This window comes from Salmo trutta, chromosome 31 (genome assembly GCF_901001165.1).
Source record: "Salmo trutta chromosome 31, fSalTru1.1, whole genome shotgun sequence".
NCBI classification, from domain to species: Eukaryota; Metazoa; Chordata; class Actinopteri; order Salmoniformes; family Salmonidae; genus Salmo; species Salmo trutta.
The window spans coordinates 33641578-33769501 of record NC_042987.1 but is presented as its reverse complement, the minus strand read 5'-3'; the positions used below and the strand labels follow the sequence as shown (position 1 = coordinate 33769501).

Sequence of the window (127924 nt, the reverse complement as noted above, 5' to 3'; positions counted from 1 at the left end):
GGGCACAATAAAAGGCCACTCTAAAATGTGCAGTTTTGTCACACAAGACAATGTCACAGATTACTCAGGTTTTGAGGGCGCGTGCAATTAGCATGCTGACTGCAGCAATGTCCACTAGAGCTGTTGCCAGATAATTGTATGTTATGTTGGAAGTACGTCCAACCGGCCTCACATCCCAGACCATGTGGAACTATGCCAGCCCCGGACCTCCAAATCCGGCTTCTTCACCTACGGGATCATCTGAGACCAGCCACCCGGACAGCTGATGAAACTGAGTAGTATTTCTGTCTGTAATAAAGCCCTTTCATGGGGAAAAACACATGCTGATTGGCTGGCCCTGGCTCCCCAGGGCCCAGTCATGTGAAATCCATAGATTAGGGCCTAATTTATTAATTTCAATTGACTGATTTCCTTATATGAACTGTAACTCAGTAAAATGTTGCGTTTATATTTCACCAACTACTGGTTCATGAACTACTTCTCAGACAGAGTTCAGTGTTGATGAAGGCCCTCCGATTTGACACACTGAACTCTATTGGAGAAGTAAATGGTGAACCAAGCGAGGCAATCATTTGCGAAACCAAGGCTGTTGAGTCAATAAGAATGTTGTGATTGACAGAGTTGAAAGCCTTAGCCAGGTCGATGAATACGGCTGCACAGTAATGTCTCTTATCGATGGCGGTTATGATATCGTTTAGGACCTTGAGCGTGGCTGAGGTGCACTCATGACCAGCTCTGAAACCAGATTGCATAGCCGAGAAGGTACGGTGAGATTCGAAATGGTCGGTAATCTGTTTGTTAACTTGGCTTTCAAAGACCTTAACCTCAGACCTTTCGGTGTTTTTCCCAAAACTCTATTCTTTCCCTATTCATTTTCCCCATAGGAATGGCTGAATGAACCAGAGGTAACTCATTTCCGGTGTTTAGGACTACAAGCTGGCATCTATTATCATTCACGATTGACAGCGATGATGTTTAGGACTACAAGCTGGCATCTATTATCATTCACGATTGACAGCGATGATGTTTACGACTACAAGCTGGCATCTATTATCATTCACGATTGACAGCGATGATGTTTAGGACTACAAGCTGGCATCTATTATCATTCACGATTGACAGCGATGATGGCCTATTTTGATTATGGTATGCCTAAGTTCGTGTTTTTAAGGTATTACAATGACAAAGTATTCTTGAGATATGTGTGCATAGGCAAACATTGCATTTGGAAGGTGCATTTTATGCATATTCTATAAAGATTCCCTGTTCAAAACAACTGGGAGGAACTCTGAAAAATATGAGGGCAAATCATGGCGTCTGTAATCTTCAGGTCGTAAAGTCAGAGCTCCAGAACCCTAAGAAGTCCTGTTGTGTTGATGGTTGTCCTAAATGAAATGATAAAATATACAGACCACAAATTCCCATTGGCTATACTTAAAACTCTTTAACATCATCCTCAGTTCTGGCATCTTCTCCAATATTTGGAACCAAGGACTGATCACCCCAATCCACAAAAGTGGAGACAAATTTGACCCCAATAGCTGCTGTGTGATATGTGTCAACAGCAACCATGGGAAAATCCTCTGCATTAACAGCAGACTTGTACATTTCCTCAGTGAAAACAATGTACTGAGCAAATGTCAAATTGGCTTTTACCAAATGACTGTACGACAGACCACGTATTCACCCTGCACACCCTAATTGACAAACCAATTAACCAAAGGAAAGGGAAAGTCTTCTCATGCTTTGTTGATTTCAAAAAAGCTGTTGACTCAATTTGACATGAGGGGCTGCTATACAAATTGATGGAAAGCGGTGTTTAGGGGAAAAACATAGGACATTATAAAATCCATGTACACAAACAACAAGTGTGCAGTGCCGTGGGTGAGACAGGGATGCAGCTTGAGCCCCACCCTCTTCAACATATATCTCAACGAATTGGCGAGGGCACTAGAACAGTCTGCAGCACCCGGCCTCACCCTACTAGAATCTAAAGTCAAACGTATATTGTTTGCAAATAATCTGGTGCTTCTGTCCCCAAACAACGAGGGCCTACAGCAGCACCTAGATAGTCTGCACAGATTCTGTCAGACCTGGGCCCTGACAGTTAATCTCAGTAAGACAAAAAATATTGGTGTTCCAAAAAAGGTCCAGTTGCCAGGACCACAAATACAACCCCTGCATAGCCTTGCTATTGAGAGATGCTGCCGTAGGCAGACCTGGCTCTCAAGAGAAGACAGGCTTTGTGTACGCTGCCCACAAAATGAGGTGGAAACTGAGCTGCACTTCCTAACCTCCTGCCAAATGTATGACCATATTAGAGACACATATTTCCCTCAGATTACACAGACCCACAAAGAATTCGAAAACAAATCCAAATTTGATAAACTCCCATATATATTGGGTGAAATATCACAGTGTGCCATCACAGCAGCAATATTTGTGACATGTTGCCACAAGAAAAGGGCAACCAGTGAAGAACAAACACCATTGTAAATACAACCCAAATGTATGTTTATTTATTTTCCCTATTCCTTTGGAACTTTTGTGAACGTAATGTTTACTGTTTATTTTTGATTGTTTATTTCACTTTTGTTTATTATCTATTTCACTTGCTTTGGCAATGTAAATATATGTTTCCCATGTCAATAAACCCTTTGAATTGAAATGGAATTGATCGTAATAAAAGAAATACCGCTCCTGGGCCTAAGAAAATAGCACTACACCACTGGTTGAACAGTAGGAAACACGTTTCCTGTAAACTCTGATAACTATGCTTTGTGTACTCCGCTACAATGAGTGACGTTTGGAGATACTGTAGCAGGCTGCCAGGACTGCCCATTTTTGTAGGGAAAGTCACGTTACTGTGTCTGAAGCCGTTGGTTTCGAACCGCCTGGCTCTGTATCTCTAGCTATTTCCTTGAGATATCAATTTTGCAATATTTGTAAATGGATAACATGGTTTAGCTTGAACACGAGGATTACAGCGGAAACCATCTATCAAAAGATTTCAGACAAAGTAGGTACTGGATTATGGGGACATTTTGAAAGAGCAGCTAGCTAACTAGCCTAGCTTACTTGCTAGCCAGCTAGTGTTTAGCAGAACATTTCATATAAGACCGAATCGTATGTTTTGTATTTGTTGTTGAACATAGGATTGAATGCAAAATATTGCCACCCCTTTCAAAAGGATTGCCTTTGGTTTTTGTACGTTAGTGTAGCTAGCTAGCTAACGCTAAGTCGTTTAGCAATGCCTCATGGGCACGGGAGTGTGGCGAGCGAAAAAACCACGTCGCGGTACTCAGGCTAGCTAGCTAACTTACATTAGCTTAGCCTCATTTGCTAACAACCGTGTGGGGGATGGTATTTGTGCTCTCCCCGTTAGCTAGCCAGTTAGCTATGTAAGCTAAGATAGCTAGCTAGCGTTATGTCACCAGGCTAAGCTAACGTTAGGTGACAGACCGTAATAGTTTGGCTAGATGAATGAGTTTCTGTTATAATAGCTGAGGTTATACGTTAGATGAAATTTAAATGACGCAGTTAACTGTTATTTAACTTACCGATAGTAAATTGTGCAAAATAATTAACTAGTAATTGACCTCCAATTAGTTAGCTACCAGTTTGCTAATGTTAGCAGTCTTCTGCCACTACTAGTAGGTCCTCATGCTTCGGCAGTGGGGGACTTTTGTTAACTGGGTGTTAAAGAAATAGAAATTGCCAGGGCCCAACCTCCCATTTTAAGACCATGATAATAATGAGTAGGGATTAGTCCAATCTTTGATATCAAGTAGAAGTGTTCTACTAGGCTACCACGGGAAATAACGTTAGCTAGGTATCCACTGTTTAAACTCACTCCCAACTCATTAGTGACTTGTGTAGTTAAAGGGAAGAGTTCATTAACTACTGTAGTAGGGAACGGCTCAGTCAGCTAGACTAGCTATCTCATTCAAGCGTTGTATTTTCAAATAGATAAGAGCTAGAAAAATGGCGGTATTAATGATTTGTAGCACCAGAGGAAAAGTCCATCAAATACACAACCAAGTGTTTTTGGTGAGTGTGTGTTGTAGTGGGATGGAGAGTGTGGAACCAACCTCCCACTATAGTCTACACAAAAACACTAACATATGATTTCTTACACTTGCTATCAATTTCTTCAACCTTCTAGCTAGGTGTCAAGAAAACAAAGCCTAAGTTATAGAAACAAAATCATAGCCCTTCCAATAATTGAACTACCATGTTGTAGGCTACATGTTGAAAATTCAACACATATTTTCAAGGTACACTACTATAACACAGTCCTTGTGTACTGTAGTAATAATTTTCCCCAGTCTGCTTCTTGCATTCTCCCAACAGGGCACTGGTAGCACAACGGTCCATTGGCTGTTTTTGGCTTCAACACTGCTGACCCTGACCTGTCTTGGTTCCTAGATTGCGGAGTTCCTCCTATGGATGGTGGAGCAATGAGCTTCTGAAAGACACTTGATCACATGGTGAGTAGTCTGGAGCTGACATCATCGTATGTAATCGCCTACATGGGTCCCTTAGATACAACACACAAGTTGTGCTTTTGTCCAATATAGTATATTAGAAAGCACAGTGGTTATCGCAGGTTCACACTTTGATTTGAGTGCAAAGTGCATTGCAGGATGACTTTCTCTATACGTTGGCTCAGACCTGGACTACCAGGATGCAGAGTTAATTTTGGATACCCCATAGGATAAGCGTGTCATTTTACATCAACATAGTCTTTTCTCATCCGCTCTGTGAACTGTAGTGAAGGAGCACGAGAGGAGTCTGCAGGCACAGTCATGCCCCCGACAACATGTCAGGACTCTGGGGGTTGAGGCCTGTACTTTAGTGTACGTCAAACAGAGAGACAAAGACCTCACACCAGTGAGTCATATTCACCCTCCATGACCCGACTGACTTGTGGCACGACCTCGAAGCGACACGGACTGGAAAAAGAAACACCTTCCGTCCCTTGAACGCTGTAAATATTTACGTGGGGGAATAGGAATACATATCAACCAGTTGTAATCTGTCTGGTCGAGCTGTAGCTGACATGATTTCCCACACATTCACTCTCCAGGCCCCGGCTGTGATTTATGGATGGAATGTGCAGTACAAACTGTGCTGTGCTGGGTTAATGCATTCACAGCCTTGGGCCTCGTGCTCAGGGAGAGAGTGCTGTCCTTGGGGCTCGTATTCATAGAACATAGGTTTGTCACAAAACCAGGTACTACAATACATGATTTTCCATGTCAGGAAAACACAAATCAGACAACTCTTTGGTCCTACTGTATGTAAAATATTGTGCTATAGCTTGGAAAATAAACATGTGATTCTGGGTGACAACATAAGGCTGTTTGTTTCCAATAATATTAGGACTGCTTTCCTCAGCAAATTTTGTCCGCTTCATGTTTTGTTTACTTGCCACGATACTTCTGAGTTTTGTGATACTGGTATCGTGACATCCCTAGAGAGAGTGCTGTCCTTGGGCCTTGCGTTCAGAGTGCTGTCCTTGGGCCTCGCGTTCAGAGAGGGAGTGCAATACAGTTGAAGCTACGGTATACTATAGCCTACCGAGAGGCTTGTATACAATCTAGGGATGTTAACCGGTTAGCCATCAAAAATACGTGATTGGTTATGCTTATTGGTCTATAGGTTAATTTGCATTATTTAGTATAATTAAACTGTTGGTTGTGTATTTTCATTAGTCATCATGTATCTTATCACACGCACAGCGTACAGAGCCTAGTTTGAGGAGAGGAATATCCTGTCACCTGTCAGACAGAATGAGAGCAGCTCCTCAGAAAGCTGCTACTGGAGTGAAACAGGCTTTTAGAAGCCCTGTCATTGCATAACAAATAACCATTGTAAATGCAATCATGTGCTAACTGTTTTGATGGCCACGATTAAAAAGCTACTCTTATTTTTTTATTATAATTAAAGTGTGCCTCCGATTCACCATTTGAGTGCGGTAGGCTATAGTCAACGGTAAGCAGGCTAGGCTATCAGCAGGTCACCCACCACTTTGCAATGTGAGCTATTAACATCACTAATCCTGGCCAGTGGGAGGGTGTTTTTAAGCAGCTACAAGTTAGAATGAAAACCTGACACTTTCTCATTCTTCTCCTCCAACGCCTTTATTGAAGGTCTGTAATTGGTATGGGACAAGAGAAAAGCAGTGTACTCAGCAAATAACATACAAACCTGTTGTCAGTGTATTGTGTGTTTAAAAAATAAATGTAGACACCACATTAGCAAGCTGACCCCTCATACTCAATGTGAACACCTATGGGTGTATGTAGACACCACATCAGCAAGCTGACCCCTCAATGTGAACACCTATGGGTGTCTCCTGCAGCGCGGTTCCTCACGCGGTTCCTCACCCAACATTGTCATGATTCTGTCTGCACCATGAAGTGCATCGTCATTTGCCAGAGTCGAAGGCGCTCTTGATTTGATTAGCATTGGATCTAATTTCTGGTCTGAGTGTTGACTTTAGTGTGCTGGCATGACAGAGAGCTGGAAGTTTCAATCCAGCCACTCTCCACGTCCCTGTTTATTTCCACAGTCCTGTTTAAACAGTGTGTGGCTTTGCTTGAATAAATACGCGGCAGGGATACAAACTCTGCTGGCTGTTATTCCTGAACCCCCCCCCCCCCCCCCATTTCCTTTCCCCCAGTGGTTTTGTCCACAAGAATTAGCCTGCCCTCTTTAAGGAGGGCTCGGTAATGATTTCCAGTTGTGGGGATTAATGAATGGAAACTGTTGCCTTGCCTAAGGGCCAGGATGGGGACACTACACAACCCACCAAAGAAGAATTAAACTCCATGATTGTACTGCCAAATGATGATCGCTGTAGCCACAGTGTTAAGAAGTTTTCCCAAAGTAGGTCGGGCAAGGTGAGGGATCATAAGTAGGTCGGGCAAGGTGAGGGATCATAAGTAGGTCGGGCAAGGTGAGGGATCATAAGTAGGTCGGGCAAGGTGAGGGATCATAAGTAGGTCGGGCAAGGTGAGGGATCATAAGTAGGTCGGGCAAGGTGAGGGATCATAAGTAGTTCGGGCAAGGTGAGGGATCATAAGTAGGTCGGGCAAGGTGAGGGATCATAAGTAGGTCGGGCAAGGTGAGGGATCATAAGTAGGTCGGGCAAGGTGAGGGATCATAAGTAGGTCGGGCAAGGTGAGGGATCATAAGGCCTTAGGTCATCATCCGTTGGGGAGTTAGTCTTTTTTATTTTTTTTGACTTGGGAATTACACTCTGTTTGCAAGGATCTACTATGCATTTACAATCTACACTACGTGTTGAAAGTCAATGTTGCCACTTGCCAAGACTACCAAGTTCAAAAGCATGCCCAGTTCCAACTAAATACTTAGTTACTAATCAGTGTATTGGTAATCCATGGGCAAGCGTTGAAATGTTCAACCCCGACGAAGGCACTGGGTTCATTGACATGTCAGTTCACTGGGTTAATAAGTGTCTGAGTATAATAGGACTATACAGCATTCATATTTCGTCAGGCTAGGTGTTGTAACTGTGTCTGTCTTTTGTTGTTGCTAGGCTCCTATCCTGCGCTGACCCCATGGTTTAACCACCAGGATTAAAAATGAGCATTAGCAGTGATGAGGTCAACTTCCTGGTGTACAGATACCTGCAAGAGTCGGGTAAGACAGACCTACATCTTCTCATATACTTTGTGCAGTAGACCGCTCCGGAAATGTAGTGTCTCGTCCTTTTGAACATTTCTATTTGAACTAATTGGGACCATTATCCATTGTCAGATCTGCAATTTATCTAGCTGAAATGCAGGAAAAATGCTTAATATATCTACCACCATAATCCTCAAATGGAATCTTAACTGAGTGCTACACAGCTGGTGAAGCTGGTTGAAATATCATTGTGACCAGACACTGGTTGAAATGACGTCACTGTGACCAGACGCTGGTTGAAATGACGTCACTGTGACCAGACGCTGGTTGAAATGACGTCACTGTGACCAGACGCTGGTTGAAATGACGTCACTGTGACATCATTTCAACAAGTTTCGCCCACTGGGTATAAACTCTTCAAGGTGAATATAACCATAACAACCTAATGACGCAGTGGTGTGGCGATTTGAAGGACAGGGGTGTAACAACACTAATTTCCCTCTCTCGCTCTCCATCCCTCCCTGTCTGCCAGGCTTCTCCCACTCGGCATTCACCTTTGGCATAGAGAGCCACATTAGCCAGTCCAATATCAACGGAGCCCTGGTGCCCCCTGCTGCCCTCATCTCCATCATCCAGAAGGGCCTGCAGTACGTGGAGGCAGAGGTCAGCATCAACGAGGTCAGTACCCTCAATGCTAACTTGCTTATTTACTGACTGTGCACACCACATTAACCGCTAACTTTCCTATATATTGACTATTTTATTTAACCTTTATTTAACTAGGCAAGTCAGTTAAGAACAAATTCTTATGTACAATGACGGCCTAGGAACAGTGGCTTAACTGCCTTGTTCAGGGGCAGAATGACAGATTTTTACCTTGTCAGCTCAGGGATTCGATCTAGCAACCTTTCGGTTACTGGCCTAACGCTCTAACCACTAGGCTACCTGCTGCCGTGTTCAATACCTTCTCTATGTAGCCTTTAATTTCCTAAATGTAAGATGGTTGAAGTTGCCCCAACCATGAATCTAGGATTACATTAGATCTAATCCTAGGGAAGAGCAATCCTATGACATCATCCGCTCTATTGCTCTGCTATAGCTGATGTCATTGGATTGTAATTTTCTAGTGCTCTACTACAGATTTTGACTAAAGTTTCTGGGTAAAGACGCATATCAATTGAAACATTCAAAGGTAAAGAATGAAATGTAAACTTTTGAGTGGAATTCCCCTTTAGCCAGTAGGGGATTATAAAACCAACTGGCCCTGAATCACCTGTAGTGATGGGGTGGGAATTAATGAAGTTACAAATTGCAATATTATTTTTGGACTATCTTATCTATAGTTGACTCCAAGTATCGATTTGTAAATGTATTTATTGCTATTATTTTTGCTACTGTAGGTAGTTAGCTAGTGCTAGTCATCTGTGCCTGCGCCAAAACTGCTGTTTTTCTCCGTTTTGTTTTTAAATAGTGAGCCAATATGCTTTCAGCACTTTCTTTGTTTCCCTGACTGATCAAAACTCGTTTTCTACTGCTCTCTCTTGTCCCTCAGCAGCAGACATAGTGAGCAATATGTTTGGAACATCGAATCACAGTGAAAGCGCGCTGGCGAATCAATACATATAGAATCATGAGAATCACAATACATATAGAATCACAATGCATATAGAGTTGTGAGAATCACAATACATATAGAATCATGAGAATCACAATACATATAGAATCACAATGCATATAGAATCGTGAGAATCACAATACATATAGAATCATGAGAATCACAATACATATAGAATCACAATGCATATAGAATCGTGAGAATCACAATGCATATCGAATCATGAGAATCACAATACATATAGAATCATGAGAATCACAATACATATAGAATCACAATGCATATAGAGTTGTGAGAATCACAATACATATAGAATCATGAGAATCACAATACATATAGAATCACAATGCATATAGAGTCGTGAGAATCACAATACATATAGAATCATGAGAATCACAATACATATAGAATCACAATGCATATAGAATCGTGAGAATCACAATGCATATCGAATCATGAGAATCACAATACATATAGAATCACAATTAGAGGTCGACCGATTATGATTTTTCAACGCCGATACCGATTATTGGAGGACCCCCCCCCAAAAAAAGCCGATACCGATTAACCGGCCGATGTATTATTATTTTTTTTAAAAAATTGTATTATTATTAGATTTTTTTTTATTTATTATTATTATAATTTTTTTCTATTTTTATTTGTAATAATGACAATTACAACAATACTGAATGAACACTTATTTTAACTTAATATAATACATCAATAAAATCAATTTAGCCTCAAATAAATAATGAAACATGTTCAATTTGGTTTAAATAATGCAAAAACAAAGTGTTGGAGAAGAAAGTAAAAGTGCAATATGTGCCATGTAAAAAAGCTAACGTTTAAGTTCCTTGCTAAGAACATGAGAACATGTGAAAGCTGGTGGTTCCTTTTAAAATGAGTCTTCAATATTCCCAGGTAAGAAGTTTTAGGTTGTAGTTATTATAGGAATTATAGGACTATTTCCTTCTATACGATTTGTATTACATATACCTTTGACTATTGGATGTTCTTATAGGCACTTTAGTATTGCCAGTGTAACAGTATAGCTTCCGTCCCTCTCCTCGCTCCTACCTGGGCTCGAACCAGGAACACATCGACAACAGCCACCCTCGAAGCAGCGTTACCCATGTAGAGCAAGGGGAAAAACTACTCCCAAGTCTCAGAGCGAGTGATGTTTGAAACGCTATTAGCGCCCACCTGGCTAACTAGCTAGCCATTTCACATCGGTTACACCAGCCTAATCTTGGGAGTTGACAGGCTTGAAGTCATAAACAGCGCAATGCATTGCGAAGGGCTGCTGGCAAACGCACGAAAGTGCTGTTTGAATGAACGCTTACGAGCCTGCTGCTGCCTACCACCACTCAGTCAGACTGCTCTATCAAATCATAGACTTAATTATAACATAATAACACACAGAAATACGAGCCTTAGGTCATTAATATGGTCGAATCCGGAAACTATCATCTCGAAAACAAAACGTTTTTCCTGTCAGTGAAATACGGAACCGTTCTGTATTTTATCAAACGGGTGGCATCCCTAAGTCTAAATATTCCCGTTACATTGCACAACCTTCAATGTTATGTCATAATTACGTAAAATTCTGGCAATCCAGGAAGCCCAAACTGTTTGATATACCCTGACTCTGCGTGCAATGAACGCAAAATGACAATTTCACCTGGTTAATATTGCCTGCTAACCTGGATTTCTTTTAGCTAAATATGCAGGTTTAAAAAATATATAATTCTGTGTATTGATTTTAAGAAAGGCATTGATGTTTATGGTTAGGTACAGTCGTGCAACGATTGTTTTTTTTTCACAAATGCGCTTTTGTTAAATCATCCCCCGTTTGGCGAAGTCGGCTGTCTTTGTTAGGAAGAAATAGTCTTCACAGTTCGCAACGAGCCAGGCGGCCCAAACTGCTGCATATACCCTGACTCTGTTTGCAAGAGAAGTGACACATTTTCCCTAGTTAAAAGAAATTCATGTTAGCAGGCAATATTAACTAAATATGCAGGTTTAAAAATATATACTTGTGTATTGATTTTAAGAAAGGCATTCATGTTTATGGTTGGAGCAACGTGTACCTAAGCGATTATATGCAACGCAGGACATGCTAGATAAACTAGTAATATCATCAACCATATGTAGTTAACTAGTGATTATGATTGATTGATTGTTTTTTTATGAGATAAGTTTAATGCTAGCTAGCAACTTACCTTCTTACTGCATTCGTGTAACAGGCAGGCTCCTCGTGGAGTGCAATGTAAAGCAGGTGGTTAGAGCGTTGGACTAGTTAACCGTAAGGTTGCAAGATTGAATCCCCGAGCTGACAAGGTAAAGATCTGTCGTTCTGCCCCTGAACAAGGCAGTTAACCCACCGTTCCTAGGCCGTCGTTGAAAATAAGAATGTGTTCTTAACTTCTATGGGCTAGCGTCCCACCCGCGGTACACACAGCCAGTGAAATAGCATGGCGCGAAATACAGCAAAAATCTCAATTTAATTTTCTCAAACAATCAACTATTTTACACCATTTTAAAGATAAACTTCTTGTTAATCTAACCACATTGTCCGATTTCAAAAAGGCTTTACGGCGAAAGCATAAAGTTAGATTATGTTTGGACATAAACTTCACAAGAAAAATCACACAGCCATTTTCCAAGCAAGGACTTGCATCACAAAAATACAGCTAAAATATTCACTAACCTTTGATGATCTTCATCAGATGGCACTCATAGGACTTCATGTTACACAATACATGTATGTTTTGCTCGATAAAGTTCATATTTATATCCAAAAACTCAATTTTACATTGGCGTGTGCTGTTCAGAAAATGTATTCCCACCAAAACTTCCGGTGAGTGAGCACATCAATTTACAAAAATGCTCATCATAAACGTTGCAAAAATTTACAACAGTTATTGAAAGAATTATAGATATACTTCTCCTTACTCACAGGCACCATTCAAACAGTTTTAGAAACTTTAGAGTGTTTTCTACCCAAATCTACTAATTATATGCATATTCTTGTTTCTGGGCAAGAGTAGTAACCAGTTTAAATCGGGTACGTTTTTTATCCGGCCGTGAAAATACTGCCCCCTAGCCCCAACAAGTTAACAAACTATAGTTTTGGCAAGTCGGTTAGGACATCTACTTTGTGCATGACACAAGTAATTTTTCCAACAATTGTTTACAGAGAGATTATTTCACTTATAATTCACTGAATCGCAATTCCAGTGGGTTGACTGCCTTTGAACAGCTTGGAAAATTCCAGTACTGATGTCATGGCTTTAGAAGCTTCTGATAGGCTAATTGACATCATTTGAGTCAATTGGAGGTGTACCTGTGGATGTATTTCAAGGCCTACCTTCAAACTCAGTGCCTCTTTCCTTAACATGGGAAAATCAAAAGAAATCAGCCAAGACCTCAGGGAAAAGAATTGTAGACCTCAAGTCTGGTTCATCCTTGGGAGCAATTTCCAAACGCCTGAAGGTACCACGTTCATCTGTACAAACAATAGTACGCAAGTATAAACACCATGGGACCACTCAGCCGTCATACCGCTCAGGAAGGAGACGCGTTCTGTCTCCTAGAGATTAATGTACTTTGGTGCGAAAAGTGCAAATCAATCCCAGAACAACAGCAAAGGACCTTTTGAAGATGCTGGAGGAAATAGGTACAAAAGTATCAATATCCACAGTAAAACAAGTCCTATATCGACATAACCTGAAAGGCCGCTAAGCAAGGAAGAAGCCACTGCTCCAAAACCGCCATAAAAAAGCCAGACTACGGTTTGCAACTGCACATGGGGACAAAGATCGTACTTTTTGGAGAAATGTTCTCTGGTCTGATGAAACAAAAATAGAATTGTTTGGCCGTAATGACCATCGTTATGTTTGTGGGGGTGCTTTGCTGCAGGAGGGACTGGTGCACTTAACAAAATAGATGGCATCATGAGGCAGGAAAATGATGTGGATATATTGAAGCAACATCTGAAGACATCAATCAGGAAGTTACTTGGTCGCAAATGCGTCTTCCAAATGGACAATGACCCCAAGCATACTTACAAAGTTTTGGCAAAATGGCTTAAGGACAACAAAGTCAAGGAATGGGCCAAAATTCACCCAACTTGTTGTGGGAAGCTTGTGGAAGGCTACCTGAAATGTTTGACCCAAGTTAAACAATTTTAAAGGCAATGCTACCAAATACTAATTGAGTTTATGTAAACTTCTGACCCACTGGGAATGAGATGAAAGAAATAAAAGCTGAAATAAATCATTCTCTGTACTATTATTCTGACATTTCACATTCTTAAAATAAAGTGGTGATCCTAACCGACCTAAGACAGGGAATTTTTACTAGGATTAAATGTCAGGAATTGTGAAAAACTGAATTTTATTGCATTTGGCTAAGGTGTATGTAAACTTCCGACTTCAACTGTATAGAATCGCAATACATATAGAAACGTAAGAATCACAATACTTATAGAATCAGCAGCTAAGTATGGTGATGATATCGTGAGGTCCCTGGCAGTTCCCAGCCCCACCCATCAGTAGTAGTACCTGAAACTGTGTAAGAACCCAAACTTCTGTCTTGTTGCCACCCAGGATGGCACTCTTTTTGACGGGCGGCCCATCGAGTCGCTGTCCCTGATCGACGCGGTTATGCCCGACGTGGTGCAGACGCGGCAGCAGGCCTACAGGGAAAAGCTGGCCCAGCAGCAGCAGGTGGGCAGCACCAGCGGCACCCAGGGCCTCCAGCCTGGCGGTGCCAAGAACGGAGAGGGAGGCACCGCTGCCAACGGCGAGGAGAACGGCGCCCATGGCTTAGCCAGTGAGCATAACCTTTTATCGCACATCTTTTATTATTTTTGTTACATTTTACATGTTTCCTTTCATGATCATGATGCCATAACAGTACAACTGATTTACAATACATAGGCCTCACACCTCTTGAGTTTAAAGCACAATGTACGGTGGAGACTGTCATCCATACTAACACTAGCGTAGGTTTAGCTGCTATTCGACAAGCTAGCAATATCTCCCTCTGGTCATGGATTTAACAGGGGTGGAAACTCCATCAGCCAATGCTTACATTAATTCTATGCATTTTAAATGATGGAGGAATGTGCAAGTGCAGAATTGGCTCAGGACTCAGCCCAAGACCTCTGATCTGTGTGTCTCGCATAGAGATAGAGGACATAAGACGTTTGATACAAGTTGAGTCTTCTATCTAACTTTATGGTGTGTGTGTGTCCAGACCACCATGCAGAGATGATGGAGGTGGACCGGGATGTGGAGATCCCCCAAAACAAGGCCATGGTGCTGAGGGGCCACGAGTCAGAGGTGTTCATCTGTGCCTGGAACCCCGTCAACGACCTGCTTGCCTCTGGGTACAGAACAAACTCCTATATCCTTCTCTTTCACTGTCTGTCCTACTTCTCTTTCACTGTCTGTCCTACTTCTCTTTCACTGTCTGCCCTACTTCTCTTTCACTGTCTGCCCTACTTCTCTTTCACTGTCTGCCCTACTTCTCTTTCACTGTCTGCCCTACTTCTGTCTCTTTACAGAGAAGGGACATAGCCTAAAGATAAATGATTTCTGTTCATAAAGTAAAATCCACCTTCATACAGCATTGGTAGTCTGGAGAAGTATGCATTGACCTACATTTTGATGTGGCAGAACTTAGTCAAGGACGTTTCCAACAGGTTGCTGGTGGTAACCTTCAGTGAAATAATGTTTATTTGTGTGTTTTGTACTTGCACATCTAATTGAGTCCTACGCACCATATAATACAATCTACGTAGTCAGATATTACTGTGGTTTTAGGCTAGCCAAAGAAGTTATGTTAGATGACAGTGTATGTGTGCGTGTGCGTGCAGGTCTGGGGACTCGACGGCGCGGATCTGGAACCTGAGTGAGAACGGCACGGGCAGCTCCACGCAGCTGGTGCTGAGACACTGTATACGGGAGGGAGGCCAGGACGTACCCAGCAACAAAGACGTCACCTCACTGGACTGGAATGTGAGTTAGAGAGAGACCCCGATTAGTTTGTCTTCCCAGCTGGAAATATGGGACGTGCTTCTCTCTCCCATGGAAAATCCAGGGCTGCGTAACAGTAGGTCAGGCTGTCATTTCCCTGCTCCGTGAAGGATACTCAACCTGCATTTAACTACTTTGGGCCTAATCGCAACTCAGGACAAGCAGGCGAAACTGACTTTCTGGTAAATGTTTGATGTCATCGGGAGATTATTTTTAGTAATGCACATAAATCTCAAATTAGGATCGGTCCCGTGTTTGGTTCCAATCTGGTGTGCAACAGAAACCAACAAAAATATCGCAACCCAGAATTCCAGGTTATTTAAAGGGTTTAGTTTTGGTAAAAAAAAAAAGATAAATAACTGCTGAATTTGTATTTTTCAGAGTGAGGGTACGCTGCTAGCCACAGGCTCATACGACGGCTTTGCCAGAATATGGACTAAAGACGGTAAGCCATTTAAAGATGCACTACGGCCGTTGTTAATTGTTTACATAACGTTTTTGCTTTAATAGTTTTAGGCAAATAATATAAGCTTTTGTCCAATGAGGGGATTTCTGGACAACACGTCTGTCCATTTAGGGGATCCCTTTTGGCTAGAGCAGCATCTCAACATTTCTAAACACCAAATCATAGATGGCCCATCGTCCTGTTCTCTTGCTGAACAAGCACTGTGACATGTGTTTTTCAGGTAACCTCGCCAGTACCTTGGGCCAGCATAAAGGTCCTATATTTGCCCTTAAATGGAATAAGAAAGGAAACTTCATCCTCAGTGCAGGAGTAGATAAGGTAAGATAACGTAGGTAAGATAACGTAGGTAAGGTAAGATAAGGTAAGATTATGGGTTTTGTGATAGACAGTTGGGTTTAAAATCCCTTTAAATGAATTAGATTCATGATGGTGTGCTGTCATTGGTCAGTCATGATGAAAGGACTGACAGTGTATCCATCTCCCGTTCAGACCACCATCATTTGGGACGCTCACACAGGCGAGGCGAAGCAGCAGTTTCCCTTCCACTCAGCGCCGGCCCTGGACGTGGACTGGCAGAGCAACAACACGTTTGCCTCCTGCAGCACGGACATGTGCATACACGTGTGTAAGCTGGGCCAGGACCGGCCTGTCAAGACTTTCCAGGGACACACGGTAAGACCAGGGACTGGCTGTCTCCTCTCAGTCACGTTGACATTGTGACTGACATTGATTCATCTCTATAGTCTAAAGGCCTCGTCTTCAAATGCACTGACCTGAATATAAAGGTGAAGGCTTTTGCCCGTCCTGTTCCTGTTCTGTCACGTCACTACAGGAAGTGCCTTGAGACAGTTAATGCATTCTTTGTGCGCTGCTATATTCTAAAGTTCACAGCGTGTTTCCTTGTATTCCCTCCTATAGAATGAAGTGAACGCAATCAAGTGGGATCCCACGGGGAGTCTGCTGGCCTCCTGCTCTGACGACATGACACTCAAGGTCATTACACACACAGCTCTCTCTCACACACACACACACACAGCTCTCTCTCACACACACAGCTCTCTCTCTCACACACACACACACACAGCTCTCTCTCTCACACACACACACACACACACAGCTCTCTCTCTCACACACACACACAGCTCTCTCTCACACACACAGCTCTCTCTCACACACACACACACAGCTCTCTCTCTCTCACACACACACACAGCTCTCTCTCTCTCACACACACACAGCTCTCTCTCACACACACACACACACAGCTCTCTCTCACACACACACACACACAGCTCTCTCACACACACACACACACAGCTCTCTCACACACACACACACACAGCTCTCTCACACACACACACACACAGCTCTCTCACACACACACACACACAGCTCTCTCACACACACACACACACAGCTCTCTCTCACACACACACACAGCTCTCTCTCTCACACACACAGCTCTCTCTCTCACACACACAGCTCTCACACACACACACACAGCTCTCACACACACACACACACACAGCTCTCACACACACACACACACACAGCTCTCACACACACACACACACACAGCTCTCTCACACACACACACACACAGCTCTCTCACACACACACACACACAGCTCTCTCACACACACACACACACAGCTCTCTCACACACACACACACAGCTCTCTCTCACACACACACACACATAGCTCTCTCACACACACACACACACACAGCTCTCTCACACACACACACACACACAGCTCTCTCACACACACACACACACACACAGCTCTCTCACACACACACACACACACACAGCTCTCTCACACACACACACACACACGGCTCTCTCTCACACACACACACACACACACAGCTCTCTCTCACACACACACACACACACAGCTCTCTCACACACACACACACACACAGCTCTCTCACACACACACACAGCTCTCTCACACACACACACACACACACACACAGCTCTCACACACACACACACACACACACACACAGCTCTCACACACACACACACAGCTCTCTCACACACACACACACACAGCTCTCTCTCACACACACACACACACACACACACACACACAGCTCTCACACACACACACACACACAGCTCTCTCACACACACACACACACAGCTCTCTCACACACACACACACACACAGCTCTCTCACACACACACACACAGCTCTCTCACACACACACACACACACACACACAGCTCTCTCACACACACACACACACACACACACAGCTCTCTCACACACACACACACACAGCTCTCTCACACACACACACACACACAGCTCTCTCACACACACACACACAGCTCTCTCACACACACACACACAGCTCTCACACACACACACACACACACAGCTCTCTCACACACACACACACACACACACACAGCTCTCTCACACACACACACACACAGCTCTCTCACACACACACACACACACAGCTCTCTCACACACACACACACACACACAGCTCTCTCACACACACACACACACACAGCTCTCTCACACACACACACACACACAGCTCTCTCACACACACACACACACACAGCTCTCTCTCTCTCACTCACACACACACACACAGCTCTCTCACACACACACACACACACACAGCTCTCTCACACACACACACAGCTCTCTCACACACACCTCTCTCTCCTTCCTGAGTCGGTCCCATGGTGCTACATAATGTCTCTGTCTCTCTCTCCTGTCTGTCTCTCAGATCTGGAGTATGAAACAGGACTCGTGTGTCCACGACCTGCAGGCCCACAGTAAGGAGATCTACACCATCAAGTGGAGCCCCACGGGGCCCGGGACCAACAACCCTAATGCCAACCTGATGCTGGCCAGGTAATAGAAGACGGTGAAACACTCCCAGCATTCCTCTGGGGTTTTTATCATAAAAAGCATTTAGGATCTGTATGTGACGTAGTATGGAGTGATGTGTTCATCTCTGTCTGTGACATTCTGTTTCCCACAGCTGAAGGAAAAAAATAAAGAGCCCAGAATAGTCACTGTAATCAAATATAAGTGAATAGATCTTCTGTCCTTCCTCTGCCTTTTACCCTCCTAAACAGCTCCAGGGGCGCTGCAGCATGCTCCCTCCCAAATGGGTGGCGTCTGGGACGTTAGGGGCAGAAGATGAATTTCCAAGATGGATACTAAAGTACTGTTCTTCTTCTCCCCAGCGCGTCGTTTGACTCGACGGTGCGTCTGTGGGACGTGGAGCGAGGCGTGTGCATCCACACGCTCACCCGCCACCAGGAGCCTGTCTACAGTGTGGCCTTCAGCCCCGACGGGCGCCACCTGGCCAGCGGCTCCTTCGACAAGTGTGTCCACATCTGGAACACACAGGTACGGGACGGACTGACACACACAGTCGCTGATGTCACTCGTACTTCATTCACATCTCAAGCCCGACTGTTTGTTGTAGGGCTTGTCTGGTGGTGGATGAATGGGTTTGAGTATTTAGCTCTGGCTCTGACGTATATGATGCATTGATTTCTGTAAATCTGGAGCTCAGCCCTTAGTGAGATACGTGTAATAATGAACATGATTGAAATTGAGTTGCCCCAAATCCATTTTTCCTGGTCATTGTTTGGCTGATTATACCCCTGTCCCTCTGTCTGTCTGTCCCTCTGTCTGTCTGTCCCTCTGTCCAGACGGGTGCTTTAGTCCACAGCTATAGGGGAACGGGGGGCATCTTCGAGGTGTGCTGGAACGCCACGGGCGACAAGGTGGGAGCCAGTGCGTCAGACGGATCGGTAAGTCTCACCAGCTGCCTCTTAATGGACACAGCCAGGAATGATTTCCCTGGTGTCAGGAGGAGCTGAGATAGAATAACGTCAGACCCCAGTCAAAAGCTTTATCTAGGGCCCAAGGTGTTTCCTGCTCACGTCACATGGTCCAGGTAAACGCCTGGCTTCATTTACACCCACTTCACGAGCACCAAGTAGTGACACTATATATAGATTTTAGCACTGTGCTAATGATCTGTTAGCTACCTGTCCAGTATCCAGCGTCTGTTATATTCATCTGGGGTCAAATGTCTACAGCTAGAGCAATAAACAGAATTGTTTACTTGTCAACAGTTGCAGCTGAGGCGTAATGAATCAAATGGCTAGTTTATCGATGGTCTTGAGCATCTACAGGTCATCTGTAAAGGATTGTCCTAGTAGTTCCACACCATAGTCCCCTCCAAGCTCATCACTAAGCTCAGGAACCTGGGACTGAACACATCCCTCTGCAACTGGATCCTGGACTTCCTAAGGGACCACAGTGGGGGTAGGCAATAACGCGTCCGCCATGCAGACCCTGAACACGGGGGCTCCTTAGGGGTGCGTGCTTAGTCCCTTCCTGTACTCCCTGTTCACCCACGACCGCGTGGCCGTGCGCGACTCCAACACCATTAAGTTTGCTGACGACACATCAACGGAGCTGTAGTGAAACGGGCCGAGAGCTTCAAGTTCCTTGGTGTCCACATCACTAAGGAATTAGGGTCCACACACACCAACAGTTGTGAAGAAGGTACAACAATGCCTCTTCCCCCCTCAGGAGGCGGAAAAGATTTAGGATGGGCCCCTCAGATCCTCAAAGTTATACGGCTGCACTATTGAAAGCATCTTGACTGGCTGCATCACCGCTTGGTATGGAAACGGCTTGGCATCCGAACGCGAGGTGCTACAGAGGGTAGTGCGTATGGCCTAGGTACATCGCTGGAGCCGAGCTCCCTGCCATCTATGACCTCTATGCCAGGTGGTGTCAGAGCAAGGCTTAAAATGGACTGTTCTTTCTGCTACCGATACCAGGCGGTGTCAGAACCTTAGAGGTTCCGCAGAATGATGAATGACAATGAAGTGACTTTCTGCAGTGTAGAAACAGGGTTGAACTGGACCACTTAGACTAGTAATGGATGTGTGTTTGTCTCATTGGTTTCTATGTTAAAGGGATACTTCAGGATTTTGGTTATGGGGCCATTTATCTACTTCCCCAGAGTCAGATGAACTTGTGGATCCCATTTTTATGTCTCTGTGTCAAGTATGAAGGGAGTTAAGAGGTAGATTCGTGAGCCATTGCCAACTAGCATTAGCGCAATGACTGAAAGTCTATGGGTATCTGCTAGCAGGTACCATAGACTTCCAGTCATTATGCTAATGCTAGTTAGCAATGGCTCACGAATCTACCTCTTAACTTCAAACTGCACGCAGAGACATAAAAATGTTTATCTGACTATGGGAAAGTAGATAAAGGCCCTTTTAAGGCCAGGGGTTTTCCAGGTCTGGTCACATAACCCAGCTCATTACATATGACCTTTAACGTCTATCTTTCTCGCTCTCTCTCTCTCTCTCTCTCTCTCTCTCTCTGTTCCAGGTTTGTGTATTAGACCTGAGGAAATGACGCTCGTTTGGGGAGCCATGGACCGACTACGAATGTGTACATAGCCAAAATGACTGTCCCTGCCTGTCGTCTACACTGCTGTAGTCCCATCAGAAGCCATGGCCTGCCATCACAACCACAGACGGAGCGCCCAACACCCACATAAACACTTAAACTACACCTCCAGAGAAGGGGTCAAACTAACCTCCCGTGAAGGGGGTCTGCCCCCCCCCTCAAGTCAGACTCAGACCCACAGGAGAGAGAAATTACTTTTATGTTCAGAGAATTAAAAAAAATCCCAAAGGGGACCCATTGCATACATACCAAAATATCTGCTATTTTGTTTACTTGTTTCTTTTTATCCTTTATACCAGAAATTAGAAATGGCTTTTTTTCCTCACGTCGTTGGTGTGTGCATATTGTACATGTCAGCATGTTTTGTTGTCTTTTTGCTGTAGGTTTGTGTTACATGTCGGGGAAAGAGTGGAGAGGTCAGTAGGATTTTTGTTTCTTTTACAATTTGGGTTTGAAACTGTTTATTGGGAGAAATCCATTCACTTTGGCATTGTACTTTTTTTTCATGGCTCAAGAAAACATTGAACAAATCTATATTTCATAAGTTGAAATGGGTTAATTTGTTTTCAATTGAAATTTTGATGCTTGTTTTTCAGTTTGCCCCCCAAAACTTTTTTTATATATATTTGTCAGAGAGCAGTTAGGGCTTTCCTCCCCACTATGTCTCATTTTGCTTGTCTACCTTGGGAAATGGTTTCAGGTGTGTAAAACTGTTAGATCTCTGGACTAAAGATCATCACCGTTAGCTACTACATAACCCCATCCTTTCATATTCTAAGGACATGTTACTTTAGGTTTCAGTGTTATGTAGAAGGAAAGGCTGATCGTCCATCTGTGCCTCCGTGGCTCTTTTAGCCAGAACATAGGAATGGCAGTGCTTTGGGTAGCTCATGAATGAATAGGACACAGGACGAGCCACATACAAACGCCGATGTCAAAGTTAGCCGGGAGTCTTCATACCCGAAATTGGTGAAACATGAGATTTTGTCAACGTTCCAAGACTACTTTTGAGTTGTAACTTCTGACCAACTTTGATTTTGGAGTGAACCATTGTTTCAAGTGTTCTGTTTGAGGATGCACTGCTGTGTCTGCTCTTAGGTCATTGTTGATGATTGATTTTCTTCCCAGCACCAACACTTGGAGACAGGCTGTGTCCAGGCCTATGCATGGATAGATGGTGCTTATTTTTTTTGTGGTGTTCAGAAGTTGATGTTTTCTAGGCAGGGAGATGAGAAGCGGACTTTGGAACATATGACTTGACGTAACATTCTAACTGCATATATATATATATATATATATATATGTATGTATGTATGTATGTATGTATGTATGTATGTATGTATGTATGTATGTATGTATGTATGTATGTATGTATGTATGTATGTATGTATGTATGTATGTATGTATGTATGTATGTATGTATGTATGTATGTGTGTATATATATATATATATATATATATGTATGTATGTATGTGACATCACAGGGGATTCTTTTTGTATGCAAGGTTGGTTTTGTAAAATTCTCCGTAACTCTCGAAGACACGCTTGGAAATATGTTATTCTTATGCATCATGTGGGTCTTTCACCATGACAAATGGTTCTTTATAAAATACCATTAAACGGTCATAGCTATAAAAGAGCAGCCCTGAGAATGGCTTTGTTGAAGTTATTTTCTGCACTTAAGAATAATGCAAAACAGGGAGATGTGTTCAAGCAAGAATTGGGGTCAATTCCATTTTGATTCATTCTGGAAGTGAACTTCCAATTCAAGAATTTGAATAAAATCTTTATTGAAAATAAATGTCAATTTTTTTTCCATTATTGAATTGGAATTTGAGCACTTTAAATGGCATTGACCACCAACCCTGGTTGGTACATCCAGACGCAGGATAATGCTGCTAGTTTAATTTCTCTCCCGTAGCTGAATGCGTGCAGAAGTTCTGTGAAAAAGCGAGAGACAATAGTAGTTTCTAAACTGTTCACTTGTTGGGTACACATTGGATCCAAGCCAACTTCATGGCATTCCAACATACCATCTCTTAGCCCTAGCTAACATCCAGTGGCTTTAAAACACCAATGTTTTATTTTCATTATTTTTTTTTCTTCTCCAAAAGCCTCCTTTGCTCAAAGAATGTCACTTGTTTTACAAACGCATTTTGTACAGAAGCTAGCTAAGAGTATTTTGAAGTTCGCTTTAATATAACCAACAGTGAGTGGATCGTACCATGAAGACTATTAGGAAGTCTGACAGTGGAATGGTATTTTATAATGTTTGTTTTAAAAAAAAAAAAAAACTTTTTACAATGCATTCAAGTGTTTGCTATTTCTTGTTCCTACCTAAAGTACTAATTCTCTTTGCTATGCCTAAAAAACCCTTGAAGGTTTTGTACTCTTTGAAAAACTTTTATAATTCTGATTTATTTCTATGTACGCAAAAATGAACAAGAACAATAAATCTAAACTTTAATGTGGATGTATCCATAACACCCTGGACCATGTAGGTAAATACCAGTGCAGATTTCTTTTGTTTGTTTCATTTTGTCTTCGCCCTCACCCATGTTATCTTCTCTCACTCACACAGATGCTGAGACTCTGCAACCTACGCATCTGACTGTTGTAATATCAATCAGATCTTTGAAACGTCTAGAATAAAAAATCTATTTTGATAATAGCGTGTGGTTTTTCTGTTGACTTGGTTTGTTTCTCACCTAGAGTCCTTTTTGGTGTATTGCATGTAGGTTTTATTGTATTTAATATTTTTAGTTAATGAAATACATATCCTCTTCAGCCATAGGTTGTGTAGTAGTCTATCCTTGGTCATGGTACATTTGGAAATATTCAGACCCCTTGACTTAACATTTTGTTATGTTACAGCCTTTAAAATTAATACAAAAATAAAAATCTACACCCAATACCCCATCATTTTTGCACTAATATATATATTTTTTTTTTATGAAATATTACTTTTACATAAGTATTCAGACCCTTTACTCAGTGCTTTGTTGAAGCACCTTTGGCAGAGATTACAACCTTGAGTCTTCCTGGGTATGATGCTACAAGCTTTCCACACCTGTATTTGGGGGAGTTTCTCCCATTCTTCTCTGCAGATCCTCTCAAGCTCTTGTCAGGTTGGATAGGGAGCGTCACTGGACAGCTGTTTTCAGGTCTCTCCATAAATGTTCGATTGGGTTCAAGTCCAGGCTCTGGCTGGGCCACAAGGACATTGAGACTTGTCCCGAAGCCACTTCTGCGTTGTCTTAGATGTGTGCTTAGGGTCATTGTTCTGCTGAATGGTGAACCTTCGCCCCAGTCTTGAGGTCCTGAGCGCTCTGGAGCAGGTTTTCATCGAGGATCTCTCTGTACTTTGCTCCGATCCTGACTAGTCTTCCAGTCCCTGCCATTGAAAAACATCCCCACAGCATGATGCTTCACTGTAGGGATGGTGCCAGGTTTCTTCCAGACGTGACACCTGGCATTTAGGCCAAAGAGTTCAATCTTGGTTTTATCAGACCAAAGAATCTTGTTTCTCATGGTCCAAGTCCTTTATGTGACTTTTGGCAAACTCCAAGTGGTCTGTTATGTGCCTTTTACTGAGATGTGGCTTCCATCTGGCCACTCTACCAGAAAGGCCTGATTAGTGGAGTGCTGCAGAGATGGGAGAATCTTCCAGAAGGACAACCATCTCCACAGAGGAACTCTGGAGCTCTGTCAGAGTGACCATCGCGTTCTTGGTCATCTCCTTGACCTAGGCCCTTCTCCCCCGATTGCTCAGTTTGGCCGGGCGGCCAGCTCTAGGAAGAGACTTGGTGGTTGCGAACGTCTTCCATTGAAGTATGATGGAGGCCACAGTGTTCTTGGGGACCTTCAATGCTATAGACATGTTTTGGTACCCTTTCCCAGATCTGTGCCTCGAAGCAATCCTGTCTCAGAGTTCTACGGACAATTCCTTCGACCTCATGGCTTGGGTTTTGCTCTGACATGCACTGTCATCTGTGGGACCTTATATAGACAGGTGTGTGCCTTTCCAAATCATGTCTGATGAATTTCATTTACCACAGGTGGACTCCAAGTTGTAGAAACATCTCAAGGATTATCAATGGAAACAGGATGCACCTGAGCTCAATTTCGAGTCTCATAGCAAAGGGTCTGAATACTTATGTAAATAAGGTTCTTTTATTTATTTTTTCTTTGCTTTGACATTATGGGGTATTGTGTGTAGATTGATAAGAATGCTTTTTAAATGTAATTCATTTTAAAATAAGGCTGTACCGTAACAAAATGTGAAAAAAGTCAAGGGGTCTGAATACTTTCTGAATGCACTGTAGCATCGTCCCTTGAGCACTTTCGGCACAGACAGAAGGAGCCAGATGTCTCACAGGATGTATAAATCTGAAGCATCCGTTTAGAACTTCCACTCACCACCAAATATGGTAATAAGAGGAAGTCCAGTGATGGGAAGTGGGAGAAGATGGAGCCAGATGAAACTTGGATGCCGTTCTGCTAACTTCAGCTCTTAGTACATTGTAGTTTTGGGAACAGAACATCTATTAAGAGCAGAGTGCTCAAAGTTTTGTAGACTTGACCCTTTGCCAAGGTTTCGAAAAATTGCGTTGTTTAGAAGGCATGGAAGGGTGAATTGAGTTATTGTGCACACACACACTTCAGTTATTCCCTAACGGAAATAAGCAAATATACTGAACAAAAATATAAACGCAACCATTTCAAAGATTTTACTGAGTTACAGTTACTATAAGGAAATCAGTCAATTGAAATAAATTAGGCCCTAATCTATGGATTTCACATGACTAGGAATTCAGATAACTTTAAAAAAAGATAGGAGCGTGGATCAGAAAACCAGTCAGTATCTGGTGTGACCACCATGTAATTGCCTCATGCAGCACGGCCGATTTCCTTCGCATTGAGTTGATCGGATTGTTGATTGTGGCCTGTGGAATGTCTCACTCTTGGTCAATAGCTGCGCGAAGTTGCTGGATATTGGTGGGAACTGGAACACGCTGTCATACACGTCGATCCAGAGCATCCCAAACATGCTCAATGGGTGATATGTCTGAGTATGCAGACCATGGAAGAACTGGGACATTTTTAGGTTCCAGGAATTGTGTACAGATCCTTGCGACATGGGGCCTTGCATAATCATGCTGAAACATGAGGTGATGGTTGCAGATGAATGGCAAGACAATGGGCCTCAGAATCTCATCAAGGTATCTCTGTGCATTCAAATTGCCATCGATAAAATGCAATTGTCTTCGTTGTCTGTAGCTTATGCCTGCCCATACCATAACCCCACCGCCACCATGGGGCACGCTGTTCACAACATTGACAGCAAACCGCTCGTCCACACGAAGCCATACATGTGGTCTGCACTTGTGAGACCGGTTGGACGTACTGCCAAATTCTCTAAAATGGCTTATGATTAGAGAAATGAACGTTCAATTCTCTGTCAACAGCTCTGGTGGACAATCCTGCAGTCAGCATGCCATTTGCATGCTCTCTCAAAACTTTGGCATTGTGTTGTGTGACAAAACTGAACATTTTAGAGTGGCCTTTTATTGTCCCCAGCACAAGGTGCACCTGTGTAATGATCGTGCTGTTTAATAAGCTTCTTGATATGTCGGGTGGATGGATGAACTGAACATTAATAGGGATGTAAACAAAAGCTTACTGTGCCTAAGGAACATTTCTGGGATCTTTTATTTCAGCTCATGAAACATGGGACCAACACTTTACATGTTGCATTTTATATTTTTGTTCAGTGTACATGTTAAAACATGTCAATAGGATCTTGCTAGCTCTGCTTGGCTCTGCCCACCTTGCTTGTTCTGCCTACTATACTTAATTTGCTCCAATTGGAAACGACGCCATTTAGATATCTGAGTTAGTATTTGCTTTCGGTCTTGTGATGTTTGCATGCTCTGTGTCTACTAGTCCAAACCTAGGCTACAAATTAGGGAAAGCATGTAGTCCAGTGAGAAGCAGATGCTTTTTTTCAATGACCAGTGACTGCCATCTAGTGGTCAAATGTACGTTGTGAAATATGGATATTAAAAGGAATTGCTATTGAGACTACTTTAAAACCCTTCATTGCAAAACTGTGTTTTATGCAGATATGTTTTATATGAAGTTTTATTTACAATTATGATTTTTATATGTTTTATTTTAAAAAATGGTCTTGTTTCAGATTTACAGGGGAGGTCCATTGTCCATTTCCTCCCTGCATTGGCCTTCCTTGCCATTATCACAGGATGTCACTAAATTATACATGCAGATTGCTCATCCTTCTGGTTTGGAAATTACACAGCCTAATACAGACATAAGCATGTTCTAGTCAATATATTCCCAAATACATGTATTCTTAAATGTTTTATTTTTGTTTTTTAAACTGTGTGAGACATGCATGAATGTTGACGAAACCTCCGATGTTCAGATGAAGGGAATGAATAGTATATAACGCGCACCACAGCAGCGCTCGATTCTGACAGCGGTGTGTGGCCTGCTGTAACTGCTGGCAAAGTCATTCAGAGCCTATACTTTTAACTCTGTAACTTTCCAGAGGTACTATTTTTGACATGTAATGTTTTATTACAACAAAATCAGACAACCCGACAGAACAGTTGACCTATTTACCTAGTCGGTTGTTGCGTTTTCTATGCGAGATAAATATTCCTCTCGAGGCGTGTTCGAGAGCCATAGGAGGGAAACTTATTCAGACAATTAGCCAATGCACAACAATTCTTAATGCGATAGCAGGTAAACACGTTTGAAAGCAGTTTTGGCCTTTGTTTAAAAATTAAATTGCGCATGGCATCATTTTACAAATGCAGTGTTTCCATCCAGAGTTTTAAGGATGATTTAGGCACAGCTGCGCAACAGAGCCCTTAAAGAGGTACTGTCACCTTAAAAAGGTCATCACATACCTGGTAATAGAAACCAAAAAATATGACAAGTAGCAACAGAAACATTTTTATTTCATTTCCAATATCTAATTGATCATGATAACATTCAACACTCAAAATTATTTCAATTTACATGATCTACTTTTTCTACTGTTAAATGTTATGATATTCTTGCACCCCAAAAGTACTGGGTCCAGGATAGTTATACTACTCCTAGATGGTTGTTCCCTACTGGGTCCAGGATGGTTATACTACTCCTAGATGGTTGTTCCCTACTGGGTCCAGGATGGTTATACTACTCCTAGATGGTTGTTCCCTACTGGGTCCAGGATAGTTATACTACTCCTAGATGGTTGTTCCCTACTGGGTCCAGGATAGTTATACTACTCCTAGATGGTTGTTCCCTACTGGGTCCAGGATGGTTATACTACTCCTAGATGGTTGTTCCCTACTGGGTCCAGGATAGTTATACTACTCCTAGATGGTTGTTCCCTACTGGGTCCAGGATGGTTACACTACTCCTAGATGGTTGTTCCCTACTGGGTCCAGGATAGTTATACTACTCCTAGATGGTTGTTCCCTACTGGATCCAGGATAGTTATACTACTCCTAGATGGTTGTTCCCTACTGGGTCCAGGATAGTTATACTACTCCTAGATGGTTGTTCCCTACTGGGTCCAGGATAGTTATACTACTCCTAGATGGTTGTTCCCTACTGGGTCCAGGATGGTTATACTACTCCTAGATGGTTGTTCCCTACTGGGTCCAGGATGGTTATACTACTCCTAGATGGTTGTTCCCTACTGGGTCCAGGATGGTTATACTACTCCTAGATGGTTGTTCCCTACTGGGTCCAGGATAGTTATACTACTCCTAGATGGTTGTTCCCTTCCAATACTGGGTAAAGGATAGTAACACTAATGCTAGATCGTTGTCTGAGATCAGTGATGGGCAACTGGCGGCCAGCTGTTTTTCTCTTGTTATGTCAGTCACTGATAGTCAGTTAGCCCATGTTAGCTTACATTTTTTAGATTGCTAAGTTAGTTTAGCGGCCAGCTATCTAAACTTGTTATCATGGTCGAATTACCGGCCAGGGAGGCCCCATACATTTTTTTGTCAGTCTCACTCAGATATCATATTACAGACTGCAAATATTTCTCTCCAACATATGGCAAAATGTGTAGATTTGAGGGAAATTAGCTGTAAAATCTTCTCGCCGTCCCATGGCAAAATGTGTAGAATAATAATGTTGTGTCCAATGGGGTGAATGCAGATTTTATAGCCACTATTCTTCCTCACTTGGGCTACAGGTGACAATGCTTATTGCTAATAGCACATCTGATAATATAGACCATGCATAGGCTATATCCAATATGTTCAAATAATTTTAGCATAATTTTTATCAGTATGTTATTAGGCCCATTTTTGGAAGTGGTAATTATATCTTAGATGGTGTCAGCATGATCTTATTTTAATTAATTTTGGAGTAGAATGTCCTTTTAACAAGTCACCAGAACTGAGCTTCTCAGTCTTTCTGCTTAAGCATTCTCCCGGGGGAGGACCCTGGACCCCCTAATCAAGAGGACTGGAATCAGTCACACTCGCAGTTTAAAACATGTACAAAATTATCCTCTTTCCCTAAAAGCATAATGGTCATGACTTTCTTACAGTACCGGTCAAAAGTTTGGACGCACCTACTCATTCAAGGGTTTTTCTTGATTTTTACTATTTTCTACATTGTAGAATAATAGTTAAGACATCAAAACTATGAAATAACACATGGAATCATGTAGTAACCAAAAAAGTATTAATCAATTCAAAATATATTTTATATTTGAGATTCTTGAAAGTAGCCACCCTATGCCTTGATGACAGCTTTGCACCCTCTTGGCATTCTCTCAACCAGCTTCATGAGGTTGTCACTCAGAATGCATTTCAATTATCAGGAGTGCCTTGTTAATAGTTAATTTGTGGAATTTCTTTCCTTCTTAATGCGTTTGAGCCAATCAATTGTGCTGTGACAAGGTAGGGGTGGTATACAGAAGATAGCCCTATTTGGTAAAAGACCAAGTCCTGAAGGCACTGTAATCACTATTGGTAAGGTATTGATAAAATAATTGATAATATAAACATTAGAATAACACAATCATAATCAGTTGACTGTTCCTTCGTTGAGTGTTCGTTAATCTAGCCTACACAGTTGTAAATCCAGCTCATATTTCTAAAACACCCCTTTTATCTATGATGGTTGTTGGAACTTTGTTCTTTTAAAACATTGGATCTAATCTTTAACCGAGGTTATAGAACGAAAATCCTTGATGGTGGGTTCAAGCTATTAATAAAGGTGTTGGCACGGAAAAACGCTGTAAACATTTTACTTTTGATGGGACACACACACACACACGTGGTGTAAAGTACTTAAGTAGTACTTTAAAGTATTTTTACTTAAGTACTTTTTGGGGGTATCTGTACTTCACTATTTATATTTTTTCCTACTTTTACTTCACTACATTCCTTAAGAAAATATTGTACTTTATACTCCATTAATTTTCCTTGACACCCAAAAGTACTCATTACATTTTGAGTGCTTAGCAGGACAGGAAAATAGTCAAATTCACTCACTTATCAACCAAACATCCCTGGTCATTCCTACTGCCTCTGATCTCGCGGACTCACTAAACACACATGCTTAGTTTGTAAATGATGTCTGAGTGTTGGCGTGTGCCCCTGGCTTTCCGTTTTTTTAAAAACGAGAAAATGGTGCCAACTGGTTTGCTTAAAGGATCGTACCCTTTTTTTCCAATATTCGCATAAAATGACATACCCAAATCTAACTGCCTGTAGCTCAGGACCTGAAGCAAGGATATGCATATTCTTGATACCATTTGAAAGGAAACACTTTGAAGTTTGTGGAGATTTTAAATTAATGTTGAAGAATATAACACATTAGATTGGGTAAAAGACAATACAAACAAAAAAATGCATATTTAAAAATAAATTAATCTTTGAAATGCAGGAGAAAGGCCATACTTTCAGATAGGAGTCTAGGTGCAATTTAGAGTTTGGCCAGCAGACGGCAGCAGTGTGTGTGCGAAGTTTCAGACTGATCCAATGAAGAATTACATTACTGCACAAAATGTTGTATCAAGTCTGCCAGGAGTTTACCCAAATGTGTGGAATTGACCACAACACTTTCACCAGTTGTCCTCTGAGTCATTCAGATGTTCATTGGCAAACTTCAGATGGGCCTGTATATGTATTCTTGAGCAGGGGGACCTTGCGGGCGCTGCAGGATTTCAGTCCTTCACGGCGTAGTGTGTTACCAATTGTTTTCTTGGTGACTATGGTCCCAGCTGCCTTGAGATCATTGACAAGATCCTCCCGTGTAGTTCTGGGCTGATTCCTCACCGTTCTCATGATCATTGCAACTCCACAAGGTGAGATCTTGCATGGAGCCCCAGGCCGAGGGATATTGACAGTTCTTTTGTGTTTCTTCCATTTGCGAATAATAGCACCAAATGTTGTCACCTTCTCACCAAGCTGCTTGGCGATGGTCTTGTAGCCCATTCCAGCCTTGTGTAGGTCTACAATCTTGTCCCTGACATCCTTGGAGAGCTCTTTGGTCTTGGCCATGATGGAGAGTTTGGAATCTGATTGATTGCTTCTGTGGACAGGTGTCTTTTATACAGGTAACAAACTGAGATTAGGAGCACTCCCTTTAAGAGTGTGCTCCTAATCTCAGCTCGTTACCTGTATAAAAGACACCTGGGAGCCAGAAATCTTTCTGATTGAGAGGGGGTCAAATACTTATTTCCCTCATTCAAATACTTATTTCCCTCATTAAAATGCAAATCAATTCATACAATTTTTGACATGCGTTTTTCTGGATTTTTTTGTTGTTATTCTGTCTCTCACTGTTCAAATAAACCTACCATTAAAATTATAGACTGACCCTTTCTTTGTCAGTGGGCAAATGTACAAAATCAGCAGGGGATCAAATACTCCCCCCCCCCCCCACTGTACATATTACCTCAACTAACCGGTGCCCCCACACAATGACTCTGAACAGGTATATATAGGTATATAGTCTCGCTATTGTTATTTTACTGCTGCTCTTTAATTACTTGTTACTTTTATTTCTTATTCTTCTCTGTATTTTTTTAAACTGCATTGTTGGTTAGGGGCTCATAAGTAAGCATTTCACTGTAAGGTCTACACCTGTTATATTCAGCGCATGTGTCTAATACAATTTGATTTGATGTTCAGATTTGCCAAAAGGAGGGAGAGCTTTGTGTGGAGTAAAGGTGGTCTAGAGTTTTTTTCCCCCTCTGGTTGCACATTTTAACATGCTGGTAGAAATTAGGTAAAACGGATTTGAGTTTCCCTGCATTAATGTCCCCGGCCACTAAGAGCGCTGCCCATGGATGAGCGTTTTCCTGTTTGCTTATGGACGTAAACAGCTCATTGAGGTGCATTTTTTTTCTTTCATCATCTTCGAAATGCAAGAGAAAGGCCATACTTTCAGATAGGTGTCTAGGTGTAATTTAGATTTTGGCCAGCAGACGGCAGCAGTGTGTGTGCAAAGTTTCCAACTGATCCAGTGAAGAATTAAATAACTGCACAATATTTTGTATCAAGTCTGCCAGGAGTTTGCCCAAATGTGCCTAATTGGTCAATTGATACATTTTGAAGTACATAACTATAGAGAACATACACAAATGCTATGATCGTTAGCTTATACACTAACTTTCACACATCTAGACGGCCGGTCGGGGTGGGTGTGCAGCCAGAGACAGCAGTGGGGTCAAACTGTAGACCCCATTTCCTACATTTGAACGTAAAAATTGATTTTATCAAACAAAACTAAGCTACATTTTATCTCTGGGACCCTCAGCGGTGAATGTATCAAACCAGTTGCCGTGATAAAAGTTTTTTGTTGTTGTGCACTCTCCTCAAACAATAGCAAGGTATTTGTTCACTGTAATAGCTACTGTTAATTGGACACTGCAGTTAGATTAACACGAATTTAAGCTTTCTGCCCATATAAGACATGTCTATGTCCCGGAAAGTTGGCTGTTGTATACAACAACATTCTAGTCACATTAGCGCACATTAACAACAACCATCTCGGTTTAGGGACACCCATCCCGTACGTAGAGGTTATAGAAGGAATTTCAAATGATTTATACTTTTACTTTTGATACATCCCTCACGACGCCAGGACAGCGGAGTCAATCACCACCTTCCGGAGACACCTGAAACCCCACCTCTTTAAGGAATACCTGGGATAGGATAAAGTAATCCTTCTAACCCCCCCCCCCCCCCCCGAAAGATTTAGATGCACTATTGTAAACTGGTTGTTCCACTGGATATCATAAGGTGAATGCACCAATTTGTAAGTCGCTCTGGATAAGAGCGTCTGCTAAATGACTTAAATGTAAATGTAATACATAAGTATATTTTAAACCAAATACTTTTACTCAAGTAGAATTTTACTGTGTGACTTTTACTTTTACTTTTTCTATTAAGGTATTTTTACTTTTACTCAAGTATGACAATTGGGTACTTTTTCCACCTGGGTTGTCATACTAGCGATTAACAAAGGTGTGGGCATGGAAACACACACACACAAGCACACGCACGGACACACACACAGGCACATGTTTCGCAGTTATCACTCTCACCTTAAGCGTTCTCCAGTATGCCGTGTGTTGTGTGTTCAGCTGCACGTCACACAAACTTCCATCTGCTGTTTACTTAAGTGATAATGCCAGAGAAGCCGGTGTTTGGAGAATATATTGACATGGGTGTTGTTTCGTCTCGGGCTGGCAAACTGTGTCAATGTATCCTCCAAACACCGGCTTCGAGGGCATTATGAATTTACGTCACGCAGACTTCCATGTACTATATACCCTAGAACCAGGCACTAGCATCACCCCTTCATCTCTGTGGCTTGTGAGACCATCAATCTGAGATCGACTTAAGTTTCCATCACAGGATTTTTTGTTGTTGCTGTATTAATCCCTGACTATAGACCATGATTTGTCATTGAATTGAAGTCATATGGTATATCTAGAACCATTGTATCAAAAGTTAATTGAATTTATGTCTGTTAAATTCGTTGACTGCATGTGTTGAATGACTAAATCAACAGTAAATGTAAAATATTTACAAAAGCTTTTTTGTCACCTAGTGAACCACTGAAGCCTGTGTAAATACAGCTCTGCGGTAAAGCACCCAGTAACTGTTGGAAAACCCCGATTTTTAGGATATATATTTTTATACACAATTTCTTACTGGAAATAAATGATAGCAAAGTGCAGATTAAAATGGAAATATTAAAGTGTAAAACTGTTTTGTTGTGTGAGAAAGTGTGTGTGTGTATTTCTTGGCTTTCAGTCTTAGTACCTACCATGACCAATTTTTTAAAGATTCATAGTACATGACAACCAGACATTGAGTACTCAAAAACATTTACATTTACATTTTACTTGCTAATTACATACCCATTCTCAATGTCGATCCAGTGAAATCTGTTAAGGTGGTTGGAAGTAGGGCGTCAATTGAACACATTCATTGCAAAGTAAATACCTCAAGCTGGCTAAGGAGGCACATGCACATTCTCAATGCCCAATTGCCCAATAAGACTAGTTGAGGAGCAATGCAGTAGCCTCGTGTATCAATGAGCAGAACATTGTAATGTCAATGTTGGCAATAGCTCCAACTTAATTATGATAAACACACCCGTTTTCCAAACTGTCCGTCCAATGACACCAGTTGATGGGTGCAACAGCATTGAATCAATGGAAGGTATAGACACCATGATGATGCCAATGTGGACGGAATCTCAAGTCGGGTGTGAAGCAGACGATCCCTGAGAGAAATCCATTGCTGCGTGGTCACTTCCATGATGTCATATCTACTGCATCACTAGGCACTAGTCCCAAATGAAACCCTACATGGGACCTGGTCAAAAAGAGGTGCACGACATAAGGAATAGGGATGCTGACACAGTCTCTGATCTGATCTCAGATTGAATGGATTCTTAGCAGCTCCCGTGGGAAAGCAATGTGTCTGTTCCTCTCTCTAACTCCATCTAACTATATCGGCAGAATGACTTATCCTATCAAATCTAATTTAAATTCTGGCAGCATGCATGGTGACCTACAGTGCATTCAGAAAGGATTCAGACCCTTATTCTAAAATTGATTAAATTGTTTTTTCCCCCCCTTATCAATCTACACACAATAGCCCATAATGACTAAACAAAAACAGGTTTGTATTTTTGTTTTGCAAATGTATTAAAAATACAAGACTAAAATATCACATTTATTCAGAGCCTTTACTCAGTACTTTGTTGAAGCACTGTTGGCAGCGATTACAGCCTCGAGTCCTCTTGGGTATGATGCTACAAGCTTGGCAACCCTGTATTTGGAGAGTTCCTCCCATTCTACTCTGCAGATCCTCTCAAGCTCTGTCAGGTTGGATGGGGAGCGTCGCTGCACAGCTATTTTCAGGTCTCTCCAGAGATGTTCAATCGGGTTCAAGTCCGGGCTCTGGCTGGGCCACTCAAGGACATTCAGAGACTTGTCCCGGAGGCACTCCTGCGTTGTCTTGGCTGTGTGCTTAGGGTCGTTGTCCTGTTGGAAGGTGAACCTTTGCCCCAGTCTGAGGTCCTGAGCGCTCTGGAGCAGGTTTTCATCAAGGATCCCCTGTGGCTCAGTTGGTAGAGCATGGTATTTGCAACGCCAAGGTTGTGGGTTCGATTCCCACGGGGGACCAGTACAAAAAAATGCGTACATTTTTTATTTTTTTTTAAATGTATGAAATGTATGCATTCACTACTGTAAGTCGCTCTGGATAAGAGCGTCTGCTAAATGACTAAAAATGTAAAAAATGTAAATCTCTCTGTACTTTGCTCCATTCATCTTTTCCTCAATCCTGACTAGTCTCCCAGTCCCTGTCGCTGAAAAACATCCCCACAGCATGATGCTAACACCACCATACTTCAACGTAGGGATGGTTCTCATGGTCTGAGCGTTCTTTAGCTGCCTTTTGGTAAACTCCAAGCGGGCCGTCAAGTGCCTTTTACTGAGGAGTGGTTTCCAATTGGCCAGTTTACCATAAAGGCCTGATTGGTGGAGTGCTGCAGAGATCTGGAAGGTTCTCCCATCTCCACAGAGGAACTCTAGAGCTCTGGCAGAGTGACCATCGGGTTCTTGGTCACCTCCCTGACCAAGGCCCTTCTCCCACGATTGCTCAGTTTGGCCAGGCGGCCAGCTCTAGGAAGAATCTCGGTGGTTACAAACATCTTCCATATAAGAATGATGGAGGCCACTGTGTTCTTGGGGACCTTCAATCCTGCAGAAATGTTTTGGTATCCTTCCCCAGATCTTGTGTTATTGACTGTACGTTTGTTTATCCCATGTGTAACTCTGTGTTGTTGTTTTTGTCGCACTGCTTTGCTTTATCTTGGCCAGGTCGCAGTTGTAAATGAGAACATGTTCTCAACTGGCTTACCTGGTTATGTAAAGATGAAATAAAAATAAATGTAAAGAAATATGTGCCTCGACACAATCCCATCTCGGAACTCTATGGACAATTCCTTTGACCTCATGACTGCCTCGCCTGGTTCCACCAACTACTTCTCAGTTAGAGTTCATTGTGTCAAATCGGAGGGCCTGCTGTCCAGACCTCTGGCAGTCTCTATGGGGGTACCACAGGGTTCAATTCTCGGGATATATATATATCTCAATGATGTCGCTCTTGCTGCTGGTGATTCCTTGATCCACCTCTACGCAGACGACACCATTCTGTATACATCTGACTCTTCTTTGGACACTGTGTTAACAAACCTCCAAACGAGCTTCAATGCCATACAACACTCATTCCGTGGCCTCTAACTGCTCTTAAACGCTAGTAAAACTAAATGCATGCTCTTCAACCGATCGCTGCCCGCACCCGCCCGCCCGACTAGCATCACTACTTTGGACGGTTCTGACTTTGGACGGTTCTCTCCTTCCAGCCTCACATTAAGCATCTCCAATCCAAAATGAAATCTAGTCGGCTTCCTATTTCGCAACAAAGCCTCCTTCACTCAGGCTGCCAAACCTACCCTCGTAAAACTGACCATCCTACCGATCCTCGACTTCGGCCATGTCATTTACAAAATAGCCTCCAACACTCTACTCAGCAAACTGGATGCAGTCTATCACAGTGCCATCCGTTTTGTCACCAAAGCCCCATATACCACCCACCACTGCGACCTGTATGCTCTCGTCGGCTGGCCCTCGCTTCATATTCGTTGCCAGACCCACTGGCTCCAGGTCATCTATAGGTCTTTGCTCGGTAAATCTCTGCCTTATATCAGCTCACTGGTCACCATAACAACACCCAACCGTAGCACGCGCTCCAGCAGGTATATCTCACTGGTCACCCCCAAAGCCAACACCTCTTTTGGCCGCCTTTCCTTCCAGTTCTCTGCTGCCAATGACTGGAACGAACTGCAAAAATCGCTGAAGTTGGAGACTTATTTCTCTCTCACTTACTTTAAACATCAGCTATCTGAGCAGCTTACTGATCGCAGCAGCTGTACATAGCCCATCTGTAAATAGCCCATCCAACTACCTACCTCATCCCCATATTGTTTTTATTTACTTTTTTGCTCTTTTGCACACCAGTATTTCTACTTGCACATCATCATCTGCACATCTATCACTCCAGTGTTCATTTGCTATATTGTAATTATTTCGCTACTATGGCCTATTTATTGCCTTACCTCCTTACTCCATTTGCACACACTGTATATAGATTTTTCTATAGTGTTATTGACTGTACGCTTGTTTACTCCATGTGTAACTCTGTGTTGTTGTTTGTGTCGCACTGCTTTGCTTTATCTTGGCCAGGTCGCAGTTGTAAATGAGAACTTGTTCTCAACTGGCCTACCTGGTTAAATAAAGGTGAAAAAAAATAAAATTAAGAAAAAATGGCTTGGTTTTTGCTCAGACATGCACTGTCAACTGTGGGATAATATATGGACAGGTGTGTGCCTTTCCAAATCATGTCCAATCAATTGAATTTACCACAGGTGTACTCCAATCAAGTTGTAGAAACATCTCAAGGATGATCAATGGAAACAGGATGCACCTGAGCTCAATTTTGAGTCTCTTAGCAAAGGGTCTGAATACTTATGTAAATATGAAATATATTTTTTGATACATTTGCAAATATTAAAAAAAATCTGTGTTTGCTTTGTCATTATGGGGTATTGTGTGTAAATTGCTGAGATTTTTTTTATTTAATCAATTTTAGAATAAGGCTGTAATGTAATAAAATGTGGAAAAAGTCAAGGGGTCTGAATACTTTCCGAATGCACTGTTGGTACATACCATTGTTTCATTATCCTTAATGAGTTGTTGCTACCTCAATTCATGTGATTTTTTTACATTCTGATTGTTTGTTTTTAATTGTTTTTGTATTTTATTTTTACTTTAACCCCCTTCCCCAATGTGTGAGCCTAAATCATTTTTTTTATTTATATGTAGAACATTTCCTTTATATTTTAAAATGATTGTTTACATAAGTGGCGATGTACACATGCACGCACACACATACTGTAAGGGTCCTGTGTGTAGCTGGTATAGAGAGTCAGGCGCAGGACAGCAGATATGAGTAATCAGCGTTCTTTTACTCAAAAAGACAAATATACAAAGTAACATACCGAGCCCACAAAGACAGACCGAATTACAACAAACAATCACTCACAAACACAACATGGGGAACAGAGGGTTAAATAATAAACAAGTAATTGGTTGAGTGAAGCCAGGTGTGTAAGACAAAGACAGAACAAATGGAAAATTAAAAGTGGATCGGCGGTGGCTAGAAAGCCGGTGACGTCGACCGCCGAACGTCCCCCGAACAAGGAGAGGGACCGACTTCGGCGGAAGTCGTGACACACACTAACACAGAGCTGTAGGGGTGATGCTAGTGCCTGGCTCTGGGGGGAAGAACAGGTACAATACATGCCTGTATTCTGATTGTTTACAGTAGTGGTGATGGACACACACACACCAGCCACAGAGATGTAGGGGTGATGCCAATGCTTGATCTACAGGATATTGTACATTTATACAAAAGGTGTGTCTAATCCTGAAGGCTGATTGTTTAAAACCGCATTCCAGACGGGAGTCTATTCCACAAATACCACTGGCTAAATCTATGACATTAAAATGCCTATTTACTCTGTTCCGTCTGACTGCACAATCCACTGTCTCATCAGCCCAGCCAGGCAAATCTATAAACTTGATCTCTACTATAAAAAGCATCAAGACATTATCTCACATTTCTTTTAGACTAACATTTAGTTTTCAACAGAGGAGATTTGTATAAAGCTTGCTGTCTGTCTCTCCGACATTTGCAACATTGTTTCAATATACAAATTGGATCTCCAGCTGTCCCATAGTGATGAACATGTCGGGAGTCGGGATGAGACAGACGGGCAGGCAGCTTTTCTCAGCGGGTCGAAATCATGAATCAGCATCATTTTTAAGGATATATACAAAGAACTATCAATAGAAAACAGGTAAATGAAATGAAAGTTCAGCTGGTTTACTATCTTTCCAGCCTCAGTTTGAAGTGATTGTGTTAACTGTGTTGGCTCCTCTGAACAAGTGTCCTGACGAGAGAGCTCATTTTCTACACCAGGCGAAATCGTGCATCGTTAGCTCATTGTTATGGATATGTCCAAATAAATGCCACTAAGAAACAGCTTAATCGCAAATGCAACTACTGTACTTTGTTGTTATTTTGGCTTCACTGTTTGACGTGACTGTAAGTTAGCTGTAGTTGGCTAGCTAGCAAGCAAGGGATAAGAACGTTGTCAGCCAGTATGGAAATGGAACATTTAGAATAAACGACTGGGTCGCGTCCATAGATACAAAACTAAAAGACTGAACGACTGGGTCGCGTCTCTGGCAAATAAACCAATAGAACGAATGACCAGCCAGCTCGGGTAGCAACCCTAGATTTGTGTCGGGACTATATTTTGTGGAAGGTTGAATAGTATGAATAAATTAATTAAAATAAAAATGTTAATTAAAATATGTATATCAATTATATTATGAATTCTATTATCAATACCATAGCAATAGTGATTACAGTGCCTTCAGAACGTATTCATACCGTTGTTGTTACGCTCGTTGTTGGAATGAGACCAAGGTGCAACGTGGTAGGCGTACATTTTACTTTTATTAAAAATGACACCGGAAAAAAACAACAAAATACCAAAAAAAACAAACATAAAGCTACATGCAGTGCAGAAAGCAACTACACACAAACAAGATCCCACAATCTAAGGTGGGAAAAAGGGCTGCCTAAGTATGATCCCCAATCCGAGACACCGACAAACAGCTATCTCTGATTGGGAACCATACTAGGCCAACAAAGAAATAGAAACATAGATTTCCCACCCGTGTCACACCCTGACCTAACCAAATAGAGAATAAAAGGGATCTCTAAGGTCAGGGCATGACAGTTGTCTTATTCCACATTTTGTTGTGTTAGGCTACAACATGAATTCAAAATGGATGACATTTGTTTTCTCACACCCATCTACGCACAATACCCCATGATGACAAAGTGAAAACATGTTCATAGAAATGTTTACGCATTTATTGAAAATGAAATACAGAAATATCTCATTTACATAGGTATTCACACCCGAGTCAATACATGTTAGAATGATCTTTGACAGCGAATACAGCTGTGAGCCTTTCTGGGTAAATCTCTAAGAGATTTGCATACCGGGTTTATTATTTTTTTAATTCTTCCAAGCTCTATCAAATTAGTTGTTGATCATTGCTAGACAGCCATTTTCAAATCTTGCCATAGATTTTCAAGCCGATATAAGTCAAAGCTGTAATTAGGCCACTCAGGAACATTCAATGTTGTCTTGGTAAGTAACTTTAGTGTATATTTGGCCTGGTGTTTTAGTTTATTGTCCTGCGGAAAGGTGAATTTGTCTCCCAGTGTCTGTTGGACAGCACACTGAACCAGTTTTTTCTGTGCTTGGCTTTTTATCCCCCCAAAAACTTCCTAGTCCTTCCCAATCTTTATATCACTAGGCAAGTCAGTTAAGAACAAATTCTTACCCCAGCCGACACTGGGCCAATGGTGCACCGTCCTATAGGACTCCCAATCACTGCCGGATATGATTCAGCCCGGATTCAAACCAGGAACTGTGGTGACACCTCTTGCACGGAGATGCAGTGCCTTAGACCACTGCGCCCTTGGGCGCGGTTTATAACTACGCCATGCTCGAAGGGATATTCAATGTCTGCTTGTTTACATTTTGATCTTTGTGGTTTAATCTGTGTTTGCAATTCACTGCTCGATTGAAAGACCTTGCAAATGATTGTATGTGTGGGGTACAGAGATGAGGTAGTCATTCAAAAATCAGGTTAAACACTAATATTTCGCACAGAGTGAGTCCATGCAACTTATTATGTGACTTGTTAATCACATTTTTACTCCTGAACTTTTAGGCTTGCCATATCAAAGGGGTTGAATATTTATTGACTTGAGACATGTTTTTTTTATACATTTGTAAAAATGTATGTGTAGGCCAGTGACACAAAATCTCAATTCAATCCAAATTCAGGCTGTAACACAACAAAATTTGGAAAAAGTCAAGGGATGTGAATTCTTTCTGAAGTTACTGTAAGGGTGATTCTGTACAACACTTCTTACTGACACTCCAGGAGGAAGTGAATGCAAGGCACACAATGTACGGAATCCTGTAGCACAGTCAAACATATGCTGTCATGTGAGCACACGCAGGTGCCGAACAGATTTGGTCAGATCTACAGTACAGTAAAAAGAGAAGATTGTACCATAAAGTCACTCCTAGACAGCCTATAATATTTTACATTTACCGGCACTGAGTGTGGACAGAAGGGAAGACCTCTGTTGAAAAACTGAACTTTAAAGATAAAACCAACATTCACTTAATTCCAGGCAGCACTTTTACTCCAGTGTAATTTATATGCCAGGAGTCAGGAGGTGCAGAAGGTGAGTTTAATAAAGAAATGATACAGAACGTGAGAGAAAACAATATTACATAATGACTGATGTCAACTCAGGGCTAAATAAAGAGGGGGTAATCACAGAGTAAATGATGACCAGGTGTGCGTAATGATGGACATCGAGCGCCTGAGGAAGGGAGGCAGCAGGAGTAGGCGAGACGGTACCCCCCCGACACGCGGCTCCAGCCGCAGTACAACGCTGGCCAGGAGGACGGCCCAGAGGGACGGGGGAGATGGAAATCCCGGATGATTTTGGGGTCCAAGATGTCCGCCACCGGGACCCAAGAGCGCTTTTCGAGACCGTACCCTCTCAGTCCACCAGGTACTGTTGTCGACCCCCACGACATCGGGAGTCCAGGCGGGCCCTAACAGCATAGGTTGGGGTCCCCTCGATGTCCAGGGGAGGCGGAGGGGTGTCGTGGGTGACGGCTTAAGCCAGGGGACCAGATACCACCGGCCTGAGGAAGGAAACATGAAAAGAAGGTGAGATCCGGTAGTTGGTAGGGAGTTTTAGATGATAGGTTATGCTTTTGACCCTCCGGAGGACATTGAAGGGCCCCACAAACTGGGGGCTCTGATCCACACCTCCTCTGCACGCCGGAACCACTCATCCACTGCAGGGGCCTCGGTCTGGTTCGGAGTCCATGGAGCCAGGGCCGGCTGATATCACAGGACACATTGAAAGGGAGTCAGCCCGGTGGAGGAGTGACAAAGCGAGTTCTGGGCATATTCCCCCTACCTGTACAAATTGTTTGTTCAGGCCAATGAGGATGGAGCTCTCCCACCTACCTTGTATAAGGTGGTTATTAGAGTTATACATAAAAAGGGTAAAGATACGGAAGAAGTAGGGTCATACAGACCAATATCTCTCCTCAATACAGACCAGAAGATCTCAGCAAAAACTCTGGCTAACAGGCTTAGCACTTTAATGGGCAAATGGATCCATTCAGTCCAGACCGGCTTTACCCCCAACAGAAACTCATTCTTCAATCTCAGGCACCTCTTCAACATTATGTATTCTCAGAGATTACCCAACGTGGACCTTGCCGTTATATCTCTTGACGTTGAAAAGGCCTTTGACCAAGTTGAGTGGTCCTATCGGGTTCATAAAATGGATCCAGCTTCTATATAGGAACCCCTCTGCGAGAATACTCAATAAACAATCATTAATCATTGTCGAACCGATTTAACCATCATGGAGGGACAAGGCAGGGTTGTGTGTTGTCGCCTCTGCTTTTTGCTCTAGCCGTTGAACCTCTCACTCAAGCGATCAGATCTCACGCAACAATACACGGCTATAATACTAAAGATACTCTAAATAAGGTCTCTGTATGCAGATGACTTTCTCCTCTATGTAACGGAAACCCAATCTAGTATTCCAGACGGAAGCCACTCCTCAGTAAAAGGCACATGACAGCTCGCTTGGAGTTTGCCAAAAGGCACCTAAAGGACTCTGACTATGAGAAATAAGATTCTTTGGTCTGATGAAACCAAGATTGAACTCTCTGGCCTGAATGCCAAGCGTCATGTCTGGAGGATACCTGGCACCATACCTAAAGCTTGATGGTGGTAGCATCATGCTTTGGGGATGTTTTTCAGCGGCAGGGACTGGGAGACTAGTCAGGATCGAGGGAAAGATGAACTGAGCAAAGTACAGAGAGATTCTTAATGAAAACCTTCTCCAGAGCGCTGAGGACCTCAGACTGGGGGTGACAGTTCACCTTCCAACAGGACAATGACCCTAAGCACACAGCCAAGACAACGCAGGAGTGACTTCGGGACAAGTCTCTGAATGCCCTTGAGTGGCCCAGCCAGAGCCCGGACTTGAACCTGATCGAACTTCTCTGGAGAGATCTGAAAATAGCTGTGCAGCGACGCTCCCCGTCCAACCTGACAGAGCTTGAGAAGATCTGCAGAGAAGAATGGGAGGAACTCCCCAAATACATGTGTGCCAAGCTTGTAGTGTCATACCCAAGAAGACTCGAGGCTGTAATCGCTGCCAAAGGTGCTTCAACAAAGTACTGAGTAAAGGGTCTGAATACTTATGTAAATGTGATATTTCGGATTTGTATTTGTTATAAATTTGCTAAAAATTCCAAAAACCTGTTTTTGCTTTTTCATTAAGAGGTATTGTGTGTAGATTTAGGGGATTTAAAAAATATATATATATTTTTACTAATTATTCTGCTGTCTCCAAATACAATCACACACTGGTTTTATATATATATATATATATATATATATATTTTTTTATTTAAAAAAAGTATTAGTCAGGGCTAATTATGTTTTTGAACAGTTTCTTTTAAATATTTTTGAACAGGTTTAAAAATCCTCTGTGAGTTGAATTCAGGGTGAATCGTTTTGTTGTTGTCTTGTCTGCTATTGCCTAGGAGCCCTTTAGTTAAAACCTCTTAGGTGTAAGGTCCCCTATTTAGGTGGTTCTGGTAACGGTTCCGTTTTGTCACTTATAAATCGATCTGTGGATTCCATAGATCGAAATGGCTTGCGTTGAGTCCCGGGTTCCCACGGACACAGAATAATTTTTCCTGAGCCTGAGTGACTTAGGATGTGAAATCTGAAAGCACTTAAAGCTAGGATGTCCCTCCTACAATTGAATTTTTTCTTCTGACTGTCCATCAACTACTGGCTGAAACGTAAACATCACAGCCACTGACAAAGCACATGCTTGCAATCGTTACTTTGCTTTGCTTTATATTGGCCAGGTCGCAGTTGCAAATGAGAACTTGATCTCAACTAGCCTACCTGGTTATATAAAGGTGAAATATTCGGTATTATTATTTTTTTACAAATTAACAAAAGACCCAGCCGCCCAGAACACGACACTAGCCCAGGACAGGACTAAACTAGTAGAACACTGAACATTCATTGTGGTGAGAGAGAGAACAGGAAGAATACTAGATGCATGACAGATAGATACTTGAGCATGTGTCATCAAAAGTGACTACACCTAAGCAATTTATAACTATGTTTACCAGAAAGCTGAGATTTGAACCTTTCTTTGTGTATGCATCATTACTAGTTATTGTTTATGGCCCTCCCCTGATGAAGAATTACTTTTGGGGATTACATGTAGTTACATTTAGCTGGTTAATAACAAAAGACCCAGCAGCCCAGAACATGACACTCGCCCAGAACAGCACTAGAGAAGTACATCAGGAAAACACGTAATTGTGGTGAGAGAGAGAACAGGAAGAGGCCTTGACAGTGTGTCTCCTACCTCTGTTAATAGCTAGCTAATACTAGATGCATGATACATCATTTCCTTTGTCTCTACTCTCTTTGTACTAGATGAGTATAATGGTTTCAGATTAAAAAACAGGATCCATCCTTACATAATAATAGATGCATGATAGATAATTTCCTTTGTCTCTACTCTCTTTGTACTAGATGAGTATGATGGTTTCAGATTAAAAAACAGGACCCATCCTTACATAATAATAGATGCATGACAGATCATTTCCTTTGTCTAAAAAAAATATATATTAGATCAGTATTATTTGTTGGGAAACTCAGATAATTTCCTTTGTCTTTACTTTCTCTATATGATAAAAAAAGATGTCGTTCTGCCACTGAACAAAGCAGTTAACCCACTTTTCTCCGGTAGGCTGTCATTATAAATAAGAATTTGTTGTTACCTGACTTGCCTAGTTAATAAAAAGATATAAGTACTATAGATGATCTGGGGACATGTTTATGGATTTGATATCGTCAGGGGAAAACCTCTGGTTGAAAATGTTGAGGTGGAAGCAAGCACTTTAAGTCTTTCTCTCCCTCATATGGCTTCCTACCTCCCTCTCTACACACTCCCACAGTGTTTGAGGGCGTGGAGTGAGCAGAGGAAGTGGCAACACGCTCTGGAAAGAGTGATGCTGACACACTCAGTTTAACTGCGCTGCTTCTAGAAAGAGGAGTGTGTGTGTGTGACTCCACTCCAATCACTCCAGGGAGAGGTAGACAGAAATACCCCCAGAGCTATATCAGGAGGGTAAAGAGAGAACTCAACAGGAGTCGGTTGACATTGGGACTACTTCTTACAACTGGTAATTTGGATATTATATATAACAGCGGTAAGTGCCGTGTTGTGGCGCGTGCTTGGCAGTGATTCTTTCCAGATTGAGATCTATTTATACGACCTGTGACCATAGCGGCGGGAAGATGTTTTGTTATTTTATGTAGAATACTAATTATTTATTATGTGATCTTCCAAGACATTGATTCAGCTTTGATCTAACTACTAAATGGGCACCATTGTGAGAAGTGGCAGAGCGAAACTCCATGCTCTCCGGACCGCTGCAACTACCCAAGTCTTTTTGCCTCCACATATGTGGCATTTTTATGAAAATCTTATAATATTTGGCCAAGGAAACGTTTTTGGTTGATCTAAAACAGTAAAACAGTTAGGAAGGGAAACGGTTCAAACGGGATTGCGTGAAGTAGCAGCAAATATGTTGAATGAGCAGCTAATAAGCATGGAGAGCCTCACAAGTTTGACCAAATTACCTTATATCTTTCAGTCTAATACCGCCATTTGCTTACTTTTCATCAGAACAACACATTACACTGCACCGATCTGGTGACAATAAAATATTTATATTTTTTTAAACATGCTTTTTGAAAGTAGTTAAGCCTACTGTCCTCTTTAAGTTTAGCTGGAGCAAATATGGATATACTGACAAGATACATGTCTCTCCGCCCTACAGAGGGCTATATCGGTCTGCTAATACAGGACAAGTAAAGGCCCAGTGCACTATATTTGTGAAGACAATTTTTTTTTTTAAATATACAGTACCAGTCAAAAGTTGACACACCTACTCATTCCAGGTATTCTTTATTTGTACTATTTTCTACATTGAAGAAGAATAGTGAAGACATCAAAACTATGAAATAACATATGGAATCATGTAGTAACTAAAAAAAGTGTGAAACACATCAAAATATATTTTATATTTGACATTTTCCAAAGTAGCCACCCTTTGCCTTGATGACAGGCTCTTGGCATTCTCTCAACCAGCTTCATGAGGTAGTCACCTGGAATGCATTTAAATTAACAGCTGTGTCTTGTTAAAAGTTAATTTGGGGAATTTCTTTCCTTTTTAATGCGTTTGAGCCAATCAGTTGTGTTGTGACAAGGTAGGGGTGGTATACAGAAGATAGCCCTATTTGGTAAAAGACCAAGTCCATATTATGGCAAGAATAACTCAAATAAGCAAAGAGAAACGACAGTCCATCATTACTTTAAGACATGAAGGTCAGTCAATCCGGAAAATTTCAATAACTTCGAAAGTTTCTTCAAGTGCAGTCGCAAAAACCATCAAGCGCCATGATGAAACTGGCTCTTATGGAGGACAGCCACAGAAAAGGAAGACCTAGAGTTACCTATACTGCAGAGGATAAGTTCATTTGAGGTACCAGCCTCAGAAATTGCAGCCCAAATAAAAGAAACAGAGACATCTAAACATCAACTGTTCAGAGGAGACTCCGTGAATCAGGCCTTCATGGTCAAATTGCTGCAAAAAAAACCACTACTAAAGGACGCCAATAAGAAGAAAAGACTTGCTTGCGCCAAGAAACACAAGCAATGGACATTAGACCGGTGGAAATCTGTCCTTTGGTCTGATGAGTCCAAATTTGAGATTTTTGGTTCCAACCGCTGTGTCTTTGTGAGACGCAGAGTAGGTGAACATATGATCTCCGCATGTGTGGTTTCCACCGTGAAGAATGGAGGAGGTGTGACGGTGTGGGGGTGTTTTGCTGGTAACAATGTCAGTGATTTATTTAGAATTCAAGGCAGACTTATCCAGCATGGCTAACACAGAATTCTGCAGCTATACGCCATCGCATCTGGTTTGTGCTTAGTGGGACTATCATTTGTTTTTCAATCGGACAATGACCCATCACAACTTCAGGCTGTATAAGGGCTATTTGACCAACAAGGAGAGTGATGGAGTGCTGCATCACATGACCTGGCTTCTACAATCACCCGACCTCAACCCAATTGAGATGGTTTGGGATGAGTTGGACCGCAGAGTGAAGGAAAAGCAGCCAACATGTGCTCAGAATTCCAGGTGAAGCTTGTTGAGAGAATGCCAAGAGTGTGCAAAGCTGTCATCAAGGCAAAGGGTGGGTACTGTGAAGGATCTAAAATATATTTTGATTTGTATAGCCTCTTTTATTACGGCAACTGGTTTGATACATTCACCCTTGAAGGTAAATAATGTACTTACATTCAGTAATCTTGCTCTGATTTGTCATCCTTAAGGTCTCAGAGATAAAATGTAGCATGGTTTTGTTTTATAAATCAATTTTTAATGTCCAAATGTAGGCACTGGGGTCTACAGTTTGACCCATCCCCACTGCTGTCTCTAGCTCCACACCCACCACGCCCGGTCATCTAGATGTGTGAAAGTTAGTGTATAAGCTAATGATCTATAATTTATGACATTCCTGGTGGTGTGTAATCTTAAATGTTTTATTACCATAGCATTTTTGTATGTTCTCTATAGTTATGTACTTGCAAATGTATCAATTGACCAATTAGGCACATTTGGGCAAACTCCTGGCAGACTTGATACAAAATATTGTGCAGTAATTTAATTCTTCACTGGATCAGTTGGAAACTTTGCACACACACTGCTGCCGTCTGCTGGCCAAAATCTAAATTACACCTAGACTCCTATCTGAAAGTATGGCCTTTCTCTTGCATTTCGAAGATGATGAAAAAAAAAAAATGCACCTCAATGAGCTGTTTACGTCCATAAGCAAACAGGAAAACGCTCATCCATGGGCAGCGCTCTTAGTGGCCGGGGACATTAATGCAGGGAAACTCAAATCCGTTTTACCTAATTTCTACCAGCATGTTAAAATGTGCAACCAGAGGGGGAAAAAAAACTCTAGACCACCTTTACTCCACACAAAGCTCTCCCTCCTTTTGGCAAATCTGAACATCAAATCAAATTGTATTAGACACATGCGCTGAATATAACAGGTGTAGACCTTACAGTGAAATGCTTACTTATGAGCCCCTAACCAACAATGCAGTTAAAAAAAATACAGAGAAGAATAAGAAATAAAAGTAACAAGTAATTAAAGAGCAGCAGTAAAATAACAATAGCGAGACTATATACCTATATATACCTGTACAGAGTCAATGTGTGGGGGCACCGGTTAGTTGAGGTAATATGTACAGTGGGGGGGGGGAGTATTTGATCCCCTGCTGATTTTGTACATTTGCCCACTGACAAAGAAAGGATCAGTCTATAATTTTAATGGTAGGTTTATTTGAACAGTGAGAGACAGAATAACAACAAAAAAATCCAGAAAAACGCATGTCAAAAATTGTATGAATTGATTTGCATTTTAATGAGGGAAATAAGTATTTGAATGAGGGAAATAAGTATTTGACCCCCTCTCAATCAGAAAGATTTCTGGCTCCCAGGTGTCTTTTATACAGGTAACGAGCTGAGATTAGGAGCACACTCTTAAAGGGAGTGCTCCTAATCTCAGTTTGTTACCTGTATAAAAGACACCTGTCCACAGAAGCAATCAATCAGATTCCAAACTCTCCATCATGGCCAAGACCAAAGAGCTCTCCAAGGATGTCAGGGACAAGATTGTAGACCTACACAAGGCTGGAATGGGCTACAAGACCATCGCCAAGCAGCTTGGTGAGAAGGTGACAACATTTGGTGCTATTATTCGCAAATGGAAGAAACACAAAAGAACTGTCAATATCCCTCGGCCTGGGGCTCCATGCAAGATCTCACCTTGTGGAGTTGCAATGATCATGAGAACGGTGAGGAATCAGCCCAGAACTACACGGGAGGATCTTGTCAATGATCTCAAGGCAGCTGGGACCATAGTCACCACGAAAACAATTGGTAACACACTACGCCGTGAAGGACTGAAATCCTGCAGCGCCCGCAAGGTCCCCCTGCTCAAGAATACATATACAGGTCCATCTGAAGTTTGCCAATGAACATCTGAATGACTCAGAGGACAACTGGTGAAAGTGTTGTGGTCAGATGAGACAAAAATGGAGCTCTTTGACATCAACTCAACTCGCTGTGTTTGGAGGAGGAGGAATGCTGCCTATGACCCCAAGAACACCATCTCCACCGTCAAACATGGAGGTGGAAACATTATGCTTTGGGGGTGTTTTTCTGCTAAGGGGACAGGACATCTTCACGGCATCATTTGACAGGGCCATGTACTGTCAAATCTTGGGTGAGAACCTCCTTCCCTCAGCCAGGGCATTGAAAATGGGTCGTGGATGGGTATTCCAGTATGACAATGACCCAAAACACACGGCCAAGGCAACAAAGGAGTGGCTCAAGAAGAAGCACATTAAGGTCCTGGAGTGGCCTAGCCAGTCTCCAGACCTTAATCACATAGACAATCTGTGGAGGGAGCTGAAGGTTCGAGTTGCCAAACATCAGCCTCGAAACCTTAATGACTTGGAGAAGATCTGCAAAGAGGAGTGGGACAAAATCCCTCCTGAAATGTGTGCAAACCTGGTGGCCAACTACAAGAAACATCTGACCTCTGTGATTGCCAACAAGGGTTTTGCCACCAAGTACTAAGTCATGTTTTGCAGAGGGGTCAAATACTTATTTCCCTCATTAAAATGCAAATCATTTTATAACATTTTGACATGCGTTTTTCTGGATTTTTTTGTTGTTATTCTGTCTCTCACTGTTCAAATGAACCTACTATTAAAATTATAGACTGATCATTTCTTTGTAAGTGGGCAAACGTACAAAATCATCAGGGGATCAAATACTTTTTTCCCCCACTGTACATGTAGGTAGAGTTATTAAAGTGACTATGCATAGAATATAACAACAGAGAGTAGCAGCAGTGTAAGCGGGGGGGGGGCAATGCAAAAAGTTTGGTTAGCCATTTGATTAGATGTTCAGGCGTCTTATGGCTTGGGGGTAGAAGCTGTTTAGAAGCCTCTTGGACCTAGACTTGGCGCTCCGGTACCGCTTGCCATGAGTTAGCAGAGAGAACAGTCTATGTCTAGGGTGGCTGTAGTCTTTGACAATTTTTATGGGCTTCCTCTGACACCACCTGGTATAGAGGTCCTGGATGGCAGGAACCTTGGCCCCAGTGACGTACTGGGCCGTTCGCACTACCCTCTGTAGTGACTTGCGGTCGGAGGCCTAGCAGTTGCCATACCAGGCAGTGATGCAACCAGTCAGGATGCTGTCGATGGTGCAGCTGAGCCTTTTGAGGATCTGAGGACCCATGCCAAATCTTTTCAGTCTCCCGAGGGGGAATAGGTTTTGTTGTGCACTCTTCACGACTGTCTTGGTGTGCTTTGACCATGTTAGTTTGTTGGTGATGTGGACACCAAGGAACTTGAAGCTCTCAACCTGCAGCCCCGTTGATGAGAATGGGGGCGTGCTCGGTCGTCTTTTTCCTGTAGTCCACAATCATCTCCTTTGTCTTGATCACGTTGAGGGAGAGGTTGTTGTCCTGGCACCACACGACCAGGTCTCTGACCTCCTCCCTATAGGCTGTCTCATCGTTGTCGGTGATCAAGCCTACCACTGTTGTGTCATCGGCAAACTTAATGATGGTGTTGGAGTCGTGCCTGGCCATGCAGTCATGAGTGAACAGGGAGTACAAGAGGGGACTGAGCACGCACCCCTGAGGGGCCCCTGTGTTGAGGATCAGCATGGCATATGTGTTGTTTCTACCCTTACCACCTGGGGGCGGCCCGTTAGGCAGTCCAGGATCCAGTTGCAGAGGGAGGTGTTTAGTCCCAGGGTACTTAGCTTATTGATGAGCTTTGAGGGCACTATGGTGTTGAACGCTGAGCTGTAGTCAATGAATAGCATTCTCACATAGGTGTTCCTTTTGTCCAAGTGGGAAAGGGCAGTGTGGAGTGCAATAGAGATTGCATCATCTGTGGATCTGTTGGGGCAGTATGCAAATTAGAGTGGGTCTAGGGTTTCTGGGATAATGGTGTTGATGTGAGCCATGACCAGCCTTTCAAAGCACTTCATGGCTACATGGTCAGTTGTCATTTAGGCAGGTTACCTTAGGCACAGGCACTATGGTGGTCTGCTTAAAACATGTTGGTATTACCGACTCGGACAGGGAGAGGTTGAAAATGTCAGTGAAAAGACACTTGCCAGTTGGTCAGCGCATGCTTGCAGTACACGTCCTGGTAATCCGTCTGGCCCTGCGTCCTTGTGAATGTTGACCTGTTTAAAGGTCTTACTCACATCGGCTGAGGAGAGCGTGATCACACAATCTTCCGGAACAGCTGGTGCTCTCATGCATGTTTCAGTGTTATCTTCCTCAAAGCGAGCATAGAAGTAGTTTAGCTCGTCTGGCAGGCTCGTGTCACTGGGCAGCTCTCGGCTGTGCTTCCCTTTGTAGTCTGTAATGGTTTGCAAGCGCTGCCACATCCGACGTGCATCGGAGCCGGTGTAGTACGATTCCATCTTCGTCCTGTATTGAAGCTTTGCCTGTTTGATGGTTCATCAAAGGGCATAGCAGGATTTCTTATAAGCTTCCGGGTTAGTCCCGCTCCTTGAACATGGCAGCTCTAGCCTTTAGCTCAGTGTGGATGTTGCCTGTAATCCATGGCTTCTGTTTGGGGTATGTACGTACGGTCACTGTGGGGACGACGTCATCAATGCACTTATTGATGAAGCCAGTGACTGATGTGGTGTACTCCTCAATGCCATCGGAGGGATCCCGGAACATATTCCAGTCTGTGCTACCAAAACAGTCCTGTAGCTTAGCTTCTGCTCCGTTTGCCCACGTTTTTATTGATCTAGTCACTGGTGCTTCCTGCTTTCATTTGTGCTTGTACTTTGAAACTATGCAGACATAGAAGGCTCACTTTCACACAAACTGTATTTAGACAGAGTTGGGAACCCATGAGGCTTTTTCAATTTGCACTCCCGGTTAGAGTTTCAAGTACAGATTTGTGACTGTGTGTGAGTGTACAGTCGTGGCCAAAAGTTTTGAGAATGACACAAATATTAATTTCCACAATGTTTGCTGCTTCAGTGTCTTTAGATATTTTTGTCAGATGTTACTATGGAATACTGAAGTATAATTATAAGCATTTCATAAGTGTCAAAGGCTTTTATTGACAATTACATGAAGTTGATGCAAAGAGTCAAAATTTGCAGTGTTGACCCTTCTTTTTCAAGACCTCTGCAATTCACACTGGCATGCTGTCAATTAACTTCTGGGCCACATCCTGAGTGATGGCAGCCCATTCTTGCATAATCAATGCTTGGAGTTTGTCAGAATTTGTGGGTTTTTGTTTGTCCACCCGCCTCTTGAGGATTGACCACAAGTTCTCAATAGGATTAAGGTCTGGGGAGCTTCCTGGCCATGGACCCAAAATATCGATGTTTTGTTCCCCGAGCCACTTAGTTATCACTTTTGCCTTATGGCAAGGTGCTCCATCATGCTGGAAAAGGCATTGCTCGTCAACTGTTCCTGGATGGTTGGGAGAAGTTGCTCTCTGAGGATGTGTTGGTACCATTCTTTATTCATGGCTGTGTTCTTAGGCAAAATTGTGACTGAGCCCACTCACTTGGCTGAGAAGCAACCCCACACATGAATGATCTCAGGATGCTTTACTGTTGGCATGACACAGGACTGATGGTAGCGCTCACATTGTCTTCTCCAGACAAGCTTTTTTCATCAGAGAAAATGACTTTGCCCCAGTCCTCAGCAGTCCAATCCCTGTATCTTTTGCAGAATATCAGTCTGTCCCTGATGTTTTTCCTGGAGAGAAGTGGCTTCTTTGCTGCCCTTCTTAACACCAGGCCCTCCTCCAAAAGTATTCGCCTCACTGTGCGTGCAGATGCACTCACACCTGCCTGCTGCCATTCCTGAGCAAGCTCTGTACTGGTGGTGCCCCGATCTCGCAGCTGAATCAACTTTAGGAGACGGTCCTGGCGCTTGCTGGACTTTCTTGGGCGCCCTGAAGCCTTCTTCACAACAATTGAACCGCTCTCCTTGAAGTTCTTGATGATCCGATAAATGGTTGATTTAGGTGCAATCTTATTGGCAGCAATATCCTTGCCTGTGAAGCCCTTTTTGTGCAAAGCAATGATGACGGCACGTGTTTCCTTGCAGGTAACCATGATTGACAGAGGAAGAACAATGATTCCAAGCACCACCGTCCTTTTGAAGCTTCCAGTCTGTTATTCGAACTCAATCAGCATGACAGAGTGATCTCCAGCCTTGTCCTTGTCAACACTCACACCTGTGTTAACGAGAGAATCACTGACATGATGTCAGCTGGTCCTTTTGTGGTGGGGCCAAAAATGCAGTGGAAATGTTTTTGGGGGACTCAGTTAATTTGCATGGCAAAGAGGGACTTTGCAATTAATTGCAATTCATCTGATCACTCTTCATAATATTCTGGAGTATATGCAAATTGCCATCATACAAACTGAGGCAGCAGACTGAAAATTAATGTGTCATTCTCAAAACTTTTGGCCACGACTGTATGTGTTGAAGGGACAGACACTTTTCACAGCATTTCGATACAAAGTGATTTATGTAGCAGGTTAGGAGAGCATTTCCTGCTAACCCTATCCCCATTCCTAACCTTAACCTCAGTCTCCTAACCTGCTGCATAAGTATTCCTAACCTTCTACGAAAAAGTCATTACCGTAGTGTCGTGAAAAGAGGGTTTCCCGTGTGTTAAAGGTATGCTAATATTCGCAACATTTTGACAAACCTGTATCAACGGTTTCAGAGTGTTTGCTGAGGATGGTGACACCCTTGAAAAGATGCCAAACAAACTACAGTTGAAGTTGGAAGTTTACATACACCTTAACCTGAGTTTAAATGTATTTGGCTTTCACAATACCTGACATTTAATCCTAGTACAAATTCCCTGTCCAAGGTCAGTTAGGATCACCACTTTATTTTAAGAAAGTGAAATGTCAGAATAATAGTAGAGAGAATGATTTTTTTCAGCTTTTATTTCTTTCATCACATTCCCAGTGGGTCAGAAGTTTACATACACTCAATTAGTATTTGGTAGCATTGCCTTTGAATTGTTTAACTTGGGTCAAACATTTCAGGTAGCCTTCCACAAGCTTCCCACAATAAGTTTGGCCCATTCCTCCGGACAGAGCTGGTGTAACTGAGTCGGGTTTGTAACCCTCCTTGCTCGCACACGCTTTTTCAGTTCTGCCCACATATTTTCTATGGGATTGGGGTCAGGACTTTGTGAGGGCCACTCCAATACCTTGACTTTGTTGTCCTTAAGCCATTTTGCCACAACTTTGGAAGTATGCTTGGGGTCATTGTCCATTTGGAAGACCCATTTGCGACCAAGCTTTAACTTCCTGACTGAAGTCTTGAGATGTTGCTTCAATATATCCACATAAGTTCTTTCCTCATGATGCCATTTATTTTGTGAAGTGCACCTTCCCCTCCTGCAGCAATGCACCCCCACAACATGATGCTGCCACCCCCGTGCTTCACGGTTGGGATGGTGTTCTTCGGCTTGCAAGCCTCCCCCTTTTTCCTCCAAACATAACGATGGTCATTATGGCCAAACAGTTCTATTTTTGTTTCATCAGACCAGAGGACATTTCTCCAAAAAGTACGATATTTGTCCCCATGTGCAGTTGCAAACCGTAGTCTGGCTTTTTTATGGTGGTTTTGGAGCAGTGGCTTCTTCCTTGCTGTGCGGCCTTTCAGGTTGTGTCAATATAGGACTCGTTTTTACTGTGGATATAGATAGTTTTGTACCTGTTTCCTCCAGCATCTTCACAAGCTCCTTTGCTGTTGTTCTGGGATTGATTTGCACTTTTCACAACAAAGTACGTTCATCTCTAGGAGACAGAACACATCTCCTTCCTGAGCGGTATGACGGCTGCTTGGCCCATGGAGTTTATACTTGCGTACTATTGTTCATACAGATGAACGTGGTACTTTCATATATATATTTGGCCATAATGACCAAATATATATATTTATTTAGTGACGTACTTAGCTTTACATTTACCAGTACCTTATAGAGTATAACATGACTTTAAACCCATGGCAATCCTGACATTTCCTGAGTAATGTGTTTGTATTTGTATTTATTATGGATTCCCATTAGCTGCTGCAGCTACTCTTCCTGGGGTCCTGCAGAATTAAGGCAGTTATTACATTTTAAAAACATTACAATACATTCATTACAGAATTCACAACACACTAAGTGTGTGCCCTCAGGCCCATACTCCACTACCAGATATCTACAAATGTTATCATATGTATGTTATCATATGTGTGTATGCATGTGTCTGTGCCTTTGTTTGTGTCTCTTCACAGACCCCTCTGTTCCATAAAGTGTATTTTTATCAGTTTTTTAAATCTGATTTTACTACTTGCATCAGTTACTTGATGTGGAATACAGTTCCATGTAGTCATGGCTCTATGTAGTACTGTGTGCCTCCCATAGTCTGTTCTGGACTTGGGGACTGTGAAGAGACCTTTAGTGGCATGTCTTGTGGGGTATGCATGGGTGTCCGAGCTGTGTGCTACTATTTTAAACACTTTGAGCCATGAGAGATTGACATGAATGTCATTGTTAGCTCTCCGTGTACTTTTAAGGGCCAGCAGTGCTGCCCTGTTCTGAGCCAACTGCAATTTTCTCAAGTCCCTCTTTGTGGCACCTGACCACACGACTGAACAGTAGTCCAGGTGTGACAAAACCAGGGCCTGTAGGACCTGCCTTGTTGATAGTGTTAAGAATGCAGAGCAGGGCTTTATTATGGAAAGACTTCTCCCAATCTTAGCTACTGTTGTATCAATATGTTTTTACCATGAAAGTTTACAATCCAGGATAACGCCAAGCAGTTTAGTCACCTCAACTTGCTCAATTTCGACATTATTCTTTACGAGATGTGGTTGAGGTTTAGGGTTTAGTGAATGGTTTGTCCCAAATACAATGATTTTAGTTTTGGAAATATTTAGGACTGCAGCTCTTTGTTAAGTGTTGCAGTCATTTCAGTCGCTGTAGTAGCTGACGTGTATAGTGTTGAGTCATCCGCATACATAGACACTCTGGCCTTACTCAAAGCCAGTGGCATGTCGTTAGTAAAGGTTGAAAAAAGCAAGGGGCCTTAACAGCTAACCTGGGGAATTCCTGCTTCTACCTGGATTATGTTTGAGAGGCTTCCATTAAAGAACACCCTCTGTGTTTTGTTAGACAAGTAACTCTTTATCCACATGATAGCAGGAAGTGTAAAGCCATAACACATCCGTTTTTCCAGCAGCAGACTATGATCGATAATGTCAAAAGCTGCACTGAAGTCTAACAAGAACAGGATCCATTTGCCCAACATTTTGTCTCCCCTTACTAGCTCTGACCTTGTTGATAGCTACTTTCTTGAGGAAAAATTGACTTACTTTGACTGTGATACGTGGTTTTCCTACCTAGTTACTGTACCTTAAGATGAATGCACTAACTAAGACTAAATGACTAAAATGTAAAAAAAATGTATACAAATAATTAGTTGAATGGTTAAACATTAGTAGAAAGTAGCCTAAGTAAAGGTATGTCACAACACATATTACAAACCAAACACACCTGTGAGGTAAAGCATATTTGACTTTCAACAGTCAACAAGAAAACTTGCAGAACAAACAGGCAGTTTTATTGGCAGATGTCAATGAGACTTGAGAGGCGAGACACACCTTTGTCTTTGTTAGATGGATATGGCCACAAGACCATCAGCAGGAAAGCCAAGTATTTACAATGGAGTACCTAAGTGCCTGGGAAGTATACTTAAGCAATAATGCTCGAGGAGGTGTGGTATTTGTCCAACATACCACGGCTGTTGCATCGTGCCTAAGAACAGCCATTAGCCGTGGTATACTGGCCATAAACTATAAACCCTGAGGTGCCTTATTGCTATTCTAAACTGGTTACCAACGTAATTAGAGCAGCGAAAATAAATGTTTTGTCATACCCGTGGTATACGGTCTGATATAACACGGTTGTCAGCCAATTAGCATTCAGGGCTCAAACCACCCAGTTTATAATCAGTGTCTTATGTCAGACACCGGTACACACACAAGTACATGAAGCACAAATGAATACATCATAGTAAGACAGAGGCATTTATTTTAGCATGTCTCTACTTCTATCTAACTGTTCTTTCATTTACCAATGCAAAATTACCCCGGTTACATATACGGTAAGCGGTGGGGAGTGGAGTGATGTAACTGAACGTCCCTTTCCAGTTAATTCCAGATTTACTTGAATCATACAATTTGCTAACGATTGTTTCTTGAACCATTGTCCTTTATGAGATAATGACAGTTAATTAGTAAACACAGATTCATGCAGGCGTGGACTTTACTGTAACACAGACAGTGGGAGGAGGGGCTTCTGAAAGCTTTTTCGGGTTGAAATGGGGAAGCTGAGGTTAGACAAAACAGCAATACCTCCTCATCTTACTCAGGCAAAGAGGGAGTCACAGGAAGAGATAAGGATAGAGAGATAGGGAGAGATAGAGAGGGGTGAGAGGAGACAGAGAAAGATACGAGATTCTGAGCGTGACCCTATTAGGCAGTGGGTAGCTAATGATAAAAGCTCTCGGGGGAGGGGGGGAGTTTACCAAGGCCAAATGGGCGGAAGCAGCCTATTCTCATCTCCGCTCTCACTGTCATTGTGCTCCCAGAGCTACCCTGATGCCCTCCATTGTGTGCCGAACGCTTTCCGCAGCTCTCAGGCGTTTCGATGGGTCGTCGTCATAAACCCCTCTATTATGGGACAACATTTGCTGCGCTGGCTTTTACCATTCACTGGCCACACTTTGGACTTCTCAGCTAATGTCACACAAAGCCACACTGGGAAATCAGAGGAGAAGCACACAACAGAAGTACTTGTTTTTATGATATGAAACTGATTTAGTTGAAATGATAAGCCTATAGATTTAAAACAGGTATAGAGGGATTGGGTGACTGGGAGGGCAGCTTCTCTGAGGTGTGTGGGGGGCCTCAACTAATCTCACTTCAGTCTCTTGGTGGACCCACTCTCCAAGTAGAACCCCACCAGCCACTATATTTTAATTAACATTTTAGTAATTTAGCTGACGCTCTTATCCAGAGCGACTTACAGGAGAAATTAGGATGTCTTGCTCAAGGGCACATTGACAGATTTTTCACCTAGTCATGTCAGGGATTCGAACCAGCAACCTTTTAGTTTCTGCTCCAACACTCTCAACCGCTAGGCTACCTGACCACAATACTCAGGGTGTGTCAGTAATTTCAATCTGGAGGGCCAGAGTGCGCTCTGGGCGTTCATAAATTCCCGAGCATTGTCAGATTGTCCAGAGCGTTTCGCTCTCCGAGCGTTCAGAGCGCACACTAGACACTCTGGCCGAGGACTAGGGTTGATCCGAGCGGTCTGACCTCACAACGGCAGTCAAGCACCCAAGCTAACTGGCTAACGTTGGCTCGCTTGCTAGCTACTTCCAGACACAAATGAGAGAACACCTCACTCTGACCATTTTCCTCACCCTAGCACAACTGGTTAGGCTACTTTCATGTTATCCAGAGCATTGGTGACTGTAACTGTGCTGCTGGCAACAATTTAAGTATGCTTTGTTTTGCTGATGTTTACCGGCACCGGCCATATTCAGCGGGTGTTGAGCATTCGTAAATTCATCAGTTATTCTGCGTTCTGGCACAGTCAGACGAGAGTTCTCTGAAATCAGAGTAGATAGCCAGAGTGAATTTACGAACGCACCCTTAACTGACAGTCTTCCTCCAATGTATGTACAATGACATAAATCAACAGATTTTCAGTACATTAGGAGAGGAGTTGGAGTTTAAAAGTGCCTCAAAGTACAAATAATTGCTTGATTTTTGTTGTGTGTTCTCTGTTAAATGTTTGCTCAGCCCACATGCTCTATATGGCCAGGTCGCAATTGTAAATGAGAACTTGTTCTCAACTTGCCTACCTGGTTAAATAAAGGTTAAATAAATAAATAAATATATGTAATGTATACAATAACTATGTATTCATACTATGACTCTCTAAACGTATTTGCAGGCGATATCCTGATATACCTGACCAATATTGAAAACTCAATGCCACTCTTGCTAAATATAGTTTCAGAATACTCAAAAATCTCAGGATATAAAATTAACTTGGAAAACCCTAAAATAATGGCAATAGGAAAAACAATTCATGATCTACAGCAATCCTTTAGTGGACCACAAAAATAATATAAAATACTTAGGATGCTAAATACGTGACAAACAAATATAAAAAAATGTGTCTCATTACTCAACAATATGAAAGCAGGTCTAATTAAATGGAAAAATCTTCCCATAAATCTTACAAGTAGAATATTTCCTCATCAGAATGGCATGGCTCACAAAGCTGTATATTTAATTCTCGGTTACCACACCAAAGACATTCTTAAAAAAAAATGTATACTTGGTCATAACAGACTTTATATGGGCAAATAAAGATAATAAAATAAAAAGGAAAGTTCTACACCTTAAGTCTGAGGGTGGTGTTACATTCCCCCAGCAAGAAAACCAAAAACGTCACTCAAACAGTAAGGGGAACTAACAGAGTCACTGACAACAACCAAAACGAAACAGGTGGGGTTATAAAAGACTCTCATAGAGGTGTTCATTGAAAATTGCATAGCAAGAACAACTGGGACCTAAAAGACACCCACCGTGAGCACCCACTAAGAGGAAAACAAAAGAAAAACACAAACTCACAGACAGGAAGCAAACCAAAAAGTTTAGCAAAAAGAAAACAGGGAAGATCAGACAAAGGAATATTTTTTCTAGAAATCAAATAGGGAGCGCCAACTAAAGGTGTTCACCCCAACCCCACCCCACCCCACCCCACCCAACCCCACACCCAACCCAACCCAACCCCACACCCAACCCAACCCCACACCCAACCCCACCCCACACCACACCCAACCCCACACCCAACCCAACCCAACCCCACCCCACACCACACCCAACCCAACCCCACACCCAACCCAACCCCACCCAACCCCACCCCACCCCACACCCCACCCAACCCAACCCAACCCCACCCCACCCCACACCACACCCAACCCAACCCCACACCCAACCCAACCCAACCCCACACCCAACCCAACCCCACACCCAACCCAACCCAACCCAACCCCACCACACCCAACCCAACCCCACACCCAACCCAACCCCACACCCAACCCAACCCCACACCCAACCCAACCCCACCCCACCCAACCCCACCCCACACCCCACCCAACCCAACCCCACCCCACCCCACACCACACCCAACCCAACCCCAACCCCACACCCAACCCAACCCAACCCCACACCCAACCCAACCCAACCCCACACCCAACCCAACCCAACCCCACCACACCCAACCCAACCCCACACCCAACCCAACCCCACACCCAACCCAACCCAACCCCACACCCAACCCAACCCAACCCAACCCAACCCACATCTTTCAAGACAACTGAAGCACTGGGCCAGCCACTCTTAAATATCATGTCAGCACAGGTGAAACACCTTTCGACTAACGAGATGGACAGGCCAGCACAGGTGTAATACATACTGACTAACGAGGTGACACCAATCGGCACGCCTTACGTGCTAACCGGCAGCCTCGAAATATAATTGGAAAAACCAATACTTGTAACATTGGTTTTAACCTTCCAGACATGGAATTGAATCAACACGCCGCCACCCAGGGCTTTTACTTGCAATACATAGGCTAGTTAAATGCACGAAAGAGGAACAAAGTGTACATATTGAAGATGCGCACGCTCATCCCCAGAAACTTTTCACATGTGAAATTTCAAAGGAAAAAGCTAAGAACATGAACAACTTCATAGTTAAGAACACTTTAACAACATGGAAGTAAATGAAACGTATTCTACAAGAACCAATATCACTCCCTAAAAACACAACCCTATGGAACAATCATTGGATCATAGTGTTTAAGAATCTACTGATAAATTGGTCCACATTGAAAAGTAAAGGCATATAAACCCGTAAATGACTTGGTAATAGGAAATACATGTACTTCCATTACAGAATGAAAAATACATTTTGGACTGACCAATGTAGATATTTTTCAGATACATGCAACTTAAACGTTTTATATCAAGACATTCATATTTGAAATATTTTGGACATCAGAGCAATCTTGAGGGAATCCTATTTCAGTCAGAATAGACTGTTCATATGATAGGTAAGATATACAAAACCTTAATGAGAGCATATCCAACTGACAATCGCTAAGAAAAAATATATAAACTATTGGAACCAAGACTTAGAAAGAACTGATATTGCCACAAGATGGAGGGAATGTTGGAACAAAATTACAGTTTAAACATTTACACTTAATCCAGTATAAACTAATGTATATAATTTATTACACAAGAGACAAAATTCACAGCAGAGTCATGTCTTAAGTGTAAAACTAACAATGACTTAATAATCCATCACTTCTGGGAATGCTATAAAAGTCCAAAAGTTATGTGCAGAGGTAGAAAGTTGGCTGTCAGAAAAATTACAATGTAAATCTACTTTTAATCCGTCTATTTGTGTCACGTCCTGACCAGTATAAGGGGTTATTTGTTATTGTAGTTTGGTCAGGACGTGGCAGGGGTGTGTTTGTTTATAGTGTTTCGGGGTTTGTTGGGCTATGTTTATATTTAAGAGGGGTGTTTGTTTAGAGTGTTTCAGGGTTTGTTGGGCTCTGTTCTTTGTGAGTCTATTTCTATGTTAGTTCTAGATTGTCTATTTCTATGTGGTGTTTGTTGGGTTGACCTTCAATTGGAAGCAGCTGCTCCTAATTGCTTCTAATTGAAGGTCCTATTTAAGAGGGGTGTTTTTCTATGGGATTTTGTGGGTAGTTGTTCCTTGTTTAGTGGTTGTTGCACCTGACAGGACTGTTTTGTTCTTTTTTGGTATACTTATTTAGTTGTTTCTCCTTCTTCAAAATAAAAAGAAGATGAGTATACATATTCCCGCTGCGTTTTAGTCCAATCCTTACGACAACCGTGACAGTTTTCATATTTCAAGACATGGCATATGAGTGTGCCGTGAGATACCTGATGGGATGGACGATACTTTTCTCGTCAATCATCTTGAAAAAAAAAATGATACTTAACTGGAAATCAACTAATCCTCCATCGTTAACACAATGGAAAGGACACATTCTTTATCTAAATGTTGAAAGTGCGAGGAAGACTGAGAGAAACAAAATGGTGCACTTTGAGCCCAATGTGGTGGAGAGTGATGCGGGCACTGGAGATGGGGGTGTGAGCAGGTGGATCTGGGTAGGGGTGATGTAGAAGTTTGTGTGCGTTGGTATGTTGTCGTTTGTATGTGGATGTTTTATATTGTAATAAAAAAAATATATATAAAAACTTTGAAACGGGTACAAATATAGTATAGTGTATATACAGTACCAGTCAAGTTTGGACAAACCTACTCATTCAAGGGTTTATTTTTTTTATTTTTTTACTATTTTCTACATTGTAGAATAAAAGTGAAGACATCAAAACTATGAAATAACACATATGTAATCATGTAGTACCCAAAAGAGTGTTAAATAAATCTAAATATATTTGAGATTCTTCAAAGTAACCACCTTTTGCCTTGAGGACAGCTTTGCACGCTGTTAGCATTCTCTCATCCAGATTCACCAGGAATACTGTTCCAACAGTCTTGAAGGAGTTCCCACATATGCTGAGCACTTGTTGGCTGCTTGTCCTTCACTCTGCGGTCCAACTCATCTCAATTGGGTTGAGGTGGTTGATTGTCTACCTGGTTAAATAAAGGTGAAATAAATTGTGGATGCCAGGTCATCTGATGCAGCCATCCATCACGCTCCTTGGTCAAATAGCCCTTACACAACCTGGAGGTGTGTACTTTTCTTCAGGAGTCAGTGAACCTGGAGTCCAATCAATGAGACGATATAGGAGATGTTGGTTAGAGCTGCCCTGCACCATAAAAAACACAAAATTTGAGTTTGCTATTAACAAGAAGCATTGCCTGATGTGAACCATGACTCGAACAAAAGAGATTTCAAAAGACCCAAGTTTAAGAATTGTTGCCTTGCATAAAGCTGGAAAGAGTTACAAAAGTATCTCTAAAAGTCAGTCCACGGTAAGACAAACTGGAGAAATTTCAGCACTGTTGGTACTCTCCCTAGGAGTGGCCGTCCTGCAAAGATGACTGCAAGAGCACAGCGCAGAATGCTCAATGAGGTTAAGAAGAATCCTAGAGTGTCAGCTAAAAACTTACAGAAATCTCTGGAAGATGCTAACTTCTCTGTTGACGAGTCTACAACACGTAAAACACTAAACAAGAATGGTGTTCATGGGAAGACACCATGGAAGGAGCCACTGCTGTCAAAAAAAAAACATTGCTGCACGTCTGAAGTTCGCAAAAGAGCACCTGGATGTTCTACAACACTACTGGTAAAATATTCTGTGGACAGATGAAACAACAGTTGAGTTGTTTGGAAGGAACACATAACACTATGTGTGGAGAAAAAAAGGCACAGCACACCAACATCAACCTCATCCCAACTGTAAACTATGGTGGAGGGAGCATCATGGTTTGGGGCTGCTTTGCTGCCTCAGGGCCTGGACAGCTTGCTATCATCAACGGAAATATGAATTCCCAAGTTTATTAAGACATTTTGCAGGAGAATGTAAGGCTATCTGTCCGCCAATTGAAGCTTAACAGAAGTTAGGTGATGCAACAGGACAACGACCCAAAAGACAGAAGTAAATCAACAACAGAATGGCTTCAACAGAAGAAAATGTGCCTTCTGGAGTGGCCCAGTCAGTCCTGATCTCAATCTGATGGAGATGCTGTGGCATGACCTCAAGAGAGCGGTTCACACCAGACATCCCACGAATATTGTGGAACTAAAAGTTTTGTAGAGGTATGGTCCAAAATTCCTCCTGACCGTTGTGCAGGTCTGATCCGCAACTACATAAAACGTTTGGTTGAGGTTATTGCTGCCAAAGGATGGTCAACCAGTTATTAAATCCAAGGGTTCACATACTTTTTCCCAACCTGCACTGTGAATGTTTACACTGTGTGTTCAATAAAGACATGAACAATGAATTGTTTGTGTGTTATTAGTTTAAGCAGACTGTGTTTGTCTATTGTTTTGACTTAGATGAAGATCAGATACAATTGTACGACCAATTTATGCAGAAATCCAGGTAATTTTAAAGGGTTCACATACTTTTTCTTCCCACAGTATATATATTTCATCATACTATTTTGTTGAAGTACTATTTCATTCTTGGTTTTGTTAATGACATCACTACTGCATGTTAACCTCCCCAGTAATGAATCATCCTTGAAAGCCCTGGCAGGCAATCTATTTATGACCATTACACTATTAGACACAGTCAGAATAGACACAGCTCAATATATATTACCTTAACATACATAGTGTGGCTTGGACAATGAAACATGTATCTGTGTGCCTGCATGACTAAATGGCCCCACAATTCATCATTATGACACTTAATTAGCCTGACTAGCTTAAAAAAGCATGGAGATTATAGAAGCAAAAGCTATGCTAAATAAGAGTAAATACTACAACTTTACATTAAAAAACTAATTGGTAAGTCTTTACATTAAGTTGCCTTTGTACCTGTGTTGTAATGATGCTGTATTAAAGCTGCGATATGTAACTTTTTTAGGGAGACCGAACAAATGCATATAGAAATATGAGCTATGGAGCTTTCATTCGCATCATTCGCTATTTCTATGCATCCTGTTCTTTAGTTTCGTTTTTGCATCTTTTACTTTGGGTTTTGTACACCAGCTTCAAACAGCTGAAAATACAATATTTTTGGTTATGGAAAAGATATTTCAGTGGTTTAGATGGTACAATGATTCTCTTCACAATGACTGCTTGTTTTGTCACATCAACTGAAATTAGGCAAACTATTAGAATTTTATCAACCAGGAAATGGCAGAGCGATTTCTGCATATTGCATCTTTAAATAACAACATTGTATTCAGAAGTTAATACATTATAGTTAGAGTAATTACAGAGTAACTACACAGGTAGAAGAGCAGCATAACGTAAACAGTTACCAAATGTTTAAGAACTCTATCACACCCAAAGGCAAAATTGTAAAATTCAATTTCAGACTAGTTGATTGATCTGTTTGTCTGCTTTTCTCTAACGAGGATTTTATTACACTTAACTCTCACCACATTGGGCCATTAGAGTAAAACGTGTACTCTCTGTTCCATTTCAGAGCAATGCTCGGCACCCTGGGAACGCTGGATGAGTCTGAGCAACTATGAGGACGGCTGTGTTTGAGTCAGTAACAACAGGAGTGTGAGGGACTTTCCGGACGGAGGCGATGGATTCTGGGAGGCTCCTTATGTGATTCACCCTGACACACCCATGCCTCCTGCTCCATGTGGGAAACCTAGGATGGAACACACACACTGCTATGCACAGTCACTGGGACAACTGCCTCTGCAGCCGCTCTTTCACACACTCTGACACACACCACCGCCGCCAACACCGAACAGACTTGACAGAGGAAGAACCCCAGAATTTTCCAGAACCAATTTTCCGGTATGTTTGTGAATTTTCGGCGGATCCGCAAGTGCCAGTTCTTGCAGCTAATGACCACGTGCCTGGTGCTGTCGGTGGTGATGGTGTGCTGGGATGGCAGCGTGGTGAGCCACGTCAAGTCCTACTCCTACCGCTACCTGGTCAACCGCTACACCTTCATCAACAAGAGCTTCACCATCTCGCGCCAGGAGGCCCAGATGTTCAGCAACCACCGCTACCTGCTCAACCACCCGGATAAGTGCTCAGGAGAGAAGAACGTTTTACTGCTGCTGCTAGTCAAGTCCTCCCCAGAGAACATCGAGAGACGGCGAGCCATACGGTCGACGTGGGGCAACGAGACCTACATCCGCCAGACCTTGGGTGTGACTGTGAAGGTGGTTTTTGTGCTGGGCCTCCCCAAGCAGCAGGAAGCTGCCCAGACTCGGAGGAGCCGAGGGGGCACCCAGGACAACCTTGTCCGTGAAGACCTCTTGAATGGCGACTTGGTCCAGCAGGACTTTGTGGACTCGTTCCACAACCTAACCCTCAAGCTTCTGCTACAGTTCCGGTGGGCGCACGCCTACTGCCCGCACGCCCGCTTCCTCATGACGTCTGACGACGACATATTCGTGCACATGCCCAACCTGGTGTGCTACCTTCAGGACATAGACAGGAAGGGCGTGACAGACTTCTGGATTGGTCGTGTGCACAGAGGCGCGCCACCCATCCGCCGGAAGGAAAGCAAGTACTATGTCCCATATGAGATGTACCCATGGTTGGCATACCCGGACTACACGGCAGGGGCGGGTTACGTTGTCTCTAGAGACGTGGCGAACAAAATCTACCAGGCTTCGTTGACCCTCAACGCCTCGCTGTACATCGACGATGTCTTCATGGGCATCTGCGCCAACACCATGGGCGTGTTGCCGCAGGAGCATGTGTACTTCTCAGGTGAGGGCAAGGCGCCCTACCACCTGTGCATCTACGACAAGATGATGACGTCGCACGGCCACGTGGTCGACATATACGAACTCTGGAAAGCCGCCACGAATCCGGAGGTCAAACGGGTCACGTCAGGACTCTTTGGGAGGTTGTACTGCACGGCGGTGAAACTCACCCTTCTCTGTAGACCTTATTTCTTCAACAGCTACCCCTGCAAGGCAGCCTTGTTGTAGTACAGTAAACCTATGTACTGTGTTTGTTCCAAAATAGAGCGAGGGATCATTTTGTACCAAATTTCTCTTTCATCGGTCTCCCGTCATTTGAAAAGGCGGGAAGGCCTGTGTTTTGTGTTGATGGAGGAAGATACGCATGAGTCATATCTATTGATGTAAATTTGGGTTTATAGTAACCGTCTATCTATATGGCTTTATAGTGACCGTCTATCTATATGGCTTTATAGTGACCGTCTATCTATATGGCTTTATAGTGACCATCTATCTACATTTTACATTTACATTTTAGTCATTTAGCAGACGCTCTTATCCAGAGCGACTTACAGTAGTGAATGCATACATTTCATTTCATGCATTTTTTTTTTTTTTTGTACTGGCCCCCCGTGGGAATCGAACCCACAACCCTGGCGTTGCACACACCATGCTGGCGTTGCAAACACCATGCTCTACCAACTGAGCCACTATATATGGCTTTATAGTGACCGTCTATCTATATGGCTTTACAGTGACCGTCTATCGATGTGGCCAGCAGTGGTCCAGTTCTTGATATCTTTACGATGTATTGAAGAGCAGAGACTGAATGTGATGAATAAGGAGATGGTATCCAGAGAGAAGGATGACAAATAGGATTCTAAGTGAATTTCCGCTTCCACATCTCCTTCCATTAAACTAATTGAGAGATTGATTCTCTGGCCTAAAATTCTGTTATTCTGTTGGTTATGCTACTGTGGTTTTAAAAATAACAGTGGATGGACACGATTGGCTCATTCTCTATCGTTTCACAGTAAGGTTTGCTAAAGTTAAAAGAAAGATAAAAAATGTTTTGTTTTACTTTCAAACATACCTAATGTCAAGGATGCATTTGAAACTGACAGCAAGCATTTCAAATGGGTGTTGGGGGACAAAGAAGTCTTCAAAACTCTGCAGCCATAAGGTGGCAACTGTCTCAGGTGAAGCAGTACATTAATGTGTAGCCTATGTTTGAGTTATAGTGAGGGGAAAAAGTATTTGATCCCTGCTGATTTTGTACATCTGCCCACTGACAAAGAAATTATCAGTCTATAATTTTAATGGTAGGTTTATTTGAACAGTGAGAGACAGAATAACAACAAAAAAATCCAGAAAAACGCATGTAAAAAAAAATATTAAATGATTTGCATTTTAATGAGGGAAATAAGTATTTGACCCCTCTGCAAAACATGACTTAGTACTTGGTGGCAAAACCCTTGTTGGCAATCACAGAGGTCAGACGTTTCTTGTAGTTGGCCACCAGGTTTGCACACATCTCAGGAGGGATTTTGTCCCACTCCTCTTTGCAGATCTTCTCCAAGTCATTAAGGTTTTGAGGCTGATGTTTGGCAACTCGAACCTTCAGCTCCCTCCACAGATTGTCTATGTGATTAAGGTCTGGAGACTGGCTAGGCCACTCCAGGACCTTAATGTGCTTCTTCTTGAGCCACTCCTTTGTTGCCTTGGCCGTGTGTTTTGCGTCATTGTCATGCTGGAATACCCATCCACAACCCATTTTCAATGCCCTGGCTGAGGGAAGGAGGTTCTCACCCAAGATGTGACGGTACATGGCCCGTCCATCGTCCCCTTGATGCGGTGAAGTTGTCCTGTCCCCTTAGCAGAAAAACACCCCCAAAGCATAATGTTTCCACCTACATGTTTGATAGTGGGGATGGTGCTCTTGGGGTCATAGGCAGCATTCCTCCTCCTCCAAACACGGCGAGTTGAGTTGATGCCAAAGAGCTCCATTTTGGTCTCATCTGACCACAACACTTTCACCCAGTTATCCTCTGAATCATTCCGATGTTCATTGGCAAACTTCAGACGGGCATGTATATGTGCTTTCTTGAGCAGGGGGACCTTGCGGGCGCTGCAGGATTTCAGTCCTTCACGGCGTAGTGTGTTACCAATTGTTTTCTTGGTGACTATGGTCCCAGCTGCCTTGAGATCATTGACAAGATCCTCCCGTGTAGTTCTGGGCTGATTCCTCACCGTTCTCATGATCATTGCAACTCCACGAGGTGAGATCTTGCATGGAGCCCCAGGCCGAGGGAGATTGACAGTTCTTTTGTGTTTCTTCCATTTGCGAATAATCGCACCAACTGTTGCCACCTTCTCACCAAGCTGCTTGGCGATGGTCTTGTAGCCCATTCCAGCCTTGTGTAGGTCTACAATCTTGTCCCTGACATCCTTGGAGAGCTCTTTGGTCTTGGCCATGATGGAGAGTTTGGAATCTGATTGATGGATTGCTTCTGTGGACAGGTGTCTTTTATACAGGTAAAAAACTGAGATTAGGAGCACTCCCTTTAAGAGTGTGCTCCTAATCTCAGCTCGTTACCTGTATAAAACACACCTGGGAGCCAGAAATCTTTCTGATTGAGAGGGGGTCAAATACTTATTTCCCTCATTAAAATGCAAATCAATTTATAACATTTTTGACATGCGTTTTTCTGGATTGTTTTGTTGTTATCCTGTCTCTCACTGTTCAAATAAACCTAACATTAAAATTATAGACTGATCATTTCTTTGTCAGTTGGCAAACGTACAAAATCAGCAGGGGATCAAATACTTTTTTCCCTCACTGTATTAGTGGTGACTAGTGACATACTGTACCCATGGTTGGCATACCCAGACTACATGACAGGGATGGGTTATCATGTGTGAGTGCCAAAAGGGTCTGTTACGAGGTGGAAAATTCCACAGAGATTTGAAGTATAATGCATATCAGCTGATCTCTTATCATTAATGAACATTAATGAATTGTTCTGTAAATTAAAGGAGGATGCAGGTGGGAAATATACAGCTTGTTTCAAGCAATTTCTTTGTATTACATTTGGAAACCCTAACCAAAGCATATAGGAAGCCTTTTCAACCTGTCGCAAAGCAAATAAGAAACAAACAATGAGGTGATATAGACTAACTGTGAAACAAATTCATCTCAGAGAAAGGTTGTTGTACCACAGAACATATCCAAGCCCTTTCATGGGTTCTCTCTCTTCACCATAGCAACTGTATGTTGAGCAGCGGGTGGGGGAGTGGGTTAGATGAGAGTGACACACAAGCCTCACCACAAAGCTCTGGGTTGTGTTCCTGTGGACATTCTGCATGATGGCTATACAAGCCGGTGGAGGTTCTTCCAGGATGTACGTCTGTAGAAATATTTAATACAATGAAACATAAGCCTGTAAATTAAATAATTGTAATCATTATAACTATGAACTATTGAGGGCAAGATGAGAATATTAAGCAAATAAATGCCTCCTTGCCAGTGTCTATATACACTATATATACAAAATGGTAAGCCATACAAGCTCCCAGAACGGGACCGCAGAGTGCTGAAACACGTAAAAATCATCTGTCCTCGGTTGCAACACTCACTACCGAGTTCTAAATGACCTCTAGAAGCAACATGAACAGAAGAACAGAGCTTCATGAAATGGGTTTCCGTGGCTGAGCAGCACACAAGCCTAAGATCACCATGAACAATGCCAAGCATCGGTTGGAATGGTGTAAAGCTCACCGCCATTGGACTCTGGGCAGAGAACGCTACCTGCCCCAATGCATAGTGCCAACTGTAACGTTTGGTGGAGCAGGAATAATGGTCTGGGGCTGTTTTTCATGGTTTGGGCTCTAGGCCCCTTTGTTTCAGTGAAGGGAAATCTTAAAGCTACAGCATACAATGACATTCTAGATCAGTGGTCACCAACCTTTTCTGAGTCAAGATCACTTTCGCAGTCAAAAAGCAAGCTGAGATCTACTGCTCTGATTCTCATTCCTACAAACAGTTTTGTAGGAATGAGGTTTGGGCAGTAGGCCTAATACATTATCACAGCATATTGGCTATATGATTGGCCTGCCAATATTGTTAATCAGACCATATTATATATTATAACGCAGGGCTATCGATACTTGGCTACTCATTCATTGCAGCTGCAGCCCGAGCGGAAGTATGGAGAAGCGAGTTTTGTAATAGTGTTGAATAAAAACAGTGACAGTGCTGAATATAAACTTAACCATGAAGTCACTCAGAAAAACAGCAGCTCTTTGCTGTATTCATTGACAGTCTCTCCGTGGTCATTGTTTTAAAAGTTATTCAATCTTACGTAACCTATTAAACTTGGCTGTGGCCAGGGTCATGGAAGCTCTGGAGCCACGGTGATTTGAGCTATCTGATTGGGCAGCGCAGTAGGTGTACTCGATTTAGTCACAGATTTGCCGGTCCGCCGGGTAGGCGGAGTTTGTCTCATGGGAACACTTTGCTTACCCTGTGCGCAGGACTTTTGAATCTAGTGCACCTACCGGCAACAGCTCAACGAGATTTTAAAAAAGGAATGCAAGCCTTTATCGTTTTTTTTTTTTTTTACAGAAATATTTGGTGATCGACTAGGAATGCCTTGAAGATCGACCAGTCTCGATCGACCGGCTGGAAATTATGTGCTTCCAACTTTTTGGCAACAGTTTGGGGGAAGGCCTTTTCCTGTTTTAGCATGACAATGCCCCGTGCACAAAGCAAGTCCATACATAAATGGTTTGTTGAGATCGGTGTGGAAAAACCTGCACAGAGCCCTGACCTCAACCCCATCGAACACCTTTGGGATGAATTGGAATGCCGACTGCGAGCGAGCCAGGCCTAATTGCCCACATCAGTGCCTAACCTGACTAATACTCTTATGGCTGAATTGAAGCAAGTCCCAGCAGAAATGTTCCAACATCTAGTGGAAAGCCTTCCCAGAAGAGTGGAGGCTGTTATAGCAGCAAAGGGGGGGGACCAACTCCATATTAATGGCCATGATTTTGGAATTAGATGTTCGATGAGCAGGTGTCCACATACTTTTGGTCATGTAGTGTATCAACTTCAAATGTTTTTGTCTTTCTAGATCAGGCTGACTCAAAGACTTGTGGGGGAGAGTAATCTAGCCCATTGCTACAGCATGTTGTCATGCATGCCTCAGAGACAGTAGCCTCAAAACTATAGCTCTATTGTTGTTGATGTAAAACTTTAAAACTTGGGACTTTTCTGTCTCCATAATGACCGTCAAAACTAGTTTTGAGGAAGTACATTTCTGATCTGTTGCATAAAGTAAGATAAGAATTGGTAGAATCGTTCAAAACCAAATAAATTGGTCGGTGCTATGAAGGATACTTGGGACGTCCCTATCCTAAACACTAACCTTAACTTTAAAATGTCAAGTTCAATAGGGGAAAGATATCCCAAAATCACAGACCCCAAAAAATCCCCCTTTCTTTCTGTTTTGGGCATATTTTCTCGTGGGCCTTTCTCCTATTTCTGCGTTTTCTTAGTATAATGGCCCACGACTTGTTCTGAAAGAGGTGCGTAGGAATATCTTTGGGATTAGCCGTTCTCCAAACATCTGGCCTGTTTCCAAGGCAACTGCACAACGAGAATTCACACAAATGATTAAGAGGGGCCCAAAACATGGTTCAACAACCTACCTCCCACAATTCATAGCTACTACTGCAGTGCACCTGTAACTTTCATTTTGCCATTGAAAGGTCCTGTTCAGTGACACAACTACCCAAATATATTCCATTTTCTTGTTTGCATCACTTATTATTGGAGCTTTACAATGGTCAACCAGTTTTTCTCCAGTCCTTTGGAAGACCAGTTTCTCAATCCGAAAAACATTTAACAATGCAGGAGAACTGGTCCAGGTGGAATCAGCCAATCTCTATCCAAATGTCCAATTAGTTTATTTTTTCTTCTCTCTACCCTCCCAATGCGGTCCTGCCAGCATAATTGCATTGACTTCTGTGAACGTGGGAGTCAAAGAACAAAGTTGATGTGCTAAAAATACATGCATTTACCATATCATAGACAATTACACATTCACTGAGGTGCTCAGTGCCCCTGAGGCAGACTATAATTATAACTAACCTGCCTGCCTCCAATTTACACAGAGGCACAGAGATAGAGAATTTATATAGCTAAATTCAACAGATTAAACTAAAGGCCATACAAACTTTCCTGCTTTATTGCTATAAACAGAAACAGTACTATTGTGATCTGTACAGTGCTTTCAGAAAAGTATTCACACCCATAGACTTTTTCCACATTTTGTTGTGTTATAAAGTGGGATTAAAATGGAATTCCACCAATCAGGCCAGACAGAAGCCACCCAGTAAAAGGCAGGACAACCCGCTTGGAGTTAAAAAGGCACCTAAAGACTCTCAGACCATGAGAAACAAAACTCTCTGGTCTGATTTAACCAGGTTTGAACTCTTTGGCCTGAATGCCAAGCATCACATCTGGAAGAAACCATGCACCATCCTTAAGGTGAAGCATGGTGGTGGCAGCATCATGCTGTGGAGATGTTTCCAGCAGCAGGGACTGGAAGACTAGTCAGGATCGAGGGAGATGAACGGAACAAAGTACAGACAGATCCTTGAAAACCTGCTCCAGTGCTCATAACCTCAGACTGGGGTAAAGGTTCACCTAACAGGACAATGACCCTAAGCACACAGCCAAGACAACACAGGAGTGGCTTTGGGACAAGTCTCCTTGTGTGGCCCAGCTCAAATCTCGAGTGGCCCTTGAGTAGCCCAGCCCTCCCTAAATGTCCTTGAGCAGCCCAGCCAGAGCATGGATTTGAACATCTCTGGAGACCTGAAAATAGCTGTGCAGCAAACTCCCCATCCAACCTGACAGAGCTTGAGAGGACTGTGTACCAGTACCCCTGTATATAGCCCCGCTGTTCTTATTTACTGCTGCTATTTATGTTTTTCTTTACTCATACGTTTATTAAAATTGCATCATTGGTTAAGGGCTTGTAAACAAGCATTTCACTGTAAGTATTCAAAAAGCGACAAATAAAATTTGATTTAATCTGCATAGAAAGCCACAATTCTCCAACTGACAAAGCATGGGTTTGGTGAGTCAGCCAGATCAGAGGCAGTAGGGATGACGAGTAGGGATAAGTCACAAGGGTTCACTCCATTGTGAAAAGCTCTGCTGTTGTAGGCCCTAACAGTTTATGCACCGTTTGTGCAATTAATGTCTTGTGTAGCTTTGCTGACATGCATCTTTTTAAGTGCGAGTTTGCGCCACAAAGATTTACATGCTAAAACCACCACAAGTCATTAGCCTGCACCTCCACTAGTTATTTTCAGCTGTGTACCCCCACACATTGACTAAGTACATAGTACTGAGCAAAGGGTCTGAATACTTATGCAAGTGTTTTTTTTTAAATTAGCAAAAATGTCAACCTGTTTTTGCTTTGTCATTATGCTGTGTAGATTGAGGGGCAGCACCAGGGGAAAGTATCAATTGTCATACTTTAGTAAATACTTTCCTTAAAACTGTGTTGTTTGTTAAAGGGCTTGCAAGTAAGCATTTCAGTTAGATCCACACCTTTTGTATTCAGCACATATGACAAATACAATTTGCAAACCAAAACATGCACCCAGGAGGGGACCTCTAAGAGTTTGGGAAACCTTGATTTACAGGGCTGCAGATGTGACCACGGGAAACATTTCACAAAAAAATGTTATTGGACAGTTAGTATCATATACACTAGTGATGGGGGTGGGGCTACAAACTCACATCCAGACAGAGCCAGCTCTAGCCTGTTGAGGGCCCCCAAGTAAAAGTGTGTGAACCACTGGTTTAGAAGGCTCAAATAACATGCAATTGTGTCAAAGGCTATGTAACAAGTAGGTTATTCACCATACATCATTTAGTACAACAAGGTTGTTTTATTAAGACATTCAGTTGTAGGGAAATGGCTACACTTCAAAGTTGAGATTAGGACAAACACATTACACAAAATAGTTAAACTGAGGATTTGACGAAGCGTATGTGGTACACTTAAATTAAGTCAAAATAAATAAAAAAAATCCAGGTGAGCCAAATGAATAACATTGAAGCAGACTTATTACACAGCACATGTTAGCATAACATAATACCACACTTACGGTAAAGAAAATCCACACCTTAATTGTACAAGGAAATAAATTACTGGTAAGAACATACTGTTTAGTCTCCACAGCTTGTGGTTTCAACCAGCAAACTCACGGTTAGAATCTATAACTGTCCATGAGACCACCATATCTTACAGATATCACAAGTCTGACTCAAGGAAAGCATTGAGAAGTTTTCCTCAAATGACTAACGAGTGTAAGACAGCTAGCAATGCTTCAAAATCCTCAACACCCAGGTTCAAATCAGGTCAGCCACGTTCAAAGGCATCCCATCCACTGATGTATTGTAAAACAGCTCGATGTCACGAAGAATTCACTTGTCCTCTGTCAAAGTTTATAGCCACACCTCTGCCAAAACGGCCACCACGACCAACTCTGGAGAAATGGGGAGGAGGAACAATCTTTAGGTCCAGGTCTGCTTTCCAAATACAGTCTAAGCACATCTTCCAGTTAGGCAGGGACTGGACATACCTGTGAATACAATTCTCTTTGTAGGAAGGTCATAGTTGATGACCAGGGAACCCTGCTGCACATCAATTCCTCGAGCCTGGATATCAAAGCAAACACCAGTTAGACTCAAGTTGAAGCTTAATCAGATTAACCAAACATTTCATTGTAAATGTAGTCTGACATTAAGTAACAGATTCCTACAGAGAGAGAAGCCCGTGGTGGAGAACAGACATTTCATCTCCCAAAAGGTGTTACTGCTAAGCCATGAAAGGGCAGTCGCAGAGAAAAACCATTTGGGATAACAATTACATTATAATTCATGGAGCAATGTTTGACGGCCTTACCAGAGATTGGTAAGTCCCTTGAGTTCATCTTCTCGGTCAGCCAGTCGACCTTCCTCCTGGTATTGAGGAAGATGACTCGAGTGATTGTTAGCGTCTCGTACAGGTCGCACAATGTGTCCAACTTCCACCCCTGGAAGAAATATGAGGGGAACTTAATTCACCGACCAGACAAGCCTTACAACATACACAACTTCTAAATGGAAAATTACCAGAAATATTGTAGCGCAGAATCTTGAGACAAAGGACACTGGACATTAAGAAAGAGGTCCGCCCAAGCCTCATTTCAACCCTGGCTTTACTGTCCTTCCTTGGTGTACCCATGCTTACATGACCGCAAGAGCCAAGCCCGAAGGCATCGCCCCCACAATTTTAGCAGGGTGCTTTAAAAAGAAGGGAAACACTATACACATTGACTACAGAAACTCAAAATTAACAAATGGATATATTTGTATTTATTAAGGATCCCCTTTGTTGCAGCCAGTCTTCCTTCTCAACACTACCCACCTCTCGTTCTACATTGCTGTAGAACTGCTCAACACCCGCTAGGGTAAGCTCTTCTTTTTTCACCAGAATGTGAATGGGCTCTTGCATGACCTTCCTGGTCACCTCCAACACACCAGTAGGCATGGTGGCTGACAGGACAACCTGCGCAGCATTAGAAGAAACACTAGTAAAAAAATCACAACTAAAGGAAATGCACTCATCTAAAGTCACTGATTAATTGTTGCACTGGGCCTCGAGACAGGAGGTCAACGAACATTAAGAAAGAGGTTCGGCCACAACTCTTTTCCGGCACAATGCAAAATGCTCTCCTTCCACACAATACTCTGCTAGCATTATTGCCTAAACCAAGTGTTACCTGGATTCTGCAATTTTAGCACAGTTCTTTTATATGGAAGTTGGGTGACTGGGGCAGAGACAAGTCCATAACGATTGCCTTGTGGCAACAAGGATGAACTTTAATTTTCTACAGCAAGGCTCTAGAATTGAATCTGGAACTCAATACATATTTACAAGTAAAATGGGCAATATACAAAAGAGGCCTACTTGAACGTGTGCTCAGTGTCTGGACGATCTCATATTGGATCCTTGAAGCCATGACTAAGCATCTCAGCTTCTTCCAGGACAAACATCTTGATGCTTTTTGGAGCTTTAAGTAATAGAGGGCACAACTTAAAATCTGCACTGTGGTCAAGCCAAACTAAGATATCTAAAGCATGCCAATGGACAAGTTATAGATATGGATATGATCTATAGAAAAATTGTATTAATTTACCTCTGCATTATTGGCTAAAAGCGTATAGGCAAGCATTTGACAGTAAGGCCTATACTTGTTGCATTCGGCACATGTGACAAATACAATTTCATTTGAACACAAGTCAGTCAGATACTTACTGATATCGCCTGTTAAGCATTTCAAACACCCGGCCTGGAGTTCCTACCACAGTGTGGGGGGGGACTCAGCCTGCAGCTTCTGCATCTCGTTGTGGACATTAGTGCCCCAATTTAGGCATTGCAGGCAGCCCCCATAAGTCCCCTTCTGGATCTAAGAAAACAGATCAAACAAATATATCATGTCGATTTGCTCTTGGCACCAATGTATTATACAGCACTCAAGTTTGAGTGATCAGTATAACAGGTTGTCACCATTATCAGGTCTGTCCCGAAAGATGAAATGCCATCATTTCACTCACTTGTTACAGAACAGAAAGCCCCTGCCAAGTAGTCAGGTCAACTTTCAGACCAATGCAGTCATGGACGGACTACACCAATCCTAAAAGAGATCCACCTCCTTTAACCCAATTAGCTGATTTTGCATGAAGAAATTTGGGGAAAAATACCTTTTTAGTTTGAGATTGTCCAAATATGCCCCCTCGGTCTGATACACGCAAGTTTCTTGACCTCAGGTACAGCATACCTGCTGAGCCAGCTCCCTGGTGGGTCCCTTTCTACAGGATAGAGATGGCAAACGTGGCCATCTTGCCCGTGCCTGACTGGGCGATGACGTCACAGCCTGTGAACAGAAAAAGGGTTTTATGATCAGAATTTAAATTTAGTCCCGCTTTGCCCAGTGACAATTGATCAGTAATACTAAAAAGTTGGTCTCCATTGCTGTCAATCCCAAAAGATGGTATGGCATCTTGTCGCTCAAGAAAGTTCAACTTGCAATTATACTGAACCAAAATATAAACACATGTTAAGTTGTTCCCATGTTTCATGAGATGAAATAAAAAGATTACAGAAAATATCCATAGACAAAACACCTTTTGCTCAAATTTTGGGCATAAATTTGTTTATATCACCATTAGTCAGCATTTCTACTTTCCCAAGACAGCCCAGACAGGTGAGGCATATCAAGAAGCTAATTAAACAGCATGATAATTACAGCTGTACCTTGTGCCAAGGACAATAAAAGGCCACAAATGAGCAGTTGTCATAGTGGCAGACATCTCAAATTGAGTGTGCAATTAGCATGCTGACTGCAAGATCATCAACCAGAGATGTCGCCAGATAGAAAAATTAACATTCAATTACCATAAGCGTTTTAGAGAAATTTGTCACTATGTACAACCACCCACAACTGCAGACCACATGCAGCTAAACCAGTCTAGGACCCCCACATCCAGCTCTCACTGGTGGGTATTTCTGTCTGTAATAAAGCCCTTGTGGGCTGGGCCTGGTTCCCAAGTGAGTGGGCCTATGCCCTTCCACCCATGGCTACACTCCTGCCCAGTCATGTGAAATCCATAGATTAGGGCCTAATTAATTTAAAAAATATATAATTTACTTCTATGAACTATAACTTAATAAAATCTTTCAAATTGTTGCATTTATTGCTAACAAGCCATTGATTTGCATACCTTTAATACAAGGAATGACTGCCCTCTTGAATGGCTGATGGCATCTCAAAACCAAACGCATAGATACCCCTAAGGAATGTCTCCTTCTGGACCATGTCATTGAAGTTGTCCGTAATCTTGTTCCAGTTGCTCTGCACAATAAGAGTATTCTGTTTACACATTGTTTCAATGACAAGTGTTTGAGATGACATCGAGTTACTGCAGGCCTAAGCTTGAGTGATCAGTATTAAAAGTTGTCACCATTATCAGGTCTGTCCCGAAAGATGAAATGCCATCATTTCACTCGCTACTGAAAATAACTGAAATCCACTATAACAAGTGGCACGCAAAAAGCTCTTGGTCTGAGGTTGACCTATGCATACATAGATGGACTACTCCAATGAGAACTCTTAAACTAATTAAGCATTTAGAGTTGAGTTGAAAATACCTCTGAAACATCAGGCTCCACCATCATGTTCAGATCTCTTGAGCTATTGGAGAAATAAGGGTCAGCGTCAGACATGGAAAAACAGCGCAACCAAAAACAATTCATTAAATATGGTTATTGGGCGACGGTTGAATCAATTACAGGAAAATCCAAGTCAGCCATGTGCGAAGGTAGAAAACGTGTGATACAGTAAAATGTAAAAAAGTTGTCTATATAGATAATTAGTTTCAGTTCCGAAAGATGGGATGTCAATATTTAACAAGTCGTCCAAAAACTCTAAATGACATGTTACTTATCGAGCTAGGCCTGTGCTGTCCCAATTTCACCAACTGTTGGTTGGGCGCGCACGTGTCTCGTACGGTAATCTCGGTTGAGGCTGACATGACCCCGAAATTCGACGAGATGAACTCACATTATTCGCTAATAGTTTATTTCCATAGTGTGTATTTTAATTCTGCGGCAAGCCAACTCAGTGCGTCGCAAGTTAACGTTAGTTTAGCCGAGCAAGCTGGAACTAGGCCATGGATGACACATTAATAACAAAGTAGTCAAAAGTCTGATTACATCAGTTAAATGTACAAATTATGTCTTGGTAACTACTATAGTCCACTGCTTTTATTTGCATACTACGAGTCGGATGTGCCCTGCCATCTTCGCAGATATTTAAAGTAGTTAACATTAGCTAGTTAACGTTACCTAAATTAATGCCAATGGGTCCGGCGTAAACCAGCTAGTTTCCTCTGAATATCTGCAAGATGCATGGAAAACGCATATCTATAAATACATGTACTTTTAATTTGTGACTATAATTGTAAATGAAAATGCTTCTTTTTTTTGTTTTACCTGTTGTAATCAGGAGAGTCGCCAGACATGATCCGTCTCCAACTTCTACATGCGACTGGAAAGGTCTACGTGGAGGAGGACAAGCGCTTTTATATAGCCGGACTATTTTCACTGAAATGTAAAAATTATATTTATTCGACACGACTTTCTCAACACAACAACACAATATTTTTTAATATACAAATAATTATGTTTTATGTGTTAATAGTGTGAAGTTTCATTCTATAAAGATAAAAAAAAAATATTTAGACTATATTTTATAACGGAATGATACTACAGCACAAATTGCATGTGCTTCGGTTGCTACGGCGTCCTCATCATGTCAAAATTTAGGGAATGGAAAATGTAATGGTCAGTGCTATCTGGATTCCTGGGGATGTCCCTACCCTAAATCCTAACCCTAATCCTACCATAACCCTTACCTAACCCTAACCTTAACCATTTTAAATGTCAACCACAATGGGGTAGGGACGTCCCAAGGATCTTAGATAGCAAGGATGCAGGAGTACCTTTGCCATGACAACATATATATCAGTTTTATGATATAATTTCTAACCTCAAACAGACTCCTATTTTTCTCATGTCAAAATGCCCTGTTTTACCACTCATACATTTTTGGGATTATTATCAAATTAGTTATAGCTGTTAAATTAGTTAGCCCCATGTCAAAAAAAGCTAGCCCCATGTCAAAAATGCAAAACTGAGGCTTGAATGCAAAATAAAGATGTTTATTAAAACATCATTAGTGGCCAAAAAAATCATAGTGCAAGAAAGTGCATAAATAAAAAACCTACAGCAAACTCAGCAAACTCTGTTTGCAGTTCATTGTGATCATTACTGCATCTTTTAATGACACTCAATGGAGAACATGGAGTACATTACAAAAAATATGTAATTGGTTGGCATTGATTCCAGTGTTTGTGTAATGAGTGGTATAGATAGAGCATTATTATACAAAATATATTTTGGGGATAACACACTGCAATATCATGGGAACAGAATACTAATTACAATAGTAGCTATATTAATAATACTTTTGAGAGATTTTGTAATATATGCAATTTACATATTCTGTATTGTATTCTTATGGTTGGGGCTGGTAAAGAGGTATTGTGTGTCTGTCTATCTGTTCAATTTGAAACATAAGAATCTGGTATCCAGGCAGGATTAATGTTTTTGGGTGGTATCTGATCTAGTAAATTCTATGTCTGGTATACTAGCATAGCATTTCTGCCCCACTCACAAAGTGTCCACCACCAACTAACCATTATGTCAATGGTTAAGATACACTAACCAACCATTATGTCTAATAAGATACACTATGCTACAGTCCGTAGTCCGTAGACATACATACGGACCATGTCTGACTAAATATGGCGACCTGGAAAAGTGATATGTAGCAACACCAACATGACAGGCATCTGTTGTGTCCAAACTGCGCATGAGCGGAAAAGGGTGGAAGAGAGCGAGGCAGCTGGATGGGAAAAAGGGAGTCGGGCAATTACAAACATGGTGAAGAATACGTTTATTTATCTCGTTTTTTATGTTTATTTTTAGTTATCCCATACACCGTTGATCAAATGAACACCCTAAACACAGAATTTTTAGACAAACTTGTTTAAAATGTTATCTGCTAGCATTGCAAAGGTAACGTTAGCTAGTTGTTAGCTAGCTAGCTTTTCAGCAACTCGACTGTATTTCGGTTCATTGTCATTGAACAACCTAGGTGGCTTGTCAATACTGCAGCATAGGTAGGTTGTCAGACAGTTCTAGTCAACAACAGCTACTAGACAGTCAGTTTAGCTATCTAAAGATTTAAACGTTGCTAAAGAAGCCGGCCAATCTCGGCTAGCTGGTCGTTCAAATGAACATTATGCGCCGTCGCGGATCATAGCTTTGACTAGGCCTGTTTGTTTTGCCTATGAACGCCGTGGCTAAGTTAAGAGTGGATATTGGATAGAATGTGTGAATGCCACAATAACTTAATTGTTGTGCTCAGCCTCCGTATGTCATGCCAATACTTTTCTGCATCCAAACCGTTCATGTATAGTCGATTAAGCAGTTTTGCGTTGTTGATACCTAGAGGAAAGTCATTAGGCTAAGTAGCTTTCCAAAACGACCTCCGTGGCTATAAGCCAGCTACACCAGAAGAAGTGTGCAATGCATGTATTGTCAGGTTTGCAGACTTCTACCCAAGGCTATACAGTTTTGAAAGCTCACAATTCTGAGCATGAGTAGAGCTACATTTCTGTCATTGTGTTTGTTCTGTAAACGTCTGTGTTGTTCCCCAGAACAAGCTGAAGTCCTCACAGAAGGATAAAGTTCGACAGTTCATGATCTTCACACAATCAAATGAGAAGACGGCATTGACCTGTCTGTCACAGAATGACTGGAAACTAGATGTCTCCACAGACAACTTTTTCCAAAATCCAGATCTCTACCATTCAAATCTAAAGGGAGTGTTGGACAAGAAAAGGTTAGAACAGCTCTACAACAGATACAGAGGTAAATGTCATCTTTTTTTTCACATCTCTGTCTATGCTGGATGTACTATAATAATATATGCCATTTAGCAGACGCTTTTATCCAACGCGACTTGGTCATGCGTGCATACATTTCTAAGTATGGGTGGTCCCATCGAACCCACTATCCTGGCATTGCAAGCACCAGGCTCCTCTACCAACTGAGCTACAGAGGGCTTGTCAAGTGCACAAGACAGTACTATGGTACTGTAAGTAAAAACAATAGCAGTATAACTGACTGTAAAAAAATAAATACTGCCATAGGCCATGCATGATGTCGAAACACATAACTCACCTTTGACCACCAAAATCGAATAAAATTGATATCATTAAATAAAGACATATATTTGGCAGTCTATTTACCCCTTTGTCAGTCAAGTTGCTCAAAAGTGGCAAAGTATTAATTGAACACCATTTTTTTGCCTTATCCTTCACTCAGACCCACAAGATGACAACAAGATTGGTATAGATGGTATCCAGCAGTTCTGTGACGACCTGGGCCTGGACCCGGCCAGTATTAGTGTGCTCTTCATCGCCTGGAAGTTCCGGGCTGCAACACAGTGCGAGTTCTCCAGACAGGAGTTCATGGATGGGATGACAGAACAAGGGTGAGGAGGGCCTTTGAAGAGAGAGAGAGGTTTCACTTAATTTCTGGAGCCAATTTAATTGACAATGTGTGCGTGTGTGCGTTCATTCATTTCATCATGTAATTATAGAGGAAATTGTTTGTTGTCATCCATCAGTCACTGAGTTGTGTAACAGAATGTAGGCTAAGCTCTTCTTTCTCCACATCAGATAGGCTAACCCTTAAACTTGTACTTGGTGCTAAAGCTTATTTTGTTCTCCTCAGGTGTGACAGTATAGAGAAACTAAAAGCCCAACTACCAAAAATGGAGCAAGAGTTAAAAGACCAAGGGAAATTTAAGGACTTTTACCAGTTTACATTTAACTTTGCAAAGAATCCTGGCCAGAAAGGTTTGGGTAAGCAATACATTTTGACATTCCTGATCTATTTTCATAGTCTACTCTGCTCATTGGACTTGGATTTCTCTCAGACATGTCCTCATTGTTGTGCATTTTCTAGACTTAGAAATGGCAATTGCGTATTGGAATTTAGTACTGGCTGGAAGATTCAAATTCCTGGACCTGTGGAACAAATTTTTAGTGGTAAGTTATTTTCTATTAATTGAAATGAGTAGACTTTATTGATCCACACAGTGTGGAAATTGGATGGGTTTGCTTCAGTTTAAGGCTTCAATAAACATGATAAATGAAGGCTAGTTGTTTCTTTTGAAGCACATTTTTATATTTTCTTCTACTTTCCCTGCAGGAGCACCATAAACGATCAATCCCTAAGGACACCTGGAACCTCTTGTTAGACTTCAGCACAATGATAACTGATGACATGTCCAATTACGACGAGGAAGGTTTGTGTTTTTGTGTACTAAGGCTGAACTATAGCAACCCATTGCCTCAGGTCAGGTGCATGACAATGGAATCAGTTGTGAATGGAATAATATGGAGCCAGCCCACTTGTTGCCTCTCCCAACAACCACCAGAGTTGATAAGTAATTTTTTCTTGCTTAACCCTATATCTGTTGTGCTTCCTTTTAGAAAAAGCTAGTTGAATTTTATGCATGAAACATCTGTCATTTTTGTCTCCTTCCTCCAAGGAGCATGGCCAGTCCTCATTGACGATTTTGTGGAGTTTGCACGACTGCACATCGGGACCAAAAGCACCGCTGTCTAGGGACCGCCCAAACTCGGAGGAACGTCCATACGTTTGTTTATACAAAAAACACACAACCGAGGCGGAGAAACGGAGCACAGGGGACTGCACTGAGCTGAGATCTATGTTGCCTTTTCCAACCCTCAGGACTGAGATGTTTTACACAACAGACAATATAAAAGGCATATCTCCTCGTCGGTCATCTTGTGGTGGTTTGGGATTTTATCTTTAGTATGGGGCTTTTTTCGTGTCAACTCTAGCCAACTGGAGAGGAGTCGCCATCCTGGACCTTACAGTTCCTGTCCCAGTGTTTAGTTGACACAGTCGAGGTTCATGTGAAGCAAACCGACACCCCGAAAAGACAAATACAATTGTATCGTATTCTAAACACGAGGGTCCGTGAGGGAATGCCATTCTTTAAATATTAAATTAAATTTTAATACTTTGTGTGCATTCCTGCTATGAATATGAATTTTGTTTTATGAGACTTGTGTGACAGAACAGTACAAAAACATTTGATTGTAATTTTTGTTAGTTTTAAGCATAATGCTATTCCAGTACAAATGTATACGGTAATAAATGTTTAAATTTTATATTTCTTTGATGTGTGTTGATAATGGTGATGCGCTCTTGTCTGTCATATTTCTCTCTGCCAAAGCTGATACCCGAAACCTGCATATGAACTTGTATGTCTTATGTTAAAATGATGTACTATTCTTCCAATTGTTTAATTTTACTACAGATGTTTCTCAAATAGTGATGGCCTTTTGTACGCTACTGGCTTGAGAGTGAATTAACTATTCTTTAATGTGGTTAATTTATTTTATTTAACTAGGCAAGTCAGTTAAGAACAAATTCTTATTTACAATGATGACCTACAATGTTAAGTATGTTATTTGGATAGAAAATAGTAATAGTATAACCTTCTGGTGTGATTCACAAAGTTTTTAGTGGATAAACTGAGTACAGTGACTCTGGTTGCATGCATTGCCAAGTGGTAGTAGTGGTGTGGCCCTCTTGTGACGCGTGCGATTTTTTTTTAACAACCGGATGATGTGGTAACTAGCCACCTGATACGGTTGCTAGGGGCCAGCATTGACAACACGGTGGTTTTGTAGAGTGTTATGACCCTTACAAGTTGTCAAAAATAGAACAAAGTAGCAATTTATTACTTATTGTAAATAATTAGTTGGCACATTGGGCTGGCTTGATATTCAGTTCTTAAACTTGGAATTTAGTCTTACAGAAAAAATGTCGAACATACTTTTATCCGAGGTAGGCTGGGACGAGGGCTTTGCCATCCCAGTTGCCAATTCAGAAAATAAAGGTTTGGAAGATGAGGTAAGTGTCTGTTAGCTAACAGTTTATTAGCTTGTCTGTACCAGAATATCTGACTTCATTTGTTTCATCTGTATTTTATATAAATCGAAATATTTATGCCCCAGTTACATAGCGGACAGTAGGTAGGTATCTAGTTAGTTAGCGAACGTTAGCTAGCTAAAACGAAACAGCTAACGTTAGCTGGGATGAACATCAGTCCAATGTGAAATATGACTGTCATTTGCACTTCCTGCCTCTCCACAGCTTCAAATGAAACAAAATCAGAAGTTACAACTGGAGAACAAACTTGGTGGATACAAGGATAGAATACAAGCCATGGCTGAACACCTGAAAAATGTTAGGCAGGAGTTATCTCAAACTCAGGTAAAGCTACTTGCCCATTTGGGAATTCCATGAAAAGATACTTCTGAGGTTCTGACCCAAAACTATTTAGCTCATGCATAGATCTAGAACGTTACTGTATGAGTAGTAGTTATATTGCTAAGTAATTATGTTTATGCAAGGATGAATGAATAATGCCATGCGAACACAGGTATGACAGTAATCGTTTTGTAACAACTTTGAAATGCTGTCCGATAACTGGTGTATTTTTTATCTGTACTGTGTCAGGCTCTGTGCAAAGCCAGGGAGAAAGAGACTGAGTCAGAGATGCATTTCAAGGCCCTGGCGGAGAGAGAGGTGGGCCGCCTGCATCAGGAGATTGCACAGCTGGACAACGAGCTTGGAGCTCTGAGGGAGAAGAAGAATGCACAAGAGGTTATTCTACATACCATCAACATCCTGGTCTTTCTGTTCTAAAACAGAGGTCTTTCCTCAAAACAACATGGGTCTCTCTCTCTCCCTCTCTCTGTGACTGAGAATTCTCTGGCCTGTAGTTCTATTTCCAACTGTTAGTATTCACCGGAACATACAACATATTCAGTGTATGTTCCACTGTATTAGATAAACGTCTAGCCATCTGTTTCCTCAGAACAACATCTTCAAAGCCACCCAGAAGCTGGAAGAGCTGAAAAGCCAGCTGAATTGGGACCAGCAGACCCTGGATGCCTGGCTTGAGGAGTCGGCACACAAGGACGAGGACACCATGGCCATCATCAAGTACGCCCAGCAGGACGAGAGCAGGATACGGGTACGTCATGGGTGTTGTGAGTGACCGACTGATGGGGGTACGAAAACCCGGGTACCCTGTGTGGTCTTGGATCTCAGTTACAGTGGCAAGCAACTACATTCCTTTCAGGATCCTCTAGAATGAACAGTTCACTGACAATTCTTAATGAACAGTACAATTTATTTTCTAAACTACTGTTTGCATTCTTTGTTTACAGGAGCTCACCTTGTTGATAGAGAAGATGACACTTGAGGCCAACCAAAAGCACAAGGCACTGGACAATGAACTGACTGAGACCATATCAGCACAGGTCTAAAACACCAGCTATCTTACAGTTCAGTACATTAACTAGTACAGAACAACACAGGAATATCAGTCAATGTTCAATCACCTGCAACTGAGATTATTTTGTTGACATTTAAGCTACTTTGTGTCCATTGATGACACACGAGATTTATACGTCCCACATCAAACAGAAAGCATTTATTCTTCCTTGTTGATATCCATCAGAGTGTGTCTCATGTATTGTAGTTGTGCTCTGCCAACAGATTGGTCTGGATAAGACAGCAGAAAACTTCCGCCAGGCTCACCTAGAGAGACAGGAACTGATCCACCAGTGGGAGAACACCATCGAGCAGATGAAGAAAAGAGACAGCGAGATGCAGCAGTGTTCAATGGTAACCACTAGATGGCAGCCTGCAGTGATTACAATCAGTCAGTCATACAATATTTGAGATGATGATGGGATATCATAGCCTGGCTAAACCAGATTGAATGCTACACTCACTTTGCTTCACTATCATTTTGTCAAGTTCAACCAGGCTAGGAATATTATAGCAGTTCGAAACTATTGTAAAGACACTAGTTTTCTAGTTTAGTTTTTTACATACTCACTTGGTCCAGAAACGATTACATGTATTTTATAGGTATTTCATAGTTGAAACAACACTGTTTCAACACCCCTTTTCATATTACGACACCTTCTTAAGATTAGTCTATCAAAATCATAAAAAAGGCTACATGAAAGTAACTGATGTCAAGCAACTGTGAAGTTTCTAAAATAATGGTCTGACAATGTAAGCAATGGATTTTGCTCTATATTTCCAGCTCCTCACCCAAGTAAACCAGGACATCAGAGAGAGGAATGGAGTGATCAAGGAGAAGAAGACCTTCCTGGAGAGCGAGATGGAGAACAACAAGGAGTACGAGAAGAAGATAGCCATGGCCGACCGGCAGGGGGCCAAGCTGAGACGGGACTTCCAGGAGCAGGAGAGTAACCGCACCAGACTACAGGATGAGGTGTGTCTGTCTGTCCAGAGCTTTCTTCCCAGGACGAAACATTAACAAATTAGTATTTCATAATTTGCAAATATTTATAGGCATTATAACATTGCAATTCATCAGCATTTATACGCATGTAATTACATTTATAGTGTCTTATTCAAGAAAGTGATTAAAAAAGTGTAACCAAATCATTTAGTCAATGCTTTCTGCTGACAGGTATTCTATTCTGTATGACTTCTTTCTATGGGAATGATGGCTTGTCTTATATGTTATCACGTATCTCTTTCTAGTTGGAGAGTCTGAAAGGGACAGTGGACAGAGCAGCTACTGATGTCGAGTCCATGAGGTCCCAGCTAGCCAACATGAAAAAGGACATCCAGGACAAAAACAACAAGTGAGACATAGAGATCGGCAGGCCTCAGTACCAGTCAAATAGGAATAATTGGAGGCATCGTTTTGGGGGGAACTAACCGTTTACATTTAAATGAATTCCCTCACAGGGATTCTTTATGTATTTCTGTGGAATACCCACCCTCTCACTAGTTCTGATGTGTGTGTGTGTGTGTGTGTGTGTGTGTGTGTGTGTGTGTGTGTGTGTGTGTGTGAACCTGGTCCAGGATAAAGGGGGCCAAGTTTCATAACACAGCCCTGGAGGAGAAGCTGAAGACAGTGACTGAGACGACCCTCAGCGTGGAGGAGAGGGCCGCTCAGATGGAGCAAGTACTGAAGGAAGAGGAGCAAACTATCAAAGTGAGTGCAGTCCGCATGATAAAACTATGTTTTTGTTATAATATCAGTATGTTTATCGGAAAGAGTGTCTGCATGGTACTGGCTGCAGTTGCGTTGAGCTAACTTGTGCATTTTACCTAGCAATTCACATGGTCACAATATGAACTCGATATCACTAGATATTTAGAAGTATATGAACATTGTATCAATCAAACTGATACATTAAATCCCATTCTGACTGACTGTATTCTCACATTTAGTTATTTTCATTTAGGTGCTCTGATGTCATTCTATTCATTCCTATGAGGAATGTAGTGTTACATTGTGTTGTGGTTCTCTTTCGTAATTTTCCCAACTGGGGAAACATCTCGGATGTCTTTCTTTGGAGCTGGTGAACCATGTGTTGTTGACTTCAGTGTCACATTGTGTTGGTTAATGTACTCATGACCATGTTGTGGTGAACTGTTTCATTCTGCGTCTGTCGTGGGCTGCAGGACATGGACGCCCAGCTGCACCGCCACCGCGAGGTGCTGTTCCGTGAGAGCCAGGAGGTACAGGCCCTGAGGTTGAAGGAGAAGGACTCCATGGCCGTGCTCTCTGGGAGCCGGGTGACCCTCTCCAACCTGGACAGCCGCCTCAGTAAACTGGACCAGAACTCCCTCAAGCAGCAGGAGATCATCTACAACCAGGCTAGACAGCAGAAACACTAGTCTTTCTCTAGTTGTTATTTTCCTATCACTAACAATATGCAATACCCACCCTGTTTATTATCTATGCATAGTCACTTTACCCCTACCTACGTGTACATATTACCTCGACTAACCTGTAACCCCTGTATAAAGCCTCGTTATTGTTATTTTATTGTTGCTCTTTTATTTTTTACTTTAGTTTATTTAGTAAATGTTTTTTTTCCCCACTCATATTTTTCTTAACTGCATTGTTGGTTAGGGGCTTGTAATTAAGCATTTCACTGTAAGGTCTACACCTGTTGTATTCGGCGCGTGTGACAAATAACGTTTGATTTGAATAGTAATAACAGCATGGTCATTCAACAGACGCTTTTAGATAGCCCTTAGACCACTGTCATATGATGATTATCTATTTCTACCACCATGACCATTATAGCTAGCGTTCGCCCTAATGTCATCACATCTTGTATACCATTGGGGTATACAAATCAAATCTTTTCAGTGTCCTGAGGGGGGAAAGGTGTTGTCGTGCCCTCTTCATGACCTATACAGCTGGTCTTGAGGTGTATGCTTGGTGTAGTGGGTACATCACTAACTCCCTCTCCACCTCAAACTTTGCTACTCCAGGACTTCCAGATCCAGCTGCTGGAGAGGAAGATGTTGCGTCTGCGTGGCGAGGTGAACACGGAGGAGAAGCAGGTCCTGGAGAAGAAGGCCCAAAAGCTGGCCCACAGGCTGGAGGAGAAGAAGAGGACGGCCACCATGCTCACCACCCAACTCAAGAAGCTCCAGGTGGACAGACCTCTCTCGTACTGTAGAATGTTCTTCATACTATTTTTCCTGATGATTTGGGTATTTCTGTTATTTTTGTCACCTTAAAAGTAGGAAGACTTTCTTGCAACCCTATCTTATCATCAAAAATTGTTGGGTTTTTTTCTCAGATTTTCTATGTTTTCAAATTAGTCTCTATTTACATTTACCATATAATTACATTTTAACTAATCATTATAAAAAAATCTATATAGACATTCTGTGGTTTTACTGTTTCTGTCGTCTGACAGGATGATATTCGCTGTGTGAGGAAAGAGGCGGAGAAGACAGGAGCTGAGAAGAGAGACCTAACCACCAAGATCGAGGAGCTGCACCTGTTCAACCACATCTCCGACAAGGAACTGAAGAAGCTCCGGCTCAAGAAGCAGGTGAGAACGCAGGCGCACGCGCACAGTCACTGCAGTTTTACTCAGCCAACCTTGACTTTATCAATCTGATTAAATAAAACGATTATGTGAAACTCATACTCTTACACAGCCACTCGTTGCCTCTGACCTTTGACCTTCAGGACACCATGGTGGAGGACAACATCCTGAAGCTGGAGATCAAGCGTCTGCGTGACCTGCTGTACAACAAGGCGGACAGCGTGCTCTCGCTGGAGAAGCGGAAGCTGCAGCTGCAGACGGCCATGAGGGAACGGGAGGAAGAGATTAAAGCGCACCGGGAGATGCTCAACAAGCAGGTCAAGATCACTGACCAGGAGCGCCAAGGACTCAGGTATGTCTAAGACTGGCTCTCAAAAGATACCCTATTACCCAGACAGTATAGTGAAGTGTTCTTAAAGGGATACTTTGGGATTTAGGCTGTGGGGGCTATTTATCTGATGCCTTTAAACCCTGAACCTGGTCATGGGGATTCACAGGGTGTGCAGGCTTTTTCTCCTTCCCAGTACTAACATACCTGGGCCCATATTCAGATAGTCTTTTAGATCATAATGAATAAGATTGTATGGACGGGGGGGGGGGCTGATTCCAGGTCAGCACTCCTACTCTGAGATGCTCTCTGAATACAGGGCTTGATGATCCAGTGCCATACGAGGGGGGTTGTGTTTGTTTTGCCCAAGGCTCATATAAAGTGGTAATGCGGCACTTGAAAAGAAAGCTGTCAAATGAATTGAACATTGGATAGCCAGGCACTTGGTGTTTTGAGCCATTGTGTATACTCTATGTCTAATCAAATCAAGCTTTATTTATACAGCACATTTCAGACATGCAATGCAATGTGCGTCACAGGAAAAAATAAATAAAAACAATGAAAATGAAAACTAAAATATTTACTACATAAGAATAACAATAAAAACTTCTCTGAAATATGCCTCAAGCTCAGCACATTTTAAATGTGGAGGAAATTTCACATAGGTTTACGGGGGTAGGATTTATCAGGCCATCAATGGTCGAGAAGAGCAGTCTCAAATTATTCTATGCATACATTGATTGGTTAATTTCAGTGCTGAGGTGCATGAGAGATTGTCCAAGGTCGACAAGATGAGGAAACGCTATGAGATTATGACTGTCTCAATGGCTGCTCCCGAGGGAGAAGAGGAAAAATCACAGGCTTATTATGTGATCAAGGTGAGAATTCCTTCAGACACCAAAAAAAATTCACCAGCCAACTATTGCTTCAGTTAATAATTGATTTGCCTTATTGTGAAAAAATATATACAGTGGCAAGAAAAAGTATGTGAACTCTTTGGAATTACCTGGGTTTCTGCATAAATTGGTCATATAATTTGACGACAATAGACAAACACAGTCTGCTTAATCTAATAACACACAAACAATTATACGTTTTTATGTCTTTATTGAACACACCGTGTAAACATTCACAGTGGAGGGTGGGAAAAGTACGGTATGTGAATCCTTGGATTTAATAACTGGTTGACCCTCGTTTGGCAGCAATAACCTCAACCAAATGTTTTCTATAGTTGCGGATCAGACCTGCACAACGGTCAGGAGGAATTTTGGACCATTCCTCTTTACAAAACTGTTTCAGTTCAGCAATATTCTTGGGATGTCTGGTGTGAACCGCTCTCGAGGTCATGCCATAGCATCTCCATCGGGTTGAGGTCAGGATTTTCTTCTGTTGAAGCCATTCTGTTGTTGATTTACTTCTGTGTTTTGGGTCGTTGTACTGTTGCATCACCCAACTTCTGTTGAGCTTCAATTGGCGGACAGATAGCCTTACATTCTCCTGCAAAATGTCTTGATAAATATGGGAATTCATTTTTCCGTCGATGATAGCAAGTTGTCCAGGCCCTGACGCAGCAAAGGAGCCCAAACCATGATGCTCCCTTCACCATACTTTACAGTTGGGATGAGGTTTTGATGTTGGTGTGCCTTTTTTTTTCTCCACACAGTGTTGTGTGTTTCTTCCAAACAACTAAACTGTAGTTTCATCTGTCCACAGAATATTTTGCCAGTAGCGCTGTGGAACATCCAGGTGCTCTTTTGCAAACTTCAGACGTGCAGCTATGGTTTTTTTTTGGACAGCAGTGGCTTCTTCCATGGTGTCTTCCCATGAACACCATTCTTTAGTGTTTTCCGTATCGTAGACTCGTCAGATGTTAGCATGTTCCAGAGATTTCTGTAAGTCTTTAGCTGACACTCTAGGATTATTCTTAACCTCATTGAGCATGCTGCGCTGTGCTCTTGCAGTCATCTTTGCAGGACGGCCACTCCTAGGAAGAGTAGCAACAGCGCTGAACTTTCTCCATTTATAGACAATTTGTCTTACCGTGGACTGATGAACATCAAGGCTTTTAGAGATACTTTTGTAACCCTTTCCAACTTTACGCAAGTCAACAATTCTTAATCTTAGGTCTTTTGAGATCTCTTTTGTTCGAGGCATGTTTCACATCAGGCAACGCTTCATGTGAATAGCAAAATCAGATTTTGTGAGCGTTTTTTATATTGCAGGACAGCTCTAACCAACATCTCCAATCTCGTCTCATTGATTGGACTCCAAGTTAGCTGACTCCTGACTCCAATTAGCTTTTGGAAAAGTCATTAGCCTAGGGGTTCACATACTTTTTCCAACCTATACTGAATGTTTAAATTATGTATTCAATATAGACAAGAAAAATACAATAATTTGTGTGTTATTAGTTTAAGCGCACTGTGTTTGTCTATTGTTGTGACTTAGAGGAAGATCAGATCACATTTCTTGACCAATTTATGCAGAAATCCAGGTAATTCCAAAGGGTTCACATACTTTTTCTTGCAACTGTTTTTGACAGTTGTTAATTGTTTTGAGAACATGGAACTTTGTTTACAAATCAATTGAGAAAAACGTTGTACCATTTTACTTTCTAACGTGGGTTTGCTTTTCATAAGGCTGCCCAAGAAAAAGAGGAGCTCCAACGTAAGGGAGACGATTTGGACGCCAAGATCCGCAAGATGGAGAAGGAGATCCGAGCGCTGGAGAACACGCTCCACGTCGTCAACAGCCGCAACACAACCTATCGCAAATCCTTCAACAAAGTGACTGAGTCCAGTGCGTACTGTATGAGGAAAGGTTCCCTGTGAGATAAACTGATTCCAACAAATCAAATCAAATTTTATTGGTCACATACACATGGTTAGCAGATGTTAATGCGAGTGTAGCAAAATGCTTGTGCTTCTAGTTCCGACCATGCAGTAATATCTAACAAGTAATCTAACAATTTCACAACAACTACCTTACACACACAAGTGTAAAGGAATGATTAAGAATGTGTACATATAAATATATGGATGAGCTATGGCCGAACGGCATAGGCAAGATGCAGTAGATGGTATAGAGTACAGTATATACATATGAGATGAGTAATGTAGGGTATGTAAACATTATATAAAGTGTCATTGTTTAAGTGACTAGTGATACATTTATTACATCCGATTATTAAAGTGGCTAGAGATTGAGCCTCGGACTCTATGCCCCCCTCCCCCCAAAAAAAGATGCCACAAATATGCCAGCAATAAATATTGACTCTATGCCATCACCATAGTAACACACACACACATACACATTAATGTTATCAGTGTTCTATATCTATGAAGGGAAAACCCAACATAATCAGATGAGAGGAAATACTATTTATATACTATTTTATAACTTTAATGTGGTGGTTGTTTTGTACTGTTGTTCTGTTCAGATCCTTTTATACTCTTTGTTTTTGTTTTTTTACTCCTTTTTCTCCCCAATTGGTAGTTACAGTCTTGTCCCATCGCTGCAACTCCCATACGGACTCGGAAGAGGCGAAGGTCGAGAGCCATGCGTCCTCCGAAACACGACCCCGCCAAGCCGCACTGCTTCTTGACACAGTGCCCTCTTAACCCGGAAGCCAGCCGCACCAATGTGTCGGAGGAAACACCTCACAACTGGCGACGTGTCACTGTGCATGTGCCTGGCCCGCCACAGGATTCACTATAGCGCGATGGGACAAGGACATCCCGGCCGGCCAAATGCTTCCTGGACGACGGTGGGCCAATTGGAGTCCCTCATGGGTCCCTCGTGGGTCTCCCATTCGCGGCCGGCTGCGACACAGCCCGGGATTGAACCCGGATCTGTAGAAACACCTCAAGCACTACAGTGCCTTAGACTGCTGCGCCACTCGGGAGGCCTTCCTTTTATACTCTATTTTGGTTTTTATTTCTTGCTTAATGCTGTAAAGTGTGTTGGTACAACCCTTTAATGTTTTTATAGAAGTTAACAATGAACCGAAAACTGTTTTGAAGGTGAGGAGTATCAGGAGAAACTGAAGCTGGATGAGCAGAAGAGAGCCGCTGAGGAGAAGTACAAGTACAAGAGGAGACAGATCCGAGAACTGCAGGAGGACATTCAGGTACTTCTCCACCAAACCAACCATGACTGGGGCCAGGAGTTTTACTGGACTACTTAACCTGATCAGGAAAACTCTTGGTCCTAGCCTTGACGTGAGCGTGGGTTTTCCACCAGGCCATCATCTTCTCACATGAAACTGGAGTAGAATCATCTTTTGTGTACTTAATTTCCATGTTGTTACTTTTCCTCTCTGTCTCTCTCTGCCTTTCCCATGTGCAGTGTGTTAGATCTGTCCTAAGCCCTATCATGATCTCTTTTGTCTTCATCACACGCCTTACATTGGCTGCTCGTGTCCAAGAACAACAGGTCCAATATAGACTTGTCTGACAACTCACTCTTAACCACCAGACAGTGCAATCATAACTGTGTGTGTGTGTGTGTGTGTGTGTGTGTGTGTGTGTGTGTGTGTGTGTGTGTGTGTGTGTGATTAAATCGGTAGGGCATGAACAATACACTCGACAACCTGCTTCAAGAGGAGGCCGTTCAGAATGTGAGGACTGAAGAGACCCAGTCACGTATCATGTCTCTGAACAGAGAACTGGTCTCCCAGCAGGAGAAACTCCACAGGGTCACTAAGCAGGTTTGATACCACCACCCAACAATATACACCATCGCAACAAGTGTGTTCAAACCATTCTTCAATGACGAAAGAAAAACATGAAATACGAAATGTACTTTACTGTAGCCCCCCTTATGTATGCATTCATAAAGCCTTTATAACAGCTACACAAGACATATAACGTCTGTCATAGGCAGTCATAAACATTAGTTGGTCATAGGGTCAGGAAAGAATCCTGGCCCTACTTATCACTGCTCTGTGTTCATCCCTTGCTATCCTCCATAACAGTGCTCCAAACTGACCAAAGAGATCCGGTCGGCCAAGAAGGCCAAGGAGGAGACGTTTGAGGAGAGGGACATTGAGCTGAGGGAGCTGAAGGACTTCAATAAGAATATCAACAAGATGCTGCTGGTTGCCATGGAGGAACAACCTGACCTCAGATCAGCTCTACATATGTACTTTGTCCAGGTAGCCTTCTTTTCTTTTTACTATAAAAAGTATGATGTTTTTCTCCACGCACTTGATAATACTATACACCCTCGAAAAAAGATGCCACCTAGAACCAAGATGGGTTCTTCAATTGTCCCCATAGAAGAACCTTCTGAAAATAACTATTTTTGGTTTCAAGTAGAATCCTAATACGAGGTTCTACGTGAAACCTTTTACCACTAAAATATTCTAAGTAGAACATTTTTCACAACCAAAGGGTTCTCCTATGGGGAGAAACAAAGAAAAATAAATTCTAAAATTGTAGGTGTGCGAATTATACCTTTTTAGCCTTGTAGAGTTGGGCAAGGCAATGACATTCTGAAATTCTGACAGCAAATTGCCCTGACGTTAGTTGATTCAAGGAAATGCAAAATGTAAGGTTTTAGGGACAGCTAGGTTTCAAACCAATCTAATAAAACTAAACTAATGAATTTCTGGCAACTCTCTCTAAAAGCAAACAAGAAGTTGACCCATCCTGTTAAGTCTCATTTTGGATGGCCTTTTACTCAGGACTAAAAAGGTCTGATTTAATTTGTGTGTACTGTATGTGTCCCAGGCCAACTTGCCCCTGCCGTCCCCTGCCTCCACCGCTGCCAGCCGACAGAGCTCAAAGACTAACTCTACTCGCAGCTCCGTCTCTCTCAGGTACGTCACAACTATTTTACACAGTCAATCTAGCTCAGGGGTCTACAATATACAGTCCATAGCCAAATACCCTCGAGATAATTTTGGGGGGACCGACGGGTAAAAAAATGAGAGACTCACAGTTGGGAACATATCTGAAAGCTACATTCATTTTCTTCCTGACACATTTTAAAACCACAAAGGTTTTTCCTGTTTAGCTGTTTTTTGGATGTCTTGTTTTTTGACTGCTACAACAGAATTGTCCATATTGTTATTTCTGAATCTCAAAGTTTCCAATAATATCTACTGATAATTTACACAGAGTGTATAGAACATTAGGAATACCTTCCTAATATTGAGTTGAACCCCCTTTTGCACTCAGACCAGCTTCAATTCGTCAGTGCATGGACTCTACAAGGTGTCGAAAGCGTTCCACAGGGATGCTGGCCCATGTTGACTCCAATGTTTCCCACAGTTGTGTGAAGTTGGCTGGATTTCCTTTGGGTGGTGGACCATTCTTGATATACATGGGAAACTGTTGAGTGTGAAAAAACCAGCAGCGTTGCAGTTCTTGACACAAACCGGTGCGCCTGACACCTACTACCATACACCATTCAAACACACTTAATCTTTTGTCTTGCCCATTCACCCTTTGAATGGCACACATACAGTGCATTCGGAAAGTATTCAGACCCCTTCCCTTTTTCCAAGGCACATAACAGCCCGCTTGGAGTTTGCCAAAATGCACCTAAAGGACTCTCAGACCATGAGAAACAAGATTCTCTGGTCTGATGAAACCAAGATTGAACTCTTTGGCCTGAATGCCAAGCATCACATCTGGACGAATACCTGGCACCATCCCAACAGTGAAGCTTGGCGGTGGCAGTACCATGCTGTGGGGATGTTTTCAGAGGCAGGGACTGGGAGACTAGTCAGAATCGAGGGAAAGATGAATGAAGCAAAGTACAGAGAGATCCTTGATGAAAACCTAATCCAGGGTGCTCAGGACCTCAGACTGGGGTGAAGGTTCACCTTCCAACAGGACAACGGCCCTAAGCAGACAGCCAAGACAATGCAGGAGTAGCTTCGGGACAAGTCTCTGAATGTCCTTGAGTGGCCCAGCCAGAGCCTGGACTTGAACCCGATCAAACATCTCTGGAGAGACCTGAAAATAGCTGTGCAGCGACGCTCCGTTTATTTTAATTGTTTTTTTGCTTTGTCATTATGGGGTATTGTGTGTAGATTGATGAGGGGGAAAAACGATTTAATCCATTTTAGAATAAGGCTATAATAAGACAAAATGTGGAAAAAGGCAAGGGGTCTGAATACTTTCCGAATGCACTGAACACAATCCATGTCTCAATTGTCTTAAGGCTTAGAAATCCTTCCTTAACCTGTCTTCAACTGATCAAAGTTGATTTAACAGGTGACATCAATAAGGGATCATAGCTTTCATCTGGATTCACCTGGTCAGTCTGTCATGGAAAGAGCATGTTTTGTACACTCATTGTGTGTCAATATGTTCTTGTAAAATATAGCTTCTTAAATGTATTTTGTATTTTTCCACTGCAGGTCAGCTGGGTCTTCAGCAAGCAGCAGCCCAAGGGCGTCGTCAGTGCAGTCTCCCCCTGTTAAGACTCTAGAGCTGGGCCTGGGGTTGTCCGTTACATCCCCTCCTCTCACCTCTCCACGGGACTCCCATCCACCCAGCTCCAGCAGCAGCAGCAGCGGCAGCAGCAAGCGCCAGAGCCCATAGAGAAACCCCACAATAGGACAGCCTCACTTACAGCACCAGAAGGCTAATGTGACTGTAGTGCCATTAGGAAAGAGAATGTGTGTTACTGTTTAATGTGTACTGAACAACCGTTTGGTGAGTTGATTGATTTGCATGTTTTTTTTGTTTTTTTTTAACGAACTGGGACAACTGGCACATGACAGCCTTCTTGGAGTTTGTCAAATGCAACCTAAAGGACTCTCACACCATGAGAGACAAAATTCTGTAGTTTGATGAAACCAAGATTGAACTCTTTGGCCTAAATACCAAGCATCATGTCTAGAGGAAACCTTGCACCATCCCTACGGTGAAGCATTGTGGTGGCAGCAGGAGTAGCTTCAGGACAATTCTCTGAATGTCCTTGAGTGGCACAGCCAGAGCCTGGACTTGAACCCGATCTAACATCTCTGGAGAGACCTGAAAATAGCTTGTTTGCATGTTTTTTTAGTTATTTTTTTTTTTTTACAAACTGGGACAACTGGCAGTGATATGAGAAATATACTTAAATAATATGTGATTTCCCTTTTCTTTGAAATGCACATATTTTCCATTTGTCAGCTAACCTTTATAGAATTGTATTGTAAATGTGCATAAAAAATATGTACTTTGTCTAAATTCATTTTTACTCCTGGCAATGTGTTTCTGGATATATCCCAATAAAATAGATGGTTGCTTGTCAGAATGATCAATTAGTGGATAATACACTTGTTTTGTTTAAATGCCCAATGTAGTCAAAAACATGTTTTTTCTGTGTTTTATATATATTTCCACACTATGAGGTTGGATTAATACTGTAAAAATTATGATAATGCTCTTTTAGAGTAAGAGCTGTTTGAAAAGACCACCTGAAATTTAAGCCTGTTTTGGTCTTTTGGCCTGCCTGGGGACAAAATTCTTGCTTGAGAAATTGCTCTTTGTTAAGAAGCAATTTTTGTTTCTTTTAGAAATTGTAATTGAAAACAATCACAGTAAGGTGCTTAATTGTTACCCAGAAATGATGGGATATTGAGATAAAAAACGGCTTCATTGGACCTTTAAAAAAATACTGGTTGAGGTTTTGATAAAAAATCTTATGAGACAGAAATATGGAACAACTTCCTCATAACTATTAAAATAGTTCAAGAGGAGGCGGTCTGACCTTTTTCTGAAATCACTTGTGCCTCAAATGAATTTTTGAAAACCTGAGCATTATTTAAAAGGCAAATCCCTCCCACGATGAATAGAGGAGACAACTTCCTCATGCTGAACAAAGATTGTCAGACGGACTCGCTGAACAGAATCTTCCCACATCACAGCTCAGTCGGTGCTCTCGGTCTTCTGAAACAACATCATGCTTTTCCTATTATTATGTATTGGATGTGTTGCTTTGTCTGCAGGGCAATCCTTTGGTAAGTTATCAATTTAACATGTTTTTAATGTTCATGATTTAAAAAGAAAATGATGTCAGAGGTTTAGTCCAGAAAACAATGACTGTTGAAGCATGACCAAACCCAGATATCAGTGAAGACATGTGTCTTCCAGTCATTAGTAGTGAGCATGAGTAAGTCAACAACAACAAAAATTAAATGTGGAAAAGAATAGAACAATGCAACTGAACAAATCAGACGATTGAATGTGGATCAAATGCCGATATTTAAAATATAGTAGGAAGTAGAGAAGTGTGATGACTACTGTGAAAACGGCTTTATTTTGTATTTTAGTGTTGCTTGTTGTGATCATAAAGTAGATATCCTAGAATGGGTACTAGTCTGTTTGGGCTAAACATTACACTCCTTAAAATGTCATGTTTTGCATATGACACGGGAGTACAGGGAGTGGAATGTTTAGCCTAAAACAAGTATGGATTTCAGGCTAATGAGAGATACAGCTTCATGTCAATATTTACCCCGTCAGCTTCAACACCTACAATGGGACCAAGGACTACCACGACACAGGTGACAACACCTCCAACTCTTACTGCCCCTTACGTGGACGCACCTTTTGGTACTAAACCACTGGAAAGTGGTGGGTATTTAAGCATAAAGTAAATACATTGAATTATGATACTTGGCTATTTGTCTTTATATACTGAAATAATTGTAATATTCTTGCCCAAATTTAGGATTTGCAATTCTTCAGGTCGCTGTCCAATCTTATCAGGAGCTAAATGAGACTACAGTTGATCCAGTCTTGAGTCAGGTAATATTTAGACCCCAGTTGATCCAGTCTTGAGTCAGGTAATATTTAGACCACAGTTGATCCAGTCTAGAGTCAGGTAATATTTAGACCCCAGTTTATCCAGTCTAGAGTCAGCTGACATTTAGACCACAGTTGATCCAGTCTTGAGTCAGGTAATATTTAGACCCCAGTTTATCCAGTCTAGAGTCAGGTAATATTTAGACCCCAGTTTATCCAGTCTAGAGTCAGGTAATATTTAGACCCCAGTTGATCCAGTCTTGAGTCAGGTAATATTTAGACCCCAGTTTATCCAGTCTAGAGTCAGGTAATATTTAGACCCCAGTTTATCCAGTCTAGAGTCAGCTAACATTTAGACCCCAGTTTATCCAGTCTAGAGTCAGGTAATATTTACACCACAGTTGATCCAGTCTAGAGTCAGCTAACATTTAGACCCCAGTTTATCCAGTCTAGAGTCAGGTAATATTTACACCACAGTTGATCCAGTCTAGAGTCAGGTGACATTTCCTCATTCAATCATGGTGGTTTGCTTTTTTTGTTGTCTTCTTATCTATATCCCAGGTAGCAATGTATGTATATATTTTATATAAAGTTCCAATGCATATGATTTATCTATTATACAAGTATTTATATTGGAAAATAAGATCTAGATTAGATGAGATTGAGTTGAACTAAATAGTGATCTATTTTCTCTACTAGCTCTACAGCATCTTTCGGGCACAGCAACCTGATCTGAATATTCGACTGACCGTGAAACATGTCCAGAAAGTTTGATGGATTATGATTCAAGGCATAGCAGATTGAAGTTCTAATGGTACATCATGTTCTGCAGATGTGAACTATTGTACTGTATTTTCAATGATTTTATGCTGTTTAATATCAGTCATTTTATTCATGTTAATAATATATTTGAATGTATAATTTAATTGACTTATATTGACTTGCTGCACATTCCAATTACCATCTGGTGGAGGAGTTTTAATTCAAGAGTTTCGTCACAACTTTTCCCACTTTCATAGAATCTGGTCATCTGCTTCCAGTGTTTTCTGATGGATTTGATGTTGGACTGAATAGTCTTAACTACTGTAATCTTTTCTTTGGCTATAAACATGTTACAAATACTGCAACTGTTCTCACACTCATGTTAATTCAACAGATACAGTGACTTCAGTCTTTTTTTTATATCAAACATAAGGTGACTTCCCTGAAAAGACCAGTCCAACCCACCCCCAAAAAATGTATATGTCACTTTTTTCATTCATAAAAAAAAGAAATTAATAATGACAATGTTGTGTACAAATTAAGCTAAACCTTGATAACTACTAGCCACATTTTTTGTGCAAGCAAGGGGTTTCTCTCCAAAGCTAAAATCAGTTGGTGTATTAATCTACAACACAAACATAAATATTGTTAAGTGTTTTTAATTGAATATTCACAAATATCAACATAACAAATGTACCATGTGAACAACGTTTGAAACAAAGTCATGTAGGCCTATGTTAATATGAACATACAGAACCAGAGGGCTCCAGAGAGTGTAGCCTACAGTTACTTTATTTTACCTGAGTCGCCAACAGCATACCATTCTGCATCCCACTGCTGGCTTGCTTCTGAAGCTAAGCAGGGTTGTCCTTGGTTGGGAGACCAGATGCTGCTGGAAGTGGTGTTGGAGGGCTAGTAGGAGGCACCTTTTCCTTTGGTCTAAAAAAAATATCCCAATGCCCCAGGGCAGTGATTGGAGACGTTAAACAGGTGTCTTGACTCTCTGTGGTCACTAAAGATCTCATGGCGCTTATCGTAAGAGTAGGGGTGTTAACCCTGGTGTCCTGGCTAAATTCCCAATCTGGCCCACATACCATCAAGGTCACCTAATCATCCCCAGTTTAGAATTGTCTCGTTCTTCCCCCCCTCCTCTCCCCTGTAACTATTCCCCAGGTCGTTGCTGTAAATGAGAAAATCCAGTTGTTGGTTTAATTCTTTAATCTTACTGAGCCCACTTCCTGCAAAAGTATTAGACAGGCAAGGCTAGAATCAGATTGTGGAGTATGTTTGACATTGGGTGTGTTCGTAAATTCAATCTGGAGTGCCAGAGTGCGCTCTGGGCGTTTGTAAATTCAGATTGTTGTCAGATTGTCCAGTCGTAAATTCAGAGCGTTTCTCTCTCGGAGCGCACACTGGACGCCCTGGCTGAGGACTAGGGTTGATACGAGCGTTCTGACCTCACAACGACAGTCAAGCTAACTGGCTAACATTGGCTAGCTTGATAGCTACTTCCAGACACAAATGAGAGAAAAATCTCACTCTGACCATTTTACTCGCACTAGCATAGCTGGTTAGGGTGTTTTCATGTTATCCGACGTTTACTGACACCGACCATATTCAACCGGTGTTGAGCGTTCATTTATTCTGTGCTCTGGCCACAGGGGAAAGTGCTCTGAAATCGGAGTAGATATTATAGATGTATTTTACAAACGCACCCATTGTATTGTCGTTTAGTGGGGACTTGAGTTTCAATTTGTATTAGTCGCATGTACGGGACACGCATGGTATACATCCTTCAACGAAATGTTTACTTGCAGGTTCCTTCTTGACAATGCAACAACAATGAGGAATAGTACAAAATAAGAATATGAACATAAAGTAAATGGCAGTAGAATATTGGACATTACCAGGGACGTTACTGGGTAAAGTAATGTGCAGATATCATTAAATACACAAAACCAGCAAACGGATCTCAAAACCTCATACAGAATTTATGGAATTTATGGAATTTAATGAAATAAATACTGTAATCAAACTTGTATACTGCAGGCATGTGTATGTGTTTGGTGTTCAGGGAATGTGTTTGGTGTTTAGGGCATATTTTTGTTGTTCAGGGCATGTGTTTGGTGTTCAGGGCATGTGTTTGGTGTTCAGGGCATGTGTTTGGTGTTCAGGGCATTTGTTTGGTGTTCAGGGCATGTGTTTGGTGTTCAGGGAATGTGTATCAGTGTCGGTCAGTGCCGTTGAAGATGAGGGAGGACAGTGACACATGGACAGATAGTGACATTCAGTAGCGCCTTGTACACTAGTGCCTGAATCTAGCTGATATAGGGTGTAATCATTAGTCCAACAGTTGCAAACAAGAGTAGGGCTGTGGCGGTCACGAAATTTCGTCAGCCTGTGATTGTCAAGCAAATAACTGTTGGTTTTACGGTAATTGACCATTAATTAACATAAACACATTTAGCATCTCCTGGCTTCCACACAAGCCATTTTAAAAAGTGTAATAAATCCATCTAATATAGCCTACACCTTCACAATAAATCCATTATTTATTTTAGACATGTCTAAAGAAGCATGATTTGAAGAAAATGTAGTCAATTTCAGAAGAAAAGAATAGCATACTCTGAGTTATCCTTATGTTAGGTCCTGATGTGGCTATGCCATATGGCTGTGGGCTACACTAGTTCATTTAGCAGACAAGATTTGCTTATAATTCAGTGACATTATTTTATAGTATGAAGAATACAATTGAACAAAGCTGAATAAAATATAAATATTTTCTTCAAACTATTTGGAGGGAGTGCGCACATGCGGCTATTCTGTGTTGTCCGGTTTACAAAGAAATAGGTCCTCCTATATGCATAATTTAGAGTTATTAATGTAACTTTAGTTGTTCTACAAACATTAGGCTATATGTTTTGATGTTTAATACATTCCAAGGCTGCATGATGAGACCCTCATGATGATTTGAAAAAAGTCGCTTGAAAGGCATGAGCTCTGCTTTGTTTTTTTTTGCACAGGCTGTACACACTACATCAGTCTCTCATTCACAATTTGACAAGCACTTGATAATACCTCGAATTTCACGGTGGCATCCCCTTTGTGGCCGTAATGCACCCTAAAAAAATCCATGCCTTTTGCGGTCTGGAGTGCTACTTTGTGCCCTTCTCCCTGAGTGTGCTGCGCAATCCGAAGCATCTCTCACTCACACTCGGGTTTTTCTCACAGGCTACAAGTGAAGACATACATCGGGGACACAACTCTGTGTGTCCTTATCCAATTCCGAGGTGCATATTGAAGATATTGGAAGAACTATCCACATTTACATTTCGTCAACCAACAAGATGACTAGGCATAACGAACAGCAAAAGCACTAGCCTATGTCAATCTACTATCCCATAGTACAAAAGTTGACCTACTGTGCAATAAATAAATATTCCAAACATTGTCAGGGACAGTTGTGGGATGCGATAGATCCCAAATTAATACAACGACTAGCATCCCCCCAAAAAATGTTAAGCAATGTGGCTGACGCAACATAGAACGTTTAGCTTAAAATGGTGATACATTGTTCAGCTATTTCTTCACATTATAAGTGCAGCAATGCGCACATGGTAGTAGGCTATAAGCGCAAATGTTTCATTAGCGGGAAACACCATTATCAAAAGCGACCGCAAATGCAATTATGCATGTAATGCTTTTATTATAAAGGTGCATTTTCATGGTGAAAATGATCTTCCCCAAACTTGAAACTCATGTGCTGCTTATATATGCCTGTTAGGCTCCACACCCCTTGTAAAGCGGATAAATGTGCCTAATTTTAAGACGTTATTTGGCCACTTTAGTTGTGATACAAACCTTATTAAAACATATAGGCCTATGGGCTAGGCTACATGAGGTGTGTGACTATGATTAAAAAAAGTCGCAAAAAAAAGGCTTTGTTTCTTATGCTGGGCATCATTCACAAGTAATAATATATAATTCACAAGTGATAGGCTAATATTGTCACCCCTCAGACTATTCTTGATTTAATCTTGTCTTTACATATACTACATAATATATGTGTGTAATTTGTTTTGATTTAGAATGGACACTTTTTACAATGGACGCTTTTCCCCGTGGTTTATTTTCATGCCAGCCAGATAGTCTATACTCCTGTTGCAAATATAAGAAATGTGCTTAATATTAGGAAGGTTGAGAAATAAATATAGTACATTTGCATTGATGTCAGAGTAATTAGAGGAACAATAGAGTGCTGAGTCCCAGGCAGTTAGCAAGTTTGGTAAGCTACTATTGACCAGCATCAGAGCTTGGAGAAACCTAATTACCGTGACTAAACAGTCATCTGGAATTTGACTGCCTTCATGACTCGTGACCGCAGGTGTGGCGGTAATATGGTCACCCCAACAGCCCTAAATGAGAGTTTCTATTGGAGAAATTCAGGTATGTTTATCCCTGTTTTGTTCCGTTTGCTTTCAATTTAAGAAACGTTTTTCAACCGAATCGGCGAAATGAATACAACCCTGATCATGCATAGGTAGAGCTGCCGCTTTCAAGGAGCGGGACTCTAACCCGGAAGCTTATGAGAAAACACCACTATGCCCTCCGACGAACCATCAAACAGGCAAAGCATCAATAGAGGACTCAGTTTGAATCGTACTACACCGGCTCCGACGCACGTCGGATGTGGCAGGTCTTCCAAACCATTACAGACTACAAAGGGAAGCACAGCCGCGAGCTGCCCAGTGACACAAGCCTACCACAAGCCACAAGCCTACCAGACGAACTAAACTACTTCTATGCTCGCTTCGAGGCAAATAACACTGAAACATGCATGAGAGCACCAGCTGTTCCGGACAACTGTGTGATCACGCTCTCCGCAGCCGATGTAAGACCTTTAACCTGTTATGGATAGGGGGCAGTATTTTCACGGCCGGATAAAAAACGTACCCGATTTAATCTGATTATTACTCCTGCCCAGAAACTAGAATATGCATATAATTATTAGCTTTGGATAGAAAACACTCCAAACTGTTTGAATGGTGTCTGTGAGTATAACAGAACTCATTTGGCAGGCCAAAACCTGAGAAGATTCCAAACAGGAAGCGCCCTCTCTGACCATTTCTTGGCCTTCTTGATCATCTCTAACCAAAACAGGGGATCTCTGCTGTAACGTGACACTTCCTACGGCTCCCATGGGCTCTCAGAAGGCGGCAAAAAGCTGAATGGTGGCTTTGCAGGCCCTGGCTGAAAAACATTAGCGCATTTTGATAGTGGTCGATCAGAGAACAGAGACTGGAGGCGCGTGTACGAGGCGACCCCATGTTTTTATTCTTTTGTCTTTGAACGTAAACAACGACTCCCGGTCGGAATATTATCGCTTTTTTACGAGAAAAATAGCATAAAAATGGATTTTAAACAGCGGTTGACATGCTTCGAAGTACGGTAATGGAATATTTAGAATTTTTTGGTCACGAAACGCGTCGGGCGCGTAACCCTTCGTCACCCTTGGATAGTGTCTTGAACGCACGAACAAAACGCCGCTATTTGGATATAACTATGGATTATTTTGAACCAAACCAACATTTGTTATTGAAGTAGCAGTCCTGGGAGTGCATTCTGACGAAGAACAGCAAAGGTAATCAAACTTTTCTAATAGTAAATCGGAGTTTGGTGAGGGTCAAACTTGGTGGGTGTCAAAATAGCTAGCCGTGATGGCTGGGCTATCTACTCAGAATATTGCAAAATGTGCTTTCACCGAAAAGCTATTTTAAAATCGGACATAGCGAGTGCATAAAGGAGTTCTGTATCTATAATTCTTAAAATAATTGTTATGTTTTTTGTGAACGTTTATCGTGAGTAATTTAGTAAATTCACCGGAAGTGTTCGGTACTCTGCTGACATAATCTAATGTTTTGCTTTCGCTGTAAAGCCTTTTTGAAATCGGACAGTGTGGTTAGATTAACGAGAGTCTTGTCTTTAAAATGGTGTAAAATAGTCATATGTTTGAAAAATTGACGTTTTGGGATTTTTGAGGAATTTGTAATTCGCGCCACGCCTATCATTGGATATTGGAGCAGGTGTTCCGCTAGCGGAACGTCTAGATGTAAGAGGTTAAACAGGGCCAGACGGATTACCAGGATGTGTACTGCGAGCATGCGCTGACCAACTGGCAAGTGTCTTGACTGACATTTTCAATCTCTCCCTGTCCGAGTCTGTAATACCAACATGTTTTAAGCAGACCACCATAGTCCCTGTGCCCAAGAACACTAAGGTAACCTGCCTAAATGACTACCGACTAATAACACTCACGTCTGTAGCCATGAAGTGCTTTGAAAGACTGGTCATGGCTCACATCAACACCATTATCCCAGAAACCCTTGACCCACTCCAATTTGCATACCGCCCTTTCCCACCTGGACAAAAGGAACACCTATGTGAGAATGCTATTCATTGACTACATTTCAGCGTTCAACACCATAGTGCCCTCAAAGCTCATCACTAAGCTAAGTACCCTGGGACTAAACACCTCCCTCGGCAACTGGATCCTGGACTTCCTGACAGGCCACCCCCAGGTGGTAAGGGTAAGTAACAACACATCCGTCACGCTGATCCTCAACACGGGGGCCCCTCAGGGGTGCGTGCTCAGTCCCCTCCTGTACTCCCTGTTCACTCATGACTGCACGGCCAGGCACGACTCCAACACCATCATTAAGTTTGCCGATGACACAACAGCGGTAGGCCTGATCACCGACAACGACGAGACAGCCTATAGGGAGGAGGTCAGAGACCTGACAGTGTGGTACCAGGACAACAACCTCTCCCTCAACATGATCAATACAAAGGAGATGATTGTGGACTACAGGAAAAGGAGGACCGAGCACGCCCCCATTCTCATCGACTAGGCTGCGGTGGAGCAGGTTGAGAGCTTAAAGTTCCTTGGTGTCCACATCACCAACAAACTAACATGGTCCAAGCACACCAAGACAGTCGTGAAGAGGGCACGACAAAACCTATTCCCCCTCAGGAGACTGAAAAGATTTGGCATGGGTCCACAAATCCTCAAAAGGTTCCACAGCTGCACCAACGAGAGCACCCTGACTGGTTGCATCACTGCCTGGTATGGCAACTGCTCGGCCTCCGACCGCAAGGCACTGCAGAGGGTAGTGTGAATGGCCCAGTACATCACTGGGGCCAAGCTTCCTGCCATCCAGGACCTCTATACCAGGCGGTGTCAGAGGAAGGCCCTAAAAATTGTCAAAGACTCCAGCCACCCTAGTCATAGACTGTTCTCTCTGCTACCGCATGGCAAGCGGTACTGGAGCGCCAAGTCTAGGTCCAAGAGGCTTCTAAATAGCTTCAACCTGCAAGGCATGAAACTACTGAACATCTAATCAAATGGCTACCCTTTTACACTGCTGCTACTCTCTGTTATTATCTATGCATAGTCACTTTAATAACTCTACCTACATGTACATATTACCTGAAATACCTCAATAACCGGTGCCCCCTCACATCGACTCTGTACCAGTACCAGTACCAGTACCAGTACCCTCTGTATATAGCCTCGCTGTTGTTATTTTACTACTTTAATTATTTGTTACTTTTATTTATCATTCTTATTTTTTTTAGGTATATATGTAATTTTTTATATTTTTTAAATATTTTTAACTGCATTGTTGGTTAGGGCTTGTAAGTAAGCATTTCACTGTAAGGTGAAATGCTTACTTGTACCTGTTCTATTCGGCACATGTGACAAATACATTTTTATTTGATTTGAGACACAGTTCACTTTCATAGAATCCACGTTGTATTCGTTCTAGCATCTATGTGCTCTTCTCCTCTCACCTCTTCCCTTTGTTTGTGGACTTGCATAACACATAACCTGTATAACTGTATGTGACCAAGCAAAAAAAAAATTCCAAGCCAAACCGCTCCGCTACACACAGCCTACATCGTTGTCACCATATTAACTAAAGTAACGTCATAGTCAGCATAGCTAATAGAACTAACGCGTTTGTAAACCCACTACAATCATGCAGTATTGTTAAATTGTACAGTCAAGGAAGAAGTTACACCATCGGGCCCCGGTGGCAAAAACAATCATAAAACCAAAAGCTTACCTTGACTTGGAAGAGTTCCAGTGCTGTGTTGGAAAATCATAGCCAGCTAGCTAACGTAGCATCCCTCTGTTTGAGCAGGGTGTTTCAGTGTGCTAGCTAGCTGCATTTGCTAGCTAAGTAAGTGAAACTGAAAGTGAAAAAAAGACACTTTCTCTCTTGCTTCTCCTTCATTTTGGAAGAAATTGATTTGTCAATGTACCCAGAGGACGGAAGCTAGCTGTCCTCCGGCTACACCATGGTGCTACCCTACAGAGTGCTGTTGATGCTACCGTAGACCATATTTGGAAAATAGGGTGTTTTAACCAATTCTTTGGTGACGTGATTATATTTAGTATAGGTGTATGTAAAAAGGTTAACTTTTTTAATGTTTTACAATTTTTATTTTTATGAAATTCACTGAGGAGCGTCCACTGATGTGTATGTGTTTGTTTTTCAGGGCATGTGTATGTGTTTGGTGTTCAAGGGGTTACCGTTAACATTTCTAAACAAGACCGCTACAGACAAATGTCCATTTCACGATGGACAAAGAGATACTATTCTGTATGCAGTCTCTCTAGACAGACGAGTTGCCTCCCACAATGTAACCAATGTTCCAACATACACTAGGCCTGGAATTTCCGAGACTATTCAGTATGGACAAGCATGGAGTAGCATTAATGGGAAAAAAGTACTATTCAGTATGGGGAATGTAGTGTTAGTGGGAAAAATGTACTCTTCCATATGGGAATACCTAGTCAGTTGTACAACTGAAATGTGCCTTCCACATTTAACCCAACCCCTCTGAATCGGAATTGCCTTTATTTTTCAGAACAAGAATAGACTGACGAGTTTCAGAAGAAAGGTCTTTGTTTTTGTCCATTTTGAGCCTGTAATCGAACCCACAAATGCTGATGCTACAGATACTCAACTAGTCTAAAGAATGCCAGTTTTTATTGCTTCTTTAATCAGCACAACCGTTTTCAGCTGTGCTAACATAATTGTAAAAGGGTTTTCTAATTTCTAGCCTTTTAAAATGATAAACTTGGATTAGCTAACACAACGTGCCATTGGAACACCGGAGTGATGGTTGCTGATACGACTCTGTACGCCTATGTAGATATTCCATAAAAAATCAACCGTTTCCAGCTACAATAGTAATTTACAACATTAACAATGTCTACACTGTATTTTTGATCAGTTTGATGTTATTTTTCTGACAAAAAAAAAATTGCTTTTCTTTCAAAAAACAAGGACATTTCTAAGTGACCCCAAACTTTTGAATGGTAGTGTATTTATAAACATATTCAAATAATTTCTTTGCTCTAGTCATAATAAATAAAATAAAAAATCCATCCAAATCTGTCTGTTTAAGATAGAGATATCTGTTTTTTGATTGGGCTGCGTCTCAATCATGACCATGTCTACATATGAGGACATCAAGGTCCAAACCTCTAATTTTTCCTAATTTGAAATAAAGTAGATTCATAAAAATATATATTTTGTACACAAAGAAAATCAATTATGGGTCAACATCTAAACATTGCTCTCAACATTGATCAAAGCTCAGAATGCTTATATTCTTCGGGTGCTTTCATTCATTCGCTCTGGCTGTCTACTCCGATTCCAGAGCACTGTTGTCTGAGTGTGCCAGAACGCAGAATAACTGATGAATTTTCAAACGGACAACCTGACAATGCTCTGAATTTACAACGCCCAGAGCGCACTCTGAGCGCAGCACACTCTGGCACTCCAGACTGAATTTACGAACTCACCCTGAGTTCTAATCACGCCTGCTCCTTTGCAAACAACTGGAATGATGAACAGTAGTTTGTTCGTTATGTTCTCCTGCGTCCCCTGGATTTGTTTTTTAGCAGCAAATTCACCACTCTCTCAAACAGCTAACTCTGCCCTCTCACGGCACAGGCCGAACCAACGACTCCAGCTCGGAGTCGGCTCACTAGAGAAGTAGATAATGGATACATCTCTGATAGTTTTAAAATATCAAGAGCAGTGAGACAGGGTTGCTCGCTCTCACTGTATCTATCTCTAATTGGAATTGAAATACAAGCTATAAAGTTCATAAATAATATAGAGATCCAAGGATTAGACGTTTGGTTTTATGACCAAGATTTCTACCTTTGCAGAAGATGCCACCTTCCATCTCCGTCCTCGACCGGCCTCCATAAGTACCCTCACCAAATATTTAGATGGTTTTGCCAATCTATCCGGTCTGAAACCAAATCATGACAAGTGCTCACTACTTCGACTGGGATCTTTGAGAAACTCCAACTTTGTATTACCATGTAGTGTACCAATTACATGGCCAGACGGGCTAGAAAATGTTCTTGTAATACATACAGCGCATTAGAAAAGTATTCAGACCCCTTCCCTTTTTCTGCATTTTGTTACATTACAGCCTTATTCTAAAATGTATGAAATTAAAACAAATTATCATTCATCTACACACAATACTCCATAATTAAATTTTTCTATGCAAATGTAAAAAATACAGAAATACCTTATTTACATAATTATTCAGACCCTTTTCTATGAGACTCAGGCGCATCCTGTATTAATTGATCATCCTTGTGATGTTTCTACAACTTGATTGGAGTCCACCTATGATAAATTCAAATGATTGGACGTGATTTGGAAAGGCACAAACCTTTCTATATAAGGTCCCACAGTTGACAGTGCATGTCAGAGCAAACATCAAGCCATGAGGACAAAGGAATTGTCTAAAGAGCTCAGAGACAGGATTGTGTTGAGGCACAGATCTGGGGAAGGGTACCAAAACATTTCTGCAGCATTGAAGGTCCCCAAGAACACAGTGGCCTCCATCATTCTTAAATGGAAGAAGTTTGGAACCACTAAGACTCTTCCTAGAGCTGGTCACCCGGCTAAACTGAGCAAACGAGGGAGAAGGGCCTTGGTCAGGGAGGTGACCAAGAACCCGATGGACACTCTGACAGAGCTCCAGAGTTCCTCTGTGGAGATCCTTCCAGAAGGATAACCATCTCTGCAGCACTCCACTAATCAGGCCTTTATGGTCGAGTGGCCAGACAGAAGCCACTCCTCAGTAAAAGGCACATGACAGCCTGCTTGGAGTTTGTCAAAGAGAACCTAAGGACTCTCACACCATGAGAGACAAAATTCCATAGTTTGATGAAACCAAGATTGAACTCTTGAGCCTAAATACCAATCATCATGTCTAGAGGAAACCTGGCACCATCCCTACGGTGAAGCATGGTGGTGGCAGCATCATGCTGTGGGGATGTTTTTCAGAGGCAGGGACTGGGAGACTAGTCAGGATCGAGGGAAAGATGAACGGAGCAAAGTACAGAGAGATCCATGATGAAAACCTTCTCCAGAGTGCTCAAGACCTTAGACTGGGGCGAAGGTTCACCTTCCAACAGGACAACGACCCTAAGCAGACAGCCAAGACAGCGCAGGAGTAGCTTCGGGACAAGTCTCTGAATGTCCTTGAGTGGCACAGCCAGAGCCTGGACTTGAACCCGATCTAACATCTCTGGAGAGACCTGAAAATAGCTTGTTTGTGTCATGTCCTGACCATAGAAAGCTTTTATTTTCTATGGTAGAGTAGGTCAGGGCGTGACTTGGGGGTTAGTCTAGTTTACTATTTCTATGTGGGGTTCTGGGTTTGTTTTTCTATGTTGGTGATTGTGTATGATTCCCAATTAGAGGCAGCTGGTAATCGTTGTCTCTAATTGGGGATCATACTTAAGTACATGTTTTTCCACCTGTGGGTTATGGGATATTGTTTATGTGTAGTTGCATTGTCGTCATGGTTCGTTTATTCTTTATTGCTTTTGTATTTTTTCTACGTTTCACTTTCTAACAAATTATGTGGAATGCTACTCACGCTGCGCCTTGGTCTGATTATTCCAACGAACGTGACAGAATATCCCATCAAACCAGGACCAAGCAGTGTGTCCGGGAAGAAATGGCATCCTGGTCTTTGGAGGAGATCAGGGAGAAGATAATTAGACCTGGGAGGAAATAATGGAAGGACAGGAGATCCTTCCTTGGCAGGAGTCACAGCAGACGCAAGGAAAGAAGGAGGATCAAAGATGACTTTTTTTGGGGGGGGGGCACATGGAGTGGTCGGCAGAGCCGAGGAGTGAGTCAGAGACCGAGGAGGAATATTGGGACAGATTGAGCGAGGAATGGGCGGTGAAAGTTGAGGAGAGTGATGAGAGAGAGCTGTTGTTTTGGTGTAGTATGCACGGCATTCGCCCTGAGGAGCGTGTTAGCCGTCCGAGGCCACCTGAGTCAGCTCCTCGTACTCGTCCTGAGAAGTGTGTTAAAGTTCCGGTACAATTGATGCCGGCTATACGCACCAGGTCTCCAGTATGCCTTCACAGCCCAGTACGTCCTGTGCCATCTCCCCGTACTCACCGTAGGGAGCGCGTGACCGATCAGGCACCATGTTTTGTGGTGATACGCACGGCGTCTCCAGTGCGCATCCACAGCCCGGTGTGTTCTGTGCCAGCTTCTCGCACTTGCTGGTCGAAAGTGGGCATCTGTCCAGGACGGGTGGTGCCAGCTCAGCGCGCCTGGTCTCCAGTGCGCCTCCTCGGTCCAGGATATCCTGCGCTGGCTCTACGCACTGTGTCCCCAGTGCACCTTCACAGCCCAGTGCGTCCTGTGCCAGCTCCCCGCACTTACCGTACGAAGGTGGTCATCTGTCCAGGACGCATTGTGCCAGCTCTACGCTCCAAGCCTCGAGTGATGATCCATGGCCCGAAGCCTCCAGTGATGAGCCATGGCCTGGAGCCTCCAGAGACGATCCAAGGTCCTGAGTCTCCAGCGACGGTCTGCAGTCCAGAGCCTCCAGCGACGGTCGGCAGTCCAGAGCTTCCGGCGACAGTTCCCAGTCCAGAGCTTCCAGCGACGGTCGGCAGTCTGGAACCTCCTGAGACGGTCCACGGTCCGGAACCTGCTGAGACGGTCCACGGTCCGGGACCTCCTGAGACGGTCAACGGTCCGGGACCTCCAGCTCCAAGGCCAGAGTCTTCTTCTGCGTTGGTGCCCAGTCTAGGCACAGCGTCCAGTCTGGGTCCAGGGCTGGATCCGCAGGATGAGCGGGTTCTTTGGCCCGCACCAGAGCCGCCTCTGATGCTGGCGGATCCGCAGGATGAGAGGGTTCTTCGTCCTGCACCAGAGCCGCCACCAACACTAGACACCCCCGCCCAACCCTCCCTTTTTGTTTCAGGTTTTGCGGTCGGAGTCCACACCTTTGGGGGTGTATTGTCACATCCTGACCATAGAAAGCTTTTATTTTCTATGGTAGAGTAGGTCAGGGTGTGACTGGGGGGTTAGTCTAGTTTATTATTTCTATGTGGGGTTCTAGGTTTGTTTTTCTATGTTGGTGATTGTGTATGATTCCCAATTAGAGGCAGCTGGTAATCGTTGTCTCTAATTGGGGATCATACTTAAGTAGCATGTTTTTCCACCTGTGGCTTATGGGATATTGTTTATGTGTAGTTGCATTGTCGTCACGGTTCGTTTATACTTTATTGTTTTTGTATTTTTCTAAGTTTCACTTTCTAACAAAATATGTGGAACGCTACTGACGTACTCATTCCAACGAACGTGACAGTTTGCATGTTTTTTTGTTATTTTTTTTACAAACAGGGACAACTGGCAGTGATGAGAAATTTACTTAAATAATATGCGATTGACCTTTTCTTTGAAATGCACATATTTTCCATTTGTCAGCTAACCTTTATGGAATTGTATTGTAAATGTGCATAAAAAATATGTACTTTGTCTAAATTCATTTTTACTCCTGGTAATGTGTTTCTGGATATAGCCCAATAAAATAGATGGTTGTGTTACGTCCGTTGTTGGAATGAGACCAAGGTGCAGCGTGGTAGGCGTACATTTTATTTTATTAACAATGATACCGGGAAGAAATACGAAACGAACGTGAAGCTATATGCAGTGCAGAAAGCAACTACACACAAACAAGATCCCACAATCACAGGTGGGAAAAAGGGCTGCCTAAGTATGATCCCCAATCAGAGACAACGATAAACAGCTGCCTCTGATTGGGAACCATACTAGGCCAACAAAGAAATAGAAACATAGATATGCCCACCCAAGTCACACCCTGACCTAACAAAATAGAGAATAAAAAAGGCTCTCTAAGGTCAGGGCGTGACAGGTTGCTTGTCAGAATGACCAATTAGTGGATAATACACTTGTTTTGTTTAAATGCCCAATGTGGTCAAAAACAATTTTTTTCTGTGTTTTATATATATTTCCACACTATGTGGTTGGATTAATACTGTAAAAATTATGATAATGCCCTTTTAGAGTAAGAGCTGTTTGAAAAGACCACCTGAAATTTAAACCTGTTTTGGTGGGATGGTCTTTTGGCCTGCCTTGTGACAAAATTCTTGCTTGAGAAATTGCTCTTTGTTAAGAAGCAATTTTTGTTTCTTTTAGAAATTTTAATTGAAAACGATCACAGTAAGGTGCTTAATTGTTACCCAGAAATGATGTGATATTGAGATAAAAAACGGCTTCATTGGACCTTTAAAAAATACTGGTTGAGGTTTTGATAAAAAATCTTGTGAGACAGAAATATGGAACAACTTCCTCATAACTATTAAAATAGTTCAAGAGGAGGCGGTCTGACCTTTTTCTGAAATCACTTGTGCCTCAAATGAATTTTTGAAAACCTGAGCATTATTTAAAAGGCAAATCCCTCCCACGATGAATAGAGGAGACAACTTCCTCATGCTGAACAAAGATTGTCAGACGGACTCGCTGAACAGAATCTTCCCACATCACAGCTCAGTCGGTGCTCTCGGTCTTCTGAAACAACATCATGCTTTTCCTATTATTATGTATTGGATGTGTTGCTTTGTCTGCAGGGCAATCCTTTGGTAAGTTATCAATTTAACATGTTTTTAATGTTCATGATTTAAAAAGAAAATGATGTCAGAGGTTTAGTCCAGAAAACAATGACTGTTGAAGCATGACCAAACCCAGATATCAGTGAAGACATGTGTCTTCCAGTCATTAGTAGTGAGCATGAGTAAGTCAACAACAACAAAAATTATATGTGGAAAAGAATAGAACAATGCAACTGAACAAATCAGACGATTGAATGTGGATCAAATGCCGATATTTAAAATATAGTAGGAAGTAGAGAAGTGTGATGACTACTGTGAAAACGGCTTTATTTTGTATTTTAGTGTTGCTTGTTGTGATCATAAAGTAGATATCCTAGAATGGGTACTAGTCTGTTTGGGCTAAACATTACACTCCTTAAAATGTCATGTTTTGCATATGACACGGGAGTACAGGGAGTGGAATGTTTAGCCTAAAACAAATATGGATTTCAGGCTAATGAGAGATACAGCTTCATGTCAATATTTACCCCATCAGCTTCAACACCTACAATGGGACCAAGGACTACCACGACACAGGTGACAACACCTCCAACTCTTACTGCCCCTTATGTGGACGCACCTTTTGGTACTAAACCACTGGAAAGTGGTGGGTATTTAAGCATAAAGCAAATACATTGAATTATGATACTTGGCTAATTGTCTTTATATACTGAAATAATTGTAATATTCTTGCCCAAATATAGGATTTGCAATTCTTCAGGTCGCTGTTCAATCTTATCAGGAGCTAAATGAGACTACAGTTGATTCTTTCTTCAGTCAGGTAATATTTATACCCCAGTTTATCCAGTCTAGAGTCAGGTAATATTTAGACCCCAGTTTATCCAGTCTAGAGTCAGGTAATATTTAGACCCCAGTTTATCCAGTCTAGAGTCAGGTAATATTTAGACCCCAGTTTATCCAGTCTAGAGTCAGGTAATATTTAGACCCCAGTTTATCCAGTCTAGAGTCAGGTAATATTTAGACCCCAGTTTATCCAGTCTAGAGTCAGGTAATATTTAGACCCCAGTTTATCCAGTCTAGAGTCAGGTAATATTTAGACCCCAGTTTATCCAGTCTAGAGTCAGGTAATATTTAGACCCCAGTTTATCCAGTCTAGAGTCAGGTAACATTTAGACCCCAGTTTATCCAGTCTAGAGTCAGCTAACATTTAGACCCCAGTTTATCCAGTCTAGAGTCAGGTAATATTTACACCACAGTTGATCCAGTCTAGAGTCAGGTGACATTTCCTCATTCAATCATGGTGGTTTGCTTTTTTTGTTGTCTTCTTATCTATATCCCAGGTAGCAATGTATGTATATATTTTATATAAAGTTCCAATGCATATGATTTATCTATTATACAAGTATTTATATTGGAAAATAAGATCTAGATTAGATAAGCTTGAGTTGAACTAAATAGTGATCTATTTTCTCTACTAGATCTACGACATCGCTCAGGCACAGCGACCTGATCTGAAATTTCGACTGACCGTGAAACATGTCCAAAAAGTTTGATGGATTATTATTCAAGGCATAGCAGATTGAAGTTCTAATGGTACATCATGTTCTGCAGATGTGAACTATTGTACTGTATTTTCAATGATTTTATGCTGTTTAATATCAGTCATTTTATTCATGTTAATAATATATTTGAATGTATAATTTAATTGACTTATATTGACTTGCTGCACATTCCAATTACCATCTGGTGGAGGAGTTTTAATTCAAGAGTTTCGTCACAACTTTTCCCACTTTCATAGAATCTGGTCATCTGCTTCCAGTGTTTTCTGATGGATTTGATGTTGGACTGAATAGTCTTAACTACTGTAATCTTTTCTTTGGCTATAAACATGTTACAAATACTGCAACTGTTCTCACACTCATGTTAATTCAACAGTTCCAATGACTTCAGTCTTTTTTTATATCAAACATAAGGTGACTTCCCTGAAAAGACCAGTCCAACCCACCCCCCAAAAAATGTATATGTCACTTTTTTCATTCATAAAAAAAAAAACAATAATGACAATGTTGTGTACAAATTAAGCTAAACCTTGATAACTACTAGCCACATTTTTTGTGCAAGCAAAGGGTTTCTCTCCAAAGCTAAAATCAGTTGGTGTATTAATTTACAACACAAACATAAATATTGTTAAAAGTTTTTAATTGAGTATTCACAAATATCAACATAACAAATGTACCATGTGAACGACGTTTGAAACAAAGTCACGTAGGCCTATGTTAATATGAACATACAGAACCAGAGGGCTCCAGAGAGTGTAGCCTACATTTAGTTTATTTTACCTGAGTCGCCAACAGCATACCATTCTGCATCCCACTGCTGGCTTGCTTCTGAAGCTAAGCAGGGTTGTTCCTGGTTGGGAGACCAGATGCTGCTGGAAGTGGTGTTGGAGGGCTAGTAGGAGGCACCTTTTCCTTTGGTCTAAAAAAAATATCCCAATGCCCCAGGGCAGTGATTGGAGACGTTAAACAGGTGTCCTGACTCTCTGTGGTCACTAAAGATCCCATGGCACTTGTCATAAGAGTAGGGGTGTTAACCCTGGTGTCCTGGCTAAATTCCCAATCTGGCCCACATACCATCAAGGTCACCTAATCATCCCCAGTTTACAATTGGCTCGTTCATACCCCCCTCCTCTCCCCTGTAACTATTCCCCAGGTCGTTGCTGTAAATTAGAAAATCCAGTTGTTGGTTTAATTCTTTAATCTTACTGAGCCCACTTCCTGCAAAAGTATTAGACAGGCAGGGCTAGAATCAGATTGTGGAGTATGTTTGACATTGGGTGTGTTCGTAAATTCAATCTGGAGTGCCAGAGTGCGCTCTGTGCGTTCGTAAATTCAGAGCATTGTCAGATTGTCCAGTCGTAAATTCAGAGCGTTCCTCTCTCGGAGCGCACACTGGACGCCCTGGCTGAGGACTAGGGTTGATACGAGCGTTCTGACCTCACAACGACAGTCAAGCTAACTGGCTAACATTGGCTAGCTTGATAGCTACTTCCAGACACAAATGAGAGAACAGTCTCACTCTGACCATTTTACTCGCACTAGCATAGCTGGATAGGGTGTTTTCATGTTATCCAGAGCGTTGGTGACTGGCAACAATTTAATTAAGCTTTTTTACCGACGTTTACGACGTTTACTGCAACCGGCCAGAGGCGGAAATCCCGGGGGGACGGGGGGGACACGACCCCCCCATCCTGGGAAAAATATGATTTGTCCCCCCCAATATATCACTGAAACATAACTATGTAATTTAAATAATATAATACGCAATGAAAGCAATTAGCTTGCTAGGTAACGTAGAGGTCGTATCTACTGTCTGAAAGGCACTCAATGAACGTAACTGACGTGAGGTTAATCCAGTCAATCACGCACACACACTAGCTGAATATGCAGAGCTAGCGCGCAAATATTAATTATTAAGCTAGCTAGTACCTATTCCATTTATGTGGCGTCGTCAAAGATGGAATCTTTGCTATCGTCAATTTATTCCAAGATCAGCATGCAGATGATGTAAGTTAGTGCTTCAAAGTCCCTGTGATAAGGTTAGTGATAAACTGAAGTCCAAACTGAACAGAACTACACTCTCTTCTACCATTGTCTTAAATATATTTAATGGTCTCGTTGCAAAAGCTAAATTGTCGCAAGGGAACTTTTATTTATTTATTTTATTTCACCTTTATTTAACCCGGGTAGCAAAGATTATAGCAAACACCACTGAAACGGAATTGGTGCTCGCTAGCTTTGCAAATTCAGCTATTGTTGGAAGCCAGCCAATATGAAACAAACTATTAAAATTACAAAAGGTTGCAGCATATGTTGTGTAAATGGTGAACTCATACAGCTGTCAACTCTTGTCATTTTAATCCGTTTCACATTTGCTAGCTACCTTTTAGATCGAAGCCCAAATAGAATGATAGAAGATAAGATGATAGAAGCCCATCTCCTACTGTAAATAACCTACAGCCAACCAGCCAGCCAGCCAGCCAGGTAGAAAAATGGCAGAAAAATAAAAGACGGACATCAGAGTATTTTTCAGTACACCAAAACGCAAAGTAAGAACCCTAGTAGCCTAATATCTCAAAGACTACTTGATAAAATGTTCATAAGAAAGAAATGAAATTCTAATGGAAATGTTTCACAGTGATGTCATTAGGCAGAGCAGGCAACAGATGGCACACAGACAGCAGAGTTGGGGACAGATATGCAGGGACAGACTGGCAGAGACAGGGAGTCTCAGGTAAGTTTGTTGAGTCTTTGTTTGGCAACATTATGAAAGGTTCTCAATTTGTTTGACTTGTAAAATAGGAACATAATTGGAAAATGCCATGGATACCCCCACTCTCAACTTAAACTGGTGACTGAACTAAGATTTGTTAAAGGCAATGGTATTGCTGTTGTGATTAGTTGTGTTGTTTTGGGTACCGGTAGTTAGGAGTACGGCAAACACCTTATTTCTTTGGTTCCTCAATATACATTTACCATATTACAATGTAGGCTATGTGTTACAGCACTACTTTTGGTGTCCCCCTCTGGAATTGCTCTTGAGAAAATTTCATGTAATTGTCCCCTCCAAAGTTGATATCAGATTTTTGCCTACAGTTGTTTGTCCACCCGCCTCTTGAGGATTGACCACAAGTTCTCAATGGGATTAAGGTCTGGGGAGTTTCCTGGCCATGGACCAAAAATATCGATGTTTTGTTCCCCGAGCCACTTAGTTATCACTTTTGCCTTATGGCAAGGTGCTCCATCATGCTGGAAAAGGCATTGTTGCTCTCGGAGGATGCGTTGGTACCATTCTTTATTCATGGCTGTGTTCTTAGGCAAAATTGTGAGTGAGCCCACTCCCTTGGCTGAGAATCAACCCCACACATGAATGGTCTCAGGATGCTTTACTGTTGGCATGACACAGGACTGATGGTAGCGCTCACATTGGTCTTCTCCGGACAAGCTTTTTTCCGGATGCCCAAAACAATCGGAAAGGGGATTCATCAGAGAAAATGACTTTACCCCAGTCCTCAGCAGTCCAATCCCTGTACCTTTTGTAGAATATCAGTCTGTCCCGGATGTTTTTCCTGGAGAGAAGTGGCTTCTTTGCTGCCCTTCTTGACTCCATGCCATCCTCCAAAAGTCTTCGCCTCACTGTGCGTGCAGATGCACTCACACCTGCCTGCTGCCATTCCTGAGCAAGCTCTGTACTGGTGGTGCCCCGATCCCACAGCTGAATCAACTTTAGGAGACGGTCCTGGCGCTTGGTGAACTTTCTTGGGTGCCCTGAAACCTTCTTCACAACAATTGAATCGCTCTCCTTGAAGTTCTTGATGATCCGATAAATGGTTGATTTAGGTGCAATCTTACTGGCAGCAATATCCTTGCCCGTGAAGCCCTTTTTGTGCAAAGCAATGATGACGGCACGTTTTTCCTTGCAGGTAACCATGGTTGACAGAGGAAGAACAATGATTCCAAGCACCACCCTCCTTTTGAAGCTTCCAGTCTGTTATTCGAACTCAATCAGCATGACAGAGTGATCTCCAGCCTTGTTCTCGTCAACACTCACACCTGTGTTAACGAGAGAATCACTGACATTTCAGCTGGTCCTTTTGTGGCAGGGCTGAAATGCAGTGGAAATGTTTTTTGGGGAATCAGTTCATTTGCATGGCAAAGAGGGACTTTGCAATTAATTGCAATTCATCTGATCACTCTTCATAACATTCTGGAGTATATGCAAATTGCCATCATACAAACTGAGGCAGCAGACTTTGTGAAAATTAATATTTGTGTCATTCTCAAAACTTTTGGCCACAACTGAAATGTACTTGTCCTCTTGCTGTTGTGCACCGGGGCCTCCCACTCCTCTTTCTATTCTGGTTATAGACAGTTTGCGCTGTTCTATGAAGGGAGTAGTACACAGCTTTGTTTCTTGGCAATTTCTGCCTTCATTTCTTCATTTCTCAGAACAAGCATAGACTGATGAGTTTCAGAAGAAAGGTCTTTGTTTCTGTCCCTTTTAAGCCTGTAATCGAACCCGCAAATGCTGATGCTCCAGATACTCAACTATGCTAAAGAAGGCTAGTCTTATTGTTTCTTTAATTAGCACAACAGTTTTCAGCTGTGCTAACATAATTGCAAAACGGTTTTCTAATGATCAATTAGCCTTTTAAAATGATAAACTTGGAACACCATTGGTGCCATTGGAACACGGTTGCTGATAATGGGCCTCTGTACACTTATGTAGATATTCCATAGAAAATCAACCGCTTCCAGCTACAATAGTAATTTACAACATTAACAATGTCTACACTGTATTTCTGATCAATTTGATGTTATTTTAAATGGACAAAAAAAATATGCTTTTCTTTCAAAAACAAGGACATTTCTAAGTGACCCCAAACTGTTGAACGGTAGTGTATATAAAAACGTATTCAAATAATTTCTTTGCTCAAGTCATAATAAATAAAATAAAAAATCCATCAAAATCTGTCTGTTTAAGATAGAGATATCTGTTTTTTGATCGGGCTGCGTCTCAATCATGACCATGTCTACATATGAGGACATCAAGGTCCAAACCTCTAATTTTTCCTAATTTGAAATAAAGTAGATTCATAAAAATATATATTTTGTACACAAAGAAAATCAATTATGGGTCAACATCGAAATATTGCTCCCAGTGTTGATCAAAGCTCAGAATGCTTATATTCTTGGGGTGCGTTCATAAATTCGCTCTGGCTGTCTACTCAGATTCCAGAGCACTCTTTCTGAGTGTGCCAGAATGCAGAATATCTGATGAATTTCCAAATGAACAATCTGACAATGCTCTGAATTTACAAACGCCCAGAGCGCACTCACTCTGAGCGCACGCACTCTGAGCGCACTCACTCTGAGCGCACGCACTCTGAGCGCACGCACACACGCACTCTGAGCGCACGCACGCACGCACTCTGAGCGCACGCACTCTGAGCGCACTCTAGATTGAATTTATGAACACACCCTGAGTTCTAATCACGCCTGCCTCTTTGCAAACAACTGGAATGATGAACAGTAGTTTGTTCATTATGTTCCCCTGCGTTCCCTGGATTTGTTTTAGCAGCAAATTCACCACTCTCTCAAACAGCTAACTCTGTCCTCTCGCGGCACAGGCCGAACCAACGACTCCAGCTCGGAGTCGGCTCACTAGAGAAGTAGATAATGGATACATCTCTGATAGTTTTAAAATATCAAGAGCAGTGAGACAGGGTTGCTCGCTCTCACTGTATCTATCTCTAATTGGAATTGAAATACGAGCTATAAAGTTGATAAATAATAGAGATCGAAGGATTAGACATGTTTGGTTTTATGACCAAGATGTCTACCTTTGCAGAAGATGCCACTTTCCATCTCCGTCCTCGACCGGCCTCCATAAGTACCCTCACCAAAGATTTAGATGGTTTTGCCAATCTATCCGGTCTGAAACCAAATCATGACAAGTGCTCACTACTTCGACTGGGATCTTTGTATTACCATGTAGTGTACCAATTACATGGCCAGACGGGCTAGTAAATGTTTTTGTAATACATACAGTGCATTAGGAAAGTATTCAGACCCCTTCCCTTTTTCTGCATTGTGTTACATTACAGCCTTATTCTAAAATTGATTAAATTAAAACAAATTATCATTCATCTACACACAATACCCCATAAATCTATTTTTTGCAAATGTAAAAAAATACAGAAATACATTATTTACATAATTATTCAGACACTTTTCAATGAGACTCAGGCGCATCCTGTTCCCATTGATCATCCTTGAGATATTTCTACAACTTGATTGGAGTCCACCTATGGTCAATTTAATTGATTGGACGTGATTTGGAAAGGCACAAACCTGTCTATATAAGGTCCCACAGTTGACAGTGCATGAACAGAGCAAAAACCAAGCTATGAGGTCGAAGGAATTGTCTAAAGAGCTCCGAGACAGGATTGTGTTGAGCCACAGATCTGGGGAAGGGTACCAAAAAATGCAGCATCCATTATTCTTCAATGGAAGAAGTTTGGAACCACCAAGACTCTTCCTAAAGTTGGTCACCCGACTAAAGTGATAAAATGAGGGAGAAGGGCCTTGGTCAGGGAGGTGACCAAGAACCCGATGGACACTCTGACAGAGCTCCAGAGTTCCTCTGTGGAGATGGGAGATCCTTCCAGAAGGATAACCATCTCTGTAGCACTCCACTAATCAGGCCTTTATGGTCGAGTGGCCAGACAGAAGCCACTCCTCAGTAAAAGGCACATGACAGCCTGCTTGGAGTTTGTCAAAGGGCTTTGTTAAAGGACTCTCACACCATGAGAAACAAGATTCTTTAGTTTGATGAAACCAAGATTGAACTCTTTGGCCTAAATACCAAGTGTCATGTCTAGAGGAAACCTGGCACCATCCCTACGGTGAAGCATGGTGGTGGCAGCATCATGCTGTGGGGATGTTTTTCAGCGGCAGGGACTCTGAGACTAGTCAGGATCGAGGGAAAGATGAACGAAGCAAAGTACAGAGAGATCCTTGATGAAAACCTGCTCCAGGGTGCTCAGGAGCTCAGACTCGGGTGAAGGTTCATCCTTCCAACAGGACAATGACCCTAAGCACACAGCCAAGACAACGCAGGTGTGGCTTCGGGATAAGTCTCTGAATGTCCTTGAGTGGCCCAGCCAAAGCCGGTAGTTAAACCCAATGTAACATCTTTGGAGAGGCCTGAAAATAGCTGTGCAGCGACGCTCCCCCATCCAACCTGACAGAGCTTGAGAGGATCTGCAGAGAAAAATGGGAGAAACTCCCCAAATACAGGTGTGTCAAGCTTGTAGCGTCATACCCAAGAAGACTCAATGCTGTAATCACTGCCAAAGGTGCTTCAACAAAGTACTGAGTAAAGGGTCTAAATACTTATGTAAATGTGATATTTTGTTTTTTTTATACATTTGCTAAAACTTGTAAAAAAACTGTTTTTGCTTTGTCATTAAGAGGTATTGTGTGTAGATTAACGAGTTACAGTTCAAATCAGTCAATTGAAATAAATTCATTAGGCCCTAATCTATGGATTTCACAACTGGGACCACAGATATGCATCTGTTGGTCACAGATACCTTTTTAAAAAAAATGGGCCTCAGGATCTTGTCAACCAGCCCTGTGTCTGTATGTCTATAGCGCTGAACCTTACCATTTCATTTGCCAATAAACTTGGGCTCTTGTCTTCAGGCAGGTATTTGGCCACGTAGTAGAAAGGCACTCCAGACAGGGCTATGCCGATCCTTGTGAGGTAATCCAGTAAATTGTGAAAAATTGGCTCCATGTTTCATGAGCTTAAATAAAAAGATCCCAGAAATGTTCCATACGCTCAAAAAGCTTATTTCTCTCAAATTTTGTGCACAAATTTGTTTACATCCCTGTTAGTGAGCACTTCTCCTTTGCCAAGATAATCCATCCACCTGACAGGTGTGGCATATCAAGAAGCTGATTAAACAGCATGATCATTACACAGGTGCACCTTGTGCTGGGGACAATAAAAGGACACTCTAAAATGTGCAGTTGTGTCACACAACACAATGCCACAGATGTCTCAAGTTTTTGAACTGCAACTCAGTAAAATCTTAGAAATTGTTGCATGTTGCGTTTATATTTATGTTCAGTATAAATGTCAGTGTGAAAAGGTGTCCCATGGTCTGTTTTTGTCAACGAACTCAATGTACTCCAAACACTGGTAGTAACCAGATGATCCCAATAATTTATGTAGCCTAGTAAATGATGCCCCCCTCTGGTATGTTCTATTGCAAACTGTCTGGGAGTTCTTGTTTCCTACTCCAATATATTATACTTATTAAACCTGCAATATGTAAACAAACAAAATCAGAGAAAAACAGGTGGAAGGATTACACACTTTAACGGCACAGCAATAAAGCGTAACAGTATCAAAAACGTCATGCAATACATGTACAGTAAATATTCAATTATATTTCTGCCAAAAGATGCTTTGGTACTACATATTACACTGAGTATACGAAACATTAAGAATACCTGCCATGACAGACTGACCAGGTGAATCCAGGTGAAAGCTATGATCCCTTACTGATGTCACTTGTTTAATACCCTTCAAAATCAGTGTGGATGAAGGGGAGGAGATGGGTTAAAGAAGGATTTTTAAACCTGGAGACGATTGAGACCTGGATTGTGTGTGTGTGTGCCATTCAGAGGGTATTTAAGTGTCTTTGAACAGGGTATGGTAGTAGGTGCCAGGTGCACCGGTTTGTGTCAAGAACTGCAACGCTGCTGGGCTTGTCACACTCAACCATATCCTGTATGTATCGAGAAAGGTCCACCACCCAAAGGACATCCAGCCAACTTCAAACAACTGTGGGAAGCATTGGAATCAATATGGGCCAGCATCCATGTGGAACGCTTGACACATTGTAGTCCATGCCCCAACGAATTGAGGCTGTTCTGAGGGCAAAAGGGGGGGGCGCAACTCCATATTAGGAAGGTGTTCATAATGTCTGGTATACTCAGTGTA

At 42.0% G+C, this 127924-nt stretch overlaps 4 protein-coding genes, 2 long non-coding RNA genes, 5 other non-coding genes and 1 pseudogene across 14 annotated transcripts; 6 read left to right on the top strand and 6 right to left on the bottom strand.

The window, feature by feature from the left end:
• Nucleotides 1–2842: 2842 nt before the first annotated feature.
• On the top strand, nucleotides 2843–23942 carry LOC115170060 (F-box-like/WD repeat-containing protein TBL1XR1). 3 transcript variants are annotated; one of them, XM_029726303.1, is made up of 16 exons: nucleotides 2843–3019; nucleotides 4429–4490; nucleotides 7568–7671; nucleotides 8189–8334; nucleotides 13882–14107; nucleotides 14534–14666; nucleotides 15156–15297; nucleotides 15697–15760; nucleotides 16002–16099; nucleotides 16271–16453; nucleotides 16700–16774; nucleotides 18542–18669; nucleotides 19008–19173; nucleotides 19482–19583; nucleotides 21190–21686; nucleotides 23853–23942. In XM_029726303.1, exons 3-15 carry the CDS (start codon nucleotides 7614–7616, stop codon nucleotides 21214–21216), a joined length of 1548 nt encoding a protein of 515 aa, XP_029582163.1. In that variant the 5' UTR covers nucleotides 2843–3019; nucleotides 4429–4490; nucleotides 7568–7613; the 3' UTR covers nucleotides 21217–21686; nucleotides 23853–23942. The 3 variants fall into 3 exon arrangements, with proteins under 3 accessions (XP_029582163.1, XP_029582162.1, XP_029582160.1); XM_029726302.1 differs by having other exon boundaries at nucleotides 4354–4490; XM_029726300.1 differs by having other exon boundaries at nucleotides 4329–4490.
• A 22011-nt stretch (nucleotides 23943–45953) lies between these two features.
• On the top strand, nucleotides 45954–68394 carry LOC115170056 (lactosylceramide 1,3-N-acetyl-beta-D-glucosaminyltransferase A-like). 2 transcript variants are annotated; one of them, XM_029726298.1, is made up of 2 exons: nucleotides 45954–46327; nucleotides 66563–68394. In XM_029726298.1, exon 2 carries the CDS (start codon nucleotides 66894–66896, stop codon nucleotides 68043–68045), a length of 1152 nt encoding a protein of 383 aa, XP_029582158.1. In that variant the 5' UTR covers nucleotides 45954–46327; nucleotides 66563–66893; the 3' UTR covers nucleotides 68046–68394. The 2 variants fall into 2 exon arrangements, with proteins under 2 accessions (XP_029582158.1, XP_029582157.1); XM_029726297.1 differs by having other exon boundaries at nucleotides 45954–46354.
• A 7353-nt stretch (nucleotides 68395–75747) lies between these two features.
• LOC115170059 (eukaryotic initiation factor 4A-II-like) lies at nucleotides 75748–81104 on the bottom strand (annotated as a pseudogene).
• On the bottom strand, nucleotides 77002–77181 carry LOC115170303 (small nucleolar RNA SNORA81). Its single transcript, XR_003871046.1, has one exon. It is a non-coding gene; the product is annotated as a small nucleolar RNA SNORA81 (small nucleolar RNA).
• Nucleotides 77506–77686, bottom strand: LOC115170302 (small nucleolar RNA SNORA81). Its single transcript, XR_003871045.1, has one exon. It is a non-coding gene; the product is annotated as a small nucleolar RNA SNORA81 (small nucleolar RNA).
• On the bottom strand, nucleotides 78408–78478 carry LOC115170307 (small nucleolar RNA SNORD2). Its single transcript, XR_003871049.1, has one exon. It is a non-coding gene; the product is annotated as a small nucleolar RNA SNORD2 (small nucleolar RNA).
• LOC115170308 (small nucleolar RNA SNORD2) lies at nucleotides 78863–78936 on the bottom strand. The gene has a single exon (XR_003871050.1). It is a non-coding gene; the product is annotated as a small nucleolar RNA SNORD2 (small nucleolar RNA).
• LOC115170305 (small nucleolar RNA SNORD2) lies at nucleotides 79862–79932 on the bottom strand. The gene has a single exon (XR_003871048.1). It is a non-coding gene; the product is annotated as a small nucleolar RNA SNORD2 (small nucleolar RNA).
• A 1208-nt stretch (nucleotides 81105–82312) lies between the features above and the next one.
• Nucleotides 82313–85760, top strand: LOC115170058 (DCN1-like protein 1). The gene is made up of 7 exons (XM_029726299.1): nucleotides 82313–82429; nucleotides 83209–83422; nucleotides 83879–84047; nucleotides 84290–84420; nucleotides 84524–84606; nucleotides 84770–84866; nucleotides 85113–85760. Exons 1-7 carry the CDS (start codon nucleotides 82328–82330, stop codon nucleotides 85187–85189), a joined length of 873 nt encoding a protein of 290 aa, XP_029582159.1. The 5' UTR covers nucleotides 82313–82327; the 3' UTR covers nucleotides 85190–85760.
• A 92-nt stretch (nucleotides 85761–85852) lies between these two features.
• ccdc39 (coiled-coil domain 39 molecular ruler complex subunit) lies at nucleotides 85853–100140 on the top strand. Its single transcript, XM_029726296.1, has 20 exons — nucleotides 85853–86509; nucleotides 86753–86872; nucleotides 87119–87265; nucleotides 87480–87638; nucleotides 87835–87927; nucleotides 88166–88294; nucleotides 88725–88916; nucleotides 89192–89295; nucleotides 89519–89651; nucleotides 90125–90319; nucleotides 90947–91111; nucleotides 91381–91518; nucleotides 91659–91867; nucleotides 92598–92721; nucleotides 94483–94642; nucleotides 95866–95972; nucleotides 96411–96551; nucleotides 96819–96998; nucleotides 97576–97664; nucleotides 99216–100140. The coding sequence occupies exons 1-20, from the start codon at nucleotides 86420–86422 to the stop codon at nucleotides 99397–99399; spliced, it is 2859 nt and encodes a 952-aa protein (XP_029582156.1). The 5' UTR covers nucleotides 85853–86419; the 3' UTR covers nucleotides 99400–100140.
• Nucleotides 100141–100630: 490 nt separating this feature from the next.
• Nucleotides 100631–102719, top strand: LOC115170053 (uncharacterized). Its single transcript, XR_003870966.1, has 4 exons — nucleotides 100631–100805; nucleotides 101311–101421; nucleotides 101519–101595; nucleotides 102292–102719. It is a non-coding gene; the product is annotated as an uncharacterized LOC115170053 (long non-coding RNA).
• Nucleotides 102720–117195: 14476 nt separating this feature from the next.
• On the top strand, nucleotides 117196–119252 carry LOC115170054 (uncharacterized). Its single transcript, XR_003870967.1, has 4 exons — nucleotides 117196–117376; nucleotides 117882–117992; nucleotides 118090–118166; nucleotides 118825–119252. It is a non-coding gene; the product is annotated as an uncharacterized LOC115170054 (long non-coding RNA).
• Nucleotides 119253–127924: the final 8672 nt, after the last annotated feature.

Excerpts from the sequence above, each read along its gene's own strand:
- LOC115170060 (XM_029726303.1), top strand. The coding sequence starts at position 7,614 with ATGAGCATTAGCAGTGATGAGGTCAACTTCCTGGTGTACAGATACCTG. Across the intron at positions 14,667-15,155 it reads AACGACCTGCTTGCCTCTGG|GTCTGGGGACTCGACGGCGC; the intron begins GTACAGAACAAA and ends GTGTGCGTGCAG. Across the intron at positions 19,584-21,189 it reads CCAGTGCGTCAGACGGATCG|GTTTGTGTATTAGACCTGAG; the intron begins GTAAGTCTCACC and ends TCTCTGTTCCAG.
- LOC115170056 (XM_029726298.1), top strand. The coding sequence starts at position 66,894 with ATGTTTGTGAATTTTCGGCGGATCCGCAAGTGCCAGTTCTTGCAGCTA.
- LOC115170058 (XM_029726299.1), top strand. The coding sequence starts at position 82,328 with ATGACAGGCATCTGTTGTGTCCAAACTGCGCATGAGCGGAAAAGGGTG. Across the intron at positions 83,423-83,878 it reads GCTCTACAACAGATACAGAG|ACCCACAAGATGACAACAAG; the intron begins GTAAATGTCATC and ends TCCTTCACTCAG. Across the intron at positions 84,607-84,769 it reads TGTGGAACAAATTTTTAGTG|GAGCACCATAAACGATCAAT; the intron begins GTAAGTTATTTT and ends CTTTCCCTGCAG.
- ccdc39 (XM_029726296.1), top strand. The coding sequence starts at position 86,420 with ATGTCGAACATACTTTTATCCGAGGTAGGCTGGGACGAGGGCTTTGCC. Across the intron at positions 88,917-89,191 it reads GCACCAGACTACAGGATGAG|TTGGAGAGTCTGAAAGGGAC; the intron begins GTGTGTCTGTCT and ends ATCTCTTTCTAG. Across the intron at positions 89,652-90,124 it reads AAGAGGAGCAAACTATCAAA|GACATGGACGCCCAGCTGCA; the intron begins GTGAGTGCAGTC and ends CGTGGGCTGCAG.